Below are 144,179 nucleotides of genomic sequence, written 5' to 3'. Positions count from 1 at the left end.
CAAACTTTCTCAGCAAATCTCACTTCGTCCAGGACGCCAGATTTGTATATTCAAATTAATACTTACAGGCGACAAGAACAAATTGTAGCCCTTACAAATGCAGATTTATCCAAGCCTATTTTTATCTGAATGTGTTACTTGTTGAATCAGTCTATCTTTCTGTGCCCCTCACAGGTGATGATGAGGCAACAGCCAACAATAGTGAAGATGTAGTGACAGCGTAGCCACCATCTACTTCATTCATTCATTCCTTCCTCCAAACACGGTTACTGACCCAACCTAGAATGTGCCACTTGCCATGCCAGTCCCCAAAGTGGATAAGGCATGTTCTTTCTTGCGTGTCTAGTAGATATCTCAAACTCCACACAGCCATTTGAGGACCCCTGACTCCCCCAGCTCATCCCACAGCATCTTCCCCTCCCCACCAGAAAACACTCTGCTCCTTTCCCAGGCTCCCTCGTCTCAGTAAAATGCACCATCATCTACCCCGTTGCTCAAGCCAAAAACCTGAGTTTACCTTGCGCTCGTTCCTCTTCCCTCATTCCGCACATCCAGCCTATAAGCAAATCCTGTCAACTCCACCTTCAAAACACACCCAAATGCATCAGTGTCTTCCCTCTCTACTGCCTTCCCTTGCAATCCAAGCCACTGTCACCACTCATGTGGAACACGGCAACCACCTCCAACAATCTAGTCCCCACACAGCAGCCACGAGGACATGTTTTAAGTGTAAATTAGACCCCACCAATCCCCTGCTCAAAATCATCAATGACACCCTGATGTGTTTAGAATAAGGCCAACCAGCTTTCTGAGACTTTCTTCCTGCTTCCTCTCAACCTTGTCCCATACCTGGCTTGAATGAGAAAAAGAGGGACAGTAGCCTCACTGTATCCTCAGATGTTGCCTCACCACCCACGAAAGGCACATACAAGACCTAAACTAAATCAACTGGTAGCAAATGCAGACAAAAGGAGTTAAGCCTGCATTCTGTATGGGCGCTGCTTCTATGACTCCAGCGCTCACCCTGGTCAGTCTAATGGTCTGGTGGGGTCCCCCAACCTAGGCTCAATGTAGAATAATACCCCAAGGACTCTCAGCTTAGAAACACTATGAAGAGTATAAAAAGACTGGTGGGAGATTCCTAAACCCTCAGTTTGTAACAGGAACAAAAGAGTTCACTCAGTATACTAATACACGAAAAGCCATCAAAAACGTCGGGAGGATTCTGGTATGTCTTGTTACACTATGGACTAATGATGATAAAACTGCATTAGTATTTGCACAGCTCACATTTACGGAGAATTCACTAGGATCCAGAAACTTTGCTACGAGCTTTACATGAGGTGTGCTTTCATTACACTTATTTTACAGGTAGCATGAATGAATTGGAAGAACACAAAGTCACAGAGTTGTTACCTGGCAGATTCAGGCTACAAACCTGGTGCCCTGAGTCCTGAGCCCACACACCTAACCACAGTACTAGCCTGAATTAAGCACCAGGGTCAGAGATTAGGCAGACTTTCTCAGGTGGTGCTCTCTGGACCCTTTTCTGAATGGCTTAGCACGCACGGCTCCCATTCCCACCCAGTCCTCTGCTGGGATGTCTGGAAGTCTTCTGTTTATTTCAAGACTTTTGTTGCCGAGTCTTGAGTCTCTGCTTAAGTACTTATCCCAAGGGCTGATTTCATCATATTCTAAATCCCGACCCATCTGGCTTTGCTTCCCTCCCACAGATTCTGGCTAATGCTGTGACGGCTGCTTGGTAGGGGAGCCCCCTCGCTCTCCAACCTGAGTGCCCTCTCCAGGGGGCTCTGTGGGCCCCAATGTCTCCTGTTCTGCAGCTCAGCACTGGCAGCAGGATTAGCATATCCCAAAGTCTCACTGACATGAAGAATATATAACTGCTTGAAGTGCAAAGTTAAAACGAGTCCCTTGTCAGACAGAAATCTGGAGGGAATGACATCCCCTATGAAATATATTTAAGAACTCCACATTAAATGTTTAATTATTCCATGCCCAATTTTATATAGGTTATCCTAAACTACTCTAATGGGGAGCAGGACTTTTTTAATCACATTTGGTAGATTCTAAATTGAAAACACATTAATAAATGAAATCACCAAGCGCTTTGATTTCTATAGATTTCCCCCCTGCAGTGCACAACGGGAGGGTCAGGGGTACCTTCTCTCCAAACAATACTCTTATGGCACTTGAGTCATATAGTAAGTGAGTCTTTCCATCATGCTTTTTGCTTTGGCATTTGGCCGTTTACCACAAAGGAGGTGAAGATGACAAGGATCAAAGACAGAAGTGTGGAGTCCTGCTACCTATTTTTCCTACCAAAAATTTAAGGCACATGGTCTCTACATCAAATGTCTTTGCTTTGGGTTCACATTATGGGGCTACGCAGAACAGCCTGGGAGAATTCTGGCCAAAATGAAAAGGAAAAGGCACCCACAGAGTTATCATTCACGTTTTCAAGCAGGTAGCAGCATATTTTTAAATGCCAAATAATATGAATAAGTACTATGTCGGAACGCTTAAAAAATCCATCTACATTTTAACCACTAACATCTCCTGCCTCACTAAATGCCATAGGTAAACTTCCAAATGGGGGCCATGTCACTTTAAGAAAATTAAGGCCCTAAACATAGTAGAAGCATAGCCAATTACAGTTACCAAAAATAATTCACGTCTATGTTGCTCAGGGCACAAGACATTGCTTATACCCAAGAAGAGATCGGGCTTTGCGGCATGGTAGCTCCTCACAGCTGTCAGAAGCCAGTTTCCTTATCAGTCCAGCAGGAGTGTAATTAAAGACAATAGCCAGAGCAGCTGTACTAAAAAAACAAGTCATTTGTCTTCCCCGTCCCCCACCCCTTCTGCTCACATAGTTAATCTGAACATAGCATCAGCTCCACCGTCAAGTCTTTTTCAAAAGGCAGAATAATAGAAAACATATATCTGTTTCCCACTGTGGATTGTGAAGGTTGAAGTAACACTTGCTCCTATCTTGGTGTTACATTATATATAACGAAAGTAATTTAAGCCTGGAAATTCAAAAACTCCTAAGATAGGGCAAGTTTTTGAAGAATGAGAAAATTTTTATCAGGAATAGAGAGAATCTCAGGAAATGACCTAAACTTTGGTGTCCTGGGAAATGTTTAACAACAGGCCATTGAGGAGGAAAGCCCTGCTTTGTAACATTTCCAGTTTCTGTAGTTAAATATCCTCACCGTGGTTGATGTCAGGCTACCAAGGTGACATCAGAGAACAGAGGTGGAGAGAGAGACACAGGAGGAGGCCAATACAGTGTTTACACCACACATACAATAGATGTGCATCAACTCCAGAGCATAGATGATAGATAATCTGGACATAATCCCAAGAACATAGATTTAAAAAAAAAAAAAAACTAGGAAGTGGTGAATTTTGATTATTTGTTACTTGTTTTTAATGTAATTTACTGACATTTTATATAATTTAATTTTTAATAGTGGCTGTTTATTGCCTTGTAGAATTCCTGAGAACCCTCATTTCTCACAAACTGACCCCAGTCCACCACAATCTATACTATATGCTGCCTGCCACGTTCCTAGAAGTCACAATTGTCCTCAAGTTATAACAGGTAGAAGAGGATGCAAAAGAACAACAGTCGTTTTTTTCGAGAACGGAATTTTGTTCCTTCCTTAAATCATGTTCCCAACACCTATCTTTCTAGAATAATCTCCCCGAAGCCAGGAAAAAAAAAAAAAAGAAAGAAAGAAAAACTCTAGGAACAGGGGCACCTAGGTGGCTCAGAGAGTTAAAGCCTCTGCCTTTGGCTCGGGTCATGATCCCAGGGTCCTGGGATTGAGCCCCGCATTGGGCTCTCTGCTCAGCAGGGAGCCTGCTTCCCCCTTTCTCTCTGCCTGCCTCTCTGCCTACTTGTGATCTCTGTCTGTCAAATAAATAAATAAAATCTTAATTAAAAAAAAAAAACCTCTAGGAACACGCATGTAAGTTGTTACTGAAACAGTGAGAACACAGGTACTTTTCACAATCATGATTGTTGAGAAGGTGTTTTGTAGTCCTCTCTTCATGTACACATATATACTAAACGCTAGTAGGAAATCTTGGGGGACGCCTGGGTGGCTCAGTTGTTAAGCAGCTGCCTTCGGCTCAGGTCATGATCCCAGCGTCCTGGGATCGAGTCCCGCATCGGGCTCCTTGCTCAGCGGGGAGCCTGCTTCTCCCTCTGCCTCTGCCTGCCATTCTCTCTGCCTGTGCTCGCTCTCTCCACCCCCCTCTCTGATAAATAAATAAAATCTTTAAAAAAAAAAAAAAAAAGGAAATCTTGGCTAAGGCACTGAGACAAAAAAGCCGAGTCCCCAGTGAGGGGCAAAGCTTTGCTGAGAACTTGCAAAAGAAGTGATTAAAAAACAGTTACACAGATTTCTACTTCTGGGAAGATGGAGCTGACCTACTTCTCCTGGTCTCTCCCACTAAGTTACAACTAAAAACCCTGGACATTATACATAAAACAAAAGAAAGCCCCTGAAACATGGAGAGAAAAGACAGGGCAGTGAGGGAATAACACAGAAGTGAGTTTCCTGGCTTGTGTTTTTGCCTCATACATCCCAGAGTAGAGTTGAAGAAGCCAGCAACCCAGAAACACTAATGGGGGTGACTAAAAAGCCCCCCAAAGTCTGCACTCTCGAGCCAAAGGATCTTGGAGGATGGGACAATCCTGTATCCTGGCTATACTGATATCGGTGTGCTGACTGTGACACTGTACTTTAGTTTTGCAAAAGGTTATCATGCGGGAAAAGTGAGTAAAGGACACACAGGGTCTGTCTGAATTATTTCATACAACTGCATGTGAATTTATGAATATGTCAAAATCAAAAATGTAATTTTTAAAAAGTTATGTGTCTCCTACTCCCTCAGCTATATCAAGATACAAAAGGGCCAGAAGTCAGAGATTAGGAAGTTCAGAGAAAGTTATTTGTGTACCAGGAGGCCCATTCTCTCTCCCAAGGTAGTAAACATCCCAAGGATGTTTTCTTCATCCCCGCAAATGAAGATAGAAGAAGACCTGCAAATCAAAATAAGAAGAACATTTAGAGACCATGTTGGCCCCGAGAGATGGGGACATATAAACTGATTCCCACCCAAAAAATTTAAAAGGCAAGAAACCAGTTAGCTAGACGTTTTGGTAGAAAAGCAAAAGAGAGGTGGCTAATTGAGGCAGCCTACATTCCTGGTGTTTGTGAAGCAAAAGATATGTGATTATTTCCTGTGGACCAGATGGAGACCATGCGCAAGACAGTTATCCTGGATCTTCTTAGCTGGTCCAAGAGAGTCCCTGGAGGGGCAGAAAGACCTCAACAGCAGAAGCTTGGATGCTTCTGAGTTCCTAAGGGATAAGGAAGTTTTCTAAACCTCCATTCAGAAGAAAAATGCCAATGTCAATGCAACGGTGCCTTTCCTCTTCTGAGGGATCAATTACCAAGGTCAGCAACATGGGGGAAGAGGAACAGAAGCATTAGGTGGGTAAAGAACACAGAGCAGCAAAAGCTGTGTAGTGTCACATGTAGAATTTTCTTGTGTTGCCTCAAGATGGCAAACAATCGTTACTGGTTCTCAAACTGATCAATCCTGAGGGCTTTGGAAAACAGAGGCTTGTAGAGCATTTCATTTTTAACTATCACATAAACAGGTCAGGATCTTCATTGCCGACATGCACTCTGAACTGTTTTTTAATGAACGCGATTACAACAAACACAGCAAGAGTAAATTCGTTAAAAGGAAGGAATTCAATGGAATCATTTTCCCCCTAAAACGTACTCTCTGGTGTTGCAGTCTTCTTTGAAATGACATACTTTTATGGGCTTCTTACTTCTCCTGCCCACCTCACACACCTGCTCCAAACCCATCCTCACCCCATTCTCTTCTCCAAAGACAGAATATTCTAACTCGAGTCATATTCCAGGGCACATACCGCATAAGCTAGTGGGTGAAACCACCATGCAGGAAAGGGTCAGTATGGGACTATGCTTTCTTCCTTCTCCGGTTGTTTGCTATTGAACTGATGAGCTGATCCATGTCCTGGACATGCATGGTGTTAGGATGATAAAATGATTCTCAAGAGATGTTAAGAGGAACAAAAGGAGATTACAGGAAATTACTAGAGTGTGTAATATCTTGCTTCTGGTGGCTTTTATTCCCATTCTTTTTCTAAAAAGACATCTTAACATACTTTTTTATTTCGCACCCAATAATTCTATTATTCAAAATCCTTGAAGTTCTAATTCTGGTGACCAACTCAAGGTGGACTGTTTCCTTGCGTGTTGTGTACTTTCACATTTAAAGCCCATGTTTAGTGGAGCTAGACACCCTTGAGGCTGAGCTGAGGATGTACGTTTGCTTCTTGCAGATGCCTTGGGGCTCTTTCCACATTAGGACTTTCATATTAACTTCTTGGCTTGAGGATTACTGGATATGAATCAAATGCCCAGGGTGAATAAAAGGACTGCGATTACACGTTCTCAGAGAGTACCTTTTTCCTGCCCAGAGCTCAATGGAAACACACAAATCACAACCTCATCTCCCTTTGTATGTGGACTGATTTTTTTTTCCCTAGTTTACCCTTTCCTGGCTATTCAGCCCTTGAGGACCATGGCCTTAGACTGGAGTTCCTCTCCATGGGTCCCTCATCCTCAGCACAAGCTCTTATCCCTATTCCCAAACCTAAGCTCCTTGACTACTAGCAACCTCTCTCAGGACCATACCTCAGCATCCACTTACTCCTGTCTTTAGTTTTTGTTTTAGTCCTTAACAATTTCTCTTTCTCTTGAACTCAGTTATTCTTCAAATAGATATCTATGATATTTTACCTAGTTTCCCAGGCATTCTGTAGCAGGAAAGATTTCAGGTTATCTAATCTCCAAATTGTCAAGAGAAAAGTCCAGTATGTAGAGAATTCAATTTACTATATGTTATATAGTCTACCCCCATCAATGCTTCTCAGACTTCTATTTACATAAATATCAGCTGAGGATGTTGATAAAATGCACATTCTGATTCTAGGTCTTGGATTGGGGCAAAGAGTAGACTTTTCTAACAAGCCCCAGTAAGGCCAATACTGTTGATCTGCAAACCACACACTGAATAGCAAGTTTCTCGATGAACATGTTTTTAAGTAGTAGTTATCTACAGATACACTACAAGTGACTTAATCTTATCCTTTATACTTTTCCGTTTTTTGAATGTTTCAATGATTTGACAAATAATTATGTTATTTCCATTTTTAAGAAAACATTCTCAGTTTATAATTACTTTATAATTATTTTATGGTTTAGGATCTCATAATCCTACTAGATCTACTTTACTCCTTCTGTCTCCACTGACATAGTTTTGTTCACTACTACGCTGTCACACAGAAGAATGTTATTTCCCTGGAGAGAAAGAACTGTACCTTATTGTAACACTAGCAAGATCTTATATTCAGAAAACAATCAAAAAAATTTTTTAAGATTTTATTTATTTATTTGAGAGAGAATGAGTGAGAGAGAGCATGAGAGAGGAGAAGGTCAGAGGGAGAAGCAGACTCCCCAAGGAGCTGGGAGCTGGATGCGGGACTCGATCCTGGAAGTCCAGGATCATGACCTGAGCCCAAGGCAGTAGCTCAACCAACTGAGCCACCCAGGTGCCCCAAAAATATTTCTAAAAAACAAACAACTCTGGTCGTCTTTCAACCTCTAACTTTAAAACCAAGTAAACCAAGTACATAACAAGAGCATTCCCATCATTTACTCATTTAATAAACATTAACTGATATGCCAGGGGCACCCATCAGTCTCTATCCATAAGGAACTTTAGAGTTTTAGCTACCTGTACAATTTGAGTCAAATAATAGACATCTCAGTCATAATAATAATAGCTAACACTTATTGAACAACCATTGGATGCCAAGCATCTGACATGTATTATTTCACTTAATCCTTCAACGATTCTCTGAAGGAGGTACTACTGTTATCATTTTATTTATTTTTTAAAAATTTTGACAGAAAGAGAGACAGTGAGAGGGAACACAAGCAGGGGGATTGGGAGAGGGAGAAGCAGGCTTCCCACTAAACAGGGAAGACCGATGCAGGGCTTAATCCCAGGACCCCAGAATCACGAGCTGACCCAAAGGCAGACACTTAATGACTGAGCCACCCAGGCACCCCTTATTTTATTTTCCTAAAGATTTTATTTATTTGACAAAGAGAGAGAGAGAGCACAAGTAGGGGAAGTAGCAGAGGGAGAAGCAGGCTCCCCACTGAGCAGGGAGCCCAGTGCAACTTGATCCCAGGACCCTAGGATCATGACCTGAGCGGAAGGCAGACACTTTGACTAAGCTACCCAGGTGTCCCTTACTCTTTTTTTATAGGTGAGAAACACTGAAGCTTATAGAGAGGCTGATAACTTTCCCATGGTCACTCCACTAGTAAACTATAGAGTAAGAATTTAAAATCATGTCATCCTGACTCTGGAACCCAAATTCTTACCCACTAGGCTATACCACAGTCACACATAAATTTCAAAGCACTCTGGTTCAGGCATGAGGCAAAGATAACAACGTAAGGCAAGCAGGGGAGGGACCACAATGAGATCCAGGGATTTCTCATTCCCCGTGGACATGAAATACGGGCTGAGGATGGATGACATACTGCAAACGCCAGCCTCAGGGAAGACACACCCAAGGTCTGGTCTGAAGGAAAGTTTAATTCCAACTTAGATGAAACACAGAGGCTGAGTCTGCTGCCCTCCTGACCCCGACTGGAACAGCTCTCGCTGCAACGATGCTGGGCTTTCAGATGTCCAGCTGCAGGGAACTGACAGACAAAATGAAGTTGGAGGCTCTGTGGTAGGGGCAGGAATAAAAGCACAGACGCCGGTATGGTGACACCAACTTCACTGATGTGCTGAAGAAAGCCCACCATTTAGTCATCACTCTTTATTAGGACGAAGAAATTAGGATTTTCACAATACACTATGATATTTGAAAATGCCATTGCAGGGCGCCTGGGTGGCTCAGTGGTTAAGTCGCTGCCTTCGGCTCGGGTCATGATCTCAGGGTCCTGGGATCGAGTCCCACATCGGGCTCTCTGCTCGGCAGGGAGCCTGCTTCCTCCTCTCTCTCTCTCTCTCTCTGCCTGTCTCTCTGCCTACTTGTGATTTCTCCCTGTCAAATAAATAAATAAAATCTTTAAAAAAAAAAAAAGAAAGAAAAGAAAATGCCATTGCCTAGGTCTGGAGGACACAGCCCTGTAAAATTTATAGTTTCTGGTTTTTAAATAGAAGACAAGTTCAGAAGAGGGTTTGTCGAGTTGAAAGCGTGAGAACTTAAGGGTAATAGGATTAGGGAGTGAGCTCCTGAGTGGTACTTTTAAATCGTTAGACAGATGATCAGTGCCAACAAACAACAAGGATGCTTGCACCCACTTACTAGCAGATGCAAGCTCTTCTAAAGAAAAGATATTTTAAAAAAAAAAAGTATTTTCAAAAACTCAGACTAAATGGGATAGAGTAAAATTCTCACATCTGAATAGAGTGTTAGAGCCTTGAAAATCTCATTGTAATTGTTTATATCACTGTTTGCCATCTGCAAAAATACTACCTAGAAAAATTAAGAGGAAAAAAAACTGTACACATTCTTTAATAATAACTCATGGTCTTGAATATTATGAAAATAAGCATTATGTAATTATTCACCTATCAGATTCTTGCCTGAGGCTGATTAATCTCAGAACACCAAGGCAAGGTGTAAATGAAGCCATGCCCAAAGGTCAGTCCTTATGATGGCTATTCAGGGTGACTCTGTTTCATGACTGCCACCTGACCCCTCACTTCAGCTGGTGGCAAGGGCACAAAGCAAGAGAGAGGTAGAAACAGTCCTAGTGATCGCAGAGGAATGGTACTGCTTTTCCATATAAAGGAAAACATATTATTAGGTCATGGCTGACATTTAGTAGGTAATTCACTCAAATGACTTACCACTTCATACCCTGTAATTTTATGTGATTCTTCTTTTAATAGCACACTGAACAGATGCACATTTCCCATTTACATTCAAAATGACAGCAAATTCTCTTTCCACCAATATGGCTCTTTTGAACAATGAGGAAAGAGAAGGCGAATGTTCTAGGGAACCACACAGATCTCTGGCCCTGGCTGCCTGTCTCAACATTCCTCTGCCTCCATCTGCCCTCTTCACCTCGATGAGCCCCTTCCATATAGTCCCTTTATAACCTTTGAAGTTCTATTCTTCCCTCTCTCAGCCCCTGAAAATATGAATGTACTTATCACTTAATAGATACAAATATATACTACATAAGAGATCATCCAATTCTCAGGAAAGAGAAAGATGACCCTTCTCCCTTTCTCTCACTCTAACACCTGTCTTCACCCATCCATCCACTAAAGGTTTGTTGTGACGTTTAAATGCATTTTTTATAGTATAAGAGAAATACAGTAGGCCCTAGGTAATTAATCCCCTTTTCTTCTCCATTCCTTTCCCCTACCTTACCCACACTTTACAGAGAGCTCTCCTCTCCTTTAAAAAATAAATTTGGAAGAATGCTCTTGAGGGATGTGTAATACCCTACTGATTGTTAAGTTGACCTTTAAAACATTTTTGAAAGACTGTGTGGACACATACCTTTTGTTCCCATGGCTTTTCGCTTTTATATGAGCAACATCAGTAATACTTAACCACCTAAATTTTAAATTTTCTCTGAGGATTATGCTGAAGGCTTACGAGTCTTCTTTCGGAAGATAAAAGACAACAGTCTCCTGCACATAATGTCCCTCTTCCATCAAGCATTTTTTTAATAAGAAAATTAACATCCTCAAGTTTAGTAAAAACAATTTGATTCAAAGGAGAATTGATTGCTGCAGATGGTCCTCAAATTCTGTTGCAACTTTGGAAAACATTCTTCCCAAGTAACCAAAAATGATTAATCTAATACAAAAAATTTAGATCTCAGTTCTGCCATAGAAAATGTAGCAAGAGCCAGTGTCTTGCAGAGCTAGAATTGAGAAGAATAGCAGGTCAAACAAAGGCACCACGTTAAAATATTTGTCAATTGCAGAGTAGCTCATATTACTGTTGACAACTATTTGCTCCCTACCCTGCAAGAATTACACATCTTTGCTGTTTGCCATGATTCTTGCAAGACAGAGCACATCTCACTGCCCATAGTCAGACGTGGCCATTGGCTTGACTGGACAATGAATGTCAGCAGAAATCAAAGTGTGCTCACTCCAAGCAGAAGCTTATTTAAGAGGCCTGCTCTTGCTTATTTAATCTCTGCCTAAAGGATAACATATCCTAGATGGGATGTCCCATTAGCCTGGATTCCAAAATGAAGACTCATGGATAAGAGCCATATGGAAAAGAGACCTGGCCACAGCTGCACGCTCAGGCAACCAGCCTGAGCTTACCTACAGTGGTAAGCTTGAACCCATCCCATCCTCCGAGGACATGCACTGGGATGAATAAATAAATTTTTGTTATTATTTGCCACTGAGATTGGGGGGTTGCTTTTTATGACAGATTAGATGATTAATACAACAAACAAGTCATGATGTGCTTACCCTAAGAATGGGGAGAGTAGGTTTCTGCATTCTAGGAAAAAGGAAAAAGAACATCTATAGAACATTTGCTCAAGGCTAACTACTATTCTAGGAGTTTTCATGAAAGTGCCCACCAATCAGATGTCCCAAAAAAAACCTCTTGAGTCTCACCCAGAAAATGAAAGGTTAGGCTTTTATGAACTCTAAGTAAGTTTGCAGAGCCAGCATTCTATTATGAGTTCCTTACTGGAACCATTCAGAAAAGTAAAATTCACTATATAATTTAGAGTCATTACATTTTCAAGAGAGTGGCCAAGAGCGGATATCTGGCCCTTTGTTTTTCCATAATATGACTGATGTTTTAATGTGCCAAGAATTACTAGTACCACTTTCAAAGAAAATTGTCTTCCAGTTTATTAATGTTCACTAATGTTTGAAACTTTTTATTTCAGAGAACAAAACCCATTTTTTGTTTCCTATACTCACCTACTTATTACCTATCAAAAATGTTGGAATTCTTCCATCTCTAATAGCAATATTCGATTAAATTTATCTTCCTTTTATATTGCCATGAATTTTGTTAAGATGCTTGTAAATATAATGATAATAAAGTGACTCTGACTAATAACTTGTCTTTTCCAAAAGTTTATAAGTGATAATAGCGATATCATCAAAAGATTTCAAGTCATCAGAGTCTAGTATCATTAAAGATCAATACTGTCACCATTAATGAGACATAAGCATTGTTCTCAGAAGGGAGATATATCTAGAGTTTGATAAATGGATTTCAAATAAAGAAGAGAAATAATCTAGCCAGGCTGAAAGAAAGCTTTTAAAGGCTGGCAATGTCAAATACGATATTCTAAGGCAAAATTCTCCTATCCTCGCTTGTGATCTGAAAAAAAATTTTTTTTTTGTAGAAAGATACCACTTACATTTTATAGTGCTATTAATACTTTTAACCATTTTATTCAACATTTTAACTATACACCTGTTGGGTAGAACAAGAAATCTATAAATGTACCAATCTTTTTAGCTCTAAGCAAAGAATGAAAAACTGTTGGGCCAGAATTAGAAACACAGTATTAGAAAAAATATATGAAAGCTATTTTTTTCCAAAGTATATCATTAAAATTCACTGTTATGAACATTCATTTAACATGTGCACTGTTATATCTGTACATGAAATAAAGGCACAGACTAGAAATTAAAAAGGTAAATTTAGAAAGGGGATTATGGTTTATTTTCTTTAAGTATCTTTTATTTTTAAACAAATAAATGCTGCTACTATTGTCTTATGATATGCTTATTTTAATGTTGTATTTATATATGTTAATTTTAGTGAATCTAAGCAATCCATGCTCTTTCCAGAACACATATACATCACAAGGAAAAAAGAAAACAAAAGCATCCGTATTCCTACAAAAATTCCAAATTCTTTGAGTCTTTTGTCTGTGTATATTTATATGAATAGAAGGAAAAAACAGTTTCCACTTCAAGGATATTTCAGAATAGCCGTCCTATTGAGAACAACAAAAAGAAGGACACATTGTTTTAAAATATATATTTGAGGGCGCCTGGGTGGCTCAGTGGGTTAAGCCTCTGCCTTCAGCTCAGGTCATGATCTCAGGGTCCTGGAATGGAGTCCCACATCGGACTCTCTGCTTGGCAGGGAGCCTGCTTCCTCCTCTCTCTCTCTGCCTGCCTCTCTGCCTACTTGTGATTTCTCTCTGTCAAATAAATAAATAAAATCTTAAAAATAAATAAATATATATAAAATATATATTTGAAATAAACGTTTGCCTCAAAAAACTACCAAGTTAGTGAGAAGTTGTAGGACCAAGATTTAAGCAAAAAAGGAAAGCAAAAGGATAATTCCAGAACTCAGGGCACTTTTCCCTCAGGGCAAATTGCCAGTTCTGAAAATGATAATCAACAAATAAGAACCTGAGAAGGTGAACACAATTTTCTTCACTCTCACAGAACTAGGGGAATAAAAATTTGAGTTTAAGGCATCCCAAAAAGGAGTGGCTCAGTAAACACTCAACACTTCCTGCGAGATTATGAAAGAACATAAAGGTGAATTAGAAACAGACAAGCCCTCACAAGAACTGGAGCTCAGATCTGATCTCAGGTTCTGATGGGATGACATTGATTCTATCCAGATGAACTGTATACAAAAGCCAAAGGAAGAGAAAAACATGGGAGGGAAAAAAACATCACCCAGAGCCTCAAATCATCTCTAAAATTTTTTATAAACAATGCCTGCCCCTCAATTAAAAAAAAAAAAAAGCATGTAAGAAAACAGGCTTTACCTGAAAATCAAGGAAAAAAAACAATAGAAATAAACTCACAAGTGGTATGAATATTGAAGTATCAAAGACAGATAAACTATATTTAATCAATAACTGAGAAGATGGAATTTCAGAGAACTGGAAAGCAGAAAATAAATCAAACAGAAAGTCTAGAATTGAAAAATAAAACAAAGTAAATTAACTACAGAAGATGACATACAACTGAAAAGATAATTAGTGAAGAGAACATCAGAGGAGAATATATACACTGACACGAGGAAAATCAAAATGAAAAAAAGAGAAATGATCCTAAAAGACACATACAATATGATGAAACCTTCCAAAAAATAAGAGAAAATAAATCAGAAGTGATATTTGAAGAAATAATAGCAAAACTCTTCCCCGCAAAATGTCAAAAACACCAAGAAATGCTACAAACTCCAAGGAGAGTAAATACAAAGAAAACCACACCATGAGCAGAGCATTCTCAAACTGAAAAACAAAGATAAAGAGAAAATCTTCAAGTCAACCAGAGGAAGAGAAACCTTTAAAAGAACAACACTAAAACCATCAGCTGATTGCTCAACAAGAAAGAAAACAATGGAACAACATCCTCAAAGTGGTAAAGAAAACACCTCCTAATACAGAATTCTATATCCACCAAAAATATCCTTCAAAGTTTAAGGCAAATACATTTAATACAAAAACTGAAAAGATGTGTGATTAGCACAAAGGCACTGATGGAAATACAAAAGGGAATGCTGCAAGAGAAAGAAAAATCATCCCAGAAAGAAATGCCAAGAGGGGCGCCTGGGTGGCTCAGTGGGTTAAGCCGCTGCCTTCGACTCAGGTCATGATCTCAGGGTCCTGGGATTGAGTCCCGCATCGGGCTCTCTGCTCAGCAGGGAGCCTGCTTCCTTCTCTCTCTCTCTCTCTCTCTCTGCCTGCCTCTCAGTGTACTTGTGATTTCTCTCTGTCAAATAAATAAATAAAATCTTTAAAAAAAAAAAAAAAAGAAATGCCAAGATGCAGAAGAGAATGCAGAACGATGGAAAGGACAAAGTATGTCAGTCCGTGGAAGGAAATACTGATGAGGATATAACCAGAATGTCAAATGCAGTTTAAAACATATCATTAATAACCTTGACATTAGTAGCACGTACGGCAAGAGGGGGCTGCTCTACCATCTTTTGCATTATCCAGACGTGGTAAAAGTAGTAATACATACGATATTAATGGTGATACATATGATAATACATACGATAACAGAAGGAAGGCAAGAAAAAAAAAACTAGTATGAAGATGACAGTTTTATACCCAATATATCAGTAATACATTGAATGTTAATAGATCAAATACATTATTTTTTAAAAAGTTGTCAGGCTGTCATTAAAAATAAGCTCGGGGCACCGGGTGGCTCAGTGGGTTAAGCCACTGCCTTCGGCTCAGGTCATGATCTCAGGGGTCCTGGAATCGAGTCCCGCATCGGGCTCTCTGCTCAGCGGGGAGCTTGCTTCCCTCTCTCTCTCTTTCTGCCTGCCTCTCCATCTACTTGTGATCTCTCTCTGTCAAATAAATAAATAAAATCTTTAAAAAAAAAAAAAAATAAGCAACTTGGGGCACCTGGGTGGTTCAGTCAGTTAAGCATCTGCCTTGGGTTCATGTCATGATCCCATGGATCACAGGGCTCCCTGCTGCCTTCCTCCTCTCCCTTTCACCCTCCCTAATCCTCTCCCCACCTGTATGCTCTCTCTCTCTCAAATAGATAATAAATACAATCTTTAATAAAAATAAGCAACTCAATTACATGGAAAAGACACATCATAAATAAGTGAGATTGGAAATTTTAAAAAGGTGGGAAATAATATATACTATGCAAACACTCACTACAAGAAAGCTGGTAGAGCTTCACTACCATAAAATAAAGCCAACTTCAAGGCAAGAAGCACTGATCTTCAGATGGAAGGAGGGATTTTATTTTTTTAAAGATTTTATTTGAGAGAGAGGCAGACAGAGACAGTGTGAGCGGCGCGAAGGGCAGAGCGAGAAGCAGACTCATCACTGAGCAAGGAGCCCGACACAGGACTCTATCCCAGGATCGTGGGATCACAACCTGAGGGGGAGGCAGACGTCTAACCAACTGAGCCACCCAGGTGCCCCAAGAGGAATGTTTTTTATGATGGTAAAAGCAGAGATCTAAAGGGAAAATACAATGCCTACCTTTGTATTATAAACCTAAGAACACTACCTCAAAATACAAAAAGCCTAAAACTGGCAGAAATAAAATAAAAATCCACATCATGGTTAGAAACTTGAACACATTCTTCTCAGTTACTCATAGAAAAAGCAAATATGACATCAGTAAGGATGTAGGTTTGGACAAGATTAACAAACGACTTAAGGGACAGTTCAAGAGCAAAACACCCAACCAGTGCCAACTACACATTCTTTACAAATACCACAGGATATTTACCAAACTGTCTCAGATCTGAGCCAAAAATCAAGCTTCAAGCAATTTTAGGAGATTTAAGTAATACATGTCATGTCCTGACTAACTGCAGAGGAATTAGACTAGTAATTAATACTAAAAAGTTAACTTTAAAAAATCCCCATAAGTTTGGACATTGACTAATGCCCTTCTAAATAGCTCATGGGCTGAAGAAGATAATAAAAGTAAGAAATATTTGAGATGAATGACAATAATTTTCTTTAAACTACACATTCAGTTTTTACAGACGAAGAACTAACTCCACACTTGGAAGGACATTCATGGCCTGAAATGTGCATTTAAGAAAATTGAGAAAGGTTAAAAATCAGTGATCACAGCACTCATCTCACGAAGTCAGTAAGAGAAAGACTATAAAATTAAACCCAAAAAAACTGAAAAGAAAAAAAAACAAAGATCAGAAATTAAATAAAAAACAACCATATAAGAAAATCAAAAAAGCAAAAGGCTGCTTCCTTGAAAGACCTACGAAAATTAACCAACCCCCACCAAGACCAAGAAAAAAGGCAAAAAACAGGAATAAAAATGGACATCAATTGCAGTATCTACAGACAATAAAACATGAGGAAATATTAACTTTATGCCCCCAAAATTGAAATAATAAATTAAATGGATTAATTCTCAGAAAAACATAACACAGCAAAAGTATCAGAAAATCTAAAGAGTCCTCTATTTCCCAGAGAAACTGAATATAGCCTGGTGTTTTTTCATAGAGCAGTATATTAGAAACATTTCCTTATGACATTACATATACTTGTTCAAGGATAGAGAACAGTCATTATAGTATACTTAAGATTGGGGTTTCACTTAAGCTTTACTAATTCTTAACCATGTGACCTTTGATAAATTATATAACCTCTTCATACCACAATTTTTAAAATTCTGACCTCACAGATAGGATATTAAATTTACTTAGTACAATGTCTTGGATCTAGTAAATGCTTGAGAATGACTGCAATGCATATGTTTAATGACTGCATGGTAGCCTATATTCCCTTCTTATAAACACTGCAACAAATCTCTCTCTACCTTAACACACATCCCTAATTTCCTCAGGACAAAATCCTGGACATGAAATTAATGGATCATGAGATTCATGATGCATTGGGTCCAATCGTCCTTCAGAAAAGCTGAATCAGCTTACATGTCCACAGACAGTATAAAAAATGCTCTTTTTCCTACACCCTTGGCCACCTGAATATTATCCTTTTGTATTTTTGCCAGTTTGGTAGAACAAAACGGTAGATCAGTATTACATTTATTTTGCATTATATGAATTCTTTAGTAAGTATGAACACTTACTAGATCATTGGCATCTACAATTGTCCTTTTATTAATTGCCTTTTCCTATCTTTTACCAGAGCAGAAGAAGAGGAGGACAACTGGCAGAAATCACACAGTCCTGGTGGTCAAGGAGCTCCAAAGCAAGTACATGTTGGTTCACAAACCCATGGTGAGGAGAGGTAGAAAAAGAGACAGATCAATCCAGATTGGCAGCTGGCCAGTTCAAAAAGCAAGGGAACTTCCTAAGGAGGTCTGTCGGGGGCAGCCACAAGGTGAAGTGATCTCCACACTGGCCAGCTAGAATCTTAAGTTTATATAGAGGCCTTCATGGGGTTCCCTCCCATATACCACCTCTGTGGGAATGATGGAAAGATGGGGCAGACAGAACAACCTAAGGGAAGAGGAGGGGGTGAGGAGCCTCTGACTGCCCACATCCAGCTTGCGGGTCAGCCAGCAGTCACGTCCTCTCATGACCGCCTCCAACAGGGCCATCCGAAAATGGTCTAGATAGTATCGCCTTTCTGGGGAACCTAAAAACTGTTGGCATATAGGCCACCTTCTTGACAGCCCTTCTTCTTTTTTTTTTTTTTTTTTTTAAGATTTATTTATTTGAGAGAGAGAGAGCATGAGTGAGGAGAAGGTCAGAGAGAGAAGCAGACTCCTCGTGGAGCTGGGAGCCCGATGCAGGACTCGATCCCGGGACTCCAGGATCATGACCTGAGCCGAAGGCAGTCGTCCAACCAACTGAGCCACCCAGGCGTCCCTTGACAACCCTTCTTTCATCCGTTTTTCTTCTAGGATATTTGTACTTTTTTGTATTGCTTTGTAAGAGCTTTTTAGAGTTTGTTGTTTACCTTTTAATTCTGTTTAGGTTTATTTACTTTCTTTTTCCTTAAATAAGGGTAGTATTAAGGCTACGGATTTGTCTCTGCAATTTTGGTTGTATCCTGTGGTTTTTTAATAAGTAGTTTCTTTTATTTTCAGTTTTTGCATCTACAATTTATTTTTCTTAGCATCTGGATTTAGTACATGAATATAAAAGAGAAAACAAAATCAGGACAGCACAAGGACCAACTCACATTATGTTAGGTTTCAATTCTTGAATAATTACAGAATATTAAACAAAGTACATGAAAACCATATCATGAGGATATGCTCATCTAGAGTAATTGAGGTGTTTTTGTTTTTGTTTTTGTTTTCAATTCAAAGGTTAAAGAAAAAATATGGGAGCAGAGAGAGAATATAAATTCTAAAAGGCAAAACTTATACATAGTCACTGTCAGAAGCGGTATGTGTTTGAAATGATATTGAAGTCATGATCAGACAATGCTTTAACCTACCAGATGTGATCCATAACCCGTGGGTCTCAGGAAATGAGAACAATCCAATGCCAGGCTGCAGACCAGCACAGGCTGCCGGGGAGCCCTTAGCAATTGCAAGCGAAAAACATGTCACCACGACAAACTTCCCTGAGGTCTGTTTTCCCGGAACTAGAAATTACCTCCGTGATTAACAGTGTGTGCAGTAGCATTGTTTCTCTTACAGCACTGGCAGTTTAGAAATTATTGGCATTTCTAAAAGAGCCATCTGATAAGCGATTTTGAAAGAAGTTAAATTAAGGCTTCTTGCCAAATTAAGCTCCTGTTATGTGGCTAAAGAGACGGGCCATGAGGAATCCCAAAACCGGGCCTGTAGGGATGCAAAATTTAATGAACTGATGCAGAGGCACGGACTGAACCCAGGTAATTACTGAATTTTACACTCTATCTTTTTAGGTGAAAGCGGCATGTAAAATCTGGGCAACATATGAGAAAAACAGGCAACCCCGATTTTGCTCAATCATATTTGTGAGTATTTATCAAAGAGATCAAACTGCCCAATCCAGTGAGGTTCAGTAGTCTCCCTTCTCCGTGGGGGATGCATTCTGAGACCCTACCGGGTGCCTAAAACTCCTCATAGTACTGAATCCTGTATATATTGTGTTTTTTTTCCTATACACACATACCTATGCTAGAGTTAAGTTATAAATTAGGCACCGTAAGAGATTAACAACGATAACTACTAATAGAACACTTCCAACAATATCCTGTTCCACTATAGACATATAACAAATATACACTTACAACAATAAAAGCTATGTGAATAGTCTTTCTCAAAACCTCGGCGTGCTCTACTCACCCTTCCCCTAACGACGTGAGATGGTAAAACACCCACCTGATAAGAGAGCCCTGAGTGACGCTGGCGTTGTGACGTAATTAACGAGTGACGCTGGCGTTGTGACGTAATTAACGAGTGACGCTGGCGTTGTGACGTAATTAACGTGAGGCCACGTCAGAAGGAGGAGCATCCGCTTCCAGACCAGGTGGTCAGCCAAGGGAGGCTGAAGCCTCCGAGAGCGAAACCACAGAGAAGGTGGACCCGCGCAGACTACCGCTCTGAGAGCTCAGAAAAGCAAAGTAACCAGCAACAGACAAAATACACAGCTGCGAACGGGACACTCATTCTACCTCTACTTTGGTACCTGTAACCCTGTGTCCATCAAAGCATAGCTGAAAGGGGCTCAGGCACTGGCTTTTTTCAAATGCCATGGAAAGAATTTCTTGACATCAGCATTTCCCAAATGGACTTCCCACAGAATCCTTACAACCCAGTGCGTATTTAACTTGGGTCTGGGAAACACCATTTCGAATATATTTTATAAAAGAATGTTTACTGACATGCATACAATATATTCCCAAATAGTTCAGCACTATAAGATAGTAGCAATTGTTATTAGATATTTTCTGTATTGTTTATTTATGTATCTAAATATATAAATATATGTAAAATGTATTTATATAGTGATATTTTGTTATTATAGACACATATACAATTGTTCCAATTTGCAAATTTGTCTATTTGACAAAATTTATTTGTAACCCCAAAATCAATATTCAGGGGACTCTTGCAGTCATTCACTGATATTCAAAAAAAAATGAGGAAAATTTTGAGTTGCCCAACATTCAGGTTCTTAGATGAGGTTAAACAGATGACATTCTGCCTTCTTGTTTTAACTCTCCTACTACAAACAAAGGTCATTTTCATGGTTTACTTAGTGCCATCTTTTTCATAATCTTGTGCTTTTTGTTGGTAATTTTACATGGACCCCAATTGTAGGCCAAAGCGCTGTCTAGTGTTCCTAAGTGCAAAAAGGCTGGGATGTGCCTGATGCAGAAAATACATATCACGGCTTCATTCAGACGTGAGTTATAGTGCTGCTAGCTACAAATTGAATATTAACAAATCAATGATGATATTAAATAGTATCTTTCAATGGAAACACATATAAAACAAGATTATATATTGATCAGTTGACAAAAATGTGACCAGAGGCTCACAGGAACCTAACCCTGTATTTGCTCTACAAGCAATGCTGCAGTTTTGGCTAATTCAGCGTTTGAGGCAACTTTATAGAATATAACTGCCAGCAAATAACAAGAATAAGTTATACATAAATTGAGTCACAGAAACTTAAAGAACTTCTATTTTTTTAAGCTAGAGAAATGAGCCTGAATAAGGTCCATCTCTGGTAGCTATTCATTTTTTCAGTTAATGAATATAGATGGAATTCTTTGCATTGGGTATAAAAGTGGTGCACAAATATGGACATTACCCTGAGTTTCTAGATGTTTGTGGTCTAACAGGGAAGGGCCACCATTCATTTATGCTGTATAATGCACAACCTGATTGGGGAAAAGAGATGTAACCAAATAATCACATTAATAAATTAATGATCTCAGACTTGGATTAGTGTAAGAGAAGAATATGGTTCTCTAACAAAGAAGTCACCCAACTTAGATGGAGGTGGGAGATGAGGATAGTATTCCAATCAGAAAACATGGCCTGGGCAAAGCCTTGTGCCAGGAAGCAGCACGATTATTCTGTAGTGACTATAAGAAGGACATTGCGCCTAAACCAAAAGAAAAAAAGAAAATGGTCCAAAATAAAACTAGAGAGATAGGCAGGGGGTGAACCATCCAAGGCCTTGTAAGCCAAGCTAAAAGATGTTGGTTTTATTCTGAGTGCAATTGGAAGCCACTTATAAAGGGTAATTATATTATGTACCCTAAAAGATCATTCTGGCTACAGTGTAGCCAAAGCGGAAGGGGGTGGGTAGAAGAGTTAAATTAGCATAACTTCCCTCAAGTGTAAGTAAGTACGCAGACTGGACCTTGCCATAAAGACTATCTACTATCTTTACCCAAAATGTTTTTTTCAGGAAGATCTTAGAAAATGTATTTTACTATTTAGAACCTGTAAAATGAGTTAATGTGATTCTGACTTAGCAATGTCTGAGCACTCACAAACTCATAAATAAGTGTAGGGGGCACAATTTGCTATCCCAACATATGCCTCCTTGGCATGTGGATTATTTCAGGTCATTTTTAAGAAATAGAAGACTCAAAAAAAAATTTTTTTTGCCTCCCTTGTAACTGCCTAAAAGAATTTTGATAGAGGACCTGCTTCAAGAAGGAAGCCATCACCATGGATACCTGTAGTGTAATATGAATTAAATATGATAAATAGGGAGAAACCTAGCAAGGCCCACTTGATCTAAATCCACTCTATGTTCTGTTGTTCCTACGGCCCAATAAATATGTTTTTGAAACCTTCACTCTTCCCATGCCTCTTGTGAATTGCATTCCTTCCCTTAGAAGACCCAGGGCCCTATCCCCTTCTCCTTGGGCCAGAATGACATATAAACCTCATTTTTTCCTGACTGTCTTTGGAATCTTGTTTTTATGTGGATTCCCCATATATATGTAATTAAATTCCATTTTTTCCTATTAATCTGTCTTATGACAATTTAATTCTTAGACTAGCCAAAAGAACTTGAAGCATAGAAGAAAATCTTTCCTCCCCCAAGTAAGCCACACTATCCATCACAAGAATATTTATTGAATGAAAGGTAAATAGCTACAGGGCCTTGGCTGGTATCTTGACAAATGAAATAATTAGTATAACAGTGACTTATTAGTCTTCCTGTGGGAAAGAATTATAATAACCCACCAAGAATTTACATCACATATGCCCATGTTTTCTATTTTAAAACAGAAAAAAACATAGCACACTTAAATGTATAATTCCCAGAAAGAATTAATATAATTCTGACTTACATGGTACAACTTCTAAGAAACTCAAAGGAATACATATCATTCCCATCTAGAATGTTTGCTTCTTGGAAGGAAAGATCTTTCCCCAAAAGATCAAATCACTACTTTTTATGAAAAGTCAGCTAAATGCTAACCAGATATTAAGGCTTCTAAATATTTACATTCCTCTAGACCAGAAGTTTCCCGATTTTGTCGTAAAGGGCCAAATAGTAAATATTTTTGGCCTGACTGACCATATGGTCTCTATCACAACTATTCACAGTCATGCAAAAAACTGACAATATGTCAACAAATGGATATGGCTGGGTTCCAATTTTATTCATTTATTAAAACAGGCAAAGAGCCAGATTTGGCCCTAGGGCCATAGTTTGCTGAACTTTCCTCTAGAAATCACAGTTAATGCAAAACAAAGTGTGAGGAGTCAGGCAGTAAACACTTCCCACCTTTCTTCCCACGTGAATCAGAATTCAGTGGTCTTGTTTTCTAAAACCCCTCTCTAGAAAAAAAAAAAAAAAAAATAGCACCTCGGGCAAGCAAACAAGAATCTCTCCTTTGTCTTGATTATTAGCATTCCAGACTGTTCCTCAGACTCCGTGAAGAAATGCAGATGCAGAGGACATTTGCAGAGAAATCTTCTGTAATATGTAACTCAATCTCACTTTAAGGGGATCCTCTTCTGGCCCAGAAAGTCATTATAGCCTGAAGCACCACTTCTTATCACAAAGGGAATCAAGTACCAGAGTGTCTTAGCCTGCCATCTTGTGGCAGATTGGAGTAAGGAAAAGAAGTCATTGAACCAAGACCCCTGGCAAGGGGAAATGCCTGCTTTGTAACAGTACTGGCAGTATGTGCTAGATGCACAGGCCATAGAGGGAGCAAAAAAAGCCACAGTCCCTTGTCCTGAAGAAGTTTACAATCTGTAGGACTGCAGGTATTTCTCAAAAAAAAAAAATTGTACAAATGTATGTAAAGTTACAACCATAGATAATGGTCTGACGGAGACTTACATGCCGCCCTGAAAGTGAATATAAGAGACTCAACCTAAACAGGGAAGTGGAGAAAGTTCCCCTAAAGATGAGATGATTAACATGAGGCCTGAACAAGAACAGGGATTTCCTAGATAAGAAAGTGAGGGAAGATGATTTTAGGGAAAGGGGACAGTGTCCATAAAAACCCCGCCACAGGAGGAAAGCAAGGGGGACCCTGGTATGAGATAAATCCAAGGAGGGAAAGAGAGGACAGACTAGACAGAGCCTCAGAAACCATGAAAATGACGGGGTTTTCTTTAACCTATAAGCAGAGTGAAACCATAACATGGTCTTAAAGAGGAGTGACAAAATCAGACTTAACATTTCAAGAAGATTGAACGTGTATCAGTCAGGGTCCAGTCAGGATATAGAAACTGCCCAGTGATTTGAACAGGGAAAGTTTAAATCAAGACTTACTATTTATCAGGAAATTGAAGTAGTGAGGAGAACCCTAAAAAATACAGGCATAGAGACCTAAGAAGCAACCACTCCCCAAGCAAGGTCTCCCTACTCCTAGGGCTGAGCCCCAGATCTTCTGGAGAGGGAACCTCTTTGGCTCCCTGGATGGCAGAAAAGTCACAATGCTGCAGCTTGCAGCAAATGTCCTCTCTGGGTGCCAGGGCAGCCCTTCAAAGGTAGGTAATTCTTTGGAGGTACATCACTATGAAACCATCTAAGGTGGGGGTGGGCAATCCCTGAAAAGTTTCTGGCTGCTGGGCTCCCCTGGCCAGAGTACACCACAGAAGCTGGGCTCAGGAACCTGGTCCTCGAGAAGCTGGACACTGGAAAACCTGTGAACAATGCAGGAGACTGCGGGGAGCAGGACATCCCAACTACAAAAGAAAACCCCTGGGGCACCTGGGTGGCTCAGTTGGTTGAGCATCTGCCTTCAGCTCAGGTCATGATCTCCAGGTCCTGGGAGGGAGCCCCATGTCAGGCTTCCAGCTCGGCAGGGAGTTTGCTTCTCCCTCTCCCCCTGCTTGTACTGTCTCTCTCTCAAATGAAAAGAAAAGCCCTTCTTCCTCCAGTGCCTCTCCAGTGCCCTCTACTGACGAAGGTTAGCATGGTGCCTGCTGGCAAAGGAAAATATTTAAAGGACACAACAGAGCAGGCAATTTGAAGTCAGCATCCATCTTATTAGTTCGGATGAAAGAACATTAGAGGGGTGCCTGGGTGGCTCAGTGGGTTAAAGCCTCTGCCTTCAGCTCAGGTCCTGATCCCAGGGTCCCGGAATCGAGCCCCGCATCAGGCTCTCTGCTCAGTGGGAAGCCTGCTTCCTCCTCTCTCTCTACTTGTGATTTCTGTCTGTCAAATAAATCTTTTTAAAAATTAAAAAAATAAAGAAAATTAGAGGTTATACCCTCCCCAGGCTTGGCCAGAAAGGACCCAGATCCAGGCCCAAGAGATAGTAATGCTTGTTTATCACTCAAAGGAACTTGAAGAAATGCAACCACGCTAGCTTACCCGCATATGAGTAGTTAGTATGAGCATGTACAGGCAGCTAATCGGCACTAGCCTCAACACATGAGCACCACATGCACCTAATAAAACCTCTAACACAAAAAATAAAGATATTTTTTAGATTCCAAGTCTCTTGAGATAGAACAGGCCTGATGAAGGGGCACCAGTCACTAACATGACTATACAGACCTGCAATCAACAGCACCCACCTTCTCAGGAGACCCCTATCTCAAATGTTGCCCTCAAAAACCCTCATTTGTAAGCCATCAGGGATTTCTGGACTTCTCCCATTAGCCCCCTACTCTCCGTATTATTATATAGCCCATCTTTCTTCACTGCAAAAGTTTGATATTAGTCTTTTGTTGGCTCACCGTGCATGCAGCTGATAAACTCTCATTTGGTTCAGTTACAAATGCACTGTGGATATGAAACTGAGATTGGCCTCTATGTGGAGAGCCTCTAAAAGAGGAGCAAATAGGCCAGTTTAGGAGGTACTGAGTAGCATAGAGAGAGGAAGAGGAGAGAGAATAGAGAATGTGACAATAACCTATAAGGTGCTGGACAGAACACACTAGCATGGGTACACCTGGGTGGCTCTGTTCATTAAGCGTCTACCTTTGGCTCAGGTCATGATCCCAGGGTCCTGGGATTGAGTCCCACATCTGGCTCCCTGCTCATCAGGGAGCCTGCTTCTCCCTCTGCCTGCTGCTCCCCTTGCTTGTGCTCTTTCGCTCTTTCTCTGACAAAATCTTAAAAAAAAAAAAATACACTAGTATGTTCTGTCATGTACTACAGAAAAGACACCAAATAGTGTGGTTTATGTCAGGAGGCTCACTAGACTTGCAGAAATGCTGCCTTGGAAGGCATGGCTAAGAGAGCAAGGAGGGTCAGCTGTCATGGGTCCGAAAATAAGAGACTGACAATATTAGCTGCACTGAAGCAAATCTTTGCAGACAAAAGGCACAGGTGTGGTACTCCTCCCAAGAGACAGACTTGTCCGGCTTATGAAACACATCAGGTACAATCAAAGCTACACCTAATCCATGCTAACACTACCACAGCCAGGCTTGCCAAAGCAGGCCTTTGGGCATAAAAAGTTACTAGAGAAAAGTGAGCATGATTTGTAACATTCCTATTCTTTAAAAAGCTTTTAAATGAATGATCTTTTTAATTATTACTATTATATTAACAGACAGCAAGCCTGGCCTTCTGGGGCTTCATACAGGCTTTCAATTCACCTGCTGTTTCAAGATCCAGGGGGCAGGGGGGTGGGGGGGGGGGCTGGTATATCCGGTCCAGGGGAAGAGGGTAAAGCACCACACGTGGTCTGAAAGGAGTCATCCCTCATTTCTCCAAAGCCTTAATATCACCAGCTGATAAAACTTGAAAACTGCTTGAGAAGTTAGGGTTGAAGTAAAGTTGTCAACACCTAAAATTTACTAAACACAAAAGGAAACAGGAGTTATAATGGCTCCTTCTGGGGACTGGAACTGAGGGTGGGGAGAGGAGTGGAGTAGTTGTTTTGAACTAAACCCTTCTATGTGGTTTGACATTTTTTTCACCAGGCCTGAAATAATAGTGGACAGAAGCTTTCCGAAGAGTAAAGTCATTTTATAACTCTGGACTGGAATTTTAATCACTCAGAGATTACTCTTGGGTCTGAAAGTAACTCAAGGACATTTTATGATCTGAGAGTGGCTAAGGAAGTTAGAGGACATGGCTGAGATGGTCTGTGGGGAAAGAACACAGCGTCCCTCTGCTGGCACTTCTGTGATCTCAGCTCTCTCAATACAAGGGTATCCACAGGAAGTGCACTGAAAAAGAGCTAGTTTAGAATCGAGCTCTGCTAGTAAGGAGGGCACTTGTGATAAGCACTGGGTGTTGCATTAAGTGACGAATCACTAAATTCTACACCTGCAACTAACAACTAACTGGAATTTAAATAAAAACTTGGGAGAAAAAAAAAAAGAATTGAGCTCTGCTTGTTCAGTGGAAGTGGGATTTGGTCTGAATCTAGGGGTAGCCTTGGTTTCTGACATAGAGATGACCAACCGCCTTTTTTCCGTGAAGGTTTTCCTTGCTCCCTGCAGATTGATTCTGATAATGCTATAGCATCGAACCAAAACTCTTGTTTCGGTGGCATTAATCGATATATCAAAATATTTGGAGGCATGAATCAGTAGTGAGACAGACCATCTTGGCAGTGAGTTTGCAAAGGACTTGGCTAAAAACCTTGAAACCATCCTCCCGCCCATAAAGAAGATATAAAAGGGTAAGGGTACAGTCTGGAAGAGGATGGAAGATTTCTTTAGAGACCTGCTGATCTTCCAACCAAAGGTGGTGAATATGAGAGGCTTGCTTCTAACTTGAAGCCTAGCGGAGGAGACCTCCGCAGGATCCCCCAGAGTTTGCAGCTGAGGAGTTCCAGTGGATTGCTGTCTTGACTCCCACCCAGGAAATATGGAAAACAATGGTGACCTCCAGGTGTGGCAAATCCTCATGGCTGATTCTTTTTCTTGTGGAGCACTTTCAGAGGTTCCTCCTGCAATGCCCCTCCACCAGCACGACGCTCAATGTCAGCATCTAAGAGTACATCTAATAATATAGCTCCTTTCCCCTCTGCTGAGGTCCCCTCACCCCTGAAAAAGGCCCATCAGGAGAATTCTTATCTAAGTGACCACCACGCCAGCTCCCCCACCCACAGCCCACCTGGCGCAGACACAACTCATTCATCATTGCCTTCCTCAAAACTGCAACTGATTCCAAAATCTAATGCCACCTATGGGACGGTAATTGCACCTGCCACCCACAAAGCTTTGAATTAAAAGCTTGGCTGTCAGCCATAAGTAACGACTCAAGAAAAGAATATTGGTACGTAGACTGTAAACAGACCAACATACACACTCTCTAAACTTCTGGCTTGCACTGGTGTAACCGCAGAATATTGCACCGTAAGTATATAATTATATTTTAATTCACGAATTCCCTATTGGCAAACGGTTAAATCACCAATTTTTTATTAACGCAAATCCTACAAATCAAACTGTGGGATCACGTGGGGCTCCGGTCAAACGCAGAACGGGGACCTTGACGGTCGGGAGACACACGCCGCGCAGCATCTCGCGCCTGCGCACGGAGACGTCCCACCACCGCCTCCACCACGACCACCTCCACGCGCTCTCCGTCGCGCCAGCAGTGCGCATGCGTCATCCAGCAGGTGCTTCGCGTCCATCTTCTCCACGCCTGTCGCCCCCTTCACTCCTCCTGCTTCCTCGTGGGACCTGTTTCAAGATGGTAGGGGGTGGCTTCTGGAACAAACCCTGTTCGGGAGAGCCCGCCTGCCCGGCAGCGTGGCTTACCGCCTACCTGGGGGACTGGGCAGGGCTCCAGGGAGGCAGGGATCCTCTCAAGACCGAGGTCCCGCCCCCTTCGCAGCTCCAGCTCCAGGCAGGCGGCGTGGTGTTCTGCTTGAAGATTTGTTGTGAGGTTAAAGAAAGTACTGTAAGTTCCTGATACTTAAAGAGCACACACACCACAGTACCCACTACATCTCCATACTCAGTCACCAAGTGTTTTGCCTATTTCTACATTTTATTTTTTTAAAGATTTTATTTATTTATTTGGCAGACAGAGATCACAAGTAGGCAGAGAGGCAGGCAGAGAGAGAGGAGGAAGCAGGCTCCCCGCTGAGCAGAGAGCCCGATTCAGCTCCATCCCAGGACCCCGGGGTCATGACCCAAGCTGAAGGCAGAGGCTTTAACCCACTGAGCCACTCAGGCGCCCATATTTCTACATTTTAGTTTCAAGCTCCTTCTCTTTAGACCACACTCTTCACTATTCAAAAAAAAAATTTTTTTTTAGTCTAAATGCACCAGGCACTGTGGCAGAAACGAAGTAATGGGTGAAGCAGACATAGTTTCAGCTTTCAAGATGTTTACAGTCTAGTTGGGAAGTGAATAATCATCCAAATATATACTTTAAACCTATGATAAGGGTTCTGAAGAACAATTAAAAGTGCAGAATTTCAGGGGCGCCTGGGTGGCTCAGTGGGTTAAAGCCTCTGCTTTCGGCTCAGGTCATGATCCCAGGGTCCTGGGATGGAGCTGAATCTCTGCCTACTTGTGATCTCTGTCAAATAAATAAATAAAATCTTTTAAAAAAAAAAAAAGTGCAGAATTTCAGAATTGTGCAACATCAGCATAATAAAAATAAATAAAAAGTGCAGAATGCTAGGAGATCTTATAAGGCGGCTTGCCCAGCATAGTGGGGTGGAGGCAGCGAACAGTTCCCTGAAGAAGTGTCAAAGACAAGTAGGGATTTACTACACGTGTGCTTGGCTGTTGGACTGGAGTGAGCGCGGAGAGGTGTGGACAAGACAAGGAAACTGCCTTTGGTAAGTCTTGCGACAGATGGGACAATGGGCTGGAGGACCTGAAGGACCAGCACATCTACAATGCAGAAACTGAGAGGGAGAAGCAGTAAGAGATGAAAATGAAGAGGCAGGCAAGAATCAAGTCATGGAGAGCTAGATATTTGGGTCTTTTTTTCCTACAACTAATTAAAGCCACTGAACGGTTTTAATCTCAATGTAGCATAAATGATGTACCTTAGTTAAGCAGAATATTCAACCACCCCAATCAGCGTAGATAAGATGGATCATATAGATATACAAACATGTTAAAAGCTAAGTTCTACTATATTCAAGGAAGATAATATTATTACAATAGCCTGCTTCTCTACTTCTAATGGCTTCTTATGGTTCCTCTGAACAATAGCTCCTAGCTTACTAAGTGCCAGTGTGTTGTTAAGCGCTTTGCATAAATTAAATGACTTAATAAAGCATCTTTATGTAGTGGGTACTATTTGGACATTGTGATAGAGAGTGCAACTTGTATAAGTTCTCGAAGCCGGTAAATGGTAGAATAAGACATGAAGCCAGATGTCTAATTATAAAACTAAAGTTATTCACTAACACACTGAATTAAAAAGCTAAAGCTACTGACTAAGCTTTGGGAACATCCAACCTCACTTGACTTGAGTATTTCCACACTGCCTTGAACTTCCTCCCATCATGCCCAACTCATGAGATCAGACCTACCTGGTACATCAGTGTCCACCAACCCCATGCAACAACCACAGGCTACCTTTTGAGGGCCAGCCCTAGAACCAGAGCACTTTCCCCTGGTTGATCGCACTGGTCCTGACTTATTCCCTCCTTACAAGCCTATGATTTTTTTTTTTTTAAGATTTTATTTATTTGACAGAGAGAGATCACAAGTACACTGAGAGGCAGGCAGAGAGAGAGGAGGAAGCAGGCTCCCTGCTGAGCAGAGAGCCCGATGCGGGCCTCGATCCCAGGACCCTGAGATCATGACCTGAGCCGAAGGCAGCGGCTTAACCCACTGAGCCACCCAGGCGCCCCAAGCCTATGATTTTGATGCTCCAATCTTCTGGCAGCTAAACCTAACACCTTTAAAAAAATATTTGCTAGAAAAACATGAACTTACCTGAATATGAGCCAAAGAAAAAGAAGGCGGCAAATCTGTAGTCTTCTCCTAATAATAACTGCTTTATCATCATGTTTTTGATTTCTATGTTAAAGCTTACCCTCTATTCCTAATCAAAAGCTATTGCGTTCCAAACTGTAGGTTTATAAGGTTATCAAAGTATCCACTAGATGTCAGCCTTGAGCTGCAATGGGCTTCACTGAGCTGGGCCAAGGAGTAAGCTATTAAGGAGGGAGCATGAACTGGAAAACGTTTGGGGTTTTGGTGATTTCTTTTGCAGTGTAACTGTAGTTAGCTCTTTGTACCAACACCATAGTTTGATTTTTCGACAAGTATAATTAGATCAATACATTTGATCGTGTCACTTCTCTGCTCAACAAGGTCCAATGTGTCCCCTTCTCATTCAGAGTAAAAACCAAACTTTACCACAGCCTATGACACCCCACTCTTCCATTCCCGTCCTCACCAACTTCAGCCACACTGTTCCCTGAACCCACCTTATCAGGACACTGTAGCCACCTTCTCTAGAGGGGCCCTCCCAGACACCCTTTGTAAAATGGCACCCAGGCTGCACCACAACGCCCGTAATGCCCTAACCATCCCCCCCCCCCGCCACAATCTGTCTTATTTTTCTTCATAATACTTATCACCTAAATATTACATTTACTTATTGTCAGTCTCTCTCTGGAATGTTAACTCTCTGACAGCAGCAACTTTTGTCTCATTCACTGCTTTATTCCCAGAGCCTAGAATAGTACCAAGCTTGTAGGAGGTGCTCAGTTAAATACCATATAAATGAATTACCCTAATTCAAAGATACTCAGAAAAGATCTCACACTTCTAAGAGTCATTTGCTTTCATTCAGTAAATACTTATTAAATACCTAATATAAAGAAGGCACTGAATTACGGGAAGTATAAGAGACATTCTCTTACTACAGTGAAGCAAAGTCTCTTGCTCATTAACATCTCAGAGATAATGCATGCATAATATTTAAAAGGTTTAACTACATGACAATCATGACTGCCCACTGTGGAAAACTCTGGAACAACAAAAACATGACACATGCATTCATCTCTAGGCATATTTACAACCCTGCCTCCAAATAGAAGATTGTTCAATTCTTAAACCCTCCCTGAAAGATGTTTTTCTGCAGAGTAGGAGCCTTTCTTTGTGGATAACCCAATTTCCTTCCCCCGCATTTGAAACCCACTTATTTTGCTTTGTCCTCAATGACAATAAAAACTACCCAGTTATCTTTTTCCAGATTATTCAATATGCACTATTTAAAGGTGTTCCTGGCTTTAATCTTTAATTCGAAGCTGAGTTGTATTTTTGCCCAGAAGACTCCATTAAGTTTCATGAGTTCCATTGTCACTCCCACTCCTACACCTCATGCCCCTGGGAAAAAAACAATCATTGTCCTTTCTGGAGGTGGGGGGGGGGGTGGTAGTCAAGAAAAATAATCCACCCTATGCTTATAGTCTGGGTTGCATCAAACACTAGGAGTAAATTCAGGCTCCTCTGGACCCAAACCAATTATTTGGCCTCTTTCCAGCCCCTCTACTGTCACAGATGCAGTCATTCTAGAGGAAAAATAGGAAGGAGATGCATAAGCTGATTATTACTGGAAGATAACAATTTTTAAAGAAATACATTTAAGTAAATCTTGAGTGATTTTACTCTCCAACACAGGTTTGCTGGTAATGCTGTTGCTGTTAAATGTGAGAAATACGTAGGAGTTTCAAGTAGAGAACATTTTGGTGCACTGTCCTGTGGACCTATGGCCTATTTGGATATTTCCTCCCCCTGCGGAAGACAATTTTGTCCTGTTTCTTTACAGTTGACAAGCACAGGAATGTGTCCCTCTGAAATCTTCTCCATTGCTTTGAACTATAGCCAAGTACATCCTAGGCATGATCCTGTTAATGTCTTTTCCTTGTGGAAATATTCCAAATAAATGGGGCCACTTGAAAGGTGCTAATACAATTAAAATGACAAACTCAGAGGCACCTGGGTGGCTCAATGGGTTAAGCCTCTGCATTCGACTCAGGACATGATCTCAGGGTCTTGGGATTGGGCTCTCTGCTCAGCAGGGAGACTGCTTTCCCCTCTCTCTCTACCTGTCTCTCTGCCTGTGATCTCTGTCAAATTAAATAAAATCTTTATTAAAAAATGACAAACTCATTTCGATGGATTTATTTTATCTTAAAACAACATATCAACATAACCAGTTTGTTGAGAATTTAAAGCTTTTTTAGATAAAAGGCCTAATGAGGCCTAGTAAGTTATGAATATTAGCCCCGGAGATTTCAAGGAGAACTTGGATGCTTTACAACAGTACAAGGCAGGCAAACTTCAATCAGGAATACTACCTTAATGGACTCACAGCAAGAAAGTGAACTGAACCCCCCAGACTGTGGTGCTCCTTCTAGTTCGAAATTTAAACTTAGAACAGTATCTATTGTTTTTCTTCTTTTTAAGTGAACGATATCAGGAAGGTTGAGAAACCCAGTAATGTTCTGAGGACAGAGTTCCTGCTCTTACAAAGGTAATGGTAGTCACAGACTCATCAGGAGAAAATTGTTCTTGAAATGAGAGCCTAAGAATCGTTCAGGAAATAGCTTAACTTAGAAGGTAGCCAACTTCTTTACCCACTCCATTCCTCAAAGTCCAACTGCCCCAATTTTGTTATGAAAATAAGTTCACTTATCTGTACTTTGTTTGACAACTGTATTTCTCCAGCCCTCCCCTCTGGGATATGACCTACCTGCCTGAAACCCTCACCTTGGTCCTACCAAAGAGATGATTCATTATGTCCAAGCTAGACCTACAAGGAGTAGCAGCTACCTTTGTGGGGCTGTTTAACTCTGCACTTTAGGCCTCAATAGCAGAAACCAGGCTGTGGCTTCAAATTGGACTTTAGGTTCTGGTGTGGTGGGTTTTCCAGTCCTGGAGTCCTGGTCTCTCCACCTCTCATCTCCTTGCTACCTGCTCACCTGAGGGGAGGTCTTCTATCCCGCAGCTCCCTCTGGGTGAGCATGTGAGGCAGGCCTGTGGGCTTCACTACTAGCCGTTAAAATGAACTCTGCTTCCACTCCACAAACCTTGCTGCTCTCCCTACTGCCACCTTAGAGCAGGCAGGCAGAGAAATCTCCTGTCTTAGGTCCAAGACACGTTGTCCAACAGAATTTACCAGATGCTCTACTTTTGAGAGATTTACTGGACTTTTGCCCAGTCAGTAATAATGACACCTTGGTCTCCATTTTGCTGACAATCCTCATATGAACTCTTCTATCAGCCAGAACTTCGGAGAAAATAAAATGGGTTGCCTCAGACCCCATCTTCAAACCCCTAATACATTTATGATGCCATGACTCAGATCTAACACAACAGACACCAGGGAATTAGATTTGCAACCACAGTACCCACAATGAGATTGAACCGTGGCAGCTGATAGGAGTTAACTACATAAACCTAGGTAATTGGTCTTGGTCAGTGTACCAGGTTATAGCAGCTTTTACTACAATGTCAGCTGCTTTGACACTGTACTGTCAATCACAGCTCTAACTGGAATCTTCAGGGGCCAAACAACGGATATTAGAAAAAAAAAAAAAAAGAAAGAAAGAAAGAAACAAAACACCTCCATTCTAAGTGTCAGGAGTTTTTCTTTGGACCATACAATGAGCAAGTAGAAATCTGGCCTTGGGCAAAGATAGAAATGGAAGAAGTTCTCACAGTAATTTAAACCTAAAAGACAGTACTGCTTCTCAAGGACTCTGGAGTCCGGGTAGATAGAACACACTTGCTAGAGCCAGGAAAGGACCACTTCAAATCAGGCTTTGCTTCAAACATTGGTGAGAATCATGATGGCGAGATTAGGCAAATCTCTAGTGTGGAAACTTATGGAGTATAGGCATGGCTTGGTATCAGGCCACGCCAACAGACCAGGAACCAAGGTTATCAGAGCAGAGAGTAAGAAGAGCCTCAGGAGAATATGGTCTTAAAATCCCTGGACAGGGGGCGTGTGGGTGGCCCAGAGGGTTAAGCCTCTGCCTTCAGGTCAGGTCATGCATGGTCTCAGGGTCCTGGGATCGAGTCCCACATCAGGCTCTCTGCTCAGCAGGGAGCTTGCACCCCCCCCCTCGCCTGCTTCCCTGTCTACTTGTGATCTGTGTGTGTGTGTGTGTCAAATAAATAAAATCTTTTTTTAAAAATCCCTGGACAGAATATTATATATCCTATCCCAATGAATGACACAGCCACTTGCCCAAGTTCCAGTTATCATTTTCTCCCCGTCACAACCCACACCCCAAGTTTATCCCATCCACACTTCTGCTAATGTTATAGGGCAAGTACTACTCTCACCTAGGAAAACACAAGGGCCCTAGTAATTGGTCTCTCTGCATCTGGTATGGTAATAAGAGATCCTTTTGTAAACATAAATCATGGCACTCCATGGCTTAAAACCCATCAATGGCTCCTCTATAGCCTTTGACTAAAACCCAAAACACCTTCACACAACCTCCATAGCTAAATCTTGTCTTTAATTCTGTTATTTAGTTGACTCTTCGTTAATCTTCAAATAGCAAGTGAAGCATCATTTTCTCTAGCTTTGCCTGGCAGCCCCTAGCCCACTTGTTAGATGCTCTTCCTCTGTGGTCCCATCATCCTTCCTTAAATCTGAGGCTCCTATCACAACAGTAGGTTACCTAACTCCTCCACCAGGGGAAGAAGAACTTACATGCAGGAACCATGTCCTTCATGGTATTTAATGATAGCTAGCACGTGGGAAGCTCCCCCAAGTGCTGGTGACCCAAAGAGGAATAAAATACAGTTCCTGCCCTTGAGAAGCATAGTCTAGAAAGCAGTTAAACAAATAAACTGGAAGACAATGTAAGTGCTATATGACTGATGTATGATCAGAATTCTATACAAAGCCCCTTCCATTTTTACAGTTCCATCATCTTACACACACCACAAGTCACGTTGCTGGATTTTTGCTTGACGGTCTCCCAGAAAACTGTAAGCCCAAGATAAGGGTTGAGAAAGTGCAAGGGAGGGGGAGACACAGACTATGTTCTATTCATCTCTGAATCCTCAGTGCCTCACATAAAAGCTGGCATATAAAGGTGCTATATATAATGAATATATGGAGTAATTAATCATACCCTTCCTGGGTCGGGGGGGTGACCAAAGAATGCCAAAATGAGGAAAATTGACATTACCACGGAACTTGAACGTCCTCTCCCAGAATGAAAGGGAGAAAAATGACAGGTGCAAAGGCATCAGGAGGCAGAGCAGTTGGGGGAAGGGAGGAGCTGGACAAGCACAGCTGGTGTTAGAAAGATGTGCAAAGTAAATTCAAAGCCTGAGTATATTCTACCACTCCACCCCGACCTCTCCAGGATCCTTGGATGTCCTAAGCAACTCACAGTGAAGAGGTACTTATCCCAGGTCTCCTATTTACCTATGAAATACACTCAAGAATTCGGATCTGGTAAGGACAGTTATAAATCCTCACACATCACGTAACTCAGAAGTAGTGGGTCACCAGAATAATACACAAAATTCAGCCCTAAGACTTCTTCATTTTTCATTTACTACAGACCCAACAGGGTGCCCAATATTCAAACAGAATTGAAGATGAGACCATAGTCATTATTTCTCATAGTCTTGACTCCAATATGCCAGAACAATTTATCTTGGGAATGTAAACTGTCATTTTTTTAGTAGGGTTCAATAAAAGAAGCTATAGAAAACATGTCTCGGGGCGGAGCGGGGTGGGGGGGTGGTGCTCAGTAATTTGGGCCTGGAATGGAATTGTAGAACTAACAATGCTTCTGTGAAATATTTTATGTAATAGAACCCATGCTCTTTACCTGATAGAGTTACAATGAACTTCAGGCTTTGTTCTAAACCAAACACTTCAATGTGGATAAAGGGCAAAGAATGAAGTCAAAATGAAAATACTGTATTTCAGTTTGTATTTTTAAATTTATGAAAACTTGTTGAAAGGAGACCACACACACATACCCCAACACATTCCCAGCAAGCTAGATTTTCATGCTCCTCTCATCGCTGTTTCACTCTTGGCCTGTTTTTTAATGAACGAGCCAGAACCAGGCCAGCGTACACTCTCAGAGGAAAGCCCCCAGACCTGCCATGCGTAGGAGACAAAGCCACACCACCAACGGTCCTTGCCGTTGATGTCTTCTGGATGTTGCACGATTTTGCCCCATAAAAGGAAAAAAGCTAAATCCCGCTCGTGTTTTTATTGAATAAAGTGTTTAGAATCTAACATGTATGACTTCAAAAACACAGAAGAGTAAAAAAAAAAAACAGAAAATCTGTGTTGTCTGAACTTCTGAACTAGGGAACATTGACGAGAATGTTCTTTGCATGAAATGGCGATGTAGGATTGTACAGCCTACAATGAATAGACATTCTTTACATCAAGAAAACGGGGTGGAGAGAGAAACAATTATGAATGTGGAATTGAGAAATGCCCTAAATAGAGTGGAAAATGTCAAGAGACAGAAGCAATATGGAGCGGAAAATCCTAGTACAGAGAAAGAAGTATAAGGTTTCAGTGAAACTCTGCTAACATCCAACTGTGTTTCTGGGATTATACAAAGTCTACCAGGATAAAACGCTGACCAGGTTATAATGCTTTCCACATCAAAATTCAAATGTATCTCAATGGAAATACTCCATAACGTCAAGTCTGGTGTATAATAAGTCAGTAAGGAAAAATTTTACAAAAATTCCTTGAGAGTTATGTTTGCAGTTATATTTTAGCCCAATTGATATTTATTCTGAATAGGGCCAGAAAAAAGAAAAGGCTTATAAACTTCTTATATTCTTCTTAACTTAGAAACATATCTATTATGAGAAGGGTTACTATATCAAATTCATGCCATGTTATCTGCATCCATTATTAGTAAAAATATTTACAAATAGGATACCAACATCAAACTTTTTAAAATTCAAATTTATTATGGCTTTCAGGAAATACGTGACGAGGCATCCAAGCTCTTTCTAAACTACATTTTTAAAATTGTTCTTTTCAAAGAATGTTGTAAACACTTTAGTGTTCAATATAAAAAGATGATTGAGATGCACAATTCATGATTTTATGTATTCATGCAGAGTGAAGAGGAAATGATGTTGAATCAAACTCCCAAACCCAAATATCTGGGTAACCGAGTCAAATACTTGAAAGCTGATTTGTGTGTGTCTGACTCTGTATCTGTGTATATTTGTTATCATTTTTAACTACTTTAGGAGCAACCCAAATTGATCTGAAAGCTGCCTGTCTAAACTCTTCAAATTCAACAATTCCATCATCTCTTCCCCATTATAAAACCAGAAGATTTAAACATACCAGAAGTGCAGAACCAGTAGGACCATTTCTCTCCTTAGCAATAATATCTACTTCCAGATTGGCTAGATCTAAAGCTAATGGTTAAGTGGAATCTGGCTTCCTCCCAAACCAGCTACGATGAATTCCTATGGTCCCTGTTTAAGACAGACAGGCCCTGAGGGGTTCACTCTGGAAAACAGAAACATGAGGTCATTTCCGAAACCCACTGCCATCAGGACAGACTTTAGAAAGTCCTCTTGAAGACACACAGTCATCATTTTATGCTTCATGCAGTTCAAAGATTGCTCTAGTCTTCTGTAGCTCTAAATCAAAAGAATATTAGAAAAGGAGTTTCCAGGAAATATTTTAAGACCCTACCGAAGGTTGGATTTTAGTCTTCAACAAAAAAGATGTCATCCAAACATTTATTTCATTCCTATTCTATGAAAAGTCTTTTGAAGACCAACTTTGGCTTCTGTCCAACTTAGGTCCTCAATGCTTGGTGCTTAAGTATTTTTCAGAAGGTATAATTATTTCAATTCTGTTCCTGAGGAACAAGTGGGGTTTGTTTTCTCTGGAGGTGCTCTCTGTTCCCCCCAGAATGTGTAACATTTCCTTTGATCGTCACAACAGTCCTCTGAGACTGGAGAGACGAACCCTCTCCACTTTACTGATGAGTTTATTAGCAGGTGACTTGCTAAATGGCGTGGTATAAGCAAAACTACAATGCCAGAACAAAACACTCGAGTCCAGCACTTCAGAGTTTTTATGCAAAAGCATCAAAAAGAGGTGTGACTACTAATTGACTAATGAATCTATTTGAACATGTGGATGATATAATCCCCACACGGGTTATTCCCTTTTGAGCTTGGCCACAACACCCATCTAGACCAAAACTGAGAATTTACTTGCAAATGATGGCTACAACTTTCCCCTTCATATGTTTTAGACACCAAACGCCTAACTGCCCTCACTAAGAAACTACTTTCCTCCTGGGCAAGAGAAAAGAACTTAAAAATCCACAGCTGCCATGAGAATGACTTAAAAGAGAAAGTTGATAGAATCGTATAAGCCCAGGGAAGAAAAAGGAATTCCCAAGGAAGTTATAAGGAAATGTATAGAATACTTGTGTTATCTTTAAGATTTTAAACATCAGAAATGAAACCAGCTGTATCATTCATGTTTTCCTATGAACAAATGTAAATGACTATACTATGTCATCAACGTCAATGACTATACTATTTAAACTAGAACCTTGTGATTGAAGAGATGTATATTTATGTTTAGTTGCTCTTTATGATTATTGCTTTAAATCTAGCAAAAGAGATTCATCGTCCTCTACCTTCACTTGGGGTTTAAAAGTAACTTTCAAAGGCTCAGGGGTTGACATCTCCCCTCCTTCTCTGGGAGGATACGCCGCCCTGGCCTCCTCGCGGTCTGTTTCACTGAGCTCATCAGTGTAGAGCTCACTGATGGGGCCCAGAGACTCGCTTCTGGCAATGATGTCCACACCCATCTCCCTGACCTCCTCTGCGTCTTCCGCCACAGTTCGGTCTTTAGCTTTCCGAAGGCTACGCATCTTAAAAGCCTCCCTTGAGGGAGCTGCGTTAGAAATGGATTTCTTAAACCTTTCCCCTGACTGTTTCAGCCTCTCTCCCGACTGCCTTAACCTTTCCCCCGACTGCCTTAGCCTTTCTCTCCTCTCCGGGGTCACTATTCTAGTTCTAATTCTGTTCACTTTCTTGTCAAAATTCTGCCGTGTCTTCTGCATGTTTTCTTTGGAAAATGCCTTTTTTATATTATCAATACGCTCCTTGCCTGACTTTCTAAGCCTGGCAGATCTGCTTTCTTCAACATAATATTCTTCATCTGAAGACAGATCTATCGGAGGGTCAAAGACATCCTCTTCGGTCTCTTGATTCTCAGTCAGGCTTCTGTCTTTAACAATAGACAGGGATGTCGGACAGCGAATCTCCTCCTGGACGAGAGAAAAAGAAAGCATGTTAGGTATCAGTTCTTTCACCTTCTGGCCACGGCATGTCCATCTTCTCCACGGGCTGTGCACCCTCTGCCTGCTCCTTAACTGTTGGCTTTTCTCAGGGTTTCTCTCTCCTTGTCTCTTGTGGCTTCGTCTCCCCAGCTCAGCTGGAGCAATCTGATCCACTCCTCTGCTTGCCGAACCAATGGTAAGCACCCGCACAAATATTTTATCTTCACCTCTCCCCTCTCCTAAGATGACAAACAATTCTAAATGACAGAGAGATGTTACCTGGATGTAATAGACACACGTCAAACTTAACATTAACATACCAGGGGCCCCTGGGGCTGGGTACGCGTCTGTCTCTTGATTTCAGCTCAGATCTTTTTTTTTTTTAAATATGTTATTTATTTATTTATTTGAGAGAGCAAGAGAGAGAGAGAGAGAACTAGAAAGCACAAGCAGGGGTAGGGGCAGAGGGACAGGAAGAAGCAATCTCACTGCTGAGCAGGCAGCCAGATTCAGGGCTCAATCCCAGGACTCCAGGATCATGACCTGAGCCAAAGGCAGATGCTTAACCAACCAAACCATTCAGGGGCCCCTCAAGATCTGAGCTCAGGGTCCTGAGTTCAAGCCCCACACAGGCTCCATGCCAGACATGAAGCTTACTCAATAAATAAATAAATAAATAAATAAAATCTATAAAGCTTAGCATCCAAAAATTAAGGTCTTCTCCATACCTACTTCTTTTCCTGGGTCTCCCAGCACCAATACTAATGACCCAAATAGAAATCTCGGAATTTCAACCCAAGTATTTATTTCCTCTCCTTCTCATCCCATATCCAACAGGTCACCAAGCAACCGTTAATAACACTTAATAACCCCTGCCCCCTCCTCTTTCCTCCTTGTCTCTACCAATGTCTTAATTCAGGTCTCTGTCATCTCAAGCCTGAACTTATACAATAATACGTCTACCTCCAAAGCATAACCTAAGTATTTCCTGGGAAAATTTTCTAAAGCATAGCTCTGATCACATCCTTTCTCTACTTCAAAACTTCTGGGAACTCATCAATACTCACAGGACAGAATTCAGTTCTTTAATATGATTAGAAGGCTCTTCGGTTTGAGCTAAACCTACTTTCCAGTCCAGCAACATACAACCACTTTCTGCTCCTCAAACAGTGTGTTTTCATCTCTCCATGCCTTTGTATACTTTTTTTTTTTTGCTTATTTTAATGCCTTTCATCCCTTTTCAGCTCTGTCAACAAAATCTTCAAGAATCAATTCAAATGTCCCCAATTTCCCCTCAAGAAGCTAATTCTTTTTTCAGTTTATACCAGAATGACATGTACACACCTCTACTTACAAAACTTAATCACTGTTTGAATTGAACTGGAACTCCACTCATTTGTCTACTGAGGCCTTCAACTAAATAATAGGTTTGATGAAAGCAGAAATGTGTCCTGTGTTTTACACCCAGTATCAGAGAGCCCTGTACATAGTAGTTATACTCAATAAATAGCTGTTCAATCAAATAGGGCATACACCTTTGTTTAACAGTTTCTAAGCACCTACCATGCACCAGTCAATGTTCTAGGAACTGAGAACCTCCTAGGAAGAAAACAGAGTAAAAGAGCTTATATTCCTGTAGAGAGAGATATAAACAAGTTAAATATGTAATCTGTTGGATGGTGATAAATGCTAAAGTGAAGTAAGATGATTAGAAAGTCCTCACTGATAAGATGACATCCTAGCCTACACCGGAAGGTAATGCACACATCTGGGAGGAAAACCAAAATGGCAAGGAAGGCAGTAGTATGGTGGGAGCAGAGAGATCAAGGGGCAACAAGAGGAGGAAAGAGAGGTAGTGGGAAGGCCAGCTCATGTAGAGTTCTGTCTCTAATAATAAAGACCATGGCTCTTATTCTGAGTTTGAAAGGAAGCCCTTTAATTTTAAGGATTTTATTTATTTGAGAAGGAGAGAGAGCGAGCGTGCATGAGCGGGGGGAAGGGAAGAAGGAGAAACAGACTTCCCGAAGAGCAGGGAGCCCAATGCGGGGCTCGATCCCAGGACCCTGGGATCATGACCTGTGCTGAAGGCAGACGCTGAACTGACCGAGCCACCCAGGCACCCCTTCCACATTTTTATCATGAAAATTATTTTCACTAAACTGACACGCCTGAGAGGAAGCCCTCTTAAAAGTTTTGAGGATAGTGACATGATTTGACCCATGCTATGAAAGGATGGCTCTGTTGAAAACAGGTCCTAGCAGGTGAGATAAGCAGCAAGGAGGGCAGTTGGAGACCAATGAGGTAAGTCAGGTGAGAGATGCATGAGGACGCTGGCAGAGGCCGTGGGGAGCAGCCTTACTCTGGATCTCCTGAGAAGGTAGGCGCTAACAGGACTTACTGCTAGATTTGGATGTGGAGTGTCAGCACCAAGGACGATTTTCGAGTACATGGCCTGAGCAGCAGAAGGATAGATCTCCCATTAACTGACATAGGGAAGAAAGCAGGAGAAGACACTGGAGGGTAAGGTTGGGATCTGAGATGTCAGGTAGGCAGCTGCGCTTGCAAGCCTGGAACTCAGGAAAGAGGTCTGGACTAGAGATATAAATCTAGGAATCATTAATGTCAAGAACTAACAATCATGAAACGAGATGAAAGAGACTCCTAAGAGCCTGAGTGAATGGGTCAACACTCAATGCTACCCAAACTTCTTGGGGCCAAGGTATATTTCCAGAATATTTCAGATTTGGGGAAAACAACATATTACATTACATTCCCCGTCAGACCTTCGGAAGAAACAATTCTGGGATATGAATGTGAATATTCACTCTAAGGTGGAATAAAGAGTATGAACAGACTTGTGCTATTTCTGATCAGTTTTGCCACCAAATGAGTTCAGGTCAATCCTAGGTCTTGCTACCCAGTACATTATGAAAACTTCTTTAGAAATTTCTGGATTTTGGTATTTGGACAGATAAATGGATTTCCAACGTGTAGATAAAAAGGAAGAGATGAGAAAGAACCAGAAAGGAGACATATCAGCCGGTGAGGCAGGAGAAAATCCAAAAAAGCAGCACCCCTGAAGGCAAAGGATAAAAAGTTTCAAGAAGAGAGGGAGGGACCAACTATGTCAGATATGCCAACGGATAAGGATGAGAATTTTATTTGGGAACATGGCAGACACTGGGGACCCTTGAGAACCAGCCCAGAAACACAGCTGCTAAAGAAACCCAAATACTGGGGGATTATTTATAAAACTAAACAGGCAAACTTTAAGGATCATGAGATTTAAGGGAACCCAGGAGTTAAAATTTCTAAAAGAAACTATGCTCCTATTTGAGATTCAGATTAAATCTACTCAATCAAAATAATAATAATAATAATATATAAGAAATAGGCTTATTCCAAAACCCATCAGCCTGACAGTCAAGAAGGTCCTTGGAACCTTACTGCTTTGGATACTTGCTTAAAATTAAATTCTTTGGCTACAGGATTGGAGAGTCTAGCAGCTTAAAAAAGAAGAAAAGACAGGTGGGCGTCTCATAACTCTCTGATGAATCAGTGAGAAGCAGCAAAATTATTCCTCTCCTTTCCTGACACCTGCTATAGGGAGTAGCTTCAGCAACAACAAGTGGGTTGGTATGGCCTGAGAAAATATAATTAGAATAGGAAGGAGCCAAAAAATAATTATTGCTTGGTAGGGGGAAAACCCTCACGATCTTGCTATGAAGGAATCAAACATAGCTTAACTCAGGAATCATATTCCATTCTTTTGAATTGCACTGATTATATAACGTCACCCTTAAAAACAAAACAAAAGTAGTCAGAGAAAGTACTTGTGACATGGATCTATTTGTTGCAATTCCTACTGAGTCAGATACCATGAATTAATGATGAATATACTGTAATAATAATCGAAGATTATGGGGTTGAGTTACAGTTGATTTCCAAATATTCTATCTCTTCTTTTTAGGATTTTATTTATTTGACAGAGAGAGAGCACAAGTGAAGAGGGAGGGAGGGAGGGAGAAGCGGGAAGCAGACTACTGGCTGAGCAGGGAGCCGGACCTGGGGCTTGATCCCAGGACCCCAAGATCATGACCTGAGCCAAAGGCAGACACTGAATCAACTGAGCCACCCATGCACCCCTTTATATCTTTTATGTAAAAGTCCAGGTAAAACGACTTTTGTAAAACAAAGCTAGTACTATGGTTAGGGTAAAGTAGCTTTGACTGAGTACCAAAGTAACCTAGCTAGGGGAATTTTTGAATACAGAAGTCCAGGGCCCATCATTAGGGAATGGCCGAACATCTCATTTGGTAACCACAGGTATGTGGTTTGTAAGCAAAATTGCTAGAAGAGATGGTATGACTGCGGCATGCATGGGAAGGTCATCAAGGTGATAGTATGTTCAAAGAGAAATCATAACTGTATGAAAAAAAGCAGATAATTTTTTTAACACCCATGTCCAGGATTAGGCGAAAGTTCCTGTGGGAGATAAAAGGCCCATAAAGACTGTCCCCAAAAGATGTATCCAGGGAAAACCTTTTGGGGAAAAACCCAAATGGAAATGGAAGTATACGACAGCTGAATTACTCCAGCTTCAAGTTAATTTTAGTAGGACAGGTGATCTCAGTATAACCACTTATACATATCATCTATGAGAATGAAGTATAAGAACTAATTTTAACTAAGTACAACCATGTGCATACTGTATAGAGTTCTAACAGCTAATGAATCATCAAATCCATTGTTATTTGCCTTTGTCTTTTCTCTACAAGCTCTATAAAAGCGGCTGCTTACTGACAAACTCCGGCTTCCTCTGAGCAACCTAATTTCATAGAACCTTCACAGCACTGTATCTTACAAGGGACGAGATCTGACTTAAATTAGCGCCTCTCGGTAGCTTCTCCATACTATCTACTTGTTCAACTAATTATAGAAACTCAAAGAGAAAAATAGCAAGTTTCAGGGAATAAAGAGGTGAATATAGAAAATAATCTTAACTATTAAAAAAAAAAATAAAAACTGTGTCAATAGACAAGAATAAATTTGAACTTCTAAGAAACTTCTTTCCTCAAGCCTTTGTAGATCTTGATTGGTACCTGGTCTGCTCTTTGCACAAATGTTCTCAGGAGAAATGCTAGATACCAAGAATGTTTCCTGGCATGCCCCTTGCAAGTGAAGGTTACAACATAACCCATTCCTGCTAATGCCCTTGGGAGGTGAACTGAAGAATGGATCCTACATTCTCTAATATCAAATCTAATCCCCATTACATATACTAACTACATATACTAACAACGGCACTGGCTTCTTTTTCTTAAATAAAACAGGTTCTTAAAAACCGATTCCATATAGGGGAAGGGAGGGAAAAATGAAACAAGATGAAATCAGAGAGGGAGACAAACCATAAGAGACTCTTAATCTCAGGAAACAAACTGAGGGCTGCTGGGGGGTGGGGGAGGAGGAGTGGGGTAGCTGAGTGATGGACATTAGAGAGGTTATGTGTTATGGTGAGTGTTGTAAATTGTGTAAAACTGATGATTCACAGACCTGTACCCCTGAAGCAAATAATACATTACACGTTAATTAAAAAACAAAAACAAAAACCCACAAACAGATCCCAAATACTACTCTGCCATTCCTATGTAACTTCATCATCAACAGAGCATGACGGAAACCTAACGTGTAGACAATGCTGTGGGGATTTGTGGCCAACATCCCTCATGTCTTACAAGTATCTGCCTACCTAATCCAACTGTGTTCTTACTTCGTTTTTACTCTTTGAAAATTTTTTCCTCTGCACAGGGATATCCATCCGTTTTAAAAATACACTGTGGTAACACTGTGTGTTTGTGTGTGTGTATACCAAAACTTCCCCCCGGAAATGTTGTTCTAGTTAATACTCAGTTACTACTTCCACCAGAATATGAAAGTGCGTGGCTTTTTTAACCCTTAGAACTCTGAGTATATGTTTTAAAACCTGAAAATACTTAAACAGACATAAGTGGAATTCTGATCTTTTATCTTTTGTGAAGAGTCTGATAATGACTTTCCCATTTTTCTTTCACAGGAGGAGAGTTCAACTTTTTCCTTTTGATTCGTAAGAGTTTTAAAATATATTCAGATACTATGCATTTTGCCATGGATGTGCTCCTACTTCAAAAACTATGAATGCCAAATGCAGCGTAATATGCTAACATAGCACAATGCACAATGTCACACTAAACTTCATCAAAAAAGTGGAATCAAAAGACTTTGTAATCAAAGAGAAGCTATTACTTATATGACTCCAATATCTGTAAAACTGTAACAACCATAAAAACAATGGCCTGATTATTTGTTGAGTTTTTCTTATTATCATTGTAATCTACATATTATCACATGTAAAAATTCCAAAAGAAAAATAATATTCCAAAAAGTTTACATTTTACTGTTTAGGGCTTTTTAGGCTCTCTGTAATAAAGGGGAAAACCACATTGTGGGACTACAGTTCCTCAGTTTCTTTTTTTTATACAACAAAGAGGTGTTTTAAACCCGAGTCCTCTTAGATCTCTTCTAAAACCAACATTCTCAGTCTCCAAAAGGGCATCGTGCTGATATGGCTAATATGCTCAAAGAGCCTTCCCAATATTAAGTTTCAAAGGCAAGAAATAGCCTCAGCTATGATCCACAGTTCCTGTTACACAAAATGGTTGAGAAACTCCAAGTACTGATAGCATAGCACATTAGTCAACACAGACATGGCTTTATCCTGGGATTCTCCCTGAGACAGAGCTCCACTCCATGAATATAGACAACAGTTAGGATGGGGTGCTGGAAACTTCTCATATGACTGGTTGGCAATTCAAGGATGTTAACATTTTGCAGTAATCAAGCCAAACGCAGGTGCCAAACTTACCTGGAATATTACCACACGGAATTTATTTTTCTTCATTATTTCCTCTTGCTTGGATTCAACTTTTTTCACGTGAACTTGTTGCCTCTCCACCCGGGCCTTCACATCTTTAATGTGAGCACTGACTTTTCGAGTTTTCTCAAACAATTTGTTAATGACATAGCCTGTATTGCTGTGGGACTGTGACAGCTTCAGCAGGTCAATCTGGACGGACTTTATGGCATTTTCCATCTCTCTGTGTCTCTCCTCTAGTCTCTTCTGGCTTGCCTGCACACTGTCCACGATGGTGGCTACTTTGTCCAGCACGGTCACAATGGTGAGAGCAGCGTCTTGGTCTTCATCTTCTGTGACACTCGAGAGGCGATTCTGGTGGATTTTATCAGCATTTGAAGACGACCCATTATGTTCCATTTTAGTTATTTCTCAGTGAAAGATGTCCCACCACAATCAGTTCTGGCACTAAGAGTAAAAAGTTAGCTCGATAACAGGCAACAGGGTTGTTTAAAGGGTTGGAAACCCCACCCCTGGAGACTGGTCAAGTATTTATAACTACAAATACCCACACATGACTGTTCTGCAACATGAACCCTTGCAGAGCACTGGGTACTGTTCCAAACATGCTTGGTGACTGACTAATGGACTCAAATAAGTCTGTGTGCAGACAAGAGGAAAGCATTAAAAAAAAAAGTTCCCAAAGCTGCCATGTTACTAATATTAAGCCTAAAAGCCAAATGACCAAAAAAGCAAATGCTGCATATTGGGGGAAGCTTCTGCCTTTAGATAATTTCAAACAGTATTTGTAAAAGCAAAGGGGAATTTTGAACTGAACTCTTTCTACTTACTTCACATACTAAATGTACTGATTTATCAGTAACAAGAATGTGGTAAATAAACACACCAAAACAGAGGCCATATAGTGAAAACATTATATTATAACATGCTTTTCCAAACAAAATATTAAAATTAATATTTAATTTTGAACATATTCTTAAATTCTACATGCATATACCTAAACTACATGTTAAACAGCTGAATACATTCTACTCACACTTCAGATCTTTAAACACCAACAATCTATTAATATAGCTATTACTACAGGACAAATTTGGATAGAGGTCTTAGATAATTTTTAAGCTCACCTTAAGAGCACCAATCATTAACAATCATTTTTGCATTTTATTCACAAACACAGATACAATTTGTTTATTCATGTTAAAACAAATATTTTCTTAAAAATGAACGTGTTTTAAAGTAGTTTAACTGATAGAGGAGGCTTTATTCCAATCTGTTTGTTAAACAGACACTTTTCACAGTATCTAAATCTACTTTCCAGTGATTCGTTCCATCGTTGCTACCAGATACTTTTCCAAATTATCAGAATTATTTTTTTTCAAAGAGAGGAATAATCAAATTCCAATCCATACCGCTTATAAATATTTTACATCTAACACACACAACTTTACAGTTCATGCGATAGGCAGTGTCTAAAAAATCAGTTACTAAATCTCAAAAACATTTAAATGTCTATTTAAACACAGTGTCTTCTAGATTCTTTGTCTTTTTTTTTGTAAGAAAAGTAATCTGTAAACATCTTTACCTTTAGTTCATGCTTGGTCATTTGTTGTGGTCATTGTGGAATAAGTGGGTATGACTTTATAACCATTTGTGAAGTGGTCCATCTTTGCAAAAATATTACATTCCATGGGTAAAGAACAAGTCTTAGAATTATCATGTGGTATAAATTTGTGAACTCAATTTCTGTATTTAAAAACATAAAACAAAGACTACTAAACAGTCCAAAACTGTTGTAGCTGAATATTCTAAATACAAGCCAACAGTACTACACTAAAAATGTCCAAAAATAAGGCCTCTGAAATAAATATTTCCATTCTTTAAAAAAAGACATAATAAATGTACATCACATGGTTAGTGTACATATAAAAGTCATCAGTTTAAACCATTCTGGATGACGTATCTGAAGTAAAATGACCTAGGTTTTGCTTCTGTCGCCGTCCTCTGTTGTTTTTAGGGCATTTTCTGTTGAGTTAAAAAAAAAAAAGATCATTTTGTTTAAGGTATTTCAAATGTTTCCAAAGTAATACACGTTTCACACACAAAGCCATACTGGGAAAAAAGGATGCTGTTTGATGCAAGACAGGCTGAGAACCAACCTGTCAGCCTGCTGTCTTCCCTACACAGCTGGGAGGGGAGAGGGTTAGGTAGAGGACACAGGTGTGAGCACAAGCAAAGCTCACTCCTGGGTCTCCACTGCTGCGTATGTGTCCCTGAGAGGAATCCCCACCCTTCTTCTGACTTGGCAACTCCCTAGCCCCAGTGACTGGTAACACATAAACCTTGAACAAAAGAAAGGATCCTGGCCTATGGACTTCTGTGGAGCACTGGGATACCCCCAAAGTGACAAGAACAGCCTGGATGAAGGAGTAATTAGGGAAAAGTATGCATGCACAAACAGGAAATGCTTAGTGATTTTAGACAATGACTCAAAAGAAGTTGTTCCACAGCCTGCTTGGGCAAATCACAGAACCTGATAAAGAACTGTTATACTGGGGACAAGGACAGTCCTTGACGCTCCTCTCAGTTTACCATACCTGCTTCTCCATGGTGGTCTAAGCCTCACTGTGTGGCACCTGCTCTTGGGCCTGCCCACTGGAATGCAAACATGCAAGCTTGTACACTGCACCAAGTGCTGTGGCACACAATGTAGAACGAACGCACTGGGATGAATCCCGGTAATGTGAAGCTTGGACTCTGCTAAAAACTAGCTGTGCAACACCCTTTTCCTATATGTGAAATATTAAAAGTTGGGACCAACCTCCCATATCCCTCTGCCAGCTAGGAATTTATAATCTAATGGCAAGAAAGTCATGTGACAAGGAGTACTCCAGAAGTTCCACGTTTTTAATTCAGTTTCAAAGAGCACTGCTTTGCCTTAAGTCTTGATGGTAACACTTCCATTTCATATACTCTATTTCATAAATTCTATCTCACTAATCCTCCTAAAAACACTTTGAGGGAGACAGTGATGGAATCCTCTCCATTCCATGGTGGAAAGGCCAAGCAAACCTCTTTAACTGTCACCAACTCACCATGATGTTGGAAGACTTCCAACTCCCTGGGGCCATGGTTTTGTCATCTATGAAATAAAGGGATTTGGCTAGGAAAATGTTTGAGGTCCCTGCTATTTTATCATTCTAAGAGTCTAAAAATATGAAAGAAGATTCCAAGCGTAAAAGAAGAAAGTTTTACTCATGCAGTCTTCATAAGTGAGTCAGTGGGAATATCCTTTTAAAGGGAGATTCCTCTCATGTAACAGCCACCACAGGGTAAGTGAACAGCTGTCCCATAATGGACTGTGTGGGAGAGGAACTCCTTAAAAATTCAGTGGAGCTAAGTCCAAGTACATAATTATAATATTTTAAATTCATGAAGCAAAACATTTGAGGGGGGGAAATACCACAATAAGAAGACAGGCCTCAAGGAAAGATACATGATAAATTCAGTGAGATGACCCTTCAGTCGCGGAGACAGTGGGCAGTGAAGACAGTGTAACAAGGTTGCAAAAACACTGTGATGTTGAAAGTGGGGAAGGCAGCAAATGGGACTGGGATATCAGCTAGAAGGCACGGACTTTAAGACATTCTGTCAGGTCATTTTAACTTATTAGAAATAGAATTTATAAGATTATAGCACATGGAGAACAGAAGCAAAGAGCAGGATAAAAGGCTGAATTAGGATTGGTAAAAGGGCTTAACTATCTCCGTGATCTTGAGTAAGGTTCTTTCCCCATCCAGGCCCTCCAATTTCCTGACTTCTCTATAATGGAAGGGGTTGGCTCAAAGTTGTTTCCTGCTGACTCAGAACCTCCTTTGATCTTCTTAAAGATGATACTATCAACAGGCCTCAAAAGCTTCCCTCATCTATATCTTATTTCTTTCTTTCACCCTCCATATAATTTATTACTCCATTCCTGCTTTCCTCAAATAGTGTCCTATATGGCTCTCCTGGCCTCACATCTTCCCTCCTCCAGGGAAATTTTGCAGATGACACTCAGATCAATGCTCTGAAAAAATGATTCATAACAAGTCGTCACCCCAACTCTGTTCAAAAATCAAGTCTGAACCTTGCTCCCATGCAGTGGTCATACTTGGCAAATATATTTCCTGAGAGTGACTCAAAATGGACCCTCCTCTGCATGGTTCGGTGGAAAAAGAAATGGTCTGGAAATCAAGCAGCAATGAATCCAAATCCAGGTACTTCCATTACTAGTTGGATGACCACAGGCAAATGACCTAATCTAAGCCTATATTAAATGGCCACAGGCAGCCCTGATGTTACACAGGTTTCTTCTATTTGCCCTTTCTGCTGTCATTTTTTTTTTTTATCATTACGTGCCTATTTTAATCTACTGCCATTTTATACCCAGTAGTCTTGTCTAAAGGCAGATCATCTGTTCTGTGGAATAGAGCCCACTGACTTCAGCACCTAAATTTTAAGAAAAGTACCTGTTACTCAGAGAACACTTTTTTGTATAATTTCTAGATTTATCGTTTCAGCTCCAGATGGCTGAGGGTACTGAAGAGCCATAAACTCATTATGGCCTGCCAATATCTGGGTACTTGATATGCTCCGATCCTCGCCCAAAATAATGCAGAAAAGTACAGAGATAGTGTTTATATGACTTCTGAACCAAACTGTAAAGGAGGTAGGAAGAGCCAAGCAAGATGAAAAGACATGACACTGGGAAGCAGAAAGACAATATGAACGGGCTTTAGTTGGACTTTTCTGGGGCCCAATTCATTTTTGACTTACACATGTCCACTCAGTTTGGAAAACACCCATTTTATGCCTACTGTATCCAAATACATCTTTTAATTTGGAGTTCTGTTATGATAAATGCCAATGGTTTTAATTATGATGGAGAATTTTACAGATGACTTATGACTGTATTTCAGAAAATGAAGTAATGTTAAGACATAATAAGAAAGACAGTTTTCTTTAATCTCTGGCTTCATCCTTTCTTACTACATTTACTACAGATAAAAGTATATTCTTAGGGCATAAAAAAAACACCCCCTGGTTCCCCAGAGCTTTAAAAATCTTGGCGTGGTCCTTCTGCTACTACCATCGTCATCCCTGAGTAGAGCTCTAAGATCCCTAAATTCCTCTATGCTACTGAATCTTCTCATTCTCCCTCTGCCTACAGCCCAGCTATACCTGGAACCCTGAGAATGAGTTCTTGCACATATTCTAAAGAAGCAAGATAAGGAGTGGTTAGCCCTACATAGAAACCTTAGACAACTGACCCTAGGATTTTCTTCCTAATAGACTGGAGGACCTAAAGCGCCTATCATTTTGAGTGTGCTTCAAGCTTCTTCTTTAATTTAACAGCTACCCACTTCTAATTAAAGGTTGGTATTTCTTAGGTCATTACCTACCTTGTTATGCACATGACAATCGCTACTATAATGGCAATCTGTACAGCTCCAATAATGGCTGCAATAAGAACATGAGTGAGCTTTTGCCTACTTGGCACAACATAGAGAATACTAAAGTCCGTCTTTTCACAGTGCTGTCCAGTGTAACCAGATTCACATCTGAAAGGGGGGGAGGGGAGAAAGATTCCTATGAGAATTGCAAATTTCAATAATCCTAGGTTTTAAAATTAAAAACAAATAAAAGAATGATAAATTTATCCTGAAAAACCACTGCCATTTGCGTATTTCTTTAAACTCTATTCAATCTGTCTATTTCACAGTGCTTCTTTTATCCATCATTACAGCACATTAATTTTAAAGTCACTGAATGGTCTTTATTATCTTCATTTAAAAAATAGTACTTAACAGTACATTCAGTAGCTATAATACAGCTAACCTCTATTCCTCACTCTAAGACACGTCAGTCATCTTCCATTTTTCACAATCATGAATGAGGTATGGCAAACATTTGTTGAGTGTGTATATTTCTATATTTAGTGTTATTCCTTAGGCTAGGTACTTGGAAATGGGATGGCTGAATAAATAGGTATAAACATTTACAGTTCTCTGAACATAGCACCAAATTATATTCAACACACTTTCAGCATGCATTAAATATACATTAAATATAATCATTTAAGATGTAAGGGGAAAGAAAAATAGATTATTAGTGACAGAAACAGAACCAAGTAGGTGCTAATCTTAGAAATTATCTGAATTCCAAGTAAAAGTAAATAAAAAGGCAACAACATCAGCTGATGATAATAATTTGACAGGGGGAAACATTTAAGATATTTAACAGAAATTTCACATGTTTTAGCTGACAGAAGTGTAATGTATAAATTAGCCAGCCTTCAGTCAGACCTGATTAATAAAACCTCTGAAATGCAAGGGTAGCGTAGTTATTTACATACCACACTTCATTTAAAAAAAAAAATTTTTTTTTTAATAGAGCACACATAAAGAAACCTGGGAGTAGGAAAATAAGAAGCCAGGGGTGATGTGAGTCCTCTAATCCCCATGCCTGAGGTTCATATACAGTTGCCAGAAAGTTTCACATTAAGTTCTAAGTTTACTAGTGGACAAAAAAAAAAAAGAAAGAAAGAAAAAGTAGTAAGATAGATTTACAGACCATGGAATGTAATTGAGATCCCAGAAATATACCCATACATCTATGGTCAACTGATTTTTTTTTTTTTAAGATTTTATTTTTTTATTTGACAGAGAAAGTGAGAGAGTACAAGCGGGCAGAGCAGCAGAGGGCGAGGGAGAAGCAGAGAAGCAGGCTCCCCACTGAGCAGGGAGCCTGGTGCGGGGCTCGATCCCAGGACCCTGGGATCATGACCTGAGCCAAAGGCAGATGCTTAACGACTGAGCCACCCAGGCACCCCTGGTCAACTGACTTTTAACAAAAGTGTGAAGACCACTCAAGGAAAAAAAATAATCTCGTCAAGAAAAGCAGGGACAACTGGACATCCACATGTGAAAGAATGAAGCTGGGCCTTTTCTTCACAACATACACTAAAAAATAATTCAAAATGGATCATAGACCTAAATATAAGAGCTATAACTATAAAACTCTTAGGGAAAAAAGAAATAAATCCTCATGACCTGGATTAGGCAGTGATTTCTTAGATAGGATACCAAAAGCACAAGCAACAAAACAGTTTAACTGGACTAAATAAAAATTAAAATCTTTTGTGTTTAAGGACACTATTAAGAAACTGAAAAGATAACCAGGAGAACATTTTTGCAAATTATTTATCTGGTTAGAGACTTGTATCTAGAATACATTAAATTAGTAACTATTACAAACTCATTAATAAAAAGAAGAAAAAATTACAAAATGGGCAAATCATTACAATGATCTGAATAGACATTTTTTTTCCAAACAAGATATACAAATGGCAAATAAGCCCATGAAAAGATAGCAACATCGTAAGTCATCATGGAAACGCAAATCAAAACCATAATAAGATACCACTCAATACCCACCAGAATGGCTAAAATCAAAAAGTCAGATAATATCTGTTGGCAAAGATAGTGTAGGGAATGAAAAATGGCCAATGCACTTTTGAGAACAGTCTGGCAGTCCTCAAAAGTTAAACCCAGAGTTACCATTTGGCCCAACAATTCCGTTCCGAGACACTTCCCCAACTGAAAGCAACACAAGTCCACACAAAAACTTGCAAACAATGATACAGGGCAACATTGTTCATTAATAGCCAAAAAGTGGAAACAACCCAAATATTCATCAATTGGTAAGCAGATCATAAAACATGGTCTTAAGGAATAAAGCACGGACACACTACAACATGGATAAACCTTGAAAACATGATGTTAGGTGAAAGAAGACACAGAAGACCACGTACAGGCAGATCGATAGAGACAAAATAGATTAGTGATTGTCTAAAACTGAGGGGAACAGGGAGATTTGGGAGTAATAGTTACAGGACACACAGTTTCTTCTGGAGGTGATGAAATGTTCTAAAACTGACTGTGGTGACTGCAAAACTGAAAAAAATACTAAATACTAAAAACCACTGGTTTAAAAAAAAAAAGAAGAAGAAGAAGAAGAAGAAAAGGGGCACCTGGGTGGCTCTGTCAGTTAGGCATCTGCCTTCTGTTCACGTCCTGACCCTGAAGTCCTAGGATCGAGGATCGTGTCAACTTCCCTACTCAGAAGGAAATCTGCTTCTTCCTCTCCCTCTGTCTCTCCCCCTGCTCACATATACACACACACACACACACACTCTCTCTCTCATATAAATAAATAAAATCTTTAAAAAAGAATGAAAAAGAAAATGAAAACAAGAAAGTGGAAAAATCATTAACATAAAACACAATCTCCACAAAATAAAATCAAACCAGTTCTTCAAAACAACCATAGTGACTCTCATTAGTAGATTCAAGGGGACTTTGTCTCATTGGTCCTGATTTAAAGAGGGAACTTTCTGATACAGAGAACATCAACCTCAATAATATAGCTGTAATAAATTCAAAAATGTAATGAAATCTTACAGGATTTTTAAAATAATGCCTTTTGTGGTAGGCTAATGGTAAAAAGTCAAAGCTCAATAAAATAAAAACAGCTCCATGGGGAGCTGTAACAGTGTCCTGGATATGAAGTTCTCTGACAGTTTAGCTTAATCCAAAGATTAAAATCAGAATATCAGAAAGAATGTATAAGCCATATATTATTCAGGCAATCCTCTTCGGATATTATTTTCTGCAACTGACTTTTCTCCAAATACCTGAAGTAATGACTTCTAGGTTATTACTACTTCTTCCCTTACTGATTAAAGACAGATCCAGGCATTTGGTCCTCTACAGCCTCTACTCTTTCATGCCATACACTGTCCCTAGTCATCTCACTCACTACCATGCCTCATGGGCTGATTCATCCACTCACCCATTTACTGAGCTTCTGACACATGCCAAGTACTGTAGTGGGTATTTGGGATACATCAGTGAGTAAAACGAATGAAGACTCCTGATCTGGTTAACCTCTAATTGGTTAGAGGTTAATTTACTTACACTGATAAGTAAATTAAATGGTATTCTTAGAGGTTGATGGAACTACACAAAGAGAGACAGGAGAGTTAGTAAAGGGAAATGATGAGTGCCAGTTATAGGCCAAGAAGGGAAGGTTGCAATTTTAAACAAGATGGACAGGGTAGTCTTCGTTAAGAAGGTGAAATGTGAGCGAAGACATGAAAGAGTTGAGGAAGCCTGCCATGTGGACAACAGGAAGGAGAACACAGAACACAGCAGATAAAGGAAGAGTCTGTGCAAAGACCCTAAGGAGGAAGCACAAGACATGGCGTGTCCAGGAATAGCAAGTGTGGGGGTGCCCCCACACTTGAAGCATCTGCCTTTGGCTCAGGTCATGATCCCAGGGTCCTAGGATCGAGCCCCACGTTGGGCTCCCTGCTCAGTGGAGAGTCTGCTTCTCCCTCGTCCTCTGCCTGCCCTTGCCCCTCCCTCCCCAAAATCCCACCCTGTTCATGCTCGCTCTCTTCCTCAAATATATAAATAAAATATTAAAAAAAAAAAAAGAAAGAAAGAAAAGAAAAAGAATGGCAAGTGTGGCCGGCATGGAGCAGCAAGCTGAAGGGAAGAAGGGGACCAAGATGGAGAGATGAAGGAGCCAAGACGTATAGAGCTTCTGCACTTGGTGACACGAAGGAGCCATTAGGAAGTTTTCAGCAGAGATATGACATGAACTGACTTTCATTTGAAAAGTCTCCATCCAGGGCGCCTGGGTGGCTCAGTGGGTTGGGCCGCTGCCTTCGGCTCAGGTCATGATCTCAGGGTCCTGGGATCGAGTCCCGCATCGGGCTCTCTGCTCGTCAGGGAGCCTGCTTCCTCCTCTCTCTCTCTGCCTGCCTCTCTGCCTGCTTGTGATCTCTCTCTGTCAAATAAATAAATAAATCTTTAAAAAAAAAAAAAAAGAAAAGTCTCCATCCAGCTGCTGTGTTGAGAATGAGCTGTAGGATACAATCCAGGAGGCTGTGGCAGTAATGCCCGGGAGAAAAAAATGGTGACCCAGACTAGGAATAGCAGTGGCAATCGTGAGAAGAACTCAAATTCTGGATATATTCTAAATAGAGATAATAGAATTTCTCAACTCACGGGGTATAGAGTATATGAGAGAGAGCGAAGTCAAAGATGTATCAGAGGTGTTTTATTTAAGCGAAGGAAAAGGGGGAGTTGACATTAACAGAGATGAAGAAGGTTGCAGGTAGAGCAGGTTTAGGGGAGGGAAGGCAGATCAGGAGATCATCTTAGGTCCTGCTGAAATTGATGAGTCAAGATATCCATGCAAAAACATCAAGGAGGGAGAGTCTATGAGTCTATGAATCTATGAGTCTCAAGTTGAGGAGAGAGGTCTGGGACTTACGTAAAGTAGGAATCATCAGCCTATGTCATGCAAAGCTTTAAGGCTGGATGGCATCACTAACGAGGAGGACCAGAACTAGACCTTGGTGCATTCCAACACTGAGAGAGGTCAGGGAGCAAACGGGAACAAGCCAAGAAGATGCAAAAGAATGGCCAGCGAGACAGCAGAAAACAGAGAGAGAATGCAATCCCTAGAGCCAAGTGATGAATGCATATCACACAGGAGGGAGCAATCAACCATATCAAATGCTACTGGTTGTTGAAATGCTTACTCGGGTGGATTCAAGAGAGATGGAAATTAAGGAGGTGGAGACAGAGTGTAGGCAACTCTTTTAAGTTCTACAAAGAAAAGAAATGGGATGGTCGCTGGTAGGACAGTGAGGGTTTTTTCCCCAAGACAGAAGAAATGAAAATATAAATAAATTTATAATTATACATATAAAAAAGTATATAAATATAAATACATATAAATTACATATTACATATAAATTACATATTATATAAATAAAAATATATGGAACACAGAAAAGAGGGGAGTATTTCTGGGAAGTGAGAGTAAAAAGTCTGAGTTCTCTTCATATTGCTTCAGTGTTCTCAGTGAACTCAGAAACAAGATGGTCAGCTAAGGATGAGGGGGGTACTGACAATCTGAAGAGAAGGGTGACCATAGAAAGCTGTCATCTAGGACAGAAGGAGAATGAATGGACTGTAGGTCAGAAGGCCAACTTGGCAGCCTATAGGCCCTGCTTTGAGTATAAATGTCAGGGAGACGCCTTAACCAGGTGGTGTGCTTTTCAACACCTGCCATGTAGGCAGTTCAGCTGTATTTGTATACAGCAGGCAGGAAGGCACGAATCAGGATTAGAGTTTTGTCAAGTGAGTATGATAAAGCAAGAGAGGAACTACCATGACCAGCCACGGAGTTTAAGATGAATAAGGAGGGGATGAAGACATGCAAGGGGTGAGGGACACAGGTGCCATGATGAATAAACTGGAGGCCTAGAGGCATGGAAGCTAGGCTGGGTAGGAGCTGCGAGGTATATGCTAGGGTAGAATCCCGCACATTTGCCTCTAACCCGCATCTGTCACTTAAATTCTCAAACCAATATATATCCCGCAGCCTACTAGACACCTGTAAGTGGATCCCCCACAGGCATTCGAGACCAAGCATACTACACTGAACATCATTTCCCCCTAAAGCTCTTCCCTCTTCCCATTCCCTTTCTCCACTCAATTCTGCCTCAGCCAGAAACCCCGAGGACACTCCTGACTCCTCCTTCCCACGACCCTCCATCAGCTCCCCCACAAACCCAACCGGTCACCAAAACCTAGGGGTTGAATCACCGTATCTTCTCTCTGCAATTCATCTGCCAAACTCAGTGAAACTCTAACTCCTTTCCTTAGTTCAGGTTCTCACTCCTTACTGACATTCAGTCTCCTGATCCATTTTCCACAAAACCACCAGAATAGCTTTCAGATCTGATCACAACTTCCTTAACCAAAATCCATAAGTGCCTTCTTACTACCTTTCAAATAAAGGGCAAGCTCCTGGGGTGGCAAAAATGTTCCTGTGTAAGACCTCCCCTCTTCTCACCATGTTGCTCGCTCTCCTCGGGCTGAAATTCCTTGTCCGAAGTCCGAAATCATCTCGTGTATATCTATCTATGTATGGCAGAATTTTTCATATTATATTTTAACTGCTTTATTATTAGTCTCTTCTACCAAATGGTGGGTTTTTTGGAAGCCAAGATCCCTGGGTCCCTGTCATACCTGAATTTGAGATCCAAGGGCCAGGAAGAATTGGCTACAAAGTAAGTAATAATTAAACAAACAAATTAATGGTGGGATAATGCTAGAAAATTCTAACCTAACAATAGGACTGTGGCTAACGGCTGTTCATCCCTGCCTGCTTCCTGCTACCCAAACACATCCACCTACTAGTCAAAGCACACGTGATGTTATGGCCTGATTCTTGCAGACTTTGTAAATGCTGAGACAAAGAAAAAGATCTACTTGCTTTTTAGGAGGTACAAGAGTGCAGAAAAGAGATTCTCTGGCATTTAAAAAACATCTCTAGTCTGGAGAATAAGGAAAAACTGATCATCATTACATGGCATTCAAAAAATAGTTACTAAGTAGCTAACGGGCCAGGCCCCACCCTAGACACTGGGAAGACAGGGTTAGCAAAATAGAATCCCTAACCAAACAACACTTAGAACCTCCTAACATTAACTGCTATTTATTAAATGTATACGGAAGACCAGATATTGTGCTAAGCACTTTGCATATATTATCTCACTTAGTTTTAGCAACAATTTTAGGTGGTAGGTATTATTATTACCATTTTAGAAATGAGAAAATGAGGCTTAAACATTTAAGTAACTTCTGAAGGGCACAGACAAGAACTGGCCCATCTGGTGGACCTGCTCCCAAAGCCTTTAACAGCTTATACCATTCAATCGTCTCACTTGTCAATTACTGGAAAAATAAATGCTGCAAAGTGACCTGGTATCACTTCACTAACAGGACATCGACCTCTCTCATCCTTCACTTTTAGGTATCCTGAAAGATGCCCTATCCTAAGAGAACATCACGATCTGAACTTCTATCAAGATATGCATGGGAACCTGGGTGGCTCAGTGGGTTAAGCCGCTGCCTTCGGCTCAGGTCATGATCTCAGGGTCCTGGGATCGAGTCCCGCATCGGGCTCTCTGCTCAGCAGGGAGCCTGCTTCCTCCTCTCTCTGCCTGCCTCTCCAACTACTTGTGATTTCTCTCTGTCAAATAAATAAATAAAATCTTTAAAAAAAAAAAAAAAAGATATGCATGCACGTGGGACGGATATGAGGACTCCTCCAAATGATTTTGTTTTAAAATTGGCCTGCTCCCCTCTGTACAGCTGTGTTTCTTTAACATTCAAGAAAGGGGATGTGGGAGCAGAGCGATAGCTCCACTGAAGTCAAGCGGCACTTCTGATCAAGAAAAAGTCAAAAGCTTAATAAAGAATTGTTTAATCAGGGCGCCTGGGTGGCTCAGTGGGTTAAGCCGTTGCCTTCAGCTCAGGTCATGATCTCAGGGTCCTGGGATCGAGTCCCACATCGGGCTCTCTGCTCAGCAGGGAGCCTGCTTCCTTCTCTCTCTCTCTGCCTGCCTCTCTGCCTACTTATGATCTCTCTCTGTCAAATAAATAAATAAAATCTTTAAAAAAAAAATTGTTTAATCATTAACAGTGTGTAGTATTTTTGTTTTATTTTTTAAGCAGGAGGAGAGGAGGAAGATGAAAAAGCCAGGAGAAGAGAGCTAAGGGTAGAGGGACCAGGAGACCTGATTTCAAACAGCTTTCTTTCACTTTCTGGAGAGAAAGATCCACTGGCTTCTAGGTTGACAGAACAAAAGAATAGTATTTTTTCATGTTTTGATGTTTCGACTAAGAAAGAGAAAAAAGGATTCTGGCCCAACTGCAGGAGGCAGGAGTGAGCAGAATGACAGCAATCTCCCCTCGTCTGTGGAAACATAAGCCGGCTAAGGAGACCGACAGGAGGTAGAGGATCAGCTCGCAGCAACAGCAAGAAGGGCTACCAGCAAACAGACACAGAACAGCAAAAAGCATTACGATCATTAGGCTGAGAGTCAGGAAATCTGAGATCTAGTTTTGCTGCTGCTGACCTTGAACAAGTCGCAGAACCTCTCTGGCATCAGACAGTTGACGATTTACACCTTTCCCATTTCCACTTCTCTCCTCACACCTGGTTCCACATCCCCATTCCCTTATTTTTAGAAATCTATTTTAGTGTTATGTTTTATTTGAGTTCCATGTTCTCTGTTCTTAACACATTCTTTAGTCCCTAAATCACCTTGTGACAGATTGCCTGAACCAAAATAGTGCTGGAATATGGCATATTTTTATATGAAAAAAATGTATTAAAAATGTTAAGTCCACAATCTTAAAACCCTAATATGACATCTGGTTTTGATTTTGCATACTATACTTATCAGTGCTTTCCAAATGATGCCACTAATTTATTTTTTGACTCAAGTGCAAATAATTATTACTCTTTGGTAATATTTAATCCATAATTCATTGCTTTCTACAGAGCAGTGACTGAAGGAAAAAATTCCTCACCTCTGACCTGGAGGTGTTCACCTACCTACAAGAAGCCTTCTGAGTCGAATAGATGAATTCACACTTCCCATGGATGCAGTAACCATTGAGGTTTTCAGGGCAGGGCATGTGGTTTCCAATATACACATCTTCTCTTTGATCACTAGCATCTTAAAAGAACATAAACCAGGTCAATAAACAGTGAAAAGCAAACTGAAAAATAGGGACTTTTCAAAGTTCTCACAATAAATAAATTAGCAAGGTAATTTGGACAAGAAATTACCAGAAGCCCAGATTGGGGTCTGAGTAAGAACTGAGATCTCATTCTGACATAAACACAGCAGTCTGTTTAGAGTCAAAGTATTTAAAAATAGTTGCAGGGGGGCGCCTGGGTGGCTCAGTGGGTTAAGGCCTCTGCCTTCAGCTCAGGTCATGATCCCAGGGTCCTGGGATCGAGCCCCACATCGGGCTCTCTGCTCTGCAGGGAGCCTGCTTCCTCCTCTCTCTCTCTCTCTCTCTCTCTCTGCCTACTTGTGATCTCTGTCAAATAAATAAATAAAAAATCTTAAAAAAAAAAAATAGTTGCAGGATATGACCACCCTGAGCTACTATTGTTTACAAAAAATCTGCCCCCCCAAAACATAAACATCTTGGCTAAAGAAATAAATGCTACCTCTACAAGAAAGTTCATCTCTATAACCAAGAGATGGTATATTACAGCACTGGCCTTTGGAGATTTAACTCTAATTCACCTGGGGACTATGAAATTGAAGTAAAAAAGAATGGAATGGCAGAAAGAAAGTTATGGGACTCTGAAGTTTTAGGGTGAAAGGTTTATTTTTGGAATGAAAACTATTAAGCATATTGATTTTTTTCTTTCAAATGAAAATATATTTGCTGTTTTTTAAAACTGGTTTTTCTTTGTATATGTTATTGCATTAAAAAGTCAAATGACACAGAGAACAAATAGAATTTTAAATCACCTGAAACCAAAGGGAACCATTATAACCTTGCTGATACACATCTGTTCAGACTTAGGTATACTGATTGGAACTGAACTGAGTTGAATGAAGAAAATGGGAGTCTGATAAGTAATTTCAATGTCAGAAATGGGAAGAGAGGGTGCCTGGTGGATCAGTTTGGTTGAGCATCTGACTCAGCTTTGGCTCAGGTCATGATCTCAGGGTCCTGACAGTGAGCCCCATGTAGGGCTCTGGGCTGGGGGTGGAGACTGCTTGGGATTCTTTCTCCCTTTCCCTCGGCCCCTCCCTCCCACCTCCTCTTCCCTCTTTAAAATAAAAAAAAAAAAAAAAAAAGAAAAGAAAAGAAAGGGGAAGAAAATCAGGAAAGAAAGATAAAAGAAGCAGGAAAGATGGAAGCATGAGGACCCAGTCCTCAAAATTAATTTCATGCATTCATTCTCTCTTATCCCTCTCTTTCCCCCCAAACCCCCTGTCTCTGTCTCTCATGTACTTGCATAAGCACATATTCATCCATACACCCACACATTCTGCAATGGATTTTTAAACTTTTCCGGGGGGGGGGGGTATATTCATTAATACATTCATCCTCAGCTCTATGAACTCAAGAGTCCCCAACGTTTATAGGCCTGTCATTATGTAGGAAAGATCCCCAGGTTCCTATCGGTTTCTCACAGTTCTAACTTAAATTCTGTGCATTATTAGCTATGTGACCTTGAGTATACCACCCTAAGACTGAGATTTCATAACTATAAAGTCAGGATCGAAACAGAACCTGTACTTCCCGTAGTTTTGAGAGGATTACAGGGATACTGTAATACCTTATCAGGAATCCTGATAAGACCAAACTGATGTCATTTTAACCTCAAAATTTATGTATTTACATTGTACTAATTTAGGGCTATAAAGAAAACTAAACCAGAAGTCAAGAAATTCAACATGTAAATTCTCAATTTTAAGGTAGCTCTGCTCTTTGTGACCCCGGTCAAATCACCTTGTCGAAAGCAGCTGAGTAAGATCAGCATTGTCTGACATAATATAAGACATGCGTAATTTTTTATTTTCTAGTAGTCGTATTTTTTAAAAGTAAAAAGAAATATGTAAACTGATTTTAATCACATATTTAATCTAATACATCAAATAAGTATCATTTCAATATATAATCAATATAAAAAACTGTGATTTTTTTTTTACACACAATCTGGTGAGCTCTTAACACAGCACATCTCAATTCCAACTAGCCATGTTTCAAGTACTCAATATCTACCTTGTAAGACAACACAGTATAGATGATTATTCATTTATCATTTATTAATTACCTTCCATATTCCAGACACTGTGCTAGGTGCTGGGGACAGAAAAATATCCTATCCTCAAAGGGCTCATAAAGTCTCCTCCAGCTCCCAAACTATAATTCTGCCACAGCAGAAGAAATCATACCCTACTTCAGGGCGGCTATCATCCTAAGCACCCACCTCTCTACTACAATACTCATGGTATTGTCTTAGAACCGTTTGGGTTTTTAAACTCAGTGTGTACCATGAGACTGTGAGCTCCTTAAGAATCTAGACATTTTTATTATTCATTTCTGTATAACTCCTAACACTGAGAACATAGTACTTTTCTGGCTATGGTTTCAAATTAAAAGTGCTATTCTACATTTGCAATCAACCCATAAGTGACTTGAGGAATGCAACGGTCTCCCACAGCACTCATCATCCTGCAACTTCTCAGAACATGATATTTTCATGGTGTATTAGACCACAAAGTATATAATAGTGGGACTATAGAGACTGGGGTTATACACCAACCTATAATAATAAGATCTTATAGTCCGTATAATAATGGTACTGTATAGGTCTTTAGAGGCTGTGGTAATGTACTAATCGACCATAAGAAAGTCCTATAAACAGCAGGAGATTTCGAGAATGATGCAGAACTAAGGCTATCAGAGAATCCAGCTACATCACAGCAATAAGAGAAAGTTCACTAAATCCAAAACAGGGTTTTGAAAAATGAGTAAACAAAGTACAGCACCAGTAGCATTTACTGAATGAATTAATGACGGAATGTGGTATCAGGCTCTAGGCAAAGCAAAGCCAACTAAAAACATGGACATGTGTGAACGCAGATAGCTCAGTTGGTAAAAACATGGACAGGTCTAGTAGACTAAAGTCTGTGGTTGTCACAGAATTCAAATGAAGCATTCTGGGGGCACCTGGGTGGCTTAGTGGGTTAAGCCTCTGCCTTAGGCTCAGGTCATGATCTCAGGGTCCTGGGATGGAGCCCTGCATCAGGCTCTCTGCTCAGCAGGGAGCTTGCATGCCCCCACCCCACCTTGCCGATTGCTCTGCCTACTTGTGATCTCTCTCTCTCTGTCAAATAAATAAATAAAATCTTTAAAAAAAAAAAAAGGCTTTAAAAAAAATTAAGCATTCTGCTCAGTGCTGCCTCTAGTCATTCCATTATTCTTACATACTATTTTTGTGCACAACCATACGCTCAAATAAGCTACAGAAGATATAAAGAAAAAGTATGCACAGTCCCTGCCTCTAAGAAGCTTACAATCAATTCAGGGAATCAACATCCACACACAAAAAAACTGAAAAACACAACAGAAGAGTTCCCACAAGAGAGTCAACAATTAAATGTAAAAGAAGGGTTTATAATAGGGGGTGCTATGGGAAGTTCAAGCTTGAAGGAGAACTCATTGTAAGTGATATCACTCAGGGAAGAATTCACAGAAAGGGCAGGACTTAAGTTAGCTCTCAAAGCATATACAGATTTATTCAGATAGAAGAGTGGAAACCAAAAGGAAGCTAGTGGAACCAAAAGGAAGAAGAGTGAAAACCAAAAGGAATGCACACAGCATTCTCAATAAGAACAAGAAACAGGGGCGCCTGGGTGGCTCAGTGGGTTAAGCCTCTGCCTTCGGCTCAGGTCATGATCTCAGGGTCCTGGGATCGAGTCCCGCATCGGGCTCTCTGCTCAGCGGGGAGCCTGCTTCCCCCCCTCTCTCTGCCTGCCTCTCTGCCTACTTGTGATCTCTCTCTCTGTGTCAAATAAATAAATAAAATATTAAAAAAAAAAGAAAAAAGAACAAGAAACAGATGAGAAGAAGCAAGAAACAGCAAGAGCTGGATATTCAAACTGGTGTAGGTCAAAACTGGAAAAATGAGCTGAAGTCAGATTATGGAAAAACAGGAACTCCAGGTGAGAAATGTTTTCTTAAAGATTGATTAATTAATTGATTGATTTGAGTAAGAGTAGAAAAAGGAGAGAATCTCATGCAGACTCCCCACTAAGAATGGTGCCAGACACAGAGCTTGAACTCACAATCCTGAGATTATGACCTGACCTGAAGCCAAGAGTCATATGCTCAACCAACTAGTTCGCCCAAGTGTCACCTAAAATGTTTTCTTAATCATATGGATAAGGAAGACACTGAAGGCCTCCTAGCTGGACAATAACACAACAAAAGCCATGTTTTACATAGTTGAAAGTGGTTGCCAAGATCTGGTGGTTAGGGGGAATAGGGAGTAATAGCTAATGGGTGTGAGGTTTCTTTTGGGGTAATGAAAATGGCCTAAAATTTGATTCTGATATGATGCTTGTATAATCCTAAATATACTTAAAAATAAATTTAAATTGAGGGTGCTGGCTAACCCAGCCAGTAGAGCATGCAAATCTTGGTCTCAGGGCAATGAGTTCCAACCCATGTTTGGTGTAGAGATTACTTTTAAATTTTTTTTTTAAGATTTTACTTATTTATTGGACAGAGAGAGGGAGCAAGACAACAAAAGCTGGGGTAATGCCAGAGGAGCCAGGACCCTGAGATCATAACCTGAGCCAAAGGCAGATAGTTAACTGACTGAGCCACCCAGGTGCCTCTTTTTTAAAAAATTGAATTGCACACTTTAAACAGGTGAACTTGACAGTATGTAAATTGTGTCTCAAAAAGCTGTTAAAAAATTTAACTGGGTAACAGCATGCAAGATAAAGAGGAAGATCAGGGGACCAATTAGAAAGTTACTACATAATCCAAACTTATGGCAACGAAAAGCTAAGCTAGAGCTTAGCACTGGGAATAAATATTAGAGAAAAAATAAATACAGCTTGAAGATGTTTTGAAATGAGCTCTCCAAAACTAAAAGATAGAAGGGCTTTTTTTTTTTTTTTAAAGATTTTATTTATTTATTTGACAGAGAGAAATTACAAGTACACTGAGAGGCAGGCAGAGAGAGAGAGAAGGAAGCAGGCTCCCTGCTGAGCAGAGAGCCCGATGCGGGACTCGATCCCAGGACCCTGAGATCATGACCTGAGCCGAAGGCAGAGGCTTAACCCACTGAGCCACCCAGGCGCCCCGATAGAAGGGCTGTTGAGGGCCATCTGGTCTGATGAAGGAATCCCTTTAGCTACTACCCAGAAATCCTGTTTCTAATTTACCACTTTCAAAAGTGAAGAACTCAACACAATTTATTCCAATATTATCAAATGTTCCTTATGTTGAATGAAATCTCTCCTTATCTACAGATTTCCCTGTTATCTGTTTACCCCATAAATCCCACCCAACAGGGGCGCCTGGGTGGCTCAGTGGGTTAAGCCGCTGCCTTCAGCTCAGGTCATGATCTCAGGGTCCTGGGATCGAGTCCCGCATCGGGCTCTCTGCTCAGCAGGGAGCCTACTTCCCTCTCTCTCTGCCTGTCTCTCTGTCTACTTGTGATTTCTGTCAAATAAATAAATAAAATCTTTAAAAAAAAAAAAAATCCCACCCAATAATTTTTTTCTGAAGGTCAAACTTCCCAGTCCCATTCTTTAGATACTTTGCAATAACCATCTTTACAAACATTGCCCAGCACTAATCCCTTCAATGTACTTTAGGCATTTAGCAAACAAAACTATCCTTTGAAGATACTTTTAATACAGAATTATACAAAATGACTCTCCTCCAAGGAAAATATGCATGAATTCAAAGAAAAAATGGTCAATAAACACACGAAAGATACTCAACATCACTAATCATTAGGCAAATGCAAATCAAAACCATAACACAGTACTCCACACCCATGAGGATGACTACTATCCCAAAACAAAACAAAACAAAACATTTAAGTGTTGGCAAGCATGCAAAGAAATTAGAACTTCTGAGCACTGCTGATGAAAATGTATGATATAGCCGCTATGGAAAACAGTATGGTGGTCCCTCAAAAAATTAAAAATATAATTAATCATACGATCCAGCAATTCCATTTGTGGGGATATATGCAAAAGAACTGAAAGTAGAGTCTCAAAGAGATAGCTATATACTCATATTCACAGCAACATTCATAACGGCTAAAAGGTGGAAGCCAACACAAGTGTCCATCAATGAATGAATGGATAAACAAGATGCAGTACATACATACGATGCAACATTATTCAACCTCAAAAAAGACATTCTAACTTTCTTTTTTAAGATTTATTTATTTATTTATTTGTTCATTTATTTATTTATTTATTTATTTGAAGGAGGGAAGCACAAGTAGGGGAAACAGCAGGCAGAGCGAGAGGGAGAAGCAGGTTCCCTGCTGAGCGGAGAGCCTGACATGGGGCTCTGTCCCAGGATGCCGGGATGGTAACCTGAGCTGAAGGCAGACGCTTAACAACTGAGCCACCCAGGCCCCCCGGACATTCTGACTTATGCCACGATACAGATTAACCTCCAGGACATTATGTTCACTGAAATAAGCCAGACACGAAAAGACAAACACTATATGATTCCACTGGGAGGAGGTACTTAGAGTAGCCAAAATTATAGAAACAAAAAGAATGATAGTTACAGGGTTGAGAGGAAGGGTAAGTGGAAAGCTACTGTTCATTGGGTATAGCTCCCATTTTACAAGATCAAAGAGGTTTAGGAGCACCCTGAATGGCTCAGTCATATAAACAAGCATCTGACTCTTGCTTTGTGCTCAGGTCGTGATCTCGGGGTAATGGGATCGAGCTCCCTATGCAGCTCCACACTCAGCGGTGAGTCTGCTTACAGATTCTCTCTCTCCCTCTGCCTCTGCTCCTCCCTCCATGTGCATGTATTTTCTCTCTCTCAACTGAATGAATAAATCTTTAATTAAAAAAAAAAAAGATCAAAGAGCTCTAGAAATGAATGGTCATGGTTGCACAACATCATGAATGCATTTAATACTACTGAGCTATGCACTTAAAATGGTTTAAATGGCAAATTTTGTTATATACATCTCACCAAAACAAAAAAAAAAACTGAAAAAAAAAAAAAGACTCTAAAAATGAGCCTAATGACAGGAGGGTCAGTAGAAAAATGTAGTAAAGCGGAGTTCAAATTTAGACCTCTAGGGATGCCTGGGTGGCTCAGTGGATTAAACCTCTGCTTTCGGCTCAGGTCATGGTCTTAGGTCCTGGAATCCAGCCCTATATCCGCTCTCTGCTCAGCAGGGAGCCTGCTTTCCCCTCTGTCTCTCTGCCTGCCTCTCTGCCTACTTGTGATCTCTCTGTGTCAAATAAATAAATAAAATCTTTAAAAAAATTTTTAGACCTCTGACTAGCTAGAGTCATCCAAAAGTATTTACTAAGCACCTTTTATGTTCCAGGCAATACATACGAATATATGAAACTAGAGCTTAAGATTAAGCTCTAAATTAAGGCTAGAGAACAAAGGTTCACCAAGGTGACAGCCGAAAGTACACTAAAGTTCTGAAGGAAAGTAAGAGAAGAAAGCAAGCAAGAGGGCAGAAGAGAATTCTGGAATAGCTATGATACAAGAAGAAGAGCACCAGGGCTTAGAGTCAGAAAAGCCTGCATTCTAGTCCTTGCTCTGCTATTCTACATGAGCCACAAATTTGCAGTTTCAGCTTCTTCATCTGCAAAAGGAGGATAACATGGTTGTAACAAGGATCAAATACTAACACAAATACGTGAAAGCGGCTGACACACGGAAGGGCACACAGCAATAACCAATGAATTGATGAATAGCCATGAACCACATTAACCATGACCTAGATACAGGTAGACTCACCAATGGTGAGACCTTTCACCACAGCCCGGTACCAACAATGAAAACAGAAAACAAAAGTATCAACAGTCACCACAGTAACATCAAGTGATATATCCAGTGAAAGTGGAGATAGATATGTATGTGTATATATATATATATATACACATACATCTCCAAGTGAAAAATCCAGTGATATAGCATTTCATAATCAGAGTAATCCTAGGCAGTAGATATTAGCATCCCAGCTATATAGATATGATCACTGAGGCTCAGCAAAAGCAAGCCACACAGCCTTTAAGTGTAGCCCAAGTCCGATTCCATAGAGCAAACTCTGAACCATCCCACTATTATCTCACCACACTACCCTGGGAGATGTGTAGGAAATGGACAAAAGCAGAATGTCCAAGCACCTGCTCTCTGGACCACGTAAATTAGATTAACTTCAAAAAGGAAAAGGAAAAAGGCTTTAAGACATCAGGAAGCACAGTTTCAGAAACCATAGCAGTGATGTAGTCTCTCACAGCAAGAACTGGACACAGAATGGTCTTCTCCAAACAATGCCCTCAGGCAAGTAGTGACAGGCTCTGTGAACAGCTGCAAGTGCTCATCTCTGAACAATGTTTGTGTGTGTGAGATATAAAGAGAACACTCGGTCACCCAGTGGTTCCTTCCACCCACAGAGGCATTCAGAAACAAAACCTACCACCAGCGGCAGTGTTTTCAAATACAAAGGAGAGTATGGTTCTAAGCAATGATGTTATAAGAAAACCTTTGCAGATGGCCTATCTGCAAAGGCATGTCCCACTGGAGGGCTGTCCTGGTCCATCAATGCACAACCCAAATAAAGCATAAGGAGTTGCTATTAACAACCAAAACATGCACCTGCTAGGTCATTTGCTGAGGCCACAACAACCACATCAACACTGTACCAGGAACTCTCAGGCTCATTTCTACAGATCCCTACAGTTAAAATATTTAATATATTCTTTCTTGTTTCCCCTATACTACCCTGCACCCCAAGCCTTGTCACGAACATATCCCTCCATACATCGTTCCCTAACCCCAGTCTCCTCAGACCCCATCAAAGGTATAAAGGCAGGTACAAAAGCCTACCTACCAAAAGCTCCCAACTCATTCCTAAAACCCCCTATTTTCCATACAAACCCTAACTTCTCCTTTCCTAGCCTTTCCACACGGCCCCGTGAAACACATTTTCTGATGTGAATAAACTCATCCACCTCCTCAACCATCCCCTTAGGAAGTACTCCTTTCATTTCCCTGATAGACCAAGATCACATTACTTCCTACATCCCTTTTCCTTCCACTTTCCCCTGTCACCTCCAGATCATACTCCACTCTCCTCTCCCAATGACCTTCATCCCTTAGGGGTCTGCACCATCCACCCAGGTGGCCTTCTAAAAGTCCTCCCCATGACTCCCCACAGCACACACTCTCAGATCTCCCACAAGATTTTAGCAACTGGCTCAGTTTTACCATTCAACGAGGGAACTTTATCAAGACCATTTTAAAAAGGGCACATCAAAAGAGCTGTATTAAAGATGTGCAAATGGGAGTCCCCAAGAAATGGGAAAAATAATACCAATACCTCAGTTTCTCTGGCATCCCTGGTCAGCAGGAGGACAGAGACTATTGAGAAGATGAGGCCAAATATGGGATGGGGGCTGGGGGTGAAGTGAACCTCAGGAATGAAGCAAGAGAGTCTTGGAAGTAAAAAAGGTGTTACGGTTAGATGTTAGGCTGTAGGAAAATATCCTTTGGATAAAAGTGGTCATGTCGAAATGTCACATGCAACAAAGGAGCTTCCTGGGCAGATGGGAATGTTAGAGACTCCAATAAAATTCATTTTTCAAAACTGATACCTTAACATTCATGTAGCTCCCTGAATGGAAATTAGACCTCCATAAAAAACAAAAACAAAAACAAAAACAAACCTGTAAAATAAGAATAATAAAAATCAAGTGGGTAGTGATATATAGACAAAATAAGAATGACAAAATGCTGGAAACTGCTGAAGGTATGTATTGTGTAACTTAGGGTTTATTATACTATTCTGTTTATATACGCGTGAAATTTTCTACAATCAAGTTTTTAAAATGTCACATACCCATCTCCCACATCCCTCATGTTCAACCATCATACCCTGCGTGGCTTCAACAACTACAACACTGCTTCCAACACTGCAATTTCAGTATTTATCAGAGATTTCCCAATAGCCCAAAAAAGCACCAATTCAGCCACCATGCTGGACAGTCAAATGTTCCATTTCATGAGCGCTATTCTCCAAGAGCTCAACTTTAAAAATCTTCCATACTAAGCACTTTCTTCCAATTTGTCCAGCTTTGTGTTGGTGCTGTGTTGCTGCTTTTCACTTTGCAGCCTCCATCCCTAGATGCCTGCCTGCCTACCTAGTCTTGGTTGTGTACTGGGGACACAAAAATGTACTAAAGGCCTCCTACAAATGATTGTGAGGACAAAAAATAGAAGCAAATGGGGGGGGGGATACAAAATAGTTACATTTTGACCTCTACTACCCACTACTGCAACATTTCTCAACTCTTTCACAATTTGGATTTCATATTTATAACTCTAGAGAAACTCCTTCTTCTGCGATAACCAATGATTCCCTTGTCTTCAGATTCAATGCTTGTCCTCTGATACCTTTATGTGACCCCTCCGTATTGGCTTCTGTGCCACTGCAGCATTCTAGGTATTCCCTGGAACCTGTTTCTGCTTCATCCTAAGCCTCCTCTCCTTTGTAGTAACTGTACCGTCTAACAGAACTTTCTACCACTCTTGATATGTTCTATGTCTGTGTTTCCCAATACAGTATCCACTGGCCACATGTGGCTATTTAAATTTAAATTAATTGAAATGAAATTAAAGATTTGGTTTATCAGTCATCCTAGCCCTATCTCAAGAGTACAAGAGTCTAAACAATGAAGCTCTATTATCTTACTCATCCTCAGGACTTCACTTATCTATCACCTCAATCTCCGAAGATTGCAAATTTATGCTAAATGAAGCCATGCGGAGAGTTCCACAAGCAACTCAAACTCCAAAATTACTCACCTCCACATCAACTTCTCCCTTACCTTACCTCAAACACATTTCCCCTCCCAACATCCTTAGTTTTATAAATAGAAACCATCATCCAAGTCATCTAAACTCTCTATCCCTCTAATCTAAGCCAAAGTCTATTCCCTTTGAATCTATCTAACAGATCTCCCGTCTTCAGTGCAATATATATAATAATAAGCACCATCTTACTGACAGGCACTGTTCATTCAACTGGTTAACTTTGCAGCCTTATCTTTTTCAAAACTATTAGTGATTCTCCACTGCCTACAAATAAAGTTTAAATTTCCTAGGACAACATAGCTTTTAAGACACCTCTTCCGTTAGTTCTTCAGATCCTCACAATTTGCCACCAAATAGTAATCTCCTTTTCTGAACTCCCATTGCACTTTTAACCACATTTATAACAATAACAAATTTTTACTTTGTTAGAGGGTTATATTCATTTCTTACTAAACCAAAGGCTTCTTTTTTTTTTTTTTAAGATTTATTTATTTATCAGAGAGAGAGAGAGGGAGAGAGCGAGCACAGGCAGACAGAATGGCAGGCAGAGGCAGAGGGAGAAGCAGGCTCCCTGCTGAGCAAGGAGCCCGATGTGGGACTCGATCCCAGGACGCTGGGATCATGACCTGAGCCGAAGGCAGCTGCTTAACCAACTGAGCCACCCCGGCGTCCCTAAACGAAAGGGTTCTTAAAGATGGATGTCATGTATTTGGTATCTTTCTACCCACTAACAGGGTCTGATGAAATGACGACTATAAAGTAGGCACATAATAAATTAGATCTAATTTCATTTGAGTTACAGGTCAATTCTTATGTATAAAGAATTTTCAGTATCTCAAAAGTGGCCTAGGCACTAAATTACCGCTGTAGTTTTATCAAAGGCAGACAAGTATTTAGGGCATATACAATTCCCCAAATTACCTTAAATATGAGTTTCTACCTACTGAAAAATAGCCTTCATATTCTGGTCATGTACTAACAGTATAGAGAATAAAACTACAGCTGATGTATTATGTCTCCTATGGGAATACAGGAGATTTTCTATTTTAAAAACAGCACTTGTATCAACATAGGAAACTGATACTTCAGGAGCTCATGGGATATAAATGATTCAGGTGTGATAGGATTCCAGTGAAGAAAATAACAAATTGTTCAATGATAATAAGTTATTATTTTTTAAGCACTTAAGAGTATGTCCAATACTGTTTCTAAGCATTTGACAGGTATTATTTAATTTTTTAAAGATTAATTATTTATTTGAGAGAGAGAAAGGGAGTAAGCATGCAAGGAGGGACAGGGGCAGAGGGAGAGTGAGAGAATCTTCAAGCAGACTCCCCACTGAGCACAGGACCCAACTTGGTGCTTGATCTCACCACCCATAAGATCATGACCTGAGGCTAAACCAAGAGTCGGACATTTAACTGACTGAGCTCCTAGGAGCCCCTATATTATTTAATTTTTATAAAACTATGAGATAGGTACTATTATTATTCTCATTTTACATTTTTTTCGAAATTAGGCATAAAAGGTAGATCACACACCTAAAAACAATTCTCCACTAGTATAACCTAACAAATGGGTAGAAGATGCATGTGTGAAAGAGCAATTATATTTAAGTCTCAAACTAGGAGTCCCATGATCTAGACCTGCTTCAGTTCACTAGAGAGAGCCTCATAAAGCCTCAATGTTCCCCTTGGTCCTTAGGCCTCAGAGTAGTTTAAGAATCATATTAAATCAAAGAGCACTGGAGTTAATGTCAAGATACCTGGAATCCAATCCCTGCTGCTCTGACTTTTACTACATATAAGACTCTGTACCAATAAATCCTACAGTTTCTTTGAGTTTCCTCCATTCATTTGACAAGTATGGAGCACCTAAGTATGTGCCAAACATTCTACCAAGAGTTAGGAATACAAAAGTCAATATGACAGATGCAGACACAGTCTCCCGTCCTCACAAAACTCAGAGCCTAAAGGGGGATACAGATGAGTAAAAAAGACAATTATAATTAAAGTAGGTTAAGTGTTTGCATAGGAGAGTATATAGAGACACACCTAATCTAGACTTAGGGTCAAGGATTACTTCCCAAAGGGAAATGACTAAGGGAAAAGCTAAGACTGAAAGGATGAATATTAGTTAGAGAAAAGTTCCAGGCAGAGGGAATAAGGATCAAAGACCTGTGCACAGAGGGCAAGCATTAATAGTATATTCTAAAGAAGTAAAGAGGATTTAAAAAGCAAAGATGAGGGATCTTTCAGTGTAATATCTTACAACTACATGTGAATCTGCAGTATCTCAATCAAAATTTTAATTAAAGTATATATGAGAGAACTCTGTAAATTGAGAATAAGCAGCTTAGCTTTTTAATATTATTAATAATATATTCCATAATGTATTGCTAGAGAGAGCAAAGCTGGAATGATCATTATAATGGAAATAGAGCTACGAAGGACAGCTCATGACCGTATTTCAATAGTTGGCTGAAATCTGGAAAATCACGATTCAGTACCTTTCACATCTGGTCGATATGGTAGTCCATCATCTTTTTTTCCCAACAAACTAGTGTCATCTGTGTCTATAAAAGAAAAGTTTTCAGATTAAGACACACGGGATGTTTAAGTCATACCATGAAGCTCCCAAATATTCCAAATGCTCCAGTCCTTCCCAACTCTGTCCACTTATCTTGCTCACATTTCCCAGCATTCTCTTCATCTGTTGTGCCATTTCTATCTCAGGCCTCAAGGCACCCCAAATATATACACGTTCTGCAAGATGAACAACCTAACTTCATTTAGATTTCAGCTCAAATGTCATCTCCTTAAAAAGTCTTCCCTGTGCAAGCTAAAATAACACAGACCCTAAAGGCAAAGGATTAGCCCTCTCTCCAAGGGACAATAATCTCAAGATGTATCTCTCCTACCACTGTTTCTCTGGAAACATATCAGATTAAAATAAAGGTGGAATCTCAGCTTTGTTATCAGACAAAACTTAGATAGAAATGACCCCAGACTGTTGAACTGTATTTGGACTGGGAACACTGTACCTGAACCAAAAATGCATGTTGGGGGCACGTGGGTGGCTCAGTGGGTTAAAGCATCTGCCTTCGGCTTGGGTCATGATCCCGAGGTTTCGGGATAAAGCCCCGCACTGGACTCTCTGCTCAGTAGGGAGTCTGCTTCCCTTCCTCTCTCTCTCTCTGTCTACCTCTCTGCCTACTTGTGTTCTCTGTCAAATAAATAAAATCTTAAAAAAAAAAAAATGTCAAAAATGCATGTTGGAAGCACAAGCTGCCGCGTCCCACTACATAGTGAGAAAGGAAAGGGAAGGTGTGATTAGGTATGAACGGAAGTATTACCAAAAGGACCAAGATAAAAGTTAAGGACCAGGGGCGCCTGGGTGGCTCAGTGGATTAAGCCTCGGCCTTTGGCTCAGGTCATGATCTCAGGGTCCTGGAATTGAGTCCCACATCGGGCTCTCTGCTCAGCTGGGGGGCCTGCTTTCCTCTCTGCCTGCCTCTCTTCCTACTTGTGATCTGTCTGTCAAATAAGTAAATAAAATCTCTTAAAAAAAAAAAAAGCTAAGGACCAACTACTCCAAAGGATTCTAAATAGGCATCAATTTCAATTAGTAAAATTCTCAAGGTTGACCTACTTGAAGTTTGAATTTGCAAGTAGAACCATTCAATCATGAACCAGTTCTTCATAAAAGGCATTATTTCTCTAAGCTACTATTTCAACTTGGGCTCTAAATGCCACTCTATGAAAGAAAAACAAACTATGCACTTTAAGAGCAAGGCTAGGTAGAGTGTCTACCTACAAGGGGTCTCTATCAGCAAATGGTGTGTTCTCCCACCCTATCTGATCTGCACCTGGAAATCCTCTGAGGAGCTTCTTGAGCATTCTCTAGTAGCTTAAAGCAGAGATACTGCAATCCCTAGTGTTGTATTTCACAAATAATTTCTTACCAGTAAAAAGTACTAAACTCTGGCTTACAACATTTTCCCCTCAGCTTAGATAAAAACATATCCCCTTAATAAGTCCAAAAAAGGCAGGAGGGTTGGGGCTTGTAAGCAGGAAAGACCTGCGAGTCTATGACAATGTGTCAGCTCTTGTATGTTTTAAGTTACTAGGAAAGAACACATTATCCTAGCCCATATGTGTATTACTAAGGAACTTGAGAAGTTCTGCCTTTAGTGACTAGATATTTCTAGTTGAAATGGAAAACAAACAAATTCTTAGCTGGCATCGTGGCTCTAAACTATGACAAAAAGCAAGAAAAGAATTTTCTTGGTAAGAAAGAATTTTAAACTAAAAGTAATAAGTTTTCCTTACATTCTATAACCTCACACCAAAATCTCTAACAGTACAAAATATGTAGGGGCAAAAACTACTGAGAGAACATGAAAACAAAGTGAACTTTTATGCTCTAGGAAAAAAATATGAATATATGGTAATGCTTGTAGTTTTACTATAATTAAAATAAGTTGACTATTAAACAGCTATAATCATTACTATAAATTTGAGACAACCTTTAAGAACTATAAATGTATCTACAAGTCTATGTTAGGAAGGGCTTAGTAACTACTTGATCAACAGAAAAGCATCATTTGAGTCTTAAGAAGATGAAAATAAATGAAAAAAAATCTGAATTAGTAACAACAAAGAAATCTAAAATACAAAGTAATAGAAGAAACAAATAGAACATCAAAGACTTCTCATTTTACAAATATGGAACACTACTTAAATGACAAATAAGATTTCAGACACAGAATATTAAAGACAGGTCTCTGGATGAGTAGAATGGATTTTACCTGTGCAATGACCGAGATGCCTTATATCAATTTGTTCTTGCTTTATACAAGATGCTTCTCGAACAAAACAAGGATTGTTGTAGGAACTCCCATCAGAAGCACACACAGGATTAAAACTGTAGCCACTGCAATCTATATTACACACACACCTGTTGGAAAAGACAAAAATTACTTATATTTACAACAAAAGTATTTCACAGTGCTGTATTTCTCATTTTCTTCTTTTCTGCTTGCTGTTAACAGAAGTCAATATATTGTTTTAAGTCACTGATAAAAAAAATTAAGCGAAGTGAACGTTCAGCTAACAATTTCTATCAGGTGATAATTTAGAGATAATTTCATCTGGATATTATTAATTCAGTGGTTTCCCCAGAATTTTCATATCTAGATACAATAATCAAGGGATGTCAAATGTCCACAATGTTAATTAAAAAGCAACATGCCGTAGTGGAAAGGGCACAGAACCAAGTCAAAAGTCATGAATCTAAATCTCAGCCCAACTAATTACTAGATTTGGGTCCAGATTCTTCCCCTAAGTCTTAGTTTGATCTGTAAAATAGAGGTTATAATAATATACCAACCTCACCAAATAACTAGAAAGACTAAAAAACATAATTTTATATGAAACATGTAAAATCAAAGCCCTCCAAAGTTTTTCTGGCTGCACATCTACCTGTATTGCTGAGTGTCCCCTCAACACTGACACTGCACAAGAGATCCCAGGCATGATCACTCCTCCCAAGAACAAAAAAATCTAAATCAGAGTATAAAAATAAGAAAAAAACCAGGAGCACCTGGGTGGCTCAGTCAGTTAAGCCTCTGCCTTCAGCTCAGATCATGGTCTCAGGGTCCTGGGATCAAGTTCCACATCAGGCTCCCTGCCCAGCAGGGAGCTTACTTCTCCCTCTGCCTCTGCCTGCTTCCCCCCACCTCCCTCTGCTTGTACTCTCTCTCTGACAAATAAATGAATAAAATCTTTTAAAAGATAAATAAATAAAAATGAAATTTAAAAAATTTAGACTCTCCTGCTTCCAGCAACACTGTAGACTCAGAGATTGTGCTAAGCTTCCCACTGAAAACAACAAAAATTACAGGAAAAGTATTTTAAAATATTCTCTCAAATGCATTCATAAGTTGACAAGAAATCAAGGAATATTCAGAATAAAAGTTATATGAAGATAGGAACACAGAAAGGTCAACTGAGCTGGCTAAAGCTGATTTTTACCTTGAAAAGTGTTTACCAAATTGGGTAAATTCAATTATCAACTTTTGTAGCCTTCCAGGCCTCTGGGAATAGAAGACAAACAATGCTGACCTACCTAAGATGGGGAGTTTGAAGACCCTGGGAAAGCTGGAACCTCAAAAAGCTACAACTCTCAACATGAGGGGAAACTAGAAATGAGTTTCCATATTCCACAGGGACTATTTAAAGTGGGAAAGAAAATGCTGTGTTGAGCCATGGCACTGAAGAGAGGGAAGAAAGACATCTCCCCTGAGAATTGAAAGCCATAAGCCAGCCCTCACATGGGTAATTACAACTTAAAATACTACTTGGGTGTTCTGAAAAACCTCAAGCCCAGAGTTTATTTTAAGAGCCAAGGACTGGAAAGGCCCCTAGGCAGCTGACAGAAGCAAATGCAATCTCCTTTGGAGAAACCAACTTTATTATCCTCGACCTCAAACATTTTCCAAGATACACTTGTGAGAAAAAAATAAGTAGATCATACTCACTCAGTCATGTATCTACAACAAATAAGCAAACAAAACAACATGAGTAGAACAAAATGATCTGAAAATGAACCAAGCAGGGGTACCCGGCTGGATAAGCCAGTGAAGCATGCGTCTCTCAAGGGTAGAAGTAACTTTAAAAAAAAAAAGAAAAGAAAGGAAGGAAGGAAGAAAATGAACCAAACAGAATTTCGAATAGGTAAGAATGTATTATTAGAAAAAAAAAAAACTTAGGGCACCTGGGTGGCTCAGTCAATTGAGCATCTTATTCTTCATTTAGACTCAGGTCATGATCTCTGGGTTGTGAGATAGAGCCCTGCACTGGGCTCTGCACTGGGCGGGAAGCCTGCTTGGGATTTCCTCTCCTTCTCACACTCTGCCCCTCCCGCTCCATGGCTTGTACACTCTCTCTCTTTCCCTCAAAAAATAAAAAATAAAAGGAAATTTAAAAACGCAATAGACAGACTTAACAGCAAATTAGATAAACAAAAGGTGAGTTAGGGAACTGGAAGACAAGTCAAAGGAAATTAACTCAAACCACAGCAGAGAGTATAGAGGTGGTACACAGGGAAAAAAAGATGAAGAGACATGGAAGACAGAAGTGACAGAATTTGGAAAACTTGGACTGGACCTCAAGAAGGAGTAAAAGGAATGAGGCAAGGGCAATATTCTCAGCAATTCTTTGTCAAACTTTCGAAAACTAAAAAAAGATACCAATCTAAATATTCAAGAAGCCTGATACATTCCAAACAGGATTATTAAAAAGAAATCTAGACAAAGAAATATCACAGTGGAATTTTATAGCAATAACAAAAAAGAATATTTTAAAAGCAGCCAGAAAGAAGAGAAAGGTTACTTTTAAAAGAGGTAAGAATAAGAGGGACAAGTGTCTTCAAAAGCAATACTGAAGCCAAATTATTTATAGTCAGACAGTGAAATAATGCCCACAATGTGCTGAGATAAAATAGAATTCTATATAAAGACAAATATCTTTCATGAATGAGGGTAAAATAAAAGTAATTTGGAAGAAGTAATAACTTAAGAATTTGTCATGCAATGGCTAACAGTAAAGTTAATCATAAAGGCAGTTGAACAATGATCTCATAAAGAAGATCTGAAATGCAAATAAAGAACAAAAGCATAAATACATAGGTAATATTAACAAAGCTAGCCTTGCAGGGGCCCAACAATTTCACTGGTAGGTAAGGTCCCTTAAAATCTCATATACATGTGCACCAGGAAATGTAAATAAGAACATTCAAAGCAGCATTACTCATGAGAACAAAAGACTGGAAACAATCCAAATGTCCATCAACAGTAAAATGCACTGTAAAAGTCCAAAAATTAAATTCAATAAGCAGTGAAACTGAATGAACCATGTGCATTCACATGAATGAATCCCAAAAAGGTAATTGCTAAGCAAAAGAAGGTACATAGAGAGATGATTCCATTTTATACAAAACTCAAAATCAATTAAGAGATTTATCATATGGGGCGCCTGGGTGGCTCAGTGGTTTGGCCTGCTGCCTTCGGCTTGGGTCATGATCTCAGGGTCCTGGGATCGAGCCCCGCATCGGGCTCTCTGCTCCGCAGGAAGCCTGCTTCCTCCTCTCTCTCTCTCTCTCTCTGCCTGCCTCTCTGCCTACTTGTGGTCTCTGTCTGTCAAATAAATAAATAAAATCTTTAAAAAAAAAAAAAAAGAGATTTATCATATGTGGTAAAACCATTTTAAAAGCAAAGAGAATGCAGGATACTAGGTAGGTAGAGGAAAGATGCAGTCAGGGAGAACATCAAAGGGCAGCTCTGAAGTACTGATAATATTCTATTTCTGATTTGGGAGATAGGATTCACAAAACTTTGTTTCTTTTTTGTGCATCAAACCAAGTGTGTAAGTTTTCATGCATTTTTAAATATATATTCTATTTCACAATTTAAAAATTTAGGCACCAGAAAAAAAATTAACAATTCGTATTTACTAAAGTCAGAAATGGCTTTTACATTTCAGCAGGCGTGTGGGGATTGAGAATGTGACAGAGACCACATTTGGTCTGCAAAGTGTAAAATATTTATCATCTGGACCTTTCAAGAAAATCCTTGCTGACCCCAGCTTGACGGGATATAAGGGACCAAAGTTGGAATGGCAATAAAAGAGAAAAAGTGGCTAATGAAAGATTACAGAGCTGTTTCAAGAATAAGAAAAGGCCCAGCAACAAAGGCAAGATACCATACCAATCCAATGAGAAGAAACAAGTGATTCAGCAGTGGGCACTGAGCACAACTGTGACCGACTGTAGGAGAAACTTAGCATTCCTCGGCGAGATGGCACCACTGCAGGTCAGACTAAGAACTCGGAGAACAAACCATGGCTACTGTTCTCAATGGCACACGAGGAAAGAAAATAAAATTACTATGCCAAGGAAGTCCAGCTCAGTGAAACCATGAGCAGAGGAGGAAAATATTAGACTCCAGAGGCTGCTGATGCTACTGATTACAGCGATTACAGCTGTTTGCACACTGACAGCAATGCGGAGGGCAGGATGCCCAAAGCATAGGCGTGTGCACTAGGGTGGAAAGAAATCACTTCAGTAAATGTGCCAAATTCAAAACATGTAACAACCATTTACTCTGCACCCACTGTGTGAAAATACTTACCTTTGCCTTACTTAATCCTGACAACAGATAATTATAAAAAGGGAAGATGAATATGAACAAAGGTAAAAAGCCCAAGATCACAAGACAAAAACACTTCAAGTTTTTTCTCAAGTCTTAAAAAAAAAGGACTTAAAATGATATCCCTAGGAGTCAATTAAAGAAGTTAGAAAAAAAAATAATGAAATATGTCCAGTGAAAACAAAAAAGAATGGAAAAAACAGAAGAATGGATACAGATACATGGGGATATAGATATGGATATGTAGCTAGATCTCAGCAGAAATAGGAAACAAAGTTACAAAGAAAGGATCCATAAAGCCAAATCTGGCCCTTTGAAAAGACTTCCATATCTACAAAGGAGGGTAATCCAGAAAGAGAGAAAAACCCATTAGGAATGAAAAAGACTACATCCGGTGGGGATTATGGTTTAACAGGTGATGAAGGATTATTATAAGACACTTTAAGACAGCAAGTTTGAAAACTTAGGTAAAATGAGTAACTTTTTAAAAATATTAACTATCGAATTTAACTGGAACAAGACATAGAAGCTGAATGGTATTTTAATCATTAAAGAATTAAACTGGTTATCTAAAAACAAAAAAAGTTCTTCAAAGACAGTTTCAGAGCCAGGTGTCCTTTAAAAAGAAAATTTATGGGAGTGCCTGGGTAGCTCAGTCGTTAGGCACCTGCCTTTGGCTCAGGTCATGATCTCGGGTCCTGGGTTCGAGACCCACATCAGGCTCCCTGCTCAGTGGGAGGCCTGCTTCTCCCTCTCCCATTCCCCATGCTTGTGTTTCCTCTCACTGTGTCTCTCTCTGCCAAATAAATAAAATCTTAAAAAAAAAAAAAAAAGAAAATTTATGAACACATTCATTCCAATCATTCAATAAATAGAAAAATCTATTCTTACACAAAGTCATCCAGAGAATAGAAGGAATACTCCCTAACTCACCTTCTAAGGCCACATAAACTTTAAAAAAAAAAAAACATCAACAAAAGTAACAGATTACAACTCACTGAATAAAAACGAATAAAAGAGGCTATCTCATTCTTACAGCAGACTGAACACCAACCAGTATTTCACAGGCACAGATACTGTAATTATAAAAAAGCAGCAAGATATGATTTAAAGAATTTAAAAAAAGGAGCACCATGAGAACAAAGATCAGCTCATAGAAATTAAAATGACAGGGACGCCTGGGTGGCTCAGTCGGTTAAGCACCCAACTCTTGATTTGAGCACAGGTCATATTCTCAAGGTCATGGGATCAAGCCCCGCATCGGGCTCCTGACTCAGTGAAGTGTCTCCTGGAGATTCTCTCCCTCCCTCCTTCCCTTCTTTGGCCTCTCCCCTGAACCGGGACCTGCTTATTCTTTCTCTCTCAAATAAATAAATAAAGCTTTACAGCAGAGACAAAAAAAAAAACTCAAAAAAGGGGAGGTAGATAAAGTTGAAGAAATCTCTCAGAAGGCATAGCAAAATTTTTAAAAAATAGAAAATGGGAGAAAAGGTAAGAAATTAAAGGACTAGTCCAGGATGTCCAATAACTAAATAACAGAAATACAAATAGAAAAGAGAGGAAAAGAAGTCATCATCATAGAACTAACTGAAGAAGGGGTGCCTGGCTGGCTCAGTCAGCAGAGCATGTGACGTTTGATCTCAGAGTTGTGGGTTCAAGCCCCACATTGACTGTGGAGATTACTAAGGAAAAAAAAATTTTTTTAAAGCTAATTGAAGAAAATTTCTCAAATCAGAAATAAGTAAATTTCTAAGAAAGGGTGTAACAATGTAAAATTCCACTATACTGACCAAAAGATTCTACACACTTCAATAGACAGAAAACAGATCTTACAAAAAGGATCAGGAATCAGAATGGCTTCAGGCTTCTGCAGCAAGACTGGAAGTTAGAAGACAACACAGCAATGCTTTCACAATTCTGAGGGGAAATTATTTCCCATTTAGAAATATGTACTTGAGAAGTTATAAGTATTAGGTGTAAGATAAAAACAATTTCAGGGCACCTGGCTGGCTCAGCCAGTGGGGCATGTGACTCTTGGTCTTGTAGTTGTGCGTTCGAGCCCCATGCTGGGTGTAGAGATTATGTAAAAATAGAATCTTAAAAAAAAAAAAAAACTTTCAAACATTAAATCTCAAAAGTTTTTGGCTTTTTTTTTTTTTTTAACATCTTGTACCCTTTTTCAAGAAGCTACTGAAAAATAGACTAAAATGAGAGAGTAAAACCAAGAAATAAAAACAAAAATACAAGAAGCAGACTATTCCATACAGAAGGGGAGGCAAATTAATTTCTAGGATACTTGTGGGGTAACAAAAGATATATTTGGTCTTTGTCCCCCACTCCTGGCACAGAGCCCCTAAAACTCTTGGAACTGTCTGATAGATGGGAGAATCTTTTATATGCTAAGGGAATGACTCACTGTGGGATTCACTGTGGGAAAGAAGGGAGGGACCAGTTTGACAACAGAAATACCAACCACGGTAAAGTCAGAACTTCCACTTCCCACCCCAAACCAACCCACCTAACTTCTGGGAACAGGGAAGAGAGAGAGGGAATGGAGATGGAGTTCAGTCACCAACGGCCAATAATTTAACCAATAATGACACCGCAATAAAGAACTTTGAACAGGAGCATTCCAGGTTGGTGAACACACCCACGTGCTGGGAAGGTGGTGCACCTGATACCATGGAGACAGAAGAGAAACTCCTCAAGACCCTTCCGGACCTCGCCCTCTACGCCTCTTCATCTGGCTGCCCATTTGCGTCCTTCCCAATAAACGGTAAGTGTAGCGCTGTGTGTCCTATTTGCAAATTCTGAAGCCTGAGGGGAGGTTGTAAAAATCTCCAAGCTGGAAGTATGCTGGGAGAAGACGCAGGGAACCTCACTGTCAGGTGGTGTCTTGTGGGTCTGTGCCTTCATTCTGTATCATCTGGGCTAACTCCAAGTGGAGAGCATCAGAAGTGAACTGAGTCATGGAACAGCTGGTTGGTAGAGGAGAAGTAGAGAACTGGTTGTTGTTGGAAAAGATACAACACAAGTTAGATACCAGGGTGACAGCTCTATTCGAGGGCAACCAGTCCTACTGAACAGCTTCACTCTGCACAGTCCTATCGATGGCTGTGATTACCAATTACTAAGAGGTCTAATGCCCCTATGCCCTTCTTAGCCAGGGCACAGAATGCCCAGGTAAGCCTGCTCCAGACTCTGATCCACACTTGGCTCATCTTTACCATATGGTGGTGAAGTGTCCCCACTCTTCCCCTCATGTCCTACTGCCTCACTCTGAGCACACTCATTTAATTGACTTCTGAGAGCTAGAGGTCAGCTCTGGCAAGATAAGAAGGAGAGAACACAGAGCAGGCCCTTCTCTGACCACGTCCCTGCCAGTCATCCATACGCGGCAACACCAGAATCCTGCCAGGTGTCTCCTCCATGAGAAGCCCTGGGTTCCCCAGGACTCACTCAAGCTCTTGCCCACTGACGCCCCCTGAAGGGAATCTTGTAAACTGTCCAGGAAACTGAAAGATTCTGACTCAGAAACCATTCCATGTATCTTCTTTTATAAGCTTTTATGCAATCATGGCACTACAGCCCTTTCCTTCTACAGCTGGGTTAATGCTCCACACTGGTAATACAGCAATATTCTATTTTATACTCTAGGTGTTAGGTACACAGATGTAGCATTCTTTGAATTGTGTACATACGTATGCCATATTTTACAAAAGAAGTTTTAAATAAAGCATAGATCAATATGCACAGTGTATTACCATCAGTTTTAAAAAAGGAAAGAAAGAGAATATATGTACCTTCTTGCTTGTACACGCTTAAAACAATCGCTGGGAGATTAAATAAACATCACATGACTGCCTCTAGTAAAGACACCTGAATGGCTGGGGAACGGAGGCAGGAAGCAGATTTTTTACTGTGAAGCCTTTTAAAGCTTTTGAGTTTCTAACACCGCAAATTTCAAAGGCATGAATGCATACCTACATACACAAATGAATTCAATGACTTCTATGATTTTTGCAAATCACAACTCTAAGTCTTTAAAATAGGGATAATACCTCATAATACTGGTGAAAGAACCAAATAAGCTTTTGTAAAAAGCTCTTTGAAATCAAATACTATGTACATATGAAAGCAGTATTATTATTATTGAAAAAAAAAATCTATCCTTTCCCTTCCTTTCTCTTCACTTTATATAAAAAATGTTATTCCTTCGTGATATGGTAAGTTTATTTAGCAGTTAAGAAAACGCTGGCTTAACCAGTGTATGTGGGGATGCCTGGGTGGCTCAGTCAGTTTAGCGTCTGCATTTGGCTCAGGTCCATGATCTCAGGGTTCTGGGATCAAGCCCCATATTGGACTCCGTACTCAGCTGGGAGTCTGCTTCTCTCTCTCTCCCTTTCTCTCTCCCCCTCCCTCTGCTCATGCTCACTCTCTCAAACAAGTAAATAAAATCTTAAAAAAAAAAAAAACCTGGGACACCTGGGTGGCTCAGTTGGTTAAGCAGCTGCCTTCGGCTCAGGTCATGATCCCAGCGTCCTGGGATCGAGTCCCACATCGGGCTCCTTGCTCCGCAGGGAGCCTGCTTCTCCCTCTGACTCTGCCTTCCACTCTGTCTGCCTGTGCTCGCTCTCACTCTCTCTCTCTCTCTGACAAATAAATAAAAAAATTAAAAAAAAAAATTAATTCATGTGAAGTTGTTTAGATTTAACAAACATCTATGAAGCCTGCAAAAAGTTCAGTACAATACCAGTCTTTTCATGTATATTAAATCCATACAATGACCCTGTGTGCAACTCTAAGTGAGTAATAAAGCCCTAGTGTGAACAGCCATGAATTCAACAAAGACCTACAGAGGTATACTACAATCCAACCTTATGGCAAGTTCAACCAGTATAGAAATCAGCAAGACAAAGTCCCTGTCCTTAGGGAGCCAACCATCTGCTAGTGATCCCAACAGCGTAAGTGCCATGCAGAGGTTATTTCTCAAGAACAAGGAGCAACACAGAATAAGGTCACCTAACTCATAGGGATTGTGGAAGAGAGCAAGGGAGGCTTCTGGGAAGAGGCACTGACTTGTGACCTGAGTCACACCTCATCCAAGTTGAGAAGGAAGAGTGGGAATTAGATAGATAAAGAGAGATGGGACTCCAGGCAGAGGGAATAAGAGGCAAACTATCAAAGAGTAGCACATTATTCAGAAAACTGCAAAAGGTTATGGGGATATGGTGTTCTGCATTTTAAAAACAGACCTCTCAAAGGAAACCTTTACTGGCAGCTGTGTAGTGTTGATTAGTAGTAGGAAGGCTCTGTACTGTAGTAGGAAAGTATTTCTGGATGAGGAGCCTGCTATTGCTAACACCCAGCTTATATTATGTATAAACTAATATTTAATAGTGTTGTTTTCAGTTATCAGAAGAAAAAGAACAACCTATAATTATTTTTCCATTATAATCTAAGGGGCCGGCATACGAATTTATTAAACCTAAATAGTTTTAGAAGTCTGTATTCTATATATCCAGAGAAGGGCAATGTTAAATGACAAAAAACTACTGTCATCTCTGGTTAGGAAGAAATAAAGAATAGATAATGGAAGGAGAGGAACTTCTTTGGTTCTTTTTTTAAAAAGTCTATGTGGCATCCAGAAAGGAAAACATAATGGAGGACACACATGTATAGCATCACTTTCTCGGCTTAAACCAGAAAAAAGATTTCCTTGCACCTACTGAGAGAGACTCATCAGACTGTGACACTGACCAGCCATCTGTGTCAAACAGAAAATGGTCCCACGATGGACAAAGATGTCCAAGCAGGTAGATTAACTGTTTATCAATGTTGTCTGTCACACTGCATACCTACAGTGATTCTCTGAGCAACTCTGAAATCTCCCATCACTCAGGGAAAGAGCATCTCCAAAAAGATTGACATCAAAAAGGCAGGAGAGCAGGAACTATTTCCACAAACGGCATCATACACGAAGTTCAAAAGAAGTAATTCGAGGACTTTTATAACTCACCTGTATTGACATTATGCTTGATGATTCTACCTAATCTCAAACTATTCGCGGGTAGAGACTTAGGTCAGGACTATAAAGGTACTGATGTGAAGGAGTTTTAGGATTATCTGGCCCCACTGTCCAGACAAACAACTGATGGCCATCCTATAGCAGTCACTTCAGCTTTGGCCAGATTAGAAATGCTGTTTAGAAAAGGAGGGGTTGGGGCACCTGGGTGGTTCAGTGGGTTAAGCCGCTGCCTTCGGCTCAGGTCGTGATCTCGGGGTCCTGGGATCGAGTCCCACATCGGGCTCTCTGCTCAGCAGGGAGCCTGCTTCCCTCTCTCTCTCTCTCTGCCTGCCTCTCCATCTACTTGTGATTTCTCTGTCAAATCAATAAATAAAATCTTGAAAAAAAAATTATAAAAAAAAAAAGAAAAGAAAAGGAGGGGTTGCTACAAGCATATGGTTCAAGAAATACAACGTGCTCTAAAGCAGGAGCTGTTTCCAAGTTTTAAGACTAAGCAGATCTGGGCTGAAGCCTTTATTTGTTGGTGCAAGACTCTGAGGCTCTTCCTGCCTCCATCCTAGGAGCCCATACAGAAACAGGGGCCAGAAACTCAAAGCGCTTTGGAATGCTGAGCCCCCCACAAGGAGAGCAGCTGTTCTGCAGACTTCCACAGTACTGTGACAGACTTTACGGGAATGAGAAATAAAGTTCTGTTAAACACCCCCTCCCTCCCCCCAAAAAAGCCCATCCACTGTACTTCACAATGGTCACAACAGAAAACCAAAACCTCACCTCGGGCGGGGGGGGGTGTCAAATTTCTTAGAACCTCACAACCTAGCTCCAGGTATAAATTCAAAAGGGAAGCATCAATAAAGATAGCTATCATTAACCCATGTGAACACCAAGAGTGTCACTGGAGAGGCACAATGTGCTTCAGGAAGGAAGAGAGGGAAAAAAGCCTTTCAAAGCTAAAACTAACTTAAATTATAAAATAAATTAGCCACTGAGCAAACAAGAGATAAAATACATGCTTTATTTATTAATAAAGGCCATACACTTCACTCAGAAGAACCTATTTACTCTTTTACATTGAGAATTTATTCCTACATTAGACACCGTTCCTATAGATCTATTATCTCCTATTCTGGGAAAGAAGAGAAGCAAAATTAAAAGCTGGGGTCATCTACACTCAGGTTCATTGTCAAAGCACCTTAACAGTACTCAGAAGCAGTGGCTAAGAACCTGAGGTGGGAGAAGAAAAATTATTTTCAAAGAACCCAAAACACAAAGCAGAATGCAGCTGTAAGCTCAGGGACGAAGCAACCACCACTGAGAACATCAGGGTGTACACAACACATTAGAAAAATCCCTTGTCGTTGGACCTGTGTTCAGGGCAACTGCAAGCCATTCAGCCTCTTCTAAGACCAGCTTCACTTGTAAAATCAGGATAATACTTCTTGCCACCAGACAGAACTGCCCTAAAGAGCTGAAAAAACAATTTATGTAACAATAGCTGAAAAATCTAACACACTATACAATATGAAATACTAAAACAATATATTTAAATAAATTTCCATTTAAATGGCTAAATAAAAAATTAGCACTTTTCTTAATAAGCAAAGAATTAAGTTACATACCACTGATCCCACAAAATGCTAGGGTTGTTTTCTAAACTAGTAGAAAAAAAAAGAGAGAGAGCTTTAAAGCAAGAGATTTTAGCTGCCCTAGGAAACCAGATAGGGTATAAGCATTTCTTCTAATAGAAAACACATTTCAAAATGAGAAAAAAATACTCCAGGGGCGCCTGGGTGGCTCAGTGGGTTAAAGCCTCTACCTTCAGCTCAGGTCATGATCTCAGGGTCCTGGGATCAGCCCCACATCCGGCTCTCTGCTCGGCAGGGGGCCTGCTTTCCTTCCTCTCTCTGCCTGCCTCTCTGCCTACTTGTGATCTCTGTCTCTGTCAAATAAATAAATAAACTCTTTAAAAAAAAATACTCTGGTTTCTCTTCAGATCACATAAATCTTTCGCCTTTTACAAAATGAGAAAAAATATTTTTAAATAAATATCCATACCTAAAAGATAATTTGAAATATAATATACAACATGAAATGTATCAATTATAGTATCAAGGAATATTTTTCAAACTATAGGTCATAATCACTAGTGGATAAAGAAGTCAATTCTGGGGGTGACTGGGTGGCTCAGTGGGTTAAAGCCTCTGCCTTTAGCTCAGGTCATGATTGAGCCCCACATCGGGCTCTCTGCTCAGCAGGGAGCCTGCTTCCCCCCCTCTTTCTCTGCTTGTCTCTCTACCTACTTGTGATCTCTCTCTCCCTGTCAAATAAATAAATAAAATCTTAAAAAAAAAAAAAAAAAGAAGTCAATTCTGGTATTTTTTAAGGAAATCGGATAGAAAATGAGAGTACTTCGCATTTCATAAAGGTAACTATTATTTCATACAACTTTGTTTTACTTAATATGTATTATTATCATGTGTATACACACACAAGTGCTAGGTCACAGTGTAAATCTTGTTCTTACATGGAGCTATGGTTAAAAACACCTAAAAGTCACTGATACAAAACAGATAGGCATGTGGCCTTCTAGATGGCAGCTAAGGTGTAAAAACAAGGAATTTAAAAGCAGCCAGTAATGAGAGTGACCAGAAGAAAATAAGGAAAGGAAAGTAATCTCAGCTGGGATCAGGTTGAAGAGGGCAGTGTTTTTTAAAAAGTCATCAAGCATCAGTCGTTGGAAGTAGGAAAAGGATAACAGCATTCTTTCTGGGAACCAAACAGGCTAATGGCGGGGTGGGGAGAGTGGGGGGACATGACGGACGACTCTCCTGGAATTTAGTAGAATCTGCCCCATAAAACCTCTGACTTTAATACTTACTCTTCTCCTCTGTAAAGTGTAAGGACTAGGCTAGAAGATAAATTTTAAGATCCTACTCAACCTTAACATTTTCTGATTCTGGTAGAGTTTATAATAATTAAGCCATGACATGAGTACTTATTTTATAACTATAGTTTAAACTTTTTTTTTTTTTAAGATTTTATTTATTTATCTGACAGAGAGAAATCACAAGTAGACGGAGAGGCAGGCAGAGAGAGAGAGAGGGAAGCAGGCTCCCCGCTGAGCAGAAAGCCCGATGCGGGACTCGATCCCAGGACCCTGAGATCATGACCTGAGCCGAAGGCAGCGGCCCAACCCACTGAGCCACCCAGGTGCCCTATAGTTTAAACTTTTAATTAAAAAATTAAATAACATTTTCCTAATAAACAATGGGTGATTTAGATAAAAATCAAGGCTGGGTGGCTACAGCTACATATGTACATCTCTCAGTTTTGCCTACTGAAAAGGTTTCGTGGGCTGGGTCAGAATTACCCTTAGGCAAACTAAACTATGCAGCTATTTACCTGGAAGTAATCATGAAAAACCCACAGAAGGTGCCCAGAAGGAGTTAAATAACCTCCTTATAATTTCCTCGGTACTGAAGCACCTGGATGGCTCAGTGGTTTAAAAAGCCTCTGCCTTCAGCTCAGGTCATGATCTCAGGGTCCTAGGATAGAGCCCCACATTGGGTTCTCTGCTCAACTGGGAGCCTGCTTCCCTTCCTCTCTCTCTGCCTGCCTCTCTGCCTACTTGTGATCTCTGTCAAATAAATAAATAAAAAATAATAATTTCCTCGGTACCACAGCCCACTTAAAAGTTTAAAAAAAAAAAATACAATAGCCATTGAGGTATGCCCAATTGTTAAACTCACTACAATCAGTAGTAAGTGTTCTATACATAAAAGATTAATGTCCTAAAATATCTTCTTCCATTGTAGGATTAGCCATTTTAGCTTAATCACTTACCTAAATTTAGGTAAAAGTACCAACTGCTTCCTTAATGTTTTCCCATTATCGCACCAATGTCCTGGCCTGGACTTGGCCGCCTGTCCCAGTCTTCATGTTCCCTGGCTGGCTCCTCAGCTTGCATGCTCCTTTCTACTGGTAAGCTCTTCCCTGGTCTGTGCCCACTTCCTTATGCTTAAAGCCTGTTATCTGCAAAAACGTTGGCTGCAGGTCCTCAAACAGATGCACAAAAAGAATTTCGTACCTGCAAGGAAGTTACTCTGACTGGCATAGGGTACATATTATATTATGAGGTGGTGTTCCTAGAAAGATGTATATTCTACTATAGAGATGTCATATGTGAAGCTGCCTCGGAGACTAGATGGAAACTGTTCTACTTCCAAGCAAAAGATCTCTATCTCTTTCAATTAAGGGATGAAATATGAGAGCAGAGAAATGTCTAAAATAGGACTGGAGAGAGCTACCATCAAAGGAATAAGAACAGATCAACAGACCAAGCCAATCAATCACTGACAACTATTTTGACTCTGAACACCTTTATAGAACAGTCCTGAACGAAAACACTTTAAAGAACAAATCTCTACAAAAGTAGACACACACACCCCCAGTACATCATCATGCCATACCATTAGCACAAAGCAAGAAGAGGAGCACATAACATCTCTTGTCTGTTCTCTCTGCAAGTCCATATCACTCATCATTTCTTTCCTGTTGTGCAGACCCACATCTACTTTGGAAAACATGTACTTCCCAATCAAGTCACTCTGACTGAAATGGATGGACACATGTCAACCCAAGGGACCAACATGTAGAAACAGAGCAAATGCAACTTTTGCTAAATTCACTTTTTACTAAACTTGTCTTATGCCAATTCTCACCACCTTTAAAATATATACCAAGTAAATTATCAGACATTAATTTTACCATATACCACCCAAACAGCCAATTTTGAACCATAATCCTGAAAAAGGTGTGATCCTGATTTTCAAAACTCCCTATGGGCATTAATGCTAATTAAACCATATTACTACTATTCAGTGAAAGACCTGAATATGTATTTGAGGGCTGCATAAAACCTAGGACCAGAAAACACACAGTGAAAATATGTGTGAGTAAGGAAGAAAGTGCAAATCTCTATAAAATAAGTGTTTTAAACTATCCACTAAGGGGAAATTAGGGATGTGAAGATCCATTTGGGCTATAATGTCCTGAAGTCAGCATTAAAGCTTTTAGAATCAACTATGCAAAATGCAAACACCACGGGGGAAATGAGAGGTTGAAAATGGGAATAAATAAACAGGAAGAAACAAACATAACTGTGTTAATGATGTCAGTATTGTTGCTCTTCACCCCATACCATGTGAAAATTGGACAGACAATGCTGTCCAGCTACAAAACCCACCTTACTGAAGGCTGAATATGAGTGAGAAAATAAAACAACAGGTCAGTCTGTGAAAATGGGATTTCTAAAAATATTTTACTCATTACACAATAATTACTATATCTCAAATTCTGGATTTTCCTTTTATGGAAATACATGCAAAGTTTTTACATAAAAATGCAAGTTAAGAAAAAGAGAAACGTATTAATACTAGTAGAAAGTATAATGGTAGGAAAATTCAGAATAAAAGTATTTTTGAGGAGTAAAATTGGCACGTAGGATAAAATATATAAAACTGTCAATAAAAATAAAGGGAGAGGTAAACCTAAAAAAATTATACATGAATTCTCATTCTAAAATACAATACTTTAACTTCAATAGCTATGATATTATATCAACATAAGAGAAAAATTAATACAAACACCGTTAAACAAAAAAATATAGAAGGCACATATAAAATACCTAGAATCAGGTTGAAAGATCCCTCTCTACAATATAATAGTGCTGATGATTAACTTCCAAGAAAATGCATCCCTTTCCCTCAATCAACTTACCCAACATTTTCTGCATCTTCATCACACTCAGCTTTATATTTGCAAGGTCCACACTTGGAGTGTTTTCTGTGAACTTCTGCCCCTGACCCCTCCTCTTCTGTTTAAAAAGAAAAATTAAATTTTCAAGCAAAAGTTGGGTTCTTTTCCAGATAAGCTTCATGTTTTCAGCAGCCATTATCCTATTTCTAAGGAAAATATACCTGAGCTCTTGAAAATAATCACTTCCAAAATCTATCAATGCTTGTGCCCAAAAATGCTGCCAATACAGAGTACAACATAATCTATGAGGAAAATAAGTATTGGTACTAGCAAAACAATCCCTTAACCTATGTATAAAGGTGCAATATAGGTTTTGACAATTGTCTTTAGAAGAATTATCACATAACATTAAATACGAAAGAGAGGGACGCCTGGGTTGCTCAGATGTTTAAGCAGCTGCCTTCAGCTTAGGTCATGATCCCAGCGTCCTGGGATCGAGTCCCACATCAGGCTCCTTGCTCGGCAGGGAGCCTGCTTCTCCCTCTGCCTCTAGTCTGCCACTCTGTCTGCCTGTGCTTGTGCTCTGTATCTCTCTCTCTCTCTCTAACAAATAAATAAAAATCTTTAAAAAAAAAAAAAAGATTTAAATACAAAAGAGAAAGTAAAACATGGGTAATAAATTTGGTCCAGTGATTACCTTACTGAAATAGTGTGTGTGATGCTGGTCAGCAAATAAATGATTAAATGCAATAGAGTATAACCACTTCTTCACATCAGTTTCAAACCTGCCTTTCTTACTCTATTAACAACTAATTCCAGAATAAAAATATATATATATTTATCTCCAAATCTGTGAAAGGAAAGGGGTCTCCTTATGAAAGACTTATCTCTTTTCCTACTTTGCCACTTAGCACGCCGTAAGTACCCAGAAAACAGAAGTGTGTGGGTCTCCTACGATCCAGCACAAAAAACCGTGCATACCTCTAAGTCCCCAACTCCTATTCCACATTTAAGGGCTTCTACATTTGTGGGGCTCAACGAAAATGGATCCTACCCTGATCGTTTCAAACTGGGCAGGGAGCTCTGTTCTGAGAGCAATTTAGAGATTCAGCTTTCTCAAGGGATCTCCCATTCTGGTTTGGAAAAGAACAACTTATTCAGGGGGTGTCAATTAGTAAAGAAGATAGGAAAAGGAAAAATCCATAAGCCTAAAATGCCTCAGTTTGGTAATACTTCCAAACTTTCCATTTTTTTAGTGTCTGCCTACACTTTAAGTAGAAATCTTACCCAAATTCTTATGAACACTCCCTGATTCCAGAGAATCCTATGTATTTCTGAGGCTTTGGTATGGTCACCCTGAGCTCCCTCAAGTTAATGTACTAATCCGAACAAAGCACTTGGCCTTTCTAAACTCATATTCCCTAAAGAGAAATTGTCCACCTTACATCCTCGGAGCAAGATATCCAGTATTTACACTATTTACACAAATCTTGACACAAATCTTGACATACACAAAACTTCCACTTCTTTAGTATAAGAACAATTTCCTTACTGAATATCTGACCACAGGAATTAGACTACATGATCTCTCTTAAAATCCTTTCCAGCTCTCAGGTCTAGAATTGATGGCCTGATGGTCCTTCACAAGTGATCATGAAGCCTCTGCTTGAACATGTCTATTTAAATCACATCTTATGGGGCGCCTGGGTGGCTCAGTGGGTTAAGCCGCTGCCTTCGGCTCAGGTCATGATCTCAGGGTCCTTGGATCGAGTCCCGCATCGGGCTCTCTGCTCAGCAGGGAGCCTGCTTCCTTCTCTCTCTCTCTCTGCCTGCCTCTCCATCTACTTGTGATTTCTCTCTGTCAAATAAATAAAAAATCTTTAAAAAAAAAAAAAATAAAAAAAAAAATAAATCACATCTTATTATGGGATATAGCTTTAATTATTTTTCCCCTCTGAAACTGTCATCCCATTTCTTCTATTCCCTAAAGTGACCTTTGAAGTGCCTTCCAACTCTGACATTTTAGGATTCTATGAAATGTGGAAGTCTGCAGTAAGGTTTCGATAGTATCGAAAGGATGATTGTAATTTTCCTCAGTTTAAGTGTGAAATTTTACTAGAGTAAGTTTTCTTTGAGTGGATCTCCACAGTACCTCCAGCTTTATTTTGCATACCGTGGATACTAAGTATGACAGCTTCATTAGAGTTGACATAAATTAATCATTCTTAATTCCGATCATTTAGACTAAACTCTTGTTAAATGCTATTACCAGATGTTACTTTTTTAAACAGAAGTGATTTATATATCTGTAAAATAAAATTTCAAGACACAGATTCTACTACACTTATTCTGCAAGCCTTCTCTTTGCCATGCTCAACTCGCTCCAGAGTTTTATAATCCTAAAGCTTGAAAATTTCTTAAGAGCAAAAATTTATAAGCAAGGGGTGAGAGATTCACCAATACTCTGATGCAACCCAAAATCATCTGTGGGGATGATCCCAAGGAGAAGGCACTTTGATGCAATCTCAAATTTAACAGGAGTTACATTTCCGCTTTTTGTAAAGTCAACAAAACTTTAGCAAAAATAACCGCACGATACAAAGTGCCTAGGGTTGCGAATGATGGCTAAGAGTTTCTTTCTGGAGTAATGAAAACGTTCTAAAATTGATTGCGGTGATGAATGCATAACTCCATGTACCAAAAGTCACTGCACTGTATACTTTAAATGAGTGAACTGTATAGTATGTGAATATTACCTCAATAAAGCTGTTCAAAACAGAAAATGACAGAAAACAAACATCCTTTAAGGGGTACTTGAAACTTACCTCCTTCTCCAGATCCAGAGCCATTATCTGAGAATAAAAACAAACAGTGAATAGAAATATTTTTGCTGGAAATTTCATCTTATCCAATGGTAAAATTTCCTATCAAAAATCAAACTGTGATGGGTGCATGGGGTGGCTCAGTCAGTTGAGCATCTGACTCTTGATTTCAGCTCAGGTCACAATCTCAGGGTTGTGAGATCGAGCCCTGCATTGGGCACCCTGCTCATTAGGGAGTCTGCTTGAGATTCTCTCTCTCTCCCACTCTGCCTCTTCCCCCAAACCCCCACTCACACATGTTTGGGCGGTCACTTGCTCTCTCGCTCTCTAAAATAAATAAATAAATCTTTTTTTAAAAATCAAACTATGATAGGAATTCTCACGTAGCTTTTTTGTTATTTTTTTTTTAATATGGAACTAAACTGTTCTTATATACCTATTCCATGTCTTTCTCCAAATAGAAATTCCTTGGACACACGATCATCTATACCTCATACATCTGTTGTAGCCCATTTAGGAAATATGCAGGTGCCTTACACAGAGTAAAGGCCAACAAACACTGTAAAATAAATGGCTAGATAAAAGTAATTTTAATTAACTCACTTAAAAGGAAAAAAAATTAATTTCGTTAAAGCTTGAGAGGAATAATGAATAAACTACTTTTATTAGAAAGGGAGGAAAAGAGCTTTGGGTCTTGCTCCAAAAATCTTAATGAAATCTGTGGACAAAGGCCAAAAGCCAAAAGGTAAGAAAAAGCCTCAAGGTTTAAAAGGGAAGAACTTCAGAGCTGAGGTTTTCAAATTACTGCTAAAATTAGCTTCGTCTAGGAAACTTAACCAGAAGGACTCTCATCAAGATGTAGGTGAGATACTCATCACTAATGAAATTTAAGAGCCTCCCTTAATATTACCAGCAAGAAGTCAGCCTAAAATGTAATTAATATGAAACATTTATTTTATAAATCCTTAAAAGGCCAACATATGGTGTAGAGCATGTTACAAAGAGGGTAATGCTATAGTATCATCAGCATGATATAGTAAAAAGCAGAGATGGCAAGTGATGCACTTGATGCACTTTATCCAGCACTTTCGGGGCGATGGGGGAGAAACATCCTCAAGAACCCACTTCAGTTCTTCACAGAGTTCCCCAGAATGGGAGACAATGCCCTTCATAATATCACTCCTTCCCCTTTAATCTCCTTCAGATAACGATCGAATTCCCAAAACATGGTAGAAACAGGAGGAACAAGAAAAATACATATTTTTTGTAATGTCTACTGTAAAATCTTCATGGGATTTTATAAAGTCTTATATTGTATTCAATTTTGACTGATCATAAACAATTACATCTAAGTAAATAAGGAGGAAAAGAAAGATTGGAAGAGCAGGAAAAAAAAAAAAACACAAGAAAGAAGGGAACTCAATTTAAAATTGTTTTAGGACCAAACTTTTCTTAGCAAAACACTCCCTTTTTCCTTCTATTCTACATATATTGACTGAGTACATATTAAGTGCTAGGCAATATGATAAATGCTAGGAATAAAATGATAAATAAGAAAGCCCCGGTGCATGAGATACTCACGCGCAACCAGTTTTCAAACCATCCCCATACCTTCCTTTCCCTTAGTGCCCTTAAAAATTCTTTAAAAAATTAAATATCGTGACTCCCCAGATAATGAGACTGAATTCTTCTTGTAGATTGTATTTTCATTGCACATGTGCCTTCCACCATCCACACAACTCCCCCCCTACCCAGGGACTAGGCTGTACCTCCCTAGGCAGGGCATACTGCCTTCCTGCTGAGAAGTAACTGCTCTGGCAGGAGACACATGTGTCAGAGAAACGAAATGTTAGGATATATACTGAGAGATAGGCACAAAGTACGAACAAACTCTGCCAGGAGATGCCACGGAAGAAGAACTGCAAAGGGTAGAAGGGTAAAGCTCAACCTTAAAGCATAAGACAGGAGATTTCAAGTAAACAAAAGAGAATGTTATTTCTAGCACAGGGACCAGGACTAATAAAAAGGCCAAATGAGATGAACAACACTGGCCCACTGAGCAACTAAAAACACCAGTATAGCAGCTCACAGCTTAGGTGATTCAATCCTCATTTAACAATCCCAAGAGGATATCCATTTAACAGTTTAAGTAATGGGGCTCAGAGGGGCTAGGTGACTTATCCAAGGTCATACAGTAAGAAAGAGCTGGAGTTAACACCCACCACAGGTTTTAACCTGTGCAGTGCTTTTTCAAATCTACCATCCTGCTTCTAATTTGGGATTATAATAGGTTCTGTGTTCTTTTTTCGTTTCTAAACCAAGTCTGTGAAACACAAGGTACTTAGAGAAATAGACAAGAATCACAATAAACAATAGTCTATTGGCCCAAGAACACAATCATTTCACCAAGCACCTTAATTATCTGGTGTAGGGAAAAGAATTTGTCTTTGTCCAAAGACAGGTCTGGTTTTTGTCTCAGCTTCTGAAAGGTAATCTATATCATACCTGATAGAAGTGTCATGTTTACGGAGGGCACTGACCACATCAGATCTTAAGGTGGGGTTGGCCATACACAACAGTCCTACGGTGAAGGCTGGTCAAGCCACAAGGACCAATCATGTAATTTAGAGTAGGGGGACTTTCAGTCACGTGGTATCAGTGGACCTGGAATTTGAGATCAACCACTTAGACAATGAATCATTCATGCTTATATAATGGAGCCCCAGTAAAAATTCTGAACACAGGCACGGTAACATAAAGGGAAAGTAAAGAAATACACTGCACCATGTAAAAAGTGATTGAATCACCTAAGCTGTGAGCTGCTATACTGGTCTTTTTAGTTGCTCAGTGGGCCAGTGTTGTTCATCTCATTTGGCCTTTTTATTAGTCCTGGTCCCTGTGCTAGAAATAACATTCTCTTTTGTTTACTTGAAATCTCCTGTCTTATGCTTTAAGGTTGAGCTTTACCCTTCTACCCTTTGCAGTTCTTCTTCCGTGGCATCTCCTGGCAGAGTCTGTTCGTACTTTGTGCCTTAACTGCTAATCTTCATACAGTAATTCAAATTACAATACATCACCTGCATTCCTGCCCCGAAATACAAATGCAAGTAAGAAACTTACATCCATGCCTTCCAAAAATAATCGCTACCGATTCAGGAAGGAAAAGAGAAGGAAGAAATACAAAAAAACTGGAGGAAGATAGGTGACAAAGACTGGCAGACAGAAGAGAGAAGATATAAAAAGAGACAAGCTTGGAAAGAGACACATCCTGGGATGCCACTAATGGCTTTCTATGGATAGTCTCCACCCCTCCCCCACACCAAGAAAATAAAAATCAACAAAACAGATCCCATATCATTTCTCACGCCAAATCTTGTTCTATCTAATATTTAAACCATAAGGCAAAAGATATGCAAAGTCCCCATGAAAATGTCAATAAGCATTAACAATGTACGGGATGTAACACAGTATTCGACCATCTGGGGTTAAAAAGCAACATGAAATGCTGACAAAAAAGAGCTCCCCACACAAATGATCCGTACAGCAGTTCTGGGAATACACCTCTGACTGGAAATTTCCTTTTAGAAACCATGGTAGAATCATTTCTAAATTTTACTCAGAAAAATACCACACATACCAGAGTAGCATGGGCCTCTTGCTACTACTGTTATCTCTTTCTGGTGCTTACAAGCAGCCCTTCTGAGAAAGCATTCATTTTGATAAGTGTCCCCATTTGATCCACAGACAGGAATGTAATTTGTATGACACTGCAAAAGAAACAAAAATAAATTCTCAAAACTAGGCATGAATATTAATAGTTTATTTCATATTCATGAATGTAATACTATAGTATTGTGACTTAGTTCTACTCCAGAATAGTTTGTTCTTTTATTTGTTTTTTTAAAAAAGAGAATTATACCACTTTCTCACACCTTTTTTCACATTGATAATGAAAATAATTATCAACTATCCACAAAAATGAGAATGAAAATCCCATGCTACCTACTTCATCTGCTTGCTACAAAGATCAAGTTAGGTAAGAGGGAAATTCTTGGCAATGTTTGTAATAAGCTAAGAAGCACTAGCTATATAACGTCATTTTATTATTATCAAAATTCATTTATTCAATACCTGTGGAATGCGAAGTCCCAAGGTAAACACTATAGAAAACAGGAAGAAATACATGATCTCCAAGTCCACCAGTATCCATGTGACTATGGACTAGTATCATCACCGTTTTCCCCACCTGTAACATGGTAATTATAATAACCATCTACCTAATAAAGTTGTTGTGAGGAATAAGAGAAATCCATCTCTAGTAAAATCCATCTCATAGTAAATTCCCAATAAGTATTAGCTGGTTTTGCTATGCTCTCATCATTTCTGAATCTTAATGAGAATCTTAGGTAGTTGCCCAGAGTCATAGCCAAGAGTAGGAAACCTGATTTCCTACTCTAGGATGTGTGATGTACTCTAACCACTACACACTCAAGTTATTCAGCAGTGTCACTGTGTCACTCAGTGGTAGTAAACAGGTGGTTCACTAGTACAGGCTATGACCCCAAAATCCAACCTAACAAGCACATACCTAGGAGTGAGCATGAGATGGAAGATGCAGACCTGCTGCTCTATCAGTCTGTGTCTGGGGGTCTCTCTTAGGAATGTCTCATTTTGTTATGGGCAAATGATAGGATTTGGACAATTTTAACAACATGTGACTTCTAACATGGGCACTGACTTAACCCAAGATCCTGACTCTACCTGAGGTCTGCTGCCTCCACACTGCCATCCTCACTGGGGGAAAGAACTCTCCCCTATACCTTCTATTTACCGGAAGAACATGATCCAAAGTAATTCAGAAAGGTGCAAAGTGCACAGCTCTGGAGCCACATCCACGCAAGCATTTGTTGTGTACCTACTGTGTGTCAGGAACTGTGTGTCAGGAATACAATAAATAAGAGAGTAACAACAAGGTTGGGATGGTCAATATTATGTGCCATCCTGACTAGGCCCCAGGGTGCACAGATTCAATATTATTTCTGGATGCTCTACGACAGTTTTCTGGATGAATTTCCATTTGAATCAATGGACTGAGTCAATGTTGGTGGGATCACCCAATACACTGAAGGCCTAAGTAGAACAAAAAAGGGGAGGAAAGGAGAATGGCTCTCCCTGCCTGATTTGGGACATGGGTATTCTCCTGGTTCTGTGGCCATCAGACTGGGACTGGAACTATACTACCAGTTTTCCTGGACCTCCAGCTTCCAGAGAGTGGATCATGGGATTTTCAGCCTCCACAATCAAGCAAACCAATCCCTTATAATATAAACACTTCCCCTCCATATCCCCCCGACATATATACCATATATATTTCCTATTGGTTCTATATCTCTGGAGAACCCAAATACAAAGATCTTAATAAGAAGGCATGACATCTAGCAAGAACAGATACTGATAAGTACAGGAAAAAAGACATGATCCAGAGAACTCCAGGGAGAAGAACAAATAGGAAGAAAGAAAAAAGGGAAATAGTCATAGGTCCTCCCTCTCTGTACATAACTCAAGTGTTTTGTTCTGGGTTTTCTGGGGGGGTTTTTTTGCAGATTTATTTATTTGCGAGAAAGCGAGGGAGAGCACAAGTGGGAGGGGCAGAAGGAAAGGGACAGAGTCTTAAGCAACTCCACACTTAGCACAGATCAAAACACGGGGCTCAATCACATGACCCTGAGATAAGGACCTCAGCCAAAACCAAGAGTCAGATGCTTAGCTGGCTGCGCTCCCCATAAACCATGTTTTAAAGAAAAAATGCAAGTTTGATCATTTTTCTCGGTACAAAATAAAAGTTGCTTTGTTTATATAATAGCTCTTATTAGCAGACTGAAAAAAACAATTTTAGACTTTAGTTAAAATCCTGTTATTATCTTTTAAAATGTGTTTAAATTATATACCAGAAAGCTCATATTAACACTAAAAGCATGCTGAATCACAAGCAAGTTTTTTAAATGGAATTGAAAGATACTGCTAAAGCACCCAGCAGAGAAGTGTTTAATGGACATAAGAGGTGATTTTTCTTCAACTGGCAATAACCTAACTCTAACTTGAACAGATTTATAAATTATAAGGAGGCAGAGTTGTCAAAGGAAGGTTCATTCAGCAGCAGGATCAAATCAGGCTGTAAAGCCCTTAGGCAGTTTGCTCCTACAGGGCAAGCAACTTGTCTTCAAACATCTTTATATCCTCAGCGTCTAGCACTGAACACAAAGCAAGCACTGGATAAATGTCTAGGGATCTCAACTCCTAACTTTTATTTCTCTCTTCCTGCTTTGCCACCCAGTAAGAATGCTAGGGATTCAGACAGATCATGAGAGGATTTTCTAGCTGTCTAAATACATTTAAAAAGGTCCAAAAGGCTATTTTTTAAATCTTAGAGTTGCAGGGAAACACTTTCAACTGATGAAAAGCAGAATCCTAAAAACAAAAATAGAAAAATATGATATGAAAATTCAAAATGTCTTTATGTCAAAAATTATTAAAAATGAAAATGACACTAACTTCTTTAACATTTTTCTAGTCTGTATAAATTAAAAAGGAACCTAAGACAACTATTTTGAGTGAGTTAGTACTGAAAAGAGAAATGAAAACACCTACAATTGACTCTTTTTTTTTTTTAAAGATTTTATTTATTTATTTGACAGAGAGAGATCACAAGTAGGCAGAGAGGCAGGCAGAGAGAGAGAGAGGAGGAAGCAGGCTCCCTGCTGAGTAGAGAGCCCGATGCGGGACTCGATCCCGGGACCCCGAGATCATGACCTGAGCCAAAGGCAGCGGCTTATCCCACTGAGCCACCCAGGTGCCCCACCTACAATTGACTCTTAAACATGGGGATTTGGCTCCAAAAATTCATGCATAACCTGACTCTCCCAAATCTTAACTAATACCTACTGTTGACAAGAAGCCTTACCAATAACAAAGTCAATTAACACATATTTGGTTTGTTACATGTATTATATGTTGTATTTTTACAATAAAATAGGCTAGAGAAAAGAAAATGGTATTAAGAAAATCATCTAAGAGACACCCATGCAGCTCAGTTGGTTAAGCAGCTGCCTTTGCCTTGGGTCATGTGCCCAGGGTCCTGGGATGGAGTCCTGCATCGGGCTCCTTGCTTAGCAGGGAGCCTGCTTCTCTCTCTGCCTCTGCCTGCCACTCTGCCTGCTTGTACTCTCTCTCTCTCTGACAAATGAATGAATAAAATCTTTGAACAGATAGACAGATAGGTAGGTAGGTAAAAAGAAAGAAAGAAAGAAAGAAAGAAAGAAAGAAAGAAAGAAAGAAAGAAAGAAAGAAAGAAAGAAAGAAAGAAAGAAAGAAAGAAAGAAAGAAAGAAAGAAAGAAAGAAAGAAAGAAAGAAGGAAGAAAGAGGTTGCCTGGATGGCTCAGTAAAGCATCTGCCTTTGGTATAGGTCACGGTCCCGGGGTCCTGGGATCGAGTTCTACATCGTGCTCCCTGATCAGCAGGGATCCTGCTTCTCCCTCTACCCCTCCCCTTGCTTGTGCTTTCTCTCTCTCTCTCTCTCTCTCAAATAAATAAATAAAAATCTTTAAAAAAAATAAAAAGAAAATCATATAGAAGAAAAAATATATTTACAGTACTGTACTATAATAAATCCATGTATAAGTAGACCCACACAGTTCAAGCCTGTGCAGTTCAAGATTAACTACATACACTTGTATAACACATAATATTTCTATAAGGTAATACAAAGTAACACATGTTGCCTTTGAGAGAGCAATTAGTAATCTGGAGTGAAAGGAAGACGTTTTTTCAATATATTATACATCTTCTTATATAATGTTCAAGTTGTTTAATATGGGCATAGTACTCTTTTAAAAAACATAGCAGGGGGTGCCTGGGTGGCTCAGTGGGTTAAGCCACTGCCTTCGGCTCAGGTCATGATCTCAGGGTCCTGGCATCGAGTCCCGCATCAGGCTCTCTGCTCAGCGGGGAGCCTGCTTCCCTCTCTCTCTCTCTGCCTGCCTCTCCGTCTACTTGTGATTTCTCTCTGTCAAATAAATACATAAAATCTTTTAAAAAATAAATAAATAAAAATAAATAAATAAATAAATAAACATAACAGTAACTACATCACAGGTTCTCATAAGAGTTTATGAGTTATAGAGGAATATATATATATGTATATGTGTGTGTATGTATGTATATATTTAGAACCATTAATGGATATAATGCTCAGCATAAGCAATATATAAATATTCAAATAGTATACTCTTGTATAGTATCTGCACATTCATACTCACATACATACATATGTCTACAAATAATACAAGGGAAAAAGAAAATACTCCAAAAAATGGGCAAAGAATATGAAATACTGATTCACAAAAAAAGTGGTCAATATATGGCACATTCTCAATTTCTCTAATAATCAAATGAAAAATTTTTTAAAGATTTTATTTATTTATTTGACAGACAGAGATCACAAGTAGGCAGAGGCAGGCGGGGCTTGGGGGGGGAAGCAGGCTCCCTGCTGAGCAGAGAGCCCAATGTGAGGCTTGATCCCAGGACCCTGGGATCATGACCTGAGCCAAAGGCAGAGGCCTTAACCCACGGAGTCACCCAGGCATCCCAAAAAATGAAAATTAAAAAAAAATTTTTTTTCCTTACAGATTCACAAAATTTAAAAAAATTTTTTTCCTTACAGATTCACAAAATTTTAACAAAAATCCTTTTGTTAAAAGGATTAACAAAAATCCACTATCAGAAGGCCAAGGGAAAACAAGCACATCAGATACACTGATTGCTATTGGTGAGAATGTTATCTACCCATGAGCATCCCACTTCTCAACAACTCCACATCAAAGAATTTAACCTAGAGAAATTTAAGACAGTTGGAAGAGGAAACAGATCAGTCTTCCCAATACAGAAGTGACTAAAACACCAATAAGAAACCCATAATCTTCTAGCTTAACAACCAAAGGACAGAGTTCAAGGCAACCTCAGAGCCTCTAAAAAGAGAGAGAAAACCCCAGAAAGGAGAGAGTCAGAAGGGACTCTGAGATTCTGTATATAAATTCCTATCAAATTTCTGGCTGACTCCCAAACCACTCATGGGATATATTCCAAGTAGATCAGCTAAGGTTAAAAGTAATAAATTAATATTGGTGTTGCTTCCCACAACAGGGATTCAGCATTCTGTAGTTTGAGTTCAGCCAACTTAACTGTTTCAAAAATAACAATACTCTTCAGGGGAACATGACAGAATTCAAACGCTAAAACATATCACTGACATGTTAGGATAAATTCAAAATTACTCTAATACAAGGAAAAAGGAAAACACAATCCATTCTCAAATGAAAAATCAACAGAGATGATCCCTGAGATGTTTCAGATGAAAGTAGCAAATATTTTAAAGCAGCAATAGTATCTATACTCAAGGAAAATATGCTTGTAATGAACGAAAAGATAGGAAATCTCAGTCAAGAAATAAAAACTAGGTGGCGCCTGGGTGGCTCAGTGGGCTAAGCCGCTGCCTTCGACTCGGGTCATGATCTCAGGGTCCTGGGATCGAGCCCTGCATCGGGCTCTCTGCTCAGCAGGGAGCCTGCTTCCTCCTCTCTCTCTGCCTGCTTCTCTGCCTGCTTGTGATCTCTCTCTGTCAAATAAATAAATAAAATATTTTAAAAATAAATAAATAGATAGGTAAATAAAGAAATAAAAAGAAATAAAAACTAGAGGGGTGTCTGAGTGGCACAGTCAGCTGACGTCTGACTCTTGGTTTCAGCTCAGGTCATGATCTTAGCATCATAAGTTTGAGTCCTGTATCAGGCTCCGCACTCAGTGCAGAGTCTGCTTGAGATTCTCTTTCCCTCTCTCTCTGGCCCTCCCACCAACCATTGTTTTCTCTCTAAAATAAATTTAAAAATCTTAAAAAAACAAATCAAAACTATAAAGTCTAGAAATAAAGCATCTGAGAGGTGCCTGGGTGACTCAGTTAAGCATTCAAGCTCTTGATTTCAGCTCAAATCATGATCTCAGGGTTATGGGATCGAGCCCCGCATCGGGCTCTGCACTGGGTGTGGAGCTTGCTTAAGATTCTCTCTCTTTCTCTCTTCCCTTTCTCTGGCCCTCCCAGCCACTCCCCCTACCAAAAAAAAAAAAAATCTAAAAATAAAAACTCACTGGATGGACTGAATGGAGAGGACAAAAGAAGGGATTAGGGAACCTGAAGATAGATGATAAAAAATTATCTAATGTGAAGAACAGAAACAAGAAAACTCCATGAGGGCTGAGTTACACTATGTACACCAATAACTTCTTTTAAGGCAAGAAGCCCGCTTTAGCTGTTATCCCTTTGATGAGGATCTGGGGTGCAGGCAGGGAAGCCAGACACAACACACTAGTCGGAACATTCACTGCATGAGTAACCATGTAGGAGTGGGCACAAGGTCAGCTGAAGCCATGTCAAAGGTGACTATTATCACTAACAGTGGATTGTAAAGTCTCTTTTGACTATGAAGAGCTTGTCCAGATAGACAATAGTGTAACCCCCTACCCTTCCTCTGATAGTTCATAGTTTTCAAAGAGATTTCATATGCAAGCTCTCTGATTCTGATTCTTATTACAATATCATAAAAAAGGAGAGAAGACGTGCCTTTTCCTTTCAGATGGATCATACAGGAAGTTCCTGAGGTTACAGGGTTGCTAGAAATACTGACTGTCCTTTGCGTTTGTCCCTAGTCTTGTACCACTTCCTTCTCTTAAAATCCAAAATGGTGGGTACAATTAGAATAAGATCACAAGTGGAAAAAATTTCCGTTTCTTCTTTGTTTCATCTCAAATTTTGAATCAGGAACCAGATCCTGCACAATATTCTGAAGCCAGATAATTTAATCACAGCAAATAAAAAAGGAAAAATTGAATGTAACACATTTCACATACTTTCTCTTTAGTTTTTTGTTTGTTTTGTTTTGTTTTAAGAAACAGAATTACAACTTAAAAGAGCATCTGAAAAGCGAAGATGTTAGTTTGAGGTTTCCCTGTCTAGTTTATCTCTAACCCTAGCCTATCCTGAGGCACCAAGTCAGCCATGTTCTTTGGCTTAAAAAAATGAGACACCAGCAAATAAAAATGGAAGGGAAGACCATAACTATAAAGAAATTGAATCACCATGTTGTACACCTGAAACTAATGTAACATTGTAGGTCAAATATACTTAAATAAAAAAAAAATTTTAGGGGTGCCTAGGTTGCTCAGTCAGCTAAGTATCTGCTTTTGACTCAGGTCATGATCCCAGGATGCTGGGATCAAGCCCCCCATTGGGCTCCATGCTCACCGGGACGCATGCTTCTCATTCTCCTTCTGCTGCTCTCCCCCTGCCTATGCACTCACTCACTCTCTCTCTCAAATAAATTAAATTAACTTAAAAAAAGAATAAAAAATTTAGGGGCGCCTGGGTGGCTCAGTGGGTTAAGCCTCTGCCTTCGGCTCAGGTCATGATCTCAGGGTCCTGGGATCAAGCCCCGCATCGGGCTCCCTGCTCAGCAGGGAGCCTGCTTTCCCCTCCCCCTCTGCCTGCCTCTCTGCCTACTTGTGATCTCTGTCAAATAAATAAATAAAATCTTAAAAAAAAAAAAAAGAATAAAAAATGTAAAAAATAAATTTAATGGATGGGAAAAAACTACAAAAGAAGGAAAGTGGAAAAAAGCCAACGGGGTGGGAGGTGGGGTTGGGCAGAGAGAGAGAATCTCAAGCAGACTCCCTGCTGAGCATGCATGGAACCCCACATGGGGCTCTGATCCTGTGATCCTGAGATCATGATTCAATATAGTCTATAAGGAGTCTAAAAGGATTTCTGAACTGAAATCAAGAGTCAGACATTCAACCAACTGAGTCACCCAGGTGCCCTCCCAAAACATCAACATTTTAAATAAGAGATTCACTTCCTTTCAGTAACAATTAGAACTTACATTTGAATAGAACTTTAATATTTTTTCAAACCATCTTCTAACCTATTATTGTCAATCTGTCCTCTTAACTCAAGAAAAAAAGCAAGGAAGGTAGAAATAATAGTACTTCATCTGACAAAAGAAAAATCGATGGGCTGTGAACCCAACTTCTTTCAGGGTTCAAGGCTTTTTAAGCTTTTTAATTTGAAGAATGCAGAATAAAATATTAAAAACCTAAAAATTTTTCAAAGTAGATTTGGTTTCCTCACCTGAAATTGACATGCACATTTCAAACTGTCCCCATCTTCTTTACACACTCCTCCGTATTTACATGACGACTCATCACAAACTCTTACATCAGACTCCCTCACATTTAATTCTGAAAAAGAAGGAAAAAAAATGTTTCATGTCATTTTGTACTCAAATGTACATATATAAAAGGGGGGAAAAACCTTAAAATGTGTTGATCACATCATTCACAAGTATAATAATAAGATATAACATACAAAAATCAAGTCCCATAGGACACAAAATGTTCAGAATTCCCCAAGGAGAATCTTGCAGAATAGTATGTCTAATAGTAACTCAAACCAAAATAAAACTCAAAATTTCAGGATTTCACAGAATTCCCAAAGGTAAATTTACAGAATTTTTCTATTTGGCCTGCCAAGAGCTTAAGACAGCTTTCCTACTATTGTCTTATTATCTTAGATTATCTTTTTTCTAATCTTTAAAAAAAAAAAAAAAAAAGGTTTATCTTTTTTCTTTTTTATAGATTTTTTAAAAAATAATCTCTATATCCAATATGCAGCTCGAACACATGACCCCCAAATCAAGAGGTGCGTGCTCTACTGGCTGAGCCAGCCAGGCAAGCCCTTAGATTAAATCTATTTTTCTAAGGATTAAGTTACTTTAAGGAGAACAAATAAGAATAATTAAAAGAAATAATCCTTTTGCTACCCAAATAAATTTAAGATGATCATAACTCACTCTAGACAGACTATTTTAATTACCAAAAAATTATAAAGTAAACTTGAATTTCATATAATAGATATATATGGAGCATTTGTGTGCACAGAATTAAAAATAGTACTCTTAAAATTTTTAAATGACTCATTTAATTCTACTCTCACAGGAAGCAGAGCCAATCAACAATACTAGCTCCTGTGGTCATTTCATTCCTGCACTAAGACCATTGGTCTTTCTCTAGAACTACCAAATTAAGCTTTCTAGAATCACATTGAATTGAATGAAAACCACTATAAGGCAATTTTTATATCCACCCTATCTGGAATGAGAGAGATAACAACAAACAATAAAATGACAGCAACAATAGCAAAGAAGAAACAAATGATTGTTTAAAAAAACCAAGCCCATTGTGGAGGTGAACAAATGTGTGGGAACAGGAAGGCCTGAGTTAGCTTCTGACCATGTCGCTCAGTAGCTGAGGTACTCCAGGGAGGGCACAAACTTTCCTACAGCTCAGAATCATGATGAGGTCTTGGCAAACAGATCTCAGGGAACATTTCTCCAGCAATCTCGCATCCCTGATTGTTTTCTACTTCTAGATTTCAAAGCAGGACCCACTGGACTGAGTCAAGAAGGTTCTGTACCTAGTGACTAGTAATATGTCTTTGCCTCTCTCTGCCCCCATTTGTTCTCACTGCTCTACCATGGTATCTTGGGTCTCCTACTCCTCCTAGCTTACCCTCTGAGGGACCGGCAGTCAAGTACCTAAATACCCAGGGAGTTGAGTCAACAGTAATTATCTGGGGGCACCTGGGTGGCTCAGTGGGTTAAACCTCTGCCTTCAACTCAGGTCATGCATAGTTTCAGGGTCCTGGGATTGAGTCCCACATCGGGCTCCCTTCTCGGCAGAGAGCCTGCTTCCTCCTCTCTCTCTGCCTGCCTCTCTGCCTACTTGGGATCTTTGTCAAATAAATAAATAAAATTAAAAAAAAAAAAGGTAATTATCTGAATAACCACTCTGAACCAAGCACTGCACTAGGTGAAGAATACATCTATGTAACTATAGTTTACAAAATTTTTCTTTTCCTTAAATGAAAAAAAAAAAGACAAGAGCTGAAAGGTAACATGAAACTATTAGAGCTATTTTGTTGTTCTCATTGTTTCACAAACTATTTCAGGCAGATGCTCATCTTTTGATTCCTTTCACCTTGGCCATTTGGCTAGGGAGGCTCTATGCTCTTGGTTTCCCGTATCTCCCAATTTCTGCTCAGGCATCCTTCTCCCCCTTGACGATTTGCATTACCACTTAAGGCTCAATCCCAAGCATGGAGTTTGCTTTTTTTCTTCTATCTACCTACATTCCTACTAGGAACTTACACAAGGTCCAGTTCCAATACTGTCTAATGTATGTACATCTTGAAACTCAAGGAATTAACTAAGTATTAATAAAGAACTGCTCGGGAGAAGAGAATAAGCGTGCATAATATCTTTGTTCAACCATATAGGCACAGCCAATTTTAGAGGTCATAGAAATAAAAACAAATGTACAATTCAAGAAATAAAATTTAGTGCATTTCTCCTCCTTCGTAGCCTTAAAGTTCACACTGGGTTCCAACAGAATCAGACATATAAAACAAGAAAAAGTAAAGTTTTTATTCTACTTCTGGGCCAAGATCATGCTCTAAGTTGCTCTGACTTGTGACTTGGGCATGAGATTCTTTGAGGTATGTTTTACCTATTGTATTTTTACAGTACAATGGGATTGCAGTCTAGAACCGAAATCATTCCTGCCACTAAGATTCACCTGTCTCCAGAGACTGAGAGTTGTTCAAAGCATCTGTTTGCATGAGGTTACAATAAGAAACATTTTGGGACAATAATCACGCTTACTAGAGAGAGACAGAGAAGCCTGGCACAATAACCAAAGCTTGAACAGGAGGAGTGGTCACGTGCACAGGCTGGTTGGTGTCTATCACCTGCCAGCTCCCCCAGCCTAGACCCAAGAGCTCATCATAACAGAAGAGCTACAGAGAGAAACTAAATAGCAGCTTTCACTGAAAGCTTTGAAGCAACAAGATTAAAGAGCTCTGCTTTGTCGTCCACACAACAAGATATAATAGCCGGGGAGAAAAGAGGCTGGGATACCTCAACAGCCCCAGCTCAGCCTTATACCTGGCAGGACAGCTCAAGGCCAAGGAGATAATCGGGCACAGAGATACCCCTCTGTTATCTAGGGACAGCAAACAGGGCAGAAGAAAAAGACATGCTATGTGGCAGTGGCCAGAATACATTAGTGAGCCCACATGAAACAGCCTTTGGTGACTCCAAGAATAAACAACTTGGGGGGCAATTTGGGGGAGCTAGCGGTTCTACATTAATAGGTAAGAGTAAAAGTCATGAAATTCTGATCACACTGGTTATTAGTCATGTCTTATTTTATGCCTATCCAGTTATTAAACTCATGCTATTTTCATGTGTATTAATGTGTTAAATGTGATTATTTAGTTGATCAAGAAACAATTAAGTATCTACTATATATCTAATACTATGTTAAGAAATTGGGACATGCGGAAAAATAAATAAGAGAGAGCCTATGATCTTGCTAACATATGGAACAATTAGTGATGAATTCAAGATAGTCTATAAGAAGAAAATGCTGTTGTACATGCTATGATTGCCCTAGGAATTTCAAGAAGTAGGAGATAAAAATGGATTTGAAGCAGATGATGCAGTGTCAACAATGGCAAGACTCACTTTGACTTTGAAAAATTAATAAAACTTTTTGGCTGATTATAAAACTAATATAGGATTAAAAAACTAATATAGGATCACTATACAGAATTTAGAAACAACATTTAAAAGTAAAGAATGTTTTAGGGGCACCTGGGTGGCTCAGTCGGTTAAGCACCTGCCTTCAGTGAACATCATGATTTCGGGGTCCTACAATGGAGCCTCCCTGCTCAGTAGGGAGTCTACTTCTCCCCCTCCCTCTGCCCCTCTCCCTTCCTCGACTCATGCACCGGCACACATGCACTTTCTCTCTCTCTCAAATAAAATCTTAAAAAAAAATAAAAATAAAAACAATGTTTTCGTTGCCCATAACATGTAATACTGAAAGAATGTTATCTAGAAAAATAATTTAAGTGAAAGTAGAGAAACAGTAAATAAATAGTACATATAAATACTAATATTGGTGGTTCCCTAAACATGCCCCTTATGAAAATGGGTGTCCTGAAGCGTACTAAAATCAAGTAAGAATTTCATTTTCTCATTTGCAAGGGGAAAAAAAGGCAATGTCAAGAGTTTTCTCATTTTAAAAGTTTTTTTCACATACTTCTTAAACCTTCAATATTTGAGATTGCTTCCTTGCTAGCTATCAACAAAACTAATGTTCCACAAATAAATAAAGAATATTAATAGGAAAATTCCAAGCGTTTTATGAGAACAAAAGATCATGAACATCACAAGCTCATGAATGTACATTTTAAATTGTTTTGTTACTGTGGCAGTCACAGCTAATTGTCTACCTTGGATCTGTTCTTACTGCGTAAGAGAACCCCAGTTTTGTTCAGAGAAGCAAGATGCTCAGCTAAACTATCTGTATTTCCCAGACCCCCTTGTGATGTACCACAGTTTATACATAATCTCTGTGCCCTCCTCCTTTATTCTTCCACTCACTCTCTGTCCTTCCTGGAGAGTAAAACCCTTGCCTAAGGTTGTAGTGGCCATCTTACACACATAAAGATGACAGCAACAAGCTACAGATGGTAGATCAGAAAGACAAGAGCAAGAGTATGGAAAGAGAACTATAAGACTCATCACACCTACTCTGGATTTCATGCATTCAGACTCACTGTTATAGCAAATAAACAAACACATAATAAGTAAATAAAGCCCTTATCATTTAATCCACTATTGGTCAGGTCACTGAGACATATAATAAAACATAAACCTGACACATTGATTGCACAAAAATTTAATTAAGATAAATATTTCTGAGCATAAGTCTTAAATAATGTGGTGCTACATCTCTGTCCACGTGATACATTTATCAAGAGCATCGTGACCTCCTGGTATTCTTAGTTCTCTCACAAATTTGAAAACCAACGCCTTAGCTCAAACTCAGTACAGAAGGAATTCTATTTTGGTACCATCTTCTGAATGTTATTTCTTTTCAAGTATTCAATATAGTACCAGGCATCAAGAGGGCACTCTATTACCTGTCAATGATGATGATGATTACACAGCTGCCTTCCTGAACCCAAAAAGGAAACTCAGCAAAACAGATGAGCCATTACTAAGGCCCTCAAAAATCAACTCTCCAAATAGAAATAATTTACACAAAGAAGCACTCAAAACAGTGGCTCACAACAAAAATATTTTGCTCTGGTTGCAAATGCGCCCATCACACAATTTTCTAAATGTAAAACTTGTCTCCATGCTCATTAAATCTCAAAGCTGGGAAACAATATGCACCCGTGGAAGGAACCCTACTGACTGAACCTGAGATGCCCCAATCCCCAACTTTCAGCAACACTAGCTAGGTTTGGGCTACATTTCAAAATGAAACTCAGAGACTTTTCTACCACCCCTCCATTAAACAAAGTAGTCTGGGGAATCTTTCGAGATAGCTAACACTAATGGAGAGCCAAAAGTGAAAAAACTTTGCGTGATGTTACAACAGAATTCAGGACTTCTCAACCTCAACACTACTGACTTCTTGAGTTAGATAGTTCTTTGATGCATGGGGCTATCCTGTTCACTGGAGAATGTTTAGCAACATCTCTGGCCTCTATCCACTAGATGTCAGCAGGACCATCCCCCATGTCCACTGGGAAGTAAATCACCCTCTGCCGAGAACCACTGTCAAAGAAGACCAAAGGGGCACCTGAGTGGCTCAGTTGTTAAGTGTCTACCTTCAGCTCAGGTCATGATCCCAGGGTCCTTGGATGGAGCCCCACATGAGGCTTCCTGCTGAGCAGGAAGCCTGCCTCTCCCTCTCCCACTCCCCGGCCCTCTCTTGCTGCGTGTCTCTGTCAAATAAATAAATAAAATCTTTAAAAACAAACAAACAACAAAGATGACCAAAGCCTTGATTAAAGGCTTTACATTTCATTCTCTAACATGATCACTATAAAGCAAATGAGTCACACATCAGTCTCCAAGATCTCTGCGCATGACCACGGCTAGTTTTCATTTCAATAGAGGGTTCCCAATATATTGCAATCAAATTTATGTCAAGTCCTGGCTCAGAATGAGTGTCCCTCCTTTAATAATGCTTCAACATGTTGTGAGCCTGGCTTCCTCCCACTTCCTATCAAAAGTCTGCCAAAGGTCAGCAGAAGCTCCTATTTTAAAGGTTTCACGACTTTTTTCTTAGCCTTCCAACTGTTTTTCTTTTTTTTTCTTTTTTTTTTTTTTAAAGATTTTATTTATTTATTTGACAGAGAGAAATCACAAGTAGATGGAGAGGCAGGCAGAGAGAGAGAGAGGGAAGCAGGCTCCCTGCTGAGCAGAGAGCCCGATGCGGGACTCGACCCCAGGACCCTGAGATCATGACCTGAGCCGAAGGCAGCGGCTTAACCCACTGAGCCACTCAGGCGCCCCACCTTCCAACTGTTTTATGGGCCTTTCCACAGGAGCTGATTACTCCTGGCCTCCCCTTCCAACCTAATAATCTTGATTATTCGCCCAACTCTCTGACCACTTCTCATTTAGTCACTCCTTTCCCTTCTCTTACTGCTCAGTCCATGTCCACAGCACTCAGAGAACTTCACTCCAACTTAACCAACTCTCCAGGGAAACCAAAGTATGCTCTTCTCTGTAAAATGTACCAACCAATGCCCATGGCACAATGAATCTCCAAGGCTACCAGGCCACTCTCTACAGCACTCTTCAGGATTTTAGCTCCAACCAAGGGGAGCTGCTCTTGTGCTTCAACCAGTCCATGTATTTGTTATTGGAATTACATGGTTTCAACATTTCACAGAATGAAAATAAACTGTTATGAAAACAAAACTGAATGCTATGGCAAGACTTAAGGGGAACCACTTTGAAAAAGATGCTACTGTATTACATACAGGCAAGAGAAAAATCTAGAATTCTGCACCCACCTGTCTTTACATTCCCTTTTAAAGAGATTAAAACTGGTATTTGTAACCAATGTATGCATGTTCAAGAAAGAAAATTCCAACTACTCTCAAAGAAAAATTCTGGGCTTTCTTTCAAAATGGTGTTTAAATAGGGGTGACTGGGTGGCTCAGTCAGTTAAGTGTTCAACACTTGATTTTGGCTCAGGTCATGATCTTAGGGTTATGGGATCAAGCTCCCTGCTGGGGCTTACAGCCTGCTTACAATTCTCTCTCTCTCTCCCCCTGCCCCCCCCACCCCTGCTCTCTCCCTAAAAATAAAAAAAAAAATCTTAAACCAAAATAGTATTCAATAAGCCTATATATTTATGTTTTTAAGTTCAAATAAAATGCTACATGCATTTATAGTTTATTTTTGTGACTCCCCACTTTAAATAACTTTCTTGATTAAGCAACTAACTACAAGAATCTTAAGGCACCAAGACAAGAGAGCTGCTATGTATAAAAACATTCTGCCCTCAGCCATCCCACTGTGTCCTCTTGTCTTGCTTCGTCTCTCTCAGCATCCTCATCCACTTACATCACTACAAGTCTTTAAACCTGCTTTTTCCCAACCTTATTAAACCCATCTCATCTGCCATTTCCAGTCCTCAGAGCACTACAGGGGGAAAGTCCTACAATGAATGTGAAGTACTTATCAACATACGTGAATCTTTAGTACATCTTTAGTTGATTTCTTATTGACTACCCATAGGACATGTTCCAACTCTTTACTTTGTTCTTAGTTCTTACAATAACCTCATTTCAAGGGGTTTATACACATGTCTAGATGTTAACAGTATTTGGAAACCTTCCTTTTTTTAGAAAAATACACCAATCCAAACTGACAGGATCCCAGTCTCTACAGTATAAATATTTGAAATATTTAAATATTTAAAATATCCCACACTGAGGCGCCTGGGTGGCTCAGTCATTAAGCCTTTGGCTCAGGTCATAATCCCAAGGTCCTGGGACCGAGTCCAGCATGAGGCTCCCTGCTCAGTGGGAAGCCTGCTTCTCTTACTCCCCTCTGCTTGTGTTCCCTTTCTCACTGTGTCTCTATCAAATAAACAAGTAAAACCTTTAAGAAATAATAAAAATAAATAAATATATAAAATAAAATATCCCACACCACAAAATGGTGTGGTACAGCCATGGAATACTGTAGAGCTATTTAAGAAGTTGTATATAATATGGGGCAATATGGAAATAGGCTTATAAATGTCAAATGAAAAAGAAAACAAAACTATACACATGTACTAAGATTATGTATAAAAAAAGCATACAGGAAAATCCAGCCAGAAAAAAAAACTAAAATGGTAAAGGTACTGTGTTTACACCAATTGAGCAATGGATGATTCTTCTCAAGTTTCTATATTGGTTATAATTAATGGGGGCTGGGAGGGAATGTGATTTCAAACACAATCCCAGAGACAGTTTGCTATATAATGGACTAAGCCCTCATTTAAGGGTCAACAAGGGCCAGGTTCACATGCCACTTCTTCACCTTTTAGAATAACACCTTCTGGGGCGCCTGGGTGGCTCAGTGGGTTAAAGCCTCTGCCTATGGCTCAGGTCATGATGTCAGGGTCTTGGGATCAAGCCCCACATTGGGCTCTCTCCCCAGCAGGAAGCCTGCTTCTCCCTCCATCTCTCTCTACCTCTCTGCCTACTTGCGATTTCTGTCAAATAAATAAATAAAATCTTAAAAAAAAAAAAACCTTCCCTTCCCAAGATATTGTAATGATTAGATGTGTTCTAAAAAGCAACAGTACCCAGACTAAGTAGGTACACAATAAAATTTATTTTCTTTCTCCAGACCAATCTAAGGGACACATTTAATGACACAAATCACTGAAAATACATTTCAGGGTAAAAATCAAACAGTAGATTTAGTTAATGTTGACATGAGTCTAAGCAATGAGAGGAATTAGAAATTAATGTTTCCTCAGCTCGTTTATTAACCATATTATATTAGTTATCCTCTACCATAAAGATATGAGAGGGAAAATTAACTGTACTCAGTATTTCATAATACAAAACCAAAAGTAGGGCGCCTGGGTGGCTCAGTGGGTTGGGCCACTGCCTTCAGCTCAGGTCATGATCTCAGGGTCCCGGGATCGAGTCCCGCATTGGGCTCTCTGCTCAGCAGGGAGCCTGCTTCTCTCTCTCTCTCGCCTGTTCTGTCTACTTGTGATCTCGCTCTGTCAAATAAATAAATAAAATCTTTTTTTTTAAGTAGTTTATATTATTAATATTAAAAAGCGTTAATGGCAAAGATGACTAAAACTCTCTAAGCTATATTTAACAAAAGAAATTTCACATATGCCACACAATTATCTGACTCTGATATTTGTCATCCCATGCTACACACTACTGCCAAACTACCCTTTGTTAAGTACCACTTCGAAGGTGTCAGTCCTCCACCCAACACCTACAATCATTCCCAGCTGCCTCCATTCTAAATGCCTCTGCTTCAGGCAAGGAGATGGGGAGGATGGTCTAGTGCAGGATCAGAAAGAAGACAAGACCCAGATCCCGAGAGAGGGGGAGTAAAGGTCCTCGGGGTCTTCTCAGTCCTATCTAGTCCTATTCACAGGTTCCAAACTGCAATTCTCTCTCCTACTCCTTTTTCTCACTAGCTTGGCAAACCTGTGTTTTCCCTCTTACAGATCTATAAACTGTTATATTGCAGTTATTAGAAAGAATGATGAAGAATCTTCCTATTTCCTGACGTAACACATTTTTAAAAGGCAGATTTTTTATTTTATTTTATTTATTTATTTGACATAAGGAGAAGGAGAACACAAGCAAGGGGAGCAGAAGGCAGAGGTGGAGGCAGAAGCAGGCTCCCTGCTGAACAGGGAACCCGATGCGGGACTCAGTCCCAGGACTCTGGGATCATGACCTGAGCTGAAGGCAGAGGCTTCACAGCTGAGCCACCCAGGTGCCCCAAAAGGCAGATTTTTTTAAATATATGACACAAACTACTTTTTAATGCCTATATACAAAATCTGAAAAGTATATACATGAAAATATAAACCACAGTTATCTCTTGGTGAAATTTGAACTTTCTTCTTTATTCTGTGTTTTTCTTAATTGTCTGAGTTTTACAATGAACTTGTATTATTTTTTAAATCAGATAAAACAAATATGCGCTATAGCATATAAGAATCTTGAAAGAATTATGTTTGGTGAACGAAGCCAAGCACAAAAGGCCACACATTGTATGATTCCATTTTTATGAAATGCCCAGAATAAGTAAATCCATTAAGACACAGAATCTCTACATGGTTGTCAGAGCATGGGAGCAGAGAAGTATTGAGGTTGACTGTTAATAGGTATGGAAATTCTTTCTGGAGTGATGGAAATGTTCTATAATTATATAGTAGATAGCAGTGATAGTTATACAACGTCTTGAATATATTAAAAACCACTGAACTGTATACTTTAAAATGGCAAACTTTACATTATGTGAATTATGTCTCAATTAAAAAATAATTTTAAGATCAGATAAAACAGTCCTATTAAATTTTGAAAAAAAAATTAAAGAAAAATGCACAGGCATTATCATCTGATATCTAAGAGGCAGGGTTAGGACAACATCGCCTACATCGGTACACTGGCTCTATACTTATCAGCTCTGTGACCTTAGTAATTAACCACTCTCCACCTCTATTTCCTCATCTGTAAAATGGGGACAGTAAAAGTACCATCTCATGGGCCGCCTGGGTGGCTCAGTGGGTTAAGCCGCTGCCTTCGGCTCGGGTCATGATCTCAGAGTCCTGGGATCGAGTCCCATATCCGGCTCTCTGCTCAGCAGGGAGCCTGCTTCCCTCTCTCTCTCTCTCTCTCTCTGCCAGTCTCTCTACCTACCTGTGATCTCTCTCTGTCAAATAAATAAAATCTTTAAAAAAAAAAAAAGTACCATCTCATAATGTTAGCATAGAGTTAAAGATATGGAAAGCACTCAGAGCACTGCATGACACATCTTAAGTGCTACCCTGTTAGCTTTTTTTTACGATTATTACACCAGCACTGGAGAAGGTATGGAAAATGAGCACTCAAACCAACCATGAGAGTATAAATTGGCAGAACTTCTCACAGAATAATGTGGCAGTATATAATGAAGGGTTTTTTTTTAAGATTTTATTTATTTATTTGACAGACAGAAATCACAAGTAGGCAATCACAAGAGAGAGGGGGAAGCAGACTCCCTGCTGAGCAGAAAGCCCGATGTGGGGCTCCAACCCAGGACCCTGAGATCATGACTTGAGCCGAAAGGCAGAGGCTTTAACCCACTGAGCCACCAAAGTGCCCCCATAGTGAAGTTTTATAAACCTTTATCCTTTAATCCAATAATTCTATTTCTAAGAAATTATAATAAGGAGAGAAGAAAAATACCTATGTATTTGTTAACAACAGCAGTTTTTATAACAGCAAAGTAGAAAATGGCCCAAGTATTCACCCATTGGGAATTAAATAAATTATTGATGAAATACTATGCAGCCATTAAAGTATATGGTAGAATCATATTTCCATACTGATATGGAAAGACCAAGATCCACTATGAAGTGAAGAAAAACAGGTTATAAAACTATATAGGGCCACAATCTAACTTATATTCTACAACATACACATGTTTACATATGTATTTTAAGATTTTTGCAAGCACAATTAGCACATTTCCTCCATCAAAAATTTTTAAATATAAATAAATAAATCTAAACACAATATCATCTTCTGGCTCAATTTCTTTTGTTTTTTTAATTTTTTATTAACATACAATGTATTATTAGCCCCAGAGTACAGGTCTGTGAATTGCCAGGTTTACACACTTCACAGCACTCAGCACAGCACATACCTTCACCATGTCCATAACCCAACCACACTCTCCCTATCCCCCTCCCCCCAGCAACCCTCAGTTTGTTTTGTGAGATTAAAAGTCTCTTATGGTTTGTCTCCCTCCTGATCCCATCTTGTTTCATTTTTTCCTTCCCTATCCCTCAAGCCCCCCACGTTGCCTCTCAAATTCCTCATATCAGGGAGATCATATGATAATTGTCTTTCTCTGATTGACTTATTCTGCTCAGCATAATACCTCTAGTTCCATCCACATCGTTGCAAATGGCAAGATTTCATTTCTTTTGATGGCTGCATAGTATTCCATTGTATATACATACCACATCTTCTTTATCCATTCATCTGTTGATGGACATCTGGGTTCCTTCCATAGTTTGGCTATTGTGGACATTGCTGCTATAAACATTCGGGTGCATGTGCCCCTTCGGATCACAACATTTTTATCTTTAGGGTAAATACCCAGTAGTGCGATTGCTGGGTCATAGGGTAGCTCTATTTTCAACTTTTTGAGGAACCCCCATGCTGTTTTCCATAGTGGCTGCATCTGGCTCAATTTCTAACCACTATTCCTTAGTGTCTGGAACACTAAGTGAAGAAGCAGTAGCCAGAAACCAGGAAGTCACCCACAAAGACAAAAATCTACAAAACAAGCTGCAAGTTGGCACTGGAGAACCTGACATTATTTTAAAAGAACATTAAAAAGGACTTCACAGGGGTGCCTTGGTGTTTCAGTCGATTAAATGTCTGCCTTCAGCTCAGGTGATGATCCTGGAGTCCCAGGATCCAGCCCTGCATCAGGCTGCCCGCTCAGCAGAGAGCCTGCTTCTCCCTCTACCCCTCACATTGCTCAGGCTCGCTCACTCGCTCTCACTCAATCTCTCACTCTCTCTCTCAAACAAACAAAATCTTAAAAGACTTCACAAAACCCTGCTGCATTAGGAAGAGTTCCAGACTTGCAGTTCCAATTATTTGATTAAATAACTCATTGGTATTGGGCAAGTACTAAGTCTCTCCCTTGTTCCCTGGAGTAAAAATGGGTATAATAATTTCTCATAGGATTCTATGGAGCGAATGAGATCTTTACAAAAGAGCAATGGAAACTATACAGGTTACTTTTCCTCTTTAGGTAAAACAACCAAAATCAAAACTTTACCTTTTTATTTAAAAGCCTGTATTTATTTATTTGAGAGAGAGGCAGAGAGAGCTCAAGCAGGAGAGGGGAAGAGGGTGAGGGACAAGCAAACTCCCCACTGAACAGGGAACTCCACGTGGGGCTGGATCCTAGGACCCTGGGATAATAACCTGAGCCAAGTTAGATGCTTCACTGATTGAGCCACCCAAGTGCTCCCAAAACCAAACCCTTAAAAAGATACAATCACAACCCCAGGAAACCATTATAAAATAGTGAAGAATTTGAAAAAAAGGGGGGGGGACACCTGGGTGGCTCGGTGGGTGTCCAACTCTGCCTTTAGCTCAGGTCATGGTCTCGGGGTCCTGGGATTGAGCCCCACAGTGCGCTCTCTGCGCAGCAGGGAGTCTGCTTCCCCCTCTCCCTCTCCCTGCCTCTCTGCCTACTTGTGATCTCTCTATGTGTCACATAAATAAATAAAATCTTTTTTTTTTTAATTCCCTAGGTCGGGGCGTCTGGGTGGCTCAGTGGGTTAAGCCTCTGCCTTCAGCTCAGGTCATGGTCTCAGGGTCCTGGGATCGAGCCCGGCATCAGGCCCTCTGCTCAGCAGGGAGCCTGCTTCCTCCTCCCTCTCTGCTTACCTCTCTGCCTACTTGTGATCTCTCTCTCTGTGTCAAAAAAAATAAATATAATCTTTAAAAAAAAAAATTCCCTAGGTCTAATTAAGTGGAAATTAGGGAATACTTATGATCTGAACTTGAAGAAGGGACCAAAAAGGTAAACACACAGCACCATCTTAAAAAAAAAAAAAATACCTTAAACCACTTTAAAGAGAAAAAAGTATGAAAAAAATGAACACAGGACACTAAACACGGACTAAAATGACTTGTGAACAAAGAGGAATCTAAATGTACCATTTAGGCTATGGACAACAGAACTGATATAGAATTATCAGTTTACATTCACTTGCAAAACAGTATTAGATGAAAGCTAAGACGAAATAAACTAAACTTAAAATTCCCAAAAGAGGGGCATATGAGTGGCTCGGTCAGCTGGGCATCGGTCTTCCACTTCGTTCATGGTCTCAGGGTCCTGGGATATTCCCCTGTTGGGATCCGTGCTGGGCAGGGAGTCTGCTTCTCCCTCCGCCACTGTCCTCCAAACCTGTTCCCACGCGCATGCGATCTCTTTCTCTCTCTCTCTTCTCTCTCTCTCACAAAAATAAATAAAATCTTTAAAAAAAAAAAAGTTCAAATTTTTTGTGGAATAAAATGAAGCAATTTCAGCATAAACATTAAGATATTACAGGAGAGAACGGCAATCATCACAGATTTCTTCTTTATATTTTTCCATATTCCTCAAGTTCTTTATTACATCAAACAAATACTGCCTGTATAAGAACAACAACAAAAAAGTGTGGGTTTTTCTTTTTTTCTTTTTAACCATGGAAGAGAAAACGCAGAATATCCGCACAAAAATAAGAGAAATGGAACTGTAGCTAAAAACATAATACCTGCCAAATTTTCTGAAGGCAGAAGAATGTGTTAAGAACTTAAGAACCTGAAACTTTTCAAAAAATGATGAGACAACCGAGCCATGAAAAATACATGACTCCTGTAAAAAAGAAATCTATTCAAATAGTAACAAAGGATTAAGAGTAAAGCATCTAATAAACTGAAAGCAAATACTGAGGGAATTTTAGGATTTAAACAATTTCAAAGTGCATGAGAAGAGAATGTATGCCAACTCTTAAATGCCTCATTTATCCCATGAGAGAAGCTAATAATGGAACTAATTGTAGAAATAATGAAAATACTTCTGTTAAAACAATGTTTCTTACAATGAAAATGAGGGGGGGAAGGGGAAAAGGAGGAAGGGAATAAATGAGTTAACACTTATTAATGCAGCTTAAAAGAAACTAAGAATTTAAATTCCATTAAAGAAAGGGACATATACAGGGGAAATGGGGGATTTAAAAATATGAAATGGTTAGTTATAATAAAAAAAAAAAAGGACAGTAATGAGTGTTGATCAGGATGTGGAGAAATTGGAACCTTCACACATTGCTGGTGAAAATGTAAAATGGAGTATAGTTTGGCAGGTCCTCAAAATGTTAAACAGGTTTACTATATGACCGAGCACTTCTACTCCTAGGTATAAACCTGAGAGAACTGAAAACATCTGTCCCGACATAAATTTGCACATGAATGTTCATAGCAGCATTATTCATAATCATTATTTATAACAGCCATAAAGAAGAAAACAATCCAAATGTCCATTAGCTGATAAATGGATAAGCAAAATGTAGTATGCCTTTCCAAAACAGGCAAATATACGCAAAAAGTACATTAGTGGCTGCCTAGAGCTGGGGGACTAGGGTTTAGAAAGTGAATGCTGAAGAGTATGAAGTTTCCTTGGAGTAGGACGAAAATATTCTACAATTGATTGTGGTGATGGTTGTACAATCTTGTGTCCATACTACTAAAAAATAGTGGATTAATAGATTACACGCTTCAAAAAATGATGATGATGATGGAGGGTAGCACAAATATCATTACCTCATTGTATGTCAGTGGGCAAATGCTTAAAAAACAGTCTACATCTGTACTGCGAAGCAAACCCCAACACTTGAAAACTAAAAGGCAAACACAAATCTAGAAAAGGATGGGTATCATTATGACTTCAGGAGATACTTTTGTTTTTGAGTTTTTGAGAGAGAGAGAGAAGGCACAAGCATGTGAGCAGGGTGGGGTGGGGTGGGGTGGAGTGTGGAATCCTAAGTAGGCCCCACACAGAGCTCCATCCCAGATACCGAGATCATGATATGAGCCAAAATTAACAGGCACACCCAACTGAGCCACCCAGGCGCCCCTACAGGACATACTTTAAATCTACCCTACACAAAATTAAAAGTATAACAACAAATGAAATAAATAAAATTCAATGCGTATGTCCCAAAGAGAATAACAAAAATACAAGAAAAACAGAAAAACTACACAAAATAAACCTATTATCAGTGTAATTGGAGGCTTCACTATTTCATTAGCAGGAAACGACAAAACAAAGAGTTTTTAAAAGTATGGAACTGCGGATGCCTGGGTGGCTCAGTGGGTTAAGCCGCTGCCTTCGGCTCAGGTCATGATCTCAGGGTCCTAGGATCGAGTCCCACATCAGGCTCTCTGCTCAGCAGGGGGCCTGCTTCCCTTAAAAAAAAAAAAAAAGTATGGAACTGATACAAAGCATAAATTAAATGATTGCCTTTGGTAGGCTCCAACCTGGCAGAATCAGATTCAGGAAAAAAGATTTAGACAGATAAATAGGGAAAGTTATAGAAAGAGACTATGATAAGGCAAATGCAAAATCTTAACAACTGGGAAACCTGGGCGTACTACTGAACTTTTCTCTAAGTTTGAAATTAATTCAAAATTTAAAAATTTTAAGTAAAACCAATAGTTATATAACAGGGGACTAAGAAGCCAAGGATGTTAATGCTTTCTTTCCAGGACTACAAGGATAACACACAAAATTTGTTCTCCTACTGGGAGGCAGAGAGACACCTAATTTTAATACAAAAAGCTACAAGTTCTATGCCCCATTCTTAAACCATAATGCAAAAACCACAAAACAAAAGTATCTGTAACATATCCACACTTACATGTTTTATAACAATCATGAGAGGAATTTTGCCTGAAATGCCTCTCATGATAAGGAAAAAGACACATAATGATCAGTTGCCACCTAAAGAATGTAAAAAGAGAGAATAAAAAGGAAAGTTGAGGGAAGGTAGTACTAAGATATAAAATTAATCAAAAAAAATAGATATGATACAAACATTAGAGAACATTTCAAGGAAAATGGTATAATGAGAAATGCAGAGTAGCTTTCAAATGTGAAGAGGTAGAAGGTAGATTCAAGGAAAGGTTTGAGAAGGAAAAGAATGGAGTGCAGTCAAAGTCACAAGGAACACTGTCAGGAGAGGTACTCAGGGCTGGGCACTGCAGAAAAAAGAACTTGCATCCAACTTGGTCATGGTGAATAACAGCAATGAGGAAAGAAATACACACCAATTTGACTTCCTCCAAACAAGCTCTCCATCTCAAATTAAAAGCATCACACTTCACACCGCCTCCTACAGCAAAAGATCCAGAAGCTAAGGGAGAAAAAGATCAATGAAAGCCTAGCTGGGCAGGGACTGGAAAAGAGAAGTGCTCACACCCCATCGGACAGCTCTGGCCGACTTTTGCCCTGGAGAAACAAGAGCCCAATGTTGCCAATACCTCCACAGTTTAGAAGGGAAGACCACAATCCAAACTTTTAAGCGAAACCTCTGGATTTTTAATGGTTAGTAACCAATGCAATTTTTAAAAACACTGCAGGCCAAACAAGTGCTCTCAGCTCTGCCCACGTCCGCTGATGTTCTCTACACTGTGCTCCCAGTCTCTTTTCTTCTCCCAGTCACCTTCACCATTGCCAGCCTCTGCTTTCTAAAACCATGATGTCACTCAAATCCATTGTTTCCCTTCATCTTCAGAGCAAGTGTCAAACCTCTGGTCCAGCCTTCAAGGCCTTCTACTAATGTGGCAACATGTGATTCATCTCTAGCTTTAATCCCCACACCCCAATATCCCAAAAGATTCCCTTTGCTGCCTCACCTTTGTGCTCCTTCTATCACCATTCCCTCGAGCTTGAATACCCACCCTTCCCAGCTCTCCTCAGTTTCTATGTTCATTCAGTTATTCATTCTACAGATAAATATGTAAGGGGCACCTAATTTTGTACCCAAACAGACAAAACTCCCTGCCCTCTCTGAGCTACACAGAGGAAACAGACAATAACATGTAGAGTAGGTCACATAGGAGAAGGTGCCTTGGACCAGGAAAAAAAAAAAAAATAGGAAAGATTAAGGTGGCAGAGGGGATAGAAGATAGAAAAAACCGAAATTTTAAGGCATGATTTTTAAAGTGACATTAAAGATCTGAAGGATCTGAGGGGATAAATAATGGGAATAAGAAGGTTACAGGCAAAAGGAGTATCAACAGCAAAGCCCTCAGGCAAAAGTGTGCCTAGTGTTTCAAGCTGACATTCTACTCTGCCTGGAAGGCCCAACTGAGTGCCACTTACTCAGGGAGGTGTTTTTTTTTATTCCTAAAAACCAGAATTACTCATTCCCTCAAAACTGTACTCATATCTTCCTTAGGTCACCTGGACAGTGAAAACTTTCTTTTTAAGCATTTATGAGTGACCACTAATCAATTAATCAAGAATCAGGTAGGAAATCATTTAAAATGAGTCAGTATCCAATTATTTAAAAATGAGACATATACATTTTGAACTCCAAAAATATAAACATACATTTCCTCATGTAGCACCAAAACCTTTGAGTCTACCAAACACAGTTCCCTCCTTTCTAGTATAAACTTCACCTGTTATCTACAATGTCCATTTTCCTTTCCTTTAAAGTAAAAGGGAGACTTAAAAGTACTGAAATTTTTGTAAGAGCAGAATCCTTCCAGAGATATATAAGGTTTCCCCAATCTGTTTCAGTTGTCCTGACCACAATCTAATTCATTGAAAGGGAATTCTCTCAGTCTCTAGTCTTTATGAAATCCAAAGCATTTCATAAAAAATAAATTTTTGCATTAATATTACACCAATCTGAGTAATTTTTATTAATTTATACTCAAAGGGCCACTGGTATAAATAATTTTGAGAACAAACACAAATGATTCTTGGTAAGCAGAGAAATAAAGGAAACATAAGCCAACTCAAGCTAATCTACCAGCTTAAGCATCTGTGTGCAATAGGAACTGGTTAGTATGGTTTATTAAGGGAATGTCCAATCCAAAATGTTATAATCAAGCCCAGCAAAGGATCTGAATAGATGTTCCTCCAAACAAGATATATAAATAGTCAATAAATACATAAACATGTGCTCAACATCATTAGTCATTAGGGAAATGCAAATCAAAACCACACTGATATACAACTGCACATACACAAGGATGACTATAATCAAAAAGACAGTAATAAGTACTGGCCAGGATATGGGGAAATTGGAACCCTCATTGCTGGTGAAAATGTACAACAGTACAGCTGCTTTGGAAAACAGTTGGTGGGGGGCGCCTGGGTGGCTCAGAGAGTAAGCATCTGCCTTTCAGCTCAGGGCTCAGGTCACGATCTGGGTGTCCTGGGATCAAGCCCCACATTGGGTTCCCTGCTCCACGAGAAGCCTGCTTCTCCCTCTCCCGCTTCCCCTGCTTGTATTCCCTCTCTCACGGTTTTTCTCTCTCTGTCAAATAAATAAATAAAATCTTCAAAAAGAAAAAGAAAATAGTTTGGGGGGGATGCCTGGATGGCTCAGTGGGTTAAGCCTCTGCCTTCTGATTAGGTTATGATCTCAAGGTACTGGGATTGAGCCCTGCATCAGGCTCTCTGCTCAGCAGGGAGCTTGTTTCCCCCTCTCTCTCTGCCTGCCTACTTGTGATCTCTCCCTCTCTGTAGCAAATAAATAAAATCTTAAAAAAGAAAGAAGAAAACAAAACAAGTTTGGGAGTTCCTCAAACTGTTAAACATGGAGTTACCACATGACTCAAAAATTTTATTCCTAGGTATACATACACCCTAGAGAACTGAAAACATATGTCCACACAAAAATGTCCACATGAATGTTTGCAGCAGCATTATTCATAACAGATGAAAAGTGGAAACAATCCAAATGTCCATCAACTGAGGAATGGATAAAAAAACGTGGCATATATCCATATAATGGAATATGATACAACTATAAAAAGCACTGAAGTTCTGACATAAGCTACAACATACATGAACCCTGAAAACACTACACTCAGTGAAAGAAGCCAGTCACCAAGGCCACATGTTGTTTGATTCCATCTACATGCAATGTCCAAAAAGGCAAATCCAAAGAGACTGAAAGGAGATTCACAGTGGCCACGGGCTGTGGGGCGAGAGGAACATGAGGCGACTATGACTATTTGTAGGTATGGGGTGTTTCTTCTTGGGGTGATGAAAATGTTGTCATTAGATAGTCAAGATGGTTGTTCAACTCTGTGAACAACCAGTGCTGTCAGTGTTCAATAAAAGCTTATTAACTGGGAGGTGGATAGGGGGACAGTTGAGAGAAAGCCCAAATGATAGAAATTTCTTCATACAGATTTATAAGAAGCTAACTACTTCTGTTAGAATATGAAGCCCTTGAAGGCAGGGATGGCCTCTCATTTATTTCCCTTAACATCTAGCATATTAGAGTACCCAAAGCAGGTACTCAGTCAAGGTTCAATAAATAAATTAATAAACACCCACATATTACATAGCAGGGATCTAGAAATCCTGATCGAGATTCCACAAAGATTTTTTAAAAATTCACTTTTTAGTCCCCGAAATCCTAAGTTGCTACTAACAAGGCATGTCTCAATATGAAGTTTCCACCACCTGTACCATTCTAACCACCGTATCACAATCCAGAGGACCCATTTCTAAATTCTGTCACTTTTTTAAAACCTAGTTCAAATCCTCCACCTTGTATCTATCGCCAGATGTCACTTATTGGTCTCTCAGTATATTTTTCCACTTCTTTAACCACATTCCCTAAGACGGAAGTGTTCCTCATCTGTTTTAGCCTCATCTGTTCTTTTCAAACAACCTAGAGTCAAAAAGAAGCACTGTCATTATTTTCATGGTACAAATGAGGGGGAAAATATGCCATGTTTAAGGTCACCTGGTCCCTTAGGTTCAAAGTTCATCTTTCTTCACATAAATCATGTATTTCCAAACTTTCTTCTCTTTGGAGGAACAGGAACTTTCTGATAAGTTAGATATTAAAAGATTAAGTGCAAATAAGATATAAAACACCAAACCAACAATTATAAACTCCAGAATGACTGAAAAGCTCAAGCATGAGAACAATTTAAAAAAAAAAAAAAAAAGGCTTGTTTAGGGCGCCTGGGTGGCTCAGTTGTTGGGCATCTGCCTTTGGCTGGGGTCATGGTCCCAAAGTCCTGGGATGGAGTCCACCACCGGACCCCCTGCGCAGAGGGAAGCCTGCTTCTCCCTTTCCCACTCTCCCTATTTGTATTCCCTCTCTTGCTGTGTTTCTCTTGATCAAATAAATAAAATCTTTAAAAAAAAAAAAAAGGCGTGTTTAGAATAAGAAAAAATAAACAAAGGGCCCACTGTTTTGGCAAGATTTTGTAATATCAAGAGAAGACAAGGACAAATACAGACCCATTCAGCTTCTTCTTTGCTTGGGTAATCATCAAGGAGCTCGATCTTAAAGGGTAGAACTCTTGATAAAACGAAGCTAACATCTGAGGTAAGTGGCAGGAAGAAAGGATCGCTACAGAATACAGAGCTAGTTCAAAAGAATTTGCATTCTGACTGACTTATTCGCTAAGCATAATACCCTCTAGTTTCATCCACGTAGTTGCAAATGGCAAGATTTCATCTTTTTGATGGCTGAGTAGTCAATCAGAGAAAGACAATTACCATATGATCCCACTCATATGTGGAATTTAAAAAACAAAACAGAGAAGATAGGAAAGATAGGAAAAAATAAAACAAGAGGAAATCAGAGAGGGAGACAAACCATAAGAGACTCTTAATCATAGGAAACAAACTGAGGGTTGCTGGAGGGGAGGGGGATGGGGTGATGGGATAACTGGGTGATGGACATTAAGGAGGGCACATGGTATAGTAAGCACTGGGTATTATATAAGACTGATGAATAACTGACCTCTGCCTCTGAAGCTAGTAATAGGATTATATGTTAACTGAATTTAAACAAAAATAAAATAAATAAATAAATCCCACAGAACTGCAGGAAACCCGAGGGTAGAGAACCTCTTTTCTTGAATATTTTATAATTAGGTATAATGCTGTGCCCAATTGAGAATAAAAACAAAAAATGAATGGGGGGGGAGAATCTGCATTCTGATCTAAACAAATCACACTCTATGATACTGAAAAAACTTTTAGATCTGACTGCTGATTATCTAAGCTATCTTGAAAAGATGCCAGAAGACCAGAGATGAAGGAATGCATGCTCCATTTTCAAAAAAGGAGAATTGCCTATCAGAAAAACATCTATGGGTAAACTTGCCATGTATCCCCTGAAAAAGTCTAGAATGGGTAAATACATTTCGAACACAATAAAAAGTAAAGCCACCTGGGTTCTTTATTAATATTAAAGCAGGCTACACAACATTTGCTATTAGATTACTAAAATGGGAACAGGGAGAATGACACAGACATATACATAACAGATTCTAACAAGATGATCTGACAGAATCTTCAAATAATAGTCTAGTGAACAAAATGGGAAAATGTTGAACAGCAGAAATTCAAAAATCTGTTAAACTCTACGAGGATGCATAGGTAGTTGAAGAGCTGGTTGATTAATGTATCAACATTAACCAATTCAGCAGGAAGTCTCATGTAAAATATCACAGTTACATCTTTTTCCAGGATCTAGACATCTTCTATTAATTAACTAAAGCCATAGACCTGCTTTTTAGATTTGCAAGGGCCACAATGCTATGAGTGACCAAAACACACTAAGCCTCACAGAATCAGACTCCAGAAAGGTCAGAAGGCTGAAATGATGATCCAAAATTAAAAATGAAAATTTACAGGAACCGAACTATAGGAAACAAACTGAGGGTTGCTGGAAGGTTGCTGGGGGGGGATGGGATAACTGGGTGATGGGCATTAAGGAGGGCACTTAAAGTAATGAGCACTGGGTGTTATGTGCAACTTAAGAATCACTAAATTCGGGGCGCCTGGGTGGCTCAGTGGGTTAAGCCGCTGCCTTCGGCTCAGGTCATGATCTCAGAGTCCTGGGATCGAGCCCCACATCGGGCTCTCTGCACAGCAGGGAGCCTGCTTCCTCCTCTCTCTCTGCCTGCCTCTCTGCCTACTTGTGATCTCTCTCTCTCTCTCTGTCAAATAAATAAATAAATAAATAAATCTTTAAAAAAAAAAAAAAGAATCACTAAATTCTACCTTGAAACTAAGAATATAGTATATGTCAATTAAATTGAATTTTTTAAAAAAAATTTTTTAAAAGAAAATTAACAGGAAGTCAAGGCCAGCATTTAGATTTTGAAAATCAAATATAGGAATAAAGGAATAAACTTCAGTTTATGTGGAAATACCTGGGTAATAAGAGCGACTACAAAAAAAAAAAAATCTATGTGAATCTCAAGCTGCATTAACAGATGCACATTATAATTCTTAAAAAATTATTTTTCCATATGAATCACTCCTGGATTTTCATCCTAGAAACAGTTATAACAAGAATCTACAAGTATCATTTAGTTAAAACTCTAGCTTTATCTTTTTTAAGATTTTATTTATTTATTTGAGAGAGAAAGCACACGACCAGGGAGGGAAAGAGAAGCTGAGCAGGGAGCCTGATGCGGGGCCTCAATCCAGGACCCCCAGGTTCATGACCTGAGCCAAAGGCAGATGGTTAACTATCTGAGCCACCCAGACAGCCCAAAACTCTAGGTTTAGACCCAGAGTTATCAAAATGAATCTTAGCATTAAAAAACATTTTATTTGATAAGCCTAATTCAGTGACATGTATATTAATATATCCTTGAAAGAAGGCTAGATATTATTAAATCCAAGTCCCTTTCTTAATAGAAGAGGAAATAAAGAAAAATTGACTAACTTGCTCCAAATAGCATAGCTGCTTAGCAAGAGCCATGATCTCCAAATCAGTCCCCTTTTCCTATACCATGAGGGTTTCCAGCCCTCTGTGTCCTTTCTTAAAAGTTGTATTTTGCACTAAAGAATTAGAAAACATACACAAAAACATCCATCAGCACACACTGTGTTTTGCTAAGGACAAATTAGCTTAGCAAGAACAAATAATCACAGCACATTAGCCAGTAAAATATTTTGACATGGTGCGATCACTTACAAGTTTGATAACAACAAATATTTGCTACAAAAAGACACTCCAATATACAAATGGTTTTTATTCTTAACCATGAATATATGATTATTTATTAAAGCCTTATCCCATATCCCACTTAACATTAGAAAAATAAAGTGAAAGTTATTACATGGATGGAAAAGCTTTTAAAGGACATGCCATTGTTTACAGAGCTCAAAATCCCTCCATCATAAAACACACCATTATGAAAATTACTAAGAGATTTTAGACTTTGAAATCTAAACAGCAGGCCAAAGGTTTTCTTCACATAGGGTAGCATCTGTGCTGAGGCCCTCTTGCTCCCTCCTCACTCCCCCAGAAACAATGCCGCTTCAATAGCCCAAAGGTACAAAGGTTGTCTGGCAGGCTGGCCAGTGGATCCCCCAGTGGCCTGAAGTCCACCCTCTTTCCCCTCCTCCTCCTCCCCCCTCCTCCCTCCCTCCTCCCCCAGGCCTCTTCCCCCGCCCCCTTGGTTTAGAGAAGACAAGTGGAGAATTAAGAATTGATAAAAGGGTAAGTTAGCAAGACTGTGGCTTATGATGACCACCATCTGCTGGACCAGCTTCAGGAGGGCCCACCCCACCACCCCTAAATCAGACCTGGAAGCTTCTCCTTGCCCCAGGGCTCCTCTGGGACCCCTTTTGAAAGGAAGCAGGAACTTTACCGCCCAGATAGCCTCATCACCAGTCACTTCCATTAGAGCCCCAGCAAGCTCTTTGTTTTCAAGGGGAGTGGGGGGCGGCCTCGGAAAAGGGGAGAGGTGACTCCCTTGCTCCCATTGCTGCCAATCTCCAGGCCCTCCAGCAACATACAAACACGCGCACAAAATGATTCTCTTTGAACCGGTTCCTCTTTCCACACCACCTTAAAAACCCAGGGTCACACCTAGCTACACAGAGGCACTTCCTGAGATCTAATTACTTCTTTCTATACCCAAACCCTATACAGGATGACTCCCTAGCTCCCTCCCTCTGAATGGACACACACGGGGTTCACTCCAGGACTTCCATCCTTCTTCTTCAATGCATTTCCCCAGGGTATATCCCCGAGCCCCATGCAGAACGCACAAATACACAGGGTCATTTCTTGGGCCCCAAGACTTTTCCCTGATCACATCCACAGACCCCGCGGTCACTCCAAGCCCCCGGAGTCCACCTCTGAGCCCAAAGGACATATACACATGCACACATGCACGCACACACACACACACACACAGTCACTTCTACCATCGTCAACCAATATTCTCTGGGCCACCCGTTCCCTTTACCCACAGGATCACTCCGAGACCCCAGTGTCCCAAGAACCTCCCCAGCACATGGTCACTCCCTTGACCCTCAGGCTCTGCGCCCCCTCCCCGCGCCCCTTACCGTCTCTGTCTCTCTCTCTCTCTCTCTCTCTCTCTCACACACACACACACACACTCCTGCCTCCCCTGAGCCTTCACAACACAAACACGCGCTCCCGCATGCACACCCACGGTCACACCAGGAGACCTGGCCGGCTTCCCCCGCCTTGCCGGGTCCGGTCCCCACCACCTCACCGCACGCCGGGCCGCTCTCGCCCAGACACTCGACACACATGGTCGCACGCACGGCCACTCCCCACGCCCAGCGCCGGGCCCCGAGCCCCCCGAGGCATGTTCGCGCCCTGCCCTCCGCCCTCGTTCACCCCCGGGGCCCCCCTCTCCCGGAGCCCCGCGCCCGGGCCTTTCCCAGCGCCGCGGCCAGGACGGGGAGGGCGGCGGCGGCGGCAGCGGAGGGAGGGGCCGCAGGGGCGGGCTCCGGCCGCTCCTACCTGAGCAGTTGATGCTTTTGCCTTTGCCGCCGGGACAGTCCCCGCCGCCGCCGCCGCTGCCGCCACTCGGGGGCTGGTTGGACGCGCGGCTCCCGGGCAGAGAGAAGGCGAAGAGCAGAAGCACCGACGTGTAACAGCAGAAGGCGAGCGGGGGCGCGGCAGGCAGCCGAAGCGGCGCCTCAGCGGCCGCGGCGCCCATGGCTGGCGCCCCTGGACGGCGGGAAGCGCAGGGAGCCGCAGGCCCGGGGCATCCAGCCGCGCGCCGGGAACCCCGCCGCTACCTCGGCGCCTCCTAGCAGCAACGCCGCTGCGCCGGGGAGCCGCCCCTCAGCATCCCGGTCCCACCCGCAGCGCCCGCCAGGCCCCGGCCCGCCGCGCTCGGGACGGAGTCGGAGGGTCCGGGCGCGCGCGAGGGTCGCGGGCGCGCGAGGGTGCGCGCGAGGGTACGAGCCCGCGTGGCGGGGGGAGACCGAGGCTGGGGGCGTGAACGGGCGCGCGCGCGGCGGGCGGGGGTCGTGGGGCGGGGGCAGGCCCAGCCCCTCACTCGCCGCTCGCCTTCCCTTTGTGTCCGCGGCCGTCGCCACCGCGTCACAAAGACCCCGGCCCGCCCGGTGAGGGGCGCGTGACAGAGCCGCGGGCGGGAGGGGTGGCTGCGACCCCGCCCCGCGCACACCCCTAGCGCCCGCGTCGGCAGCTCCGCCCCCGCCCGCGGCCGGCACCGCCTCCGGGGGAGCTATTGTTCCTGCGGCGGGGCGGGAGTGCCGAGGGCGGGGGTCGCGGGCGCTTCTCCGAGGGGCCGCGGAGGACTGGCGGCCAGCGGGGATGCTCCGTATGTACTACCGTAACAGACATTTTTGCCGCCCTTTGCAAGTGGTTTTGAAGCATTTCCTTCGCCCAGCACCCGGGCTGGGAAAGAAGGGCAGGTGGTCTATTATACATCTAATTTCTAGGTGAAAAAATTGAGCCGCGGAGAGGTGAAGGTGACTTGTCCAAGGTCGCATACCAAGAAATGGACCGGACTCGAACTGGAACCCAAGTTCGGACTCCAACTCTGCAGTTCTTAGAGATGGGATAAATGGCTAAATTTCTAGGCTCCTCTCCCCCACCCCTTTCCTTCATACACCAACTGAATTTTAAATACTGTTTTAAAAGTCTATATTGTCCTTTCCCACCAATAACTAAAACAGAGAGAAGATTTGCCATATGCAAGACCTGGACGAAGCTCTCTTTACGAGCATTCTCTCCCATTTTTTACAGCCCTGCAAGGGAGTTTTCATTCTCATCCCCATTCCACAGATGAGGAAGTTGGGACCCAAAGACTTAAAAGTGATCTGACTCCCAGTCCTGTGCTCTTCCCATCACATGATAGATGAGACCCTCAGTCACAAGATAGATGAGACCCTCAGGGAGTAAGATAATAGACTGAATTGTTGGAAAGTCTTCTGCCTTTTTCACTGATTATGCTGCTTCTCACCTTGAAATTTTTTTAATCTCATTGAAAAATTGATAAATTTGACTCAAAATTTTTAAATGTGTGAAAAGCCACCACAAGCAAAGCCACATCAGGGAAAATATTTTCAAGTGAATAAGAGACAATATACTTACTATAAAGAATGTAAATCAAGAAGAAAAAGTTGACATAATAGAAAAATGAAAAACTGACTTGTCTTTTTAACATAAAATACAGACAATATATATATGAAAAGGTATTTAAACCCACTAGTAATAAACGTCAGATTAAAACCACAAGATTTTTTTTTTCCTGAACATGATTAACAATAGTTAAAAGAACTAACAAAACCTGGCACTCTTAATTTATACATTTTGGGAGGGCAATTCGAGTATATATCAAAAACCTTTAAAATAGGTTTATCCTTAGGGTGCCTGGGTGGCTCAGCAGGTTAAGCCTCTGCCTTTGGGTCAGGTCATGATCTCAAGGTCCTGGGATCCAGCCCCACATTGGGCTCTCTGCTCAGTGGGGAGCCTGCTTCTCCCCCCACCTTCCTCTCTGCCTACTTGTGATCTCTGTCAAATAAATAAATAAAATCTTTTTTAAAAATAGGTTTATCCTTTAAATCTAGGAATTCCAGGGTGCCTGGGTGGCTCAGTGAGTTAAGCCACTACCTTCAGCTCAGGTCATGATCTCAGGGTCCTGGAATCGAGTCCCACATCGGGCTCTCTGCTCAGCAGGGAGCCTGCTTCCTTCTCTCTCTCTCTGCCTGCCTGTCTACTTGTGATCTCTCTCTGTGAAATAAATAAATAAAATCTTTTAAATAAATAAATAAATAAATCTAGGAATTCCATGTATTGGAATTTATCCTAAAGAAATCATTGTACAAGCACACAAAAATGTATATATGGATGTTCATGACTTTTTTGTAGTAGTAAATATAATTTAAATGTCCACGTGTGGAAAATAAAGTATGGTACCTCTTTGTACAGAGGAATATTTTGCAGTTTTATTTATGATATTAACATTAACAACATATTTATGATAATAACATGGAAAAAAGGATACTGATGAGCATAAGAAAATCGTATTTCTAAAATATGTGTGTGTGTACACATCCCTAGCAAAGAAATCAAGAAGAATATACAGCTATATATTAACTGTGATTATCTCTGAAAGGTGGGTTTATGAGTAATTGGCACTTATCCTTATATTTTTCTGTATTGTCTGAATTTTTTGCGATGAAAATTTTTATTGTTATAATTTAAAACTATTTTCTTTTAATTTCTTTTATATTATATTTTCAGCATCCTTCTTTATAAATTCATATGTTAATATTTTGTTAAGATTTGCCTCAAACCTCTAAACTATTAGCAGGGGCATGGCAGTTGTTACAATGAAAATTCAGCTTCTGGCTTCTGATTCAGGTGTGATCCCGGGTTCCTGACTGCTAAGTCACAGCTAAAGGCTCCTTCTCAGAGCATTTCTTCAATAGCTTCTCTGCTCATCATGACCTCTTCTTTGCTTCTTTCTAGCCCTCCGTCTTGGCTCTCCCACCCACCCACCCCACCCCCCACCCCAGTACTTTGCCTTTAATTTTCATTTGACTGCCAACCATAGTCCAGGCAGAAATACTAAGAGGAGACAACCCTTAAATAAAATGCAAAAACCCTGTGGCCATACATCACAAATTAATTTATATCTGCAGCTTTCTCCGAATTAGGTAGGAAAAACTCAGCTCAGATTTCTCAAAAGTTGTCAAACTCAAAAGGACTCTACTTCAGAAACATGGTTTCTCTGACATCAATCATCCAAACTCAGAGAGGAAAAAAGATTTTACTGGTCATCTAATATAACCCCTATCACATGCTTTAATATTGGTGACTCCAAAATGTTAGACAGCAAAAGAGTATGGGACTTACTACATGAAAATCACCCAGAGTTTTTTAAAAGAATGTAGATTTGTGAACACCACTCCAGAAATGCTTGGAGGTGGGAAGGAGACTACTCAAATACCCCTTATGTGTATTAAAGTTCTCTAGTAACTCAGATAGACTGCCAGTTTGGAAACCCCTGACCTAACCTAGAACAGTCAGTTATTGTTCCATAACAACCAACCATAAACCCTTAGCAGTGTGCCACAATAAGCATTCATCTCTCTCAGGTCTGGGTTGATGAGTCTAGGCTAGGCTTGGCTGAATGGCTCTGCTTCGAGCTGCAGGTCCAGCTGGGCTAGACTCCTATGTGCAGGTTGAGCTCTGATCTTCTCCAGGATTATTCTTTTGGGGGCCCCAGCTGAAGGGGCAGCAGCTGCCTAGAGGGAACTCTATGAAGTTGGCAGTGGTGCAGAGGGACATGCCCAACTGTGCAAGCATTTTTCATCCCCCTGCTTGTACATCGTCTGCTAACATCCCACTGACTAAATCAAGTATCATAGCAGAAACCAAAGAAAAGGGGTAGGAACTCTATTCTGGAGGTGAGTGAAAGGGAGTGAGTAGGGAGTGAATATTTTTTTTAATAGTAATCTATCAGAAATCCTATACTTGAATGCCATTATTTATGCTCTGTCAGAATGTTTTCAGTTCTGGGGCACCTGGGTGGCTCAGTGGGTTAAGTGCTCTACTCTTGATTTTGGCTCAGGTCATGATCTCAGGGTTGTAGGATAGAGGCCCAGGTGAGGTTCCACACTGGGTGCGGAGCCAGCTTAAGATCCTTTCTCCCTCTCCCTCTGCCTCCCCCTACCCCTTCCTCTCTCTTAAAAAAAAAAAAGAGAGAGAGAGAGAGAGAGAGAATGCTTTCAGTTCCAAGTAACAGAAAACCCAACCCAAATTAACTTAAAAAGAGATTTATTGACTCAGATTTAAAATTTTTAAAATTTTAAAAAGCAGAAGGTAGTACCCTCTTTTGTGAGTTGGTTTTTGTCTTCAGTAAGGATTTGTCCTTGGAAAACATTGTATTCCTTCGAGAAATCTTTGTGAGCATCCACTGTGTGCTAAGCACCACAGTAGCCTTGGGGAGCAAGAGATTATTCTGCCTTGCTGTCTTGAGGGGAGAGTAAGAGGACCTCTGAAAATTAATGATTACAACTCAATATGATACACACTAAATAGAGACGGAGTATGGGGGCAGGGGTAGGAGTAAATGGCAAATCTCCTCCACACTCCCAGGTTGGCCCAAATTCTGGCTTTTCTGGACCTCCTGCTATAGGGTCTAGCTACATAATGAAGCCCTGATAAATGGCAGTGAGACAATTTGGGACTGACAAGTTGGCCCTGGTAGGAAAGAGTCACAGCACTTGAGCTCAGTCCAGAAACACTGGAATGATTTATGATGCAGCACTGACACAAGCCTGGAATTGACCTCTGGCCCATCTTGGGAAATTGGCCAACCCCCCTAACCTTCCTAGAATAAGCAGTCTTTTCAAAAAATGTTTAAGAGTGAGTGAAGTCATTCATTCAGTATGTTTGTACTGAAGGCCTACTCCTCCCTGAAAACACAATGGTGAGCACAATAGACTTAGCTCCTTCTTGATGATGTTTATAGTCAAATATTAATCAATTATCGAAATAAAAGTAAAATTGCGGGGCGCCTGGGTGGCTCAGTGGGTTAAGCCGCTGCCTTCAGCTCAGGTCATGATCTCAGGGTCCTGGGATTGAGTCCCGCATCGGGCTCTCTGCTCAGCAGGGAGCCTGCTCCCCCCTCCCTCTCTGCCTGCCTCTGCATCTACTTGTGATCTCTCTCTTTCAAATAAATAAATAAAATCTTTAAAAAAAAAAAAAAGTAAAATTGCAATAATGTTGATAAATGCTATGAAGGGAAAGGTCAGAGGTTTACCTGTTTACAGTGACACTTGTGCTAAGGCCAGAAGGTTGAATGGAAATTAACTAAGAGAAGAGAAAGTGTTCCGGGGTGGAGGGAACATCGTTAGCAAATGCCTGTGAGTGAAAAGGGTCTGAATGCTGGCCAGTGTAGTAAAGACAGAGAGCAAGGTCAGCTTGTTTTAAACTTCATTCACTGATTCAACAAATATTTACTGAGGACCGGCTGTGATTGAGGCACTGTTCTAGATGCAGAGAAACAGCAGGGGACAAAACAAAGTCCCTGCTTCTCTCATGGATAGTGAGAAGACCCCGTAACAGTAATACGGGTGGGGGAGAATGATTGTTGGATGCTGATCATTGTTGGATCAGCAACTATAATTCAGTGCAGGCCTGCCACATCCCGGATATTGCCAGCCACTTTGGATTTGTTGTCACCGATCATCCCACCCACCCTGTTGGTAGGCATTATTTCCACTTGATAAATTAGGAAACTGAGGTTTATGAGGTTAAATGACAAACCACAAAGCTAGGAGGTTGGAGTCAGCAGACTCTGACTCCAGAGCTCCACCGTGTCACTAATAGGAGCAGCTCAAGGGGCATCATCATCAGATACAAAATGGAGCAAAGATTGACACCACTAAGACAGCAGCCACCAAGGAGTGTGTGCAAACAATCCTGAGCCCCCTGCCAGCATGTCAGGAGACCCTTGTCTTCTTGGGATCAGTCAGGGATTACAGTAATGTGACTACATTGCTTGTAATTATAACTCTGGTTGAAAGCACTGTGATTGTTACCCACATCCCCTTAATGGTCCTCAATTAATGTAGATGGGCAGAAGCCAAGGAGGCAAGGGTTACAGATATCTGAACAAAAAGTGCTATGGGAATCCAGAGAAGTAGCCTCACTCTACCTGGAGAACAGGCTTCGCCACTATAATTCTGCCAGTTTGAAAAGCATCTCGCCCAAACAGTCCTTGTGAGTGGGTAGGGAGACTGAGGAGGCCTCGCTCGGTTTTTCCGGCAGGTCTTCATGTCATTTAGTTCTTTGGTGTTGCTCTGAATACAGAAGAAAGATCTTTCTCCATCTTTCAGCAAATGGAAAATTTCAGCCGCAATTCAAAAATTTCTCCGAGGGTTTAACTCATAAAGGGTGGTACCAAAGAAATAGCGTCTCTGACAAAGACAATCACGCATAAATGTTAGTAAGAGGCATGACATAGTAATTAAGAGTGTAAGCTCTGGAACCAGACCATCTGGTTTTGCATCTTAACTCTGCGGCTTGCTAGCTCTATGACCTTGGGCAAGTTACTTAACTTCTCTCTGCCTCAGTTTCAAAATCCGTAACATGGAGATAAAATTTTTATCTGCTTCATAGAGTTATTGTAAGGATAAAAATGAGTTTTTATGGGTAAAATTCTTAGAATCACGCTTTGTACATTGTAAGTACTCGATAAATAATGGGGTAGGAAAAGGAGTGGCGAAGTAAGCACATAATAAATGCTAACTATTAGGGCACCTGGGTGGCTCAGTCAGTTGAGGGTCGTCTGCCTTCTGCTCCGGTCATGATCTCGGGGTCCTGGGCTCGAGCCCCACATCAGGTTCCTTGCTCTGCAGGGAATCTGCTTCTCTCTCTGATCCTTCTCCCTGCTTGTGCTCACTGTCTCAAATAAATAAGTAAAATCTTTAAAAATAAATAAATACTATTATTAGTGGCAGGAGCCATTACCTGCGTTTATATACTAGGATAAGAGCTTTGTGTTTTTTATCAAATGTAATGTTCCCAAAACCTAATGGGGAAGGTGCTATTATTATCCTCATTCTGTACCTAAGAAAACGGAGATTTGGAGGGGTTAAATTATTTTCCTCAGGTGACACAGAGAGTAGGCAGCCAGACTGGTACTCGAATCAAGGTCTGTCTGACTCAAGAGCCTTGGTCTAAAACAAAACTCAAAGAGTTAAAGTCAGCGGTCAAAACACTTCGGGTGAGCTGGCTGGTTGCTCGAGAGACCTGCAAGAGGGCAGCCCGCTAACGGGCAGAGGCAGTCAAGCTACTGGGAGGAAAAGTGGTAGCAAACAGCCAGGTGGGTCAAAGGGAAGGACACGAGGTTACAGCCAAGAGTCTGAGAACTGGAGAATGGCATCCAGTGAGCTAAGAATCATGAAAGAGAGACAAAGCAAGGAGCTAACTACATAGAGGAATTAGAGTGAGTCCAATGGAGTTAAATAATGATATTTTACCACTGTGTATTTAAGTATGTCAGCTTGCCACTGTATGTATACATATGTATGGAACATATGTCATTTGCCTGTGTATACATATGTAATGAGTGTATCAGCTTGCCTCTGTACATATGCAAAAGTGCCAAGCATATGTCATTTTACTCTCTGTGTACATATGTAGGGAATGAGTATATATCAGGTTGCCTCAAAGTGCGTATGTATGCATATTTGAGTGTGACAGCTGGGCTCTGTGTTTGTACATGCACAGTTACATGTATGTATCCAATCACTGTATGTAGCAACTCATCTGCATATGTACAAGGGAGCTTAAATTGAGTCAACCATTTTCTAATTCTCCTTCCTTGGCTCTTAGTTGAAAATTATTTCCTACAGTCTGATGGCCTCGGGACTCAGCATCAGGGTCAATACAGTTAGACTTGGCACTTAATCTGGGTTCCTAATTAAGGAATTTATAAAGGTGAAATAAAAACTACATTCTGAAGCTGTTTCTCTCAACACAGAGCCATGATGATAAGACTTAGGGCAGCTCCGGTAGTGGTGATTTCAACAACAGTGGGAGCAGAGGTCAGGGCAGTGCATGGAGAGCGGTGACAGTAGCACCATTCATCCCACATCCGTCCACCAGTGTGCAGAGATTGCCTGTTCAGTGCCAGGCAACTACGTTAGCCACTAAGGATGCACAAGTGAACAAAACAGACACAGTCCCCGTCCTAGAGTCAAACAGGGAGTCAGACTTAAAACAAACAACTACAGTTGTGAAGGGTTTTTGCAAAGCATGTGTGAAAGCATCGGACAGGGACCCCTCACACAGCAGGGATGGAGGGTATCAAGGAAACTTCGCCAAAGAAGCAATACGGAAGCTAAGGCTGGAAGACGAAAGAGTTAGAAGGGGGTAGAAAGAGAACAGTATTCCATGAAGAAAGTTCCACATGGAAAAATGAAAGAATATGGCAAGTTTAGAAGCAGAGAAGGCAGCTGTGGCTGGTGCTTTGGAAAGTGAGGTGGAGAATGACATAAAGAATAAGGTTAGAGACTTCAGGGAGCACAGGCCAGATCACATGGGGCCTTTCAAGCCAGAGCAAGAATTCAGACTCTATCCTAGGATTATAAAGAGGAAATTGCCTGCTCAGATTTGTGCTTTTAAAAGATCACTTAGTTAAAGGTGTGAAATGTAAGGTATGTTAGTTATATTTCAGTGATGCTATTGGAAAAAAATCATTGGGGCTGCCGGGTACAGAGTGGAGGGTGCCTTTCTGGGTGGCTCAGTGGGTTGAGCCTCTCCCTTCGGCTCAGGTCATGATCTCGGGGTCCTGGAATCGGGTCCCGCGTTGGGCTCTCTGCTCGGCAGGGAGCTGCTTTCCTGTCTCTCTCTGCCTGCCTATCTGCCTACTTGTGATCTCTCTCTGTCAAATAAATAAATAAAGTCTTTTAAAAATTAAAAAAGAGGAGGACGTCGGGGTTGCTGCCATTTGTACCGTCTCAGGCTCTGCGCTTTTCGCAGAACCTCCAATGGTGCTATGTTGGGACAGAGCGTCCGGAGGTTCACAACCTCTGTGGTCCGTAGGAGCCACTATGAGGAGGGCCCAGGGAAGAATTTGCCATTTTCAGTGGAAAACAAGTGGCGATTACTAGTTATGATGACTTTGTACTTTGGATCTGGATTTGCTGCACCTTTTTTAATAGTAAGACATCAACTGCTTAAGAAGTAAGGATGTTTTAATTGATCCATCAAACAGATGTGGAAAGGAACATTTTAAGAGGTGCAGTCTCTTTGAAAAATGGATCAAACTCTTGAATTCAACATACTCAATATGTTTGTAAATAAACTTATGGCATGAATCCTTAAAAAAATAATAAAAATAATAATAATAATAATAATAAAAATTAAAAAGAAAGAAAGAAAGAAAGAAGAAAGAAAGAAAGGAAGAAAGGAAGGAAGGTACAATGTACCTGAGAAGACCATGGGAGAGCTATTGCAGTTGTTTAGGTGAGTGATAATGGGACTAGTCATCCCTAGATGACTAGCGATGATGGGAACAAGTAAATTAGATTAAGGATGGAAAATCAACAGAATTTGGTGACTGACTAGATGTGGGGAGAATGTGTCAAGCCGGAGTTATCCCTTGGTCCAGTGGCATTTACTAAAATAGCCATTTCTGGAGAAGAAGCAGGTTTGGAGAGAGAATGATGAGTTCAGTTGTAAGCTCACTGAGTCTGGGTGGCCAGTGAGGCATCTATATTGAGCCAGTTGGACCTATAAGTCTGGGGTTCTTAAGAGATTTACACTGGACACAGAAGTATGGGAGACATCAGAGGATAAATTAATTAAAGTCATGGAAGTGGGTGTGATGACTTAAAAGTGTAGGAAATACTATAAA

General features: G+C 40.2%; 3 protein-coding genes across 4 annotated transcripts; 1 reads left to right on the top strand and 2 right to left on the bottom strand.

Annotated features, from left to right (window-relative positions):
• Positions 1–38,951: 38,951 nt before the first annotated feature.
• On the bottom strand, positions 38,952–48,787 carry CAVIN4 (caveolae associated protein 4). The gene is made up of 3 exons (XM_004747699.3): positions 48,689–48,787; positions 47,095–47,550; positions 38,952–40,181 (listed from the first exon to the last, which is right to left on the bottom strand). The coding sequence occupies exons 2-3, from the start codon at positions 47,500–47,502 to the stop codon at positions 39,504–39,506; spliced, it is 1,086 nt and encodes a 361-aa protein (XP_004747756.1). The 5' UTR covers positions 47,503–47,550; positions 48,689–48,787; the 3' UTR covers positions 38,952–39,503.
• On the bottom strand, positions 48,004–134,950 carry TMEFF1 (transmembrane protein with EGF like and two follistatin like domains 1). Of its 2 annotated transcripts, none has more exons than XM_045081632.1 (10): positions 134,291–134,948; positions 108,720–108,829; positions 100,124–100,253; positions 96,490–96,516; positions 93,686–93,782; positions 77,485–77,633; positions 75,184–75,249; positions 61,636–61,759; positions 52,548–52,706; positions 48,004–49,128 (listed from the first exon to the last, which is right to left on the bottom strand). In XM_045081632.1, the coding sequence occupies exons 1-10, from the start codon at positions 134,487–134,489 to the stop codon at positions 49,044–49,046; spliced, it is 1,146 nt and encodes a 381-aa protein (XP_044937567.1). In that variant the 5' UTR covers positions 134,490–134,948; the 3' UTR covers positions 48,004–49,043. The 2 variants fall into 2 exon arrangements, with proteins under 2 accessions (XP_044937567.1, XP_044937568.1); XM_045081633.1 differs by lacking the exon at positions 48,004–49,128 and adding an exon at positions 50,195–50,245 and having other exon boundaries at positions 134,291–134,950.
• An 8,298-nt stretch (positions 134,951–143,248) lies between these two features.
• On the top strand, positions 143,249–143,640 carry LOC123392473 (cytochrome c oxidase subunit 7C, mitochondrial). The gene has a single exon (XM_045081639.1). The coding sequence runs from the start codon at positions 143,319–143,321 to the stop codon at positions 143,508–143,510; it is 192 nt and encodes a 63-aa protein (XP_044937574.1). The 5' UTR covers positions 143,249–143,318; the 3' UTR covers positions 143,511–143,640.
• The last annotated feature ends 539 nt before the right edge of the window (positions 143,641–144,179 follow it).

Source organism: Mustela putorius, unplaced genomic scaffold, assembly GCF_011764305.1.
Source record: "Mustela putorius furo isolate JIRA1106 unplaced genomic scaffold, ASM1176430v1.1 tig00000580_pilon_pilon_pilon, whole genome shotgun sequence".
Taxonomy (NCBI): domain Eukaryota; kingdom Metazoa; phylum Chordata; class Mammalia; order Carnivora; family Mustelidae; genus Mustela; species Mustela putorius.
This window is presented reverse-complemented; position numbering and strand designations above follow the sequence as displayed.

Excerpts from the sequence above, each read along its gene's own strand:
- LOC123392473 (XM_045081639.1), top strand. The coding sequence starts at position 143,319 with ATGTTGGGACAGAGCGTCCGGAGGTTCACAACCTCTGTGGTCCGTAGG.
- CAVIN4 (XM_004747699.3), bottom strand. The coding sequence starts at position 47,502 with ATGGAACATAATGGGTCGTCTTCAAATGCTGATAAAATCCACCAGAAT. Across the intron at positions 40,182-47,094 it reads TCCGTGTGGTAATATTCCAG|GAGGAGATTCGCTGTCCGAC; the intron begins GTAAGTTTGGCA and ends TCTCTCGTCCAG.
- TMEFF1 (XM_045081632.1), bottom strand. The coding sequence starts at position 134,489 with ATGGGCGCCGCGGCCGCTGAGGCGCCGCTTCGGCTGCCTGCCGCGCCC. Across the intron at positions 108,830-134,290 it reads CAAAAGCATCAACTGCTCAG|AATTAAATGTGAGGGAGTCT; the intron begins GTAGGAGCGGCC and ends CTTCTTTTTCAG. Across the intron at positions 93,783-96,489 it reads CTCTGGATCTGGAGAAGGAG|AAGAGGAGGGGTCAGGGGCA; the intron begins GTAAGTTTCAAG and ends CTTTTTAAACAG.